The 121,896-nt window shown below is 42.0% G+C and overlaps 2 protein-coding genes across 2 annotated transcripts; one reads left to right on the top strand and one right to left on the bottom strand.

Moving 5' to 3' along the window:
• Positions 1-3,845: 3,845 nt before the first annotated feature.
• On the bottom strand, positions 3,846-7,041 carry LOC148538197 (uncharacterized). Its single transcript, XM_088457589.1, has 4 exons — positions 6,641-7,041; positions 6,064-6,227; positions 5,298-5,559; positions 3,846-4,548 (listed from the first exon to the last, which is right to left on the bottom strand). Exons 1-4 carry the CDS (start codon positions 7,039-7,041, stop codon positions 3,846-3,848), a joined length of 1,530 nt encoding a protein of 509 aa, XP_088313715.1.
• Positions 7,042-19,960: 12,919 nt separating this feature from the next.
• DNAJC3 (DnaJ heat shock protein family (Hsp40) member C3) lies at positions 19,961-114,312 on the top strand. Its single transcript, XM_088458974.1, has 12 exons — positions 19,961-20,400; positions 28,264-28,374; positions 37,144-37,268; positions 40,077-40,151; positions 69,967-70,119; positions 76,466-76,647; positions 81,053-81,172; positions 82,658-82,763; positions 86,193-86,313; positions 108,410-108,542; positions 110,562-110,710; positions 113,698-114,312. The coding sequence occupies exons 1-12, from the start codon at positions 20,319-20,321 to the stop codon at positions 113,853-113,855; spliced, it is 1,515 nt and encodes a 504-aa protein (XP_088315100.1). The 5' UTR covers positions 19,961-20,318; the 3' UTR covers positions 113,856-114,312.
• Positions 114,313-121,896: the final 7,584 nt, after the last annotated feature.

Raw genomic sequence — 121,896 nt, 5'->3', positions numbered from 1 at the left:
TGCGTATTAATGTGTGTATGAGAAATGGTGCACTTAAATCTCACTTAAACTAAGTGAACACCGAGCAGTGTGGAATGCTGAGCATTATAGTTCCACATGCCCCCCTCTCTCAGCAGCCCCCACCCTTCCCAGGCACAAAAGTGCAGTCCTTTGTTCTCCCAGGTTCTTGTGTAAATGCAAATTAGCACAGCTACAAGACCCAAACCTCAGATAACACTCTTGGCTTTGAAGGTATTTTATTGCAGGAAGCCTGCTAATGTAAGGTGCTACAAACGACCCTCTTGCTGTATTCAAGCAGGGCCACCTGGATTGAGAGCAGACGTTATGTCCAGGAAGCTTGTCTACACAAGCTAGTTGTCACGTGGCCATTTCTGAAATATATCCTTTAGGGGAATTATAATAATATACACTTTATCCAGAGCACCCAAACTACGTAAAGTCATGAAATGGGCTTTTGATGAATCGCCGTAACTTATGGCGATGGTCACAGAAGCAATCGCATGATGCTAATAGTAATATCGCCACATGTACTAAAGTGTGAGTTTATCTAAAATGGCGCTTAGGCGGCCATTCGCAAAATGGCGTCTTGCGATCTCATTTCCAAGATGGCGTCTTGCGGCCAGTCGCAAGATGGTGTCGGTGCGATTCAATTTTAAACTGATCTTGTCTCAGCCAATAATCCAGCTTTGACAATATATACACAGACATATAGAAAGAGCCAGCACTCCACAATAATACATTCAAATTGCCCAGGTGCCTCCTGAAGTATAAAGACACCTACAATGTAAACACAAATAGCAGCGCACTCACAGTTCTTGAACTGAACAATTACACCACGACTGGGTATTAGTGTATATAAATATATATATATATATTCCATAGACAAAAAACCTTACGGTTTCACATGTCCGATTGAGGCTGCTTAGACATTATCTGAAATCTCACAAAACCTATTGATTTTCTGCCACTCAAACTTCAAAAAGCAATGAAATTACAATCATTAAGGCTGACGCCTTAATGGACGTGTTCCTTGCGCAATACAGATATGGTATGCCATCACACCCTGTGGTTAACTGCAGTTTCAGCACTCTCACAGAATGAGATTGCTTTCACTCACAAAATGGTGGCACTCCTAATTCACAGAATTGTGTGTTTATTGGAATACACACATGCAGTCTATGCAACTGAGGTTTGAGCAGTTATGTGTCTCCCACATCCCACTCAGTGCCCACAATCTTCCCATTTGATCACCAAAACAATCTCACTGGCTTCCAACATCCTTCTCACTGCATACATTTATCTCATTTAGAATACACGTTCAGCTCCCTTATTTTTAAAAATATCATAGTCTGTCTATGCATATACACTTTCTTTCCCTATATGCCTCCATGCTGCTATATATTCCCCAATCCCTACTGCTGTGTGGTCTTCCAACTGTGATAGTCTGTGTTCCCTCATCCGCACCAATGTTTTTCCCCAGCCGCACCGCATCCATGTTGTCAGTTCTGTATTTAAGCTATGGCTATATATACAATGAGCTCAGAGACCCTCGTTGCTTTTGTTTGCTGCAGCACAATGCTGTGTACACAGGAGAGAGAGATCTAAGAACACAACTGTCTTGTGTAGTGTGAAATCAATCTCTGGTTTAATGGCACCAAAGTACATACATTTATAGTTTCTGAAGGACACATCTGTTTTCGATTACATTTAGAAAAAACCACAGGGCTGGGTAAAGATTTGGAATCGCATACCTTACCATATATGTACATATGCTTTTCTGTGAATATATGACTGAGTCTGCACATGGAATTAACTCTTTCCTGCCCTATGCATTTACTTACAATGAATACGTGGCATACTTGAAAAGACTTTTAGGATACAAAATTAATTCTATACTTCCACATTTTCCTCCTTTTCGATTCAAATCTTACATACTATTGTTTTTTCTAACTTACCTACCCATGACCCACCCCCTATGTATTTGGTCCCTACTTCTCACAACAAGTTATCCCCCCTAACGAGGTAGCTGCATGGGGCAGTGCCCATTCAAGACCATATAGGCGATGAGTCTCTTAGTCCCTATAGTCCTGAATCTTCCTTTTCATCCGTATCCTTATAGAAGTCTTCTATTTTTGCCATACATTGTTCACATAAGTCTCTGCAAAGCAATGGTTCTCTTGTCTTGCAGATTACACAAAAGTTCTGGGCGTATTCATGTAGCAGGATCATAGTTGTCTTTGACATTTCTTTAGATGCTTTAAACATAGAACAGTAATCAAGTGTAAGTATTTTCCTTATTAACCATACAACAAATCTAACAACAAAATAAATGATTACTACTAATGCAAATCCTTTAGCTATTAACATGAGGATACCTGAAAGCCAACCTCCTATCCCCTTGAACCAATTTGCTGGATTCAACCATGAAAACCATCCTTTACTATCAATATCATACTCTGGATCATTATGTGTCTTCCTAAACTGCTCCTTCAATTCCTTGACTTTCTTCAAGTGTGCATATATTGGGTCAGTAAAATTATCAGCTATATAATTACAGCAAGCAGGTCCCACTATCTGACACATGCCCCCTTGTGAGGCCGTTAGATAGTCCAGAACCAGCTGATGCTGTCTGAGAATCTTGGTATGATACCTTAAAGTCTCATCAACTATTTCTAATACATCCAATATTTCATCTGTAACGTTGTCAAATAATTTAGCTAATGCTTCTATATTATGAGCATTCTGTATACTAAGTTCGGATATTGATAAAGCTAGGCCCATTTTCTTATACCATGGGATATATACTAAATCATGAGCATGAGATTTACTTTTTATAAGATCCTTCCTTACTCGATGATTTGCTGGGCTATTGGTTATATCTATGGTTTCTGCTATCCATGAGGCGGGGCTCAGTCTTGCTATAGTGCAACTGCCTGACCCTCCCCAGGGTAGAAATTTACATGCCTTATTACCACACATAAAATAATACCCTTCTGGTAGTAAATGCTGTCCAGTTTTAATTACTTGTTGAGCATGCCATAACAACCTTGAAGTATTTTTTACAGGGCAACTCTCTAGCACGTGAGAGATACCTTGGTCATCCGAAGTGCATCGTATATCATTTGTGGTGTTATCCCAAACACTGGAATGATTGAGATATTGTTCCCATCTAGTATCGCTAGTGTTATATTCTATTAGTAGTTGTTGTCGGTACCTCACCAATATAGCGAATTACTTGTTTAGCATAAAAGGTAACATTTACTTTAAAATTAATAGTTCCTAACTTTAGGTTTGCATTTTTAGACCCTTCATTTTTAATATTAACACAGTCGTCTTGATAGCACATTTGGCCAAAATTGTTCCACTGGTCAAATGAACCATCACGTACTGCTTTCCAAAAGGGAGGTTGGGTCCACCCAGCCACAAACAATTGTACTGCTGAGTTATTAAATGGCTCATGTGTCAATTTTATTGGCCTAGTCCAGGTGTCTATATCTTTACTTAATTCATCCCAACTTACTGGGGTTGCCACATATGGCATGGTTTTAGCTGAAATCGGGTAATGTGTACAAAACCAACAATCAGTGAGGTTAATACCTTGCATTAATCGATGCATTTGCAAGAACTAGTTATCCCATATTTCATTAAGCTTTTCATGCAATTCTCTTTTAACTCTTACCAAGGATTTATTAGTTCCATTTGTACTATTAAAAGCATCATTACCCCTGTTTATCAATTCCTCAAAATTCATTGCTAAAATAAGTATAATAACCATAGCAGAACATAGAATACATCCCCACAAGCCTCTATCAGGCTTGGGGTCTAAAAGCATATATTTATTCATTTTACTCCAACTCCCCTTGTGTAAAGACCTTGCAATGCGATGCGTGTATCCACGTATTTTTCTCTGCCACGTTCACCGCTGTAGGAGTTGTCAGGAGAATCTGGTAAGGACCCTCGTATCTGAGCTCAAGGACCTTCCTCAGATGTCTTTTGATGACTACCCAGTCTCCAGGCTGCAGCTTGTGAGAACTACAGTCTGCGTTGGGATCTGGAATAGATGAAAACACCTGATGGTGGATTTGAGTTAGTTGTTTCTGCAACTGTATCATATAACCAGTCAGATCACCATGTAGATGTTGCAACTGCTGAGGAAAGTAGCAACCAAGTTTGTATGGACTACCAAATAGTATCTCATATGGTGTCAGCTTAGTCATTTTCAATGGGGTATTTCTTACAGAATGTAGAGCCATTGGAAGGCATTCTACACAAGTTTTACTTGTTTCTGCCATCAATTTTTGTATCTTAAGTTTTAGGGTGCCATTTAGTCTCTCCACGCGCCCGGAACTTTGGGGGTGGTATGGCACGTGAAGAGCGGAGACTATCCCTAGGTCACTCATTATGTGTTGTGCAATTTCACCTGAAAAATGAGTACCTCTGTCACTTTCTATAGTCTCTGGTACCCCATATCTGCAAATGACTTCTTGGATTAGCTTTTTTGCTACTGTTTTAGCATTTGCTGCCCTACAGGCCCAGGCCTCAGGCCAGTGACTATAAAGGTCGGTTGCCACGAGGACATAGACATACCCAGAGCAGGGAGGCAGTTGGATGAAATCTATTTGGATTCTCTGAAAAGGAAAAAATGTCTGTGGGGTGCTTTTGAGTGGTACCTTGACAGCTTTGCCAGGGCTGTGAAGTGCACATACCACGCACCCAGACACAAAGGCTTGCACAGCCTAGCCAAACCCTGGAGCATGCCAATGTTTTTTAACAGTGTTGATCATGGTGTCTCTAGACACATGCACCTTTCCATGCAGGATTTGTGCCATCACTGGGTAGAGGCTCCTGGGCAGGTAAGTGAGTCCTTTACATGACCATTCTCCTTGTATACACACAGCTCCTTGTTTCTGCCAGGCTTTCAACTCATCTGGGGAGAGGCCTGTTTTTGGAACTGTAAGAGAAGGTCCTGACTCACTTTAGGGGATTCTACAGCTGATGCTATAAGAGCAGCTGATTGTGGTGACTGTTGTAGGAGCTTAAGAGCTGCCTCCTTGGCAGCAGCATCTGCACATGCATTTCCCTTTGCTTCTGGCGTCTGTTCCCTAGTGTGAGCTTTGACCTTTATTACTGAAAGTTGCCTGGGAACCTGAAAGGCCTCAAATAACTGTCTAATCAAGTTTGCATGTTTTATTGGTTTAACTGTAGACCCTACAAAGTTCCTACTTTTCCAGATTGGACCGTAATCTTGAGCGATCCCGTAGGCATACCTGGAATCAGTGTAGATGTTTACAGTCTGTCCCTCAGCATAAAGGCATGCAGCCTTTAATGCCTCTAATTCAGTCTCTTGGGCTGACATGGTAGGTGGTAAAGGTTCTTGAATGATTGGCTCATGTGCAGTAGTAACTGCATATCCCGTATGTGGGTGGCCATCTACATAATACCTTGAACCATCTACAAACAATTCTAATTGTGCATTAGGAATTGGTATGTCTTCTACAGGAGAGATCTGTGCGATTTCCTGTTCCATAAGCTGAATACAATCATGCTCGCAGCATGTGTCTGAAGAAAAAAGATTGTGATTTTCACTTTCCTTTATGCTATCGTTACTGTCACTGGCAGCACTACTATTAATTAGCATATCTGGTGCTGCTAGAGTGTCAATGTCTCCTGTTTCTAAACTTCCTCCTTTTGAATCTTTCGGAAGTAATGACGCTGGATTCAATACCGTGCACCTGTGTATGTTTACATTACACGGGGTAAGTAAAGCTACTTCATATTTTGTGAGTCTAGCTGCAGATAGGTGTTTAGTCTGTGCCTGATTGAGTATTTCTGTAACGGCATGTGGCACTTGCAATATTAATGAATGACCTAACACAATATCTGCCGTTTTGTCTAGTAAAATGCCTGCTGCTATCCCCCTGATACAGGTTGGGGCAGCTCTGATGACTGGATCTAGCTGTAGGGAATAGTAAGCCAAAGGCTTCTGCCTACCCCCATGTTCTTGTGTCAACACCCCTTGTGCGTGACCTTGGACCTCATGACAGTATAGTGTGAAAGGTTTACTGTAATTGGGTAAAGCCAGGGCTGGAGCAGATATAATGTCTTTCTTTAACTCCTGAAACACCTGATTCTGCTCATCTGTCAATTTAAGAGGGCCTTGCTGCTTATCACCTTTTAGTGCATCATATAGAATTTGAAGCTTAGAAGATGCACCTGGGATCCAATCCCTACAATATGTGATAAGCCCTAAAAAGGCTCTTAACTGTTTCAGTGTCTGGGGTGGTTTTACATCTAGTATAATCTGTTTCTCTCTTCCAGGATGTGCTTAGCCTGGTGGGTTATACAATGGCCTAGGAACTGTACCTTAGGCTTTGCCACTAGTATTTTGTCTCTTGACACTTTCCATTGTGCTTCATGTAAAAATTTAAATAATGACACTGTCTCTTCTATGCACATTGTTTCACTATTGGTACATAGCAACAAATCGTCTACATACTGGATGAGCACTGTTTCTGGATCTATTGGTACCCATCCTTTTAATACCAGTGTCATAGCTTCTGAGAAGGCACTAGGTGAAGTGGCTCCTCCTTATGGTAATCTTGTCCACGTGTATTGTTGACTTTTGTGAGTGAAGGCTAACATTAATTGACTTTCTTCCATCAGAGGGACTGAGAAAAAAGCGTTTGCCAAGTCTATGACTGTGAAGTGTGTAGCAGAGGGAGGGATCTGGTTTAGCAGCTTATGTGGATTTGGCACAATAGGACTATCAATTACCATACGCTTCTTAACCTCCCTAAGATCATGAATTAGTCTGTAAGATACAGGTTCATTATCCTTAGATTGTTTCTTAATTGGATACAACGGAGTGTTCCATGGGGATCTGCAGGGTTTTAACACTCCTGCTTGAACATATTGTTGTATCTGTGTTTCTACTGCCTGTGTCTGGCCTTCGTTGACGGCATACTGTTTCATTTTCACAGGCGTTGCTGTAGGTTTAATTTTGATTGTTACTGGATCTACTGGTAGGAGTCCTACATCCATTTTTCCCTTTGCCCATACCCCTGATGGTACCCTTGCCTCAATTATAGACAATAAGGGTTCCTCCTTTTGTTCAGAGGGTAAACATGTCATTAGGGATTGTGCAGTGTCATAGGCCATAGTTTGCAACAATCCTGCTGGTGTACTTAACATAGCTTCCCCATTTCTGTACACTATGCTAGCTTCCAGAGCTGCCAGTAGGTCAGCTCCTAATAAATTCACTGGTGAATCTTTTGAAATTAGAAACTGGGTTGTTAGCACTACTCCTGAGTCTAATTCAATCTGTATAGGTTTGGTTTTAGGGAGGCTGATAACTTGGCCCCCCACTCCCACTACATTAGTGGAGCCTGATCCCATATACTTGGGTTCTACTATATTTTCTTTTAAGAGACTTGTAGCAGCCCCAGAGTCTAAGAGACAGTTGATCTTTTTATTTCCCAATTTAACAGGTATCATAATTTGTGGTCCTGTTGGGGCATTACATGTTAAGGGACAAATTAAACTCTGGGGGCCTGTTTCCTATTGCTGGCTAAGATTCACCAAAAGGTCTTGGGTCTGGAGTTTCTTTAACTTGGGACAATTCCTCTTAATGTGTCCCTGCTCCATGCAATTGAAACAAAGCCCTTTTTTCATGCATTCTTCTGATCTTTTAGATTGCTGACCACTAGGGCTGCCTGATGGCTTGGGTGGTCTATAGCCCTGTTCCTTGTTACCCTTCTGATTTAATTTAGGGTAAGTAAGAACATACATGAGCTTGGGCATGGCATCTTTTTTCCTATCGCACTTTTCTTGCCTTTCCTTAGCATTATCTTCTATAGACCTAAGTATTTTGATTAGGTAATTTAAAGGCATGGAGGAATATTCTGGCCTACAGACCTTTAACTGTCGCATTAATTCAGGATTCATTCCAGCAAACAAAGTTAATTTCAGAATCCTTACATGACCAGGGTCTTGTGTGTTAAACCCCTGGTCTGTATGCCTCTTAAGGAGTTGCTCATAATATTCCACCACAGATTGACCCTTAGTTTGGTTCTCTTCTATAGCGGGCATATTAGCAGCCTCTCTCTGGGCCCAAACTCTGCAACTAGCTATCCATTCGGTCCCGCTTTCTGCTGTTGTCTGGCCTGCTATGTTTGGTGGATTAAAATCATTATCACCATTTCCTGCTCTAGCCTGAGCTATTTCATTAGCTACATGTAGTCCTGATGCTGTTTCAGTGAGATCATGCATATCTAACCATGTGGCATTATGAACACTTCTAATCCTTTCCATATACCTGAGGAAACCCATAGGATTGTTTCTGGGGTCTGGTAAATCTTTTTTGAACCCCATTGCTTCCACAGGGGTCCAAGGCTTATAGGAGGAGGTGGTACGTACTACATTACCATCATTGTCTCTTGACTGTGAGACTGAAACTGGAAATAATGGTCTAGTGTCATAAGGTGGTTGGGCTGTAGCCCCTTTAGGTTGTTTAGAGAAAGGGTCTCTTCTATTACTTCTTAGAACCTTACAAGTAGTACATTGTTTATCTTGCCAATAATGGCAGACTCCACAGTCACATCTCCAAGTATATTTAGCTGGATTTCTGATGTGATGCAATATTTGTTCTCTAGTCAATTGGTTTTTTGGTCTTAAATTATCAATCAGTCCTAACCCACAGGTTGGACATTGTTCAGACCATAGGGCCTGACCATTTTTACATATTGTATCCCCTGGGACATTACAAAATCCACAAGCAGACATGACCAATTTGGATATTTTTGTTGATATATTGCCCTTCTAGGTGGTATGGGTCTAATTGGAATGGTTCTGTTGACCCCTAGTGGGTCAATTAGTGACAAATGTTCCATCTGCATTTCAAGTGTGTCATTTGAACTGTCTGTTCCTAGTTTACTACATCTTTCAATCCAGTTATCTACCTCATCTTCTATACCCTGTTTCCTTATCTGCGATCTATGCTCCCTTCTTAAATCAGAGAGGTTTTTAGAATCAAACCAATGCTCACCTAATCCTGCCTTTTTAAACACCTTCACAAAAACTGTTGCCCTTTGCATCACCATATAGTTTCTTTATCACCTGCAGGGCAGTGCCCTGAGGCACTGACTTACTGTCAGTATTTCCCATTTGTTAAACTGTCCCTCGTTCTAACAAGTTTATGGTCAAAATCCCTTATGACCTATATCTGTGGAACCTACTGGACCCTAAGTATCCTGACTATGGCCCTCATTCAGAGCCACTCGCTAGCGGCAGTACGCTCGTTCCGAGCGATGTTCGCACATCTGCGCATGCATACGGATCGTTATACGCATGCGCGAACCAGTCAGTGCGGCCGAAATTCATGTGCTCGCAATATAGCGAATGCCTGCTATTTTGAGTGACAGAATGAGGTGTATGTGGGTGGTAACAGGGGAAGGTGCTTGAAAATGGGGAGTGGAGATCCGAACGCAGACGTGCTTAAAGGTCAAAACGGGCGTTTTATGGGTGTGCATAATTAATACAGCAGCGTCATTGACCACGTCACTGGGTTATTTTATAGCCAGAACTGCTCGCAAGATTGTGGTAGCAAAAACCAACCACAAGAATAGCGAGCAGTTCATACGCTGGTCGATGTACTCGATTAATCTAATAAATAGCGGACATGACGTATGGTGCGTGCGGCCAGGGGGCGTTTTTAACAAATAAACGAGCGTATGGTTTGCTCGCTCATTCAGACTTAGAGGTGTGAACAGACTGCAATTTGCGAACTGATCATTTGAATAGCCACCCCTTGTTTTTGAACGAACGACCGCAAATAGCGAACGGCTCTGAATCAGGCCCTATATGTCTAATTTATGGACTTCCTTATTGTGAAGGGCCTATTGGCTAATTGGTGCAATTAACTGAATATTATTCCCTCTAATTTATCTGGTTATGTTACTTTTTATTAGGGTCTATCTCTTTGTTCTTTTGATAACTAGATATAACAAGAGACTGTTCTAAAAATTTCTGGTCCCTCTTGTCAAAAGCCAGTGGGTGTTGACTGCAGATCTAATGGACTTTCTTTGGTTTCTTCTATACCATAACCTAACCCACTCAATGTTATATCTATAGGATATACTAATGGTACTCTAACTACACATTTCTAAACGGGTTAAATACATTTTCATAGACGTACAAGACAAACAAGACACTTCTTTGACCTAGTATGCCTCATATGGGTCATAGATATGAACTGCAAAAAAGATAAGCATTCAGGCACCTTCCTTTATACAACAGGACTTCAATCACCTGACATTACAGCACGTCCTTTCTCCCAAAGCATGCAGACCTGAGAATTGCCCCAGCATGATCCAGTATACACCGCGCAATCATGCCAAGGTTAATCCCCCCTTCTGCACATTCTGAGGATGAACCACCGACAATGTTCAGACATACAAATTCACACAGACAAAATATCTCTCATACATCAGTCAGGCCTAACATAAAACAACAAATGACAGATTGGTTAGTACATTTCAGAAAAATAATAAAAAAGCAGTGAGGGTGTCTATAAATACCCAGTGTGATCCCAGGACAGAACTACGTGTGATGAAAGGCAGAGGAATCAGAACTGAGTACAAAAATACTCACCACCCGGGATTGTTATTCTGATGTCTCTCCTCTCAGACACGCTTGTTGTCCGTCCAGTGATCAGCTTGCTGGATATCTCAGTGAAACCTTCAGTTGTCAGTTCTGTATTTAAGCTATGGCTATAAATACAATGAGCTCAGAGACCCTCATTGCTTTTGTTTGCTGCAGCACAATGCTGTGTACACAGGAGAGAGAGATCTAAGAACACAACTGTCTTGTGTAGTGTGAAATCAATCTCTGGTTTAATGGCGCCAAAGTACATACATTTATAGTTTCTGAAGGATACATCTGTTTTCGATTACATTTAGAAAAAACCACAGGGCTGGGTAAACATTTGGAATCGCATACCTTACCATATATGTACATATGCTTTTATGTGAATATATGACTGAGTCTGCACATGGAATTAACTCTTTCCTGCCCTATGCATTTACTTACAGTGAATACGTGGCATACTTGAAAAGACTTTTAGGATACAAAATTAATTCTATATTTCCACAGTGTCTTCTCCACAGCCACGTTGCTGTCTTTGTCTTATCTGTGGCACTCTTTCTTCCTCCATCTGCACTACTCTGGTCCCCCAACCATGCAACTCTATTTCCCCGCACCACTCTCTCTTCCTCCCCATCCACACCAATCTGCCTTCCCCAATCCCTACTGCTGTGTGGTCTTCGAACTATGATAGTCTGTGTTCTCTCATCTGTACCAATCTGTCTTTCTCCATCTGCACTGCCTTGCATCTGTGCCACTGTTTCCTTCTGCACCACTGCTTTCCCCTAAGTCACGCCGCTGTCTTCCTTTTCTCTGTGGCACGCTTACTTCCTCCATCTGCACCTCTAGTCTATATTCCCTTATCAGCACCAATCTGTCTTTACCTATCTGCACAGCTCTGTCTTCCCATGTCCATGCCACTATCTTCCCCCATCCACGGCGCTGTCCCCCCAAACCGTGCCACTCTGTTTCTCCCCATCCACACCACTATTTTCCACCCATCTGCATTACTTTGGCTACCCCCCCTCTGTACTGCTTAACCTTTCCTCCTCTACACACCTTTGTGTCTCACCTATCCATGCTGCTCTGTCTACTCCCCCCATCTACACCACTTTTATCCCATCTGCACAGCTCTATTTTCTGCTTTGACCTCAGTTGCATAGACTGCATGTGTGTATTCCAATGAGTACACAATTCTGTGAATTAGCAGCACCACCATTTTGTGAGTGACAGCAATCTCATTCTGTGAGAGTGCTGAATCTGCAGTAAACCACAGGGTGTGATGGCATACCATATCTGTATTGCGCAAGGAACACGTCCAATAAAGCGTCGGCCTTAATGATCGTAATTTCATTGCTTTTTGAAATTCGAGTGGTAGAAAATCAATAGGTTTTGTGAAACTTCAGATCATGTCTAAGCAGCCTTAATGGGACATGTGAAACCATAAGGTTTTTTTTCCTATGGAATTTCATAGCTTTTTAAAAATGTATTAACTATCAGGGTTTGGATGAGCAAACCAGGCCACCTGCAGGGGAGAAGGGCAACAAAATGGTACACTAACGTAGGTGGAAGAGGGGATAGCACACAGGAGGTTGGTTTGGGAGGTGCAGAATGCGAGATGGCTGTAGGTGTGTGGGCAGTGGCAGCAGTGCAAAGGGGGCATCAGTGGGTAACAGAGGGATCACTGCTAGTGCGTATGCACCTGAGATCAAAGCAATAAGTCACAGATGCACGAATGCAGCAGTGAGATACATCTACGCAACTGTTATAAATTGAATGTAGCCCCACCCCCTAGAAGACAACCAGCACCAGGCTTTGGAGCCCCTGTACTGGTTGTGCTAAATACAGGGGACAAATGACGTGGGGTCCCCTGTATTAAGTACAACCAACACCAGGCTTTTTAGAACCTGTCCTGCTTGCCAAAATATTGGGGACAAATGATTTAGGGGTCCCCCGTATTTTGTGCAACTAGCACAAGGTTCTGAGCCGATCCTGGTTCTGGAAATACAGGGGGGAAAAATGCGTACGGTCCCCCTGCATTTACTGGAACCAGCACAGAACTCCTTCTAGTTGGGGGGTGATGCCACAGCCAGGGGAGCCCTTTCACTGGGCCCCCCAGCCGCAGCATAACCCCTGACTGCTAGTCAGCCCAGGCCGGTGATCCCTGGGGAGTTGGGGATCCCCCCAATAAGAGTCCCCCTCCTCAGGGCACCCCAGGCCCAGGCTGATAGCCCGAGGCTATTCCCAGCACCGCTGGGTAGTGGGTGCTGGGGTGATTATGTAAAGTGTAGTGCATATCAAAATATAAATATTGTCTTTTGCAGTAGTACTACAGGCCCCAGCAGGCATCCCCGCATACTGGTACTTGGAGAACCACAAGTACTAGCAGGCGGGGCATTAAGGGTCTGCTGGCACCTATAGTACCCCTGCAAAAGAAATATTAAAAGAAAACAGACACCATTTTTTAAGTATTTTATTATGCCGTACCTTCACCTGTGGGGCGGCAGCCTTTAAGCTGTTTTACATGGCTACCGCTCCCCCAGGACTTTTACGGCATCTTCACCTGGACGACAGCGGCCATTAAGCTCTTTTGTGCGGCCACCACCCATCCAGGGCTTCTGCGGCGTCTTCTTTCTTCAGCTGGTCTCTCCAGCTCCCCGGCCATCGACTGAATGGATGGGGCCTTGCGCTGGCTATATTTAAGCCGCCGAGGGGGCAGGGCGATGAAGTCGCGAGCCGTGATTGGCTCACGGCAACCATCTTTGGATTTCAAAAATGGCGTTGAGGCGCCATTTTTGAAAAGGGCACGCTCGGTTCTCACCATTGAAGTCAATGGTGAGACCAGCTCATTGGCTTAGAGGTGGAAGGCTCGCCTCTCTTAGCCAATGAACACTCATTGGGCGGAGCTGTCATTCGGGTAGTAGTATTCTTAGAGAACATTACTAATGTGCGAGGGTCCGGGTATCTCGTTTTTTTTTTTTTTTTTTGCCAAGACCCTGAATTGTGTGAAGAGGACCTGATCTACGCATAGGAGGAGGGGAGTATGGAATTTTTATTACAGGTACTCTCCATTGGATTATCTACTGGAGAAGAGGACAGAATAGCTTCAGGGATACATAGGTATGTGCGATAGTGCGTGCATGTGTGAGCACATGTGTGTGTGCATGTATGTCTTAATAAAATTGTACTTTTCTACGGTGTGTTGTGTTTATTTTTAATATTGCTTTTGCTGTGGAACTAAAAGTACCAGCAAGCCCGTAATTCCCTGCATGCTGATACTTGTGGTTCTCCAAGTACCAGCATGCGGGGGAGGCTTGCTGGGAACTGTAGTTCCACAGCAAAAGACAATATTTATATTTTCATATGCACCACACTTTACATAATCTACCCGGCACCCACTGCTCAGGGGTGCTGGGGATAGTCCCAGGCTATCAGCCTGTTGTGCCCTGAGGAAGGGGACCCCTTTATTCTCAGCCTGGGCTCACTAGTGGACAGGGGTGATGCTGCGGCTGGGAGGCCTGGTGAAAGGTCTCCCCTGGCTGTGGCATCACCCCCCGCTAGAAGGAGTCTGGTGCTGGTTCTGGTAAATACAGGGGGACCCTATGCATTTTTTCCCTCTGTATTTCCAGAACCAGCTCAGAGCCCTGTGCTGGATGCGCTAAATACGGGGGACCCCTACATCATTTATCCCCGTATTTTGGCAACCAGGACAGGTTCTGAAAAACCTGGTGCTGGTTAATACGGGGGACCCCTACATCGTTTGTCCCCTGTATTTAGCACAACCAGTACTGGGGCTCCAAAACCCGGTGCTGGTTGTTTTCTGGGAGGCGAGGCCATGCCATTTTTTTTTAAATTAAACAGAAGCAGATATCATGGATCTACCAGATCCGAGCCTGCATGCTGTGTGCTGCTACCTCCCCCAGTTCCTACCGCCACCCGCACTGCCGCCGCTAACGCCCGCTACCACCCCCGGTTTCCGCCCGCAGCTAATGCCCGCTAACCCTACTCCCTCATCCCGGCAGCAGCAAACGCCGGCTTCCTGCCCCCTGGTCCCCGCCCGTAAACGACAGCCATCTTGCTGCACCCAAGTGAAGCCACTCTGACTACACCTGTTGGCGGCTCCTACTGAGGCTGTGCAACAAGTTGAAAAGTCCTATCTCTACAATGGCACATTCTTGAGGTAATAGTTTAAAAACTGTAACTTTCTATCTTACCTGAACCGCAAAAGCACATACCCTGGCACAATAGCTACCTAATAAAACAAACCCCAAGTCTAAATTCGCCATCTACCCTAAGTTTTGCCTTCCCAAAAAACTCCATAGACTACAGCAGAAAAGTGGTCCTAATTGAGAATGTCAGAAAAATGTGATAGTTGGAGCTTTAGATTACTCCCAAATCCACATTTTGTATGTTTAAGCCCTGGAATTTGGCATGCAGAACTGTGCAACAGTTCTACCCGCCCCTACCAAATTTCAACTCGGTACCTCCTATACCTCGGTACTTTTGAGGTGTAGCCCCTTAAACACCCCCCCCTTTGGAATTCTCTATCGAGAAATCTGTTTTTTTTAGATGCAGCCCTATATCTATATATAATGTGACACAGTTGGGATAGGGGTCCCTCTCCTGGGGTAGATGGACTCCCTCTTTAAACACACAGCAGCTGTAGAAACAGGATACAAGTCTGGGGTTCTCGAGCAAACTGGTCGGCGCCAGTCTTTATTGTGCCAAATGAATATAAACAAAACATAAATCCTAGTCCAGCTGGGCACTAGCTACACAGCAGATTCCCTCTCTATAATAATGGTAGGGCCTATTGCCCTCACCATCAACAAAACACATGCATAGTACTTACAAGGATTATCACCAAGTGTCTCTGAACAGGCTAGTCTGCCTGCTCTCCCAGGCGTGAGACACTCAGCCACAAACAAACCATGCTTCTATTAGCCATTTCCAGCTGCAAGCCCTAATGAGCCTGTTACCAGGCTCAAAGGCCCAAAACCTGGAGTGGCCTGTGGATGGAGCCCTCCCTCTCCTCACACCCACACCCCCAGGACCCAAACCGGCTTTTCCAAAAGCTGATACTCTGGTCTGCTTACAAAACAGACTTCTCCTTGGGTTTTTTAGAACACATAGGCAAAAAACCTAGGACAAATGTACCTGCCATTGACCACTTTACCAGTGCTTCTATCACAATATATATATATATACAGACACACCTATATGCATTTTTACAAAGATGTGTAATTACACCGCTGGGAATACTAGGGAGGAGAGTGGGCAGAGCTTTAGCTGGCTGTAGGGACTGATTGGATGACAGCCAACCTGCAGTTTTCGGAAGAAATAGCGATTTTCCCAGTATAACGCCATTCTCAGATGGTGTTACATAAGGTAAGCCTTTAGGAGTTTTCTTAACATTTTTCTGCTGATTAGCATAAAACATTAAGGGCTCTATTTATTAACATTATTTTCACTAAAATAAAGTGACAACGGGTGTTTTCACACCCTTTTCACATTATTTTAGTTTCACATAAATTTACTAAAGGGAGTAGAATTTGTAAAATTCTACTCCAAACCCTAATTATCACATATTTTTAGTAAGCAGATCACATTTCCCATTATTGCAATGGGAAATGTGATCTGCCCAGATATAAAATGTGAAAAATTACAGTGGGAAGCTCTGTGATAATAATAATGCCACCTGGAGAGAGATGGCTTTATCCAGGGTTTTCCCCAGTTCCCAGACTCCTGCTCTGCTCTAACAGGCAGAGCAGATGCCCCCATGGATCAGTTTTGTGGTTTAAATAGATAACAAGCTGATAACAAGAAAAAAAAATAGTTAACAAAAAAAACACCTGCATCCAGGGACTGGTGCTCAGGTCAGCTGGTCTCCCGACTCCTGCATAGAACAGCTGACCGGGATCACAGTGCAGGAGATGGGAGACCAGCTGATCGGAGCACCAATCACCAAGGTAATTGTAAGTGAGGGGGAGTCGTGGGTATGGTGAGTCGGTCACTGCATACATGGGCACCTTCTCACTGTTTTTTTTGCGATAAAATACCTAGAGAGAACTGTGGAGGGGATTTGCAGGGATTTTTGATAATGCGAATTTAGGTGAAAATATCACACTAAGAGGGGTATTCAATATGAAACGTTAACTTCACTGCCGAAGTTAACGTTTCATATCGGAGTTTTTTTTCTGCGTTAAGTCTGGTGCGCGCTCCCGCTTATCCCAGTATTCAATATAAAATTATCGAAAATGGGAACCTCCGAAGTTGGATTTGCGTAAAGTTACGTTTTTTTCCATAAAAAATTTGTAAGACCCCCCTAAACTTGTAAAAACATGGGGGATCACTATGGGTACCCCCGTTTTAGCCTTTAAATGAAAGTCGGGGATTTAAATAGCCGCAGCAGGTGTTTTTTTCCCGACATTGAAGAAGTGTTGCAGAAGAGCACTTAGGTTATTTTTTTTGTTTTTTTAAGTGGTCCCATCAAATTTGGGGTCTATGAAAATGGGTACTAGCATATTTTGATGTCCCTAAAGTAAGTTTTTAAAAATTCTGCATTTGTGCACCTGCCGCTACTTTGCGCAATGAATAAAACAGGGTCCCCATACTTGGGGACCCCACCAGAAATAATTTCGTTAGTTTGGTCATTTTTTTTTTTTTAATGGTGTCCCGATTTTTTTGTGGACATTTTTTTTTAACATTTCCTTTTAAGGGGACATTCCCAAAACTACAGGCTATTTTTTATAAGCCTACACCCCCAAACCCCTATTCTGCATTTTTTTCACTTGCTAAAGTGATTTGAAAAATATCCCTGTTTTATTAAAAATGCCCCTTGACCTCATTTAAGGAAAAAAATGGGAATTTTTGGGAAATATGCCTGGGACCCCCCTAAAGATGTCCAGACATGGGGGATCACTATGGGTAACCCCGTTTTTGCCAGCAAAAGAAAGTCGTGTTTTTAAATAGCTTTGCCAGGTGTTTTTTCCTGCCGCGGCTATTAGAAACCCCGACTTCCTTCAGTAGTTAAATATGGGGTTACCCATAGTGATCCCCCATATCTAGACATCATTTGGGGGGTCCCTAGAATATTTCCCGAAAATTCCCATTTTTGTTAACCTGTAAAAAAAAAAACAGTAAAAATTTAGAAAAAAAATTACATAAGGTCCCCCCCCCAAAAGCCAAACCAGCCCCAGGCTAGCCAGCCAGTGGTGGTTTCTAAAAATACGGGGAACAAAATGTGTAGGGTTCCACCGTATTTTAGAAACCAACACCAGGCTGCAGGGACTAGTGCTGGTTTTAAATATAGGGGGCAAAAACGACGTGGGGTACCCCCTATATTTAAGACCAGCACCAGACCCAACCGACCGGGGTGCAATGCCACAGCCTGGAGACCCAATCACCGGGGCTCCAGGTCCAAAGCATTACACCCCAAGTCAGTCAGCACAAGCCGGTGATCTCGGGGGAGTCGGGGACCCCCCAAAAAAGGGTCCCCCCTCTCCCGAGCACCACAGGCTTACGCTGAAGCGTGGGGCTCATCCCCATACCCCTGGAGCGGTGGGTATGGGGTTAATAGGGGGGCCAAATAATGTAAGACTATTGTACTTTACAGTGGAACTACAAGTGCCAGCATGCCTGCCATTTTGCACTTGTGGAACTACAAGTGCCAGCAGACATGCGGCACCTGTAATTTCGCTGTAAAATAAATAGTTAAAAAAAAGACAAAACACACACACCGTGCCCAGTATAAGTTTATTACATACACCTACCCATTCACACATACTTACCTATACCAGAAGCTTCTGTCCCCTTGTCCAAGTAGAGATCCATGGTAGCTGGCCCTGCAAGAAAGATATCATACTCACCTACATCCAGCGCTGGTCTCCGTAGTAGTCCATGGGATTTAAAAAAAAATAAACGAGTTACCCGATCCACGCTACTAGCTATGTGTATGTGTGTTGTCACACATACACATAGCTCCCGAATGGCCGCTGCCGGCACCTCACGGGGCATAGCAGTCCAGAGAGCCAATCAGCAGCAGCGCTGACTGTAGAGCGCCCGCTGATTGGCTCCGCCAACTGACAGTTCCCACGTGGTGTGGCTCGACCACGTGGGAACTGTCAGTAGCCGGAGCCTATCAGCGGCCGCGCTACAGTGCTTTTTTTGGGCTGTCCTGATTTTTTTTTTGACACAGATCGTTTCAAGGGGTCATTCTGAAGGGTGCAGGCTATTTTTTTTAAGCCTGCACCCCTAAACCCCAATTCTGCACTTTTTTTCGACACCTATTCAACTTCGACTTTTCAAAAATGCAATAAGTCTTTGATATTGAATACGGTGTAAAAGTAAAATCAGTGATATTAACTCAAAAACGGTAAAAAGTGCGATATTAACGCAAAAAACACCCATATTGAATACCCCTATATACCTGCATTTTAAATGAGGATTGTAGTAAACAGGGCCCTAAGCAGGGGAGTTTCTATAATGGGTGCAGGGTGTGCTGGGAACACGGGACCTTGGGTCCCGGGGGAACCCGCACTGCACACCCTGCACCCATAGAATTACTTACCTCTCCAGAGTCCCACTTTGGCGCGGGGATCCGGCGCTGTAAAATCGACGGGAAAATGGCCGTTCTCCTGTCATTTGCGCATGCGCAGTACAGGGAAAATGGCCCGCGCACAGCTCAGTGCTCTGCCGGAGAGGAGAGACTGCACACAGGTCCCCTCCTCTCTAGAAACGTCCCTGGCCCTAAGTGCTGTAGAGAGCAATGGCTTGTTCTCTACAGTGCGATGTTGTAGGAGTCGGGCTTAGACATTGAATATAATTGCGTTTTCTTCTCCGTTAAATGACCTGAAGGAAGTGGTCAGAGAAAGAGAAGTGTGGCGTTCACTGATCCATAAAGTGTCCGAAAGTCGATGTCGACTAAACGGATAATCATCATCTTTGTTAAACCTTTTCTAAATAGCTGGGATACTTACATCAAGCAAAAAGTTTAGTTTCAACATGACTTAAGTAAAATTTTGCTTGTTGAATATGGTGATAACTACTTTCTCTTAAAAAAAAAAAAAAAAAAACAACACAGAAAGGGGCTGTCACTCAGAGTGGGCAGTGGGCCTGTCTGCAAGAGCCATGCTTCCCTCCAGGCCAGGGCAGAAAACAGTGAACCAAGAAAGAAAGAGGTTTGTTAGGTGCAATTCTGAGAACAGAACACTTGCTGTAAGCCTGTAACTAGTGACAGTCACATAAGAAGACATCAGACCCTACTGTGTGTGTACTATATAAGACGAGCCCAGGACATGACATCAGCAGGAATAAAGAGAGAGCCGTCAGTAAACACACAGCAAGGACGTGCAGGAAAGGAAGCAGATGGGGATGAGGAGGAGCTGAGCACCCGGCGCCGGCCCAGCTCCAGCCTCCAACCTCCAGCACGTACTCTCTCCTCTCCGGCCGAGGCTCCACGTTCTCCAATGAGGAGTTAGAGGCGGTCTCTTCCACGCTCCCTCCAATCACAGCTCACCACGACCAGGGCTGAACTTACTGGGAACTAGTTGAAGTGGTGCTGGACAATTATTACTGTCTGTGTGACTCTATAGGAGGCGGCGAGCTGCAGCAGCAGCCGCCTATACACAGCAACAACACCTGACTCGGAGCTGTCCTGCTGCTGCTGTCACTGCCCCAGTATGGTGTCCCCCAGCGCCTGTGCCCGCAGGCTCCTTTCCTTCTTCCCCTTCCTGCTGGTGCTGCTAGATCTGCAATATGAAGGTAAGCAGCAGCTGAGTCCCCTATTCCTCATCATGCCACTTGTTTGTGTTACCCATAGACCACGCAGAGAGACGTCTTCTGCTGTATGTGCCAGTGGCAGCTGTGTCCTTTCCCTCCTCAGCTACTGCTACTTACTGTACGTATCCTGCTCAGTAATCCCTTATGTTTCATTATTTACAGGTACAGTATACAGGTGTCAGCTAACACAGCCCTGCACACCAGCCATAAGTGTGCATGTGCTAATGGTCAGTGATACTTTGTTTTTCTCAGCTATAGAATATTGTTATTGGCTTATTTCGGTATGTATTCACTATGTTGTCATTCATAATGTCGGTATCTGAATGTGTCATTATATGATGTTGAGGTTAGGGTTACCTTTAAAAATGCCGTATCGACATGCTGCATGTCGACTTAATATAGTGAACCCGCTTATTTCTGCTGTCATAGTGTAGGTAGTTTCAATCACACAATAGCCATCTGCACTTTCCCAACCAATTGCTATTCTGTATCATATGTCCCACCCCATACACATTTTATGTGATTTGCTGACCGACTGATTTGGTAAGTGCCTGTGCATATACACTTACCAATCGGCCAATCACATATCTGGTCAGAGGAACCAGTGTTGCTGTCAGTGTCGGCGGTTCCTGCAGCCAGCATATGGTTGGGTTGGTGCGCACAATATAGCTAATTGATATATTGGATCTGCCGTGCTGCACGGCTGACGGAGTATATATTGTGTGTACATACCTGCAGATACACTGAACCATATATCATTCGTCCACTGTACAAACGATATATTGTACAGTGTGTAGTCAGCATTAGATTGTAAGCTCATTTGGGCAGAGCCCACTTTACCTTCTCTCTTTGCCATTGTAAGTCATTTATTTAAGGATTCCCTCAACATACAATGCATCATAATGTTAGCATTTTAGAAATTAAGTTAATTATATACAATATAGTCCACATTGATTTATACTAATTGTGTTTACATATACAGGTTGAGTCACCCATATCCAAAGTGCTTGGGACCAGGGGTATTTTGCATAACGGAATATTCCGTATTTTGGAATATTTGCATATCATAACGAAATATCTTGGGAATGGGACCCAAATATACACACACAATGCATTTGTGTTTATATACACCTTATATACACAGTCTGCAAGTCATTTTATACAATATTTTCAATAATTTTGTGTCTAAGGCAAAGTTTGTGAACATACATGAAATTTATTTGTTTCATAAACACCCCATACACACAGCCTGAAGGTAATTTTATACAATATTTTTTATAATTTGTGCCTTAGACAAAGTTTGTGTACATTGAACCATCAAAAATTAAAGGTTTCATTATCTCAGTCATGCCAAAAAAATTCAGTTTTTCGGAATATTTGGATATGGGAGACTCAACCTGTAGTACAGAGGCCATAAATAGTATTCAACCCCTTTTTCGCACTTCATTTTTTTATTTAATGGAATCAACATTGGATTTACTCAGAAATAAATTGATTTATTTTACCAGAGATCTATGTAAAATACTGTAATGTTCAAAAGTTAATTATGAAAGCTAAAGCCTTCTCTTAATTATAAATAATAAAACAACACTAAATTGATTAGGCCCCTTGTTTTAATACTTTATAGAAGTACTGTTATGTATGGCTATAGCAGGTTTCACCCATTTTTTATTGCAGTATTGCTTGCACTTCAGTAGTTTGGAGAGACTGATACCCCTTTCACATATAAGACAAAAATCCCAGGTTTTTGCACGTCGACCCGGGATATTGGTATGTGTGAAAAGAAACAACCCGGGGTAAAGTCTGTGTCCACGACCCTTCTCTTTACCAGGGTCTGGCTGAGACTCGGGAATTTGCCGGGTTGATAGACCTAGGAATTTCCTGGATCTTAAGGGGTTTATGTATAAACCAGTGAACCAGTGGAGAAGTTGCCCATAGCAACCAATCAGCTTTTGAAGTAGTATTTATCAAGTACAGTCTATAAAATAATAGGTAGGAACTGATTGGTTGCTATGGGAAACTTCTTCACTGGTCCACTTCACACTTTTCACTGCTTAATACATAAACCCCTAAGTCTGAAAGGGGTATGAAAGACTCAGCTGCTGCAAGAGGGATTATCGGTGATTGTGGACACCAATATCGCTAACAGAGGTGCCCAAGAAAGAGTGATGTTAAGCTGCCATATTTCTCTGTGATGTGCGGAGCCAAACATGCGGCTGTACATAGCTGTGAATTGTAGGGGCGAATTCAATTAGCCGTAAAAAGCGCATTGATTTTGCCTCAGTTATCTGTTTGGATGCAATGTTTTCGCCATGCGCGTCCCCGCTTATCTCCGTATTCAATTCTAAAACAGGCGAAAACGCGGATAGGCGAATGTATTAAGGAAACTAGCGAAAAGGACAGCATATTTTGGGGAAATCAGTCTGTACCCCAAAAAAAGCCTCACTGACCCTGGAAATCAATATAGAAGAGTATTTATAGTCCTAATAAAAGTATTTAGTGATCTTAAAGTGAGTCAAAGGGCTGTTATAAGCATCTTTGCATAAGTGTGAAAAAAATTATATAAAATGTTTTTTTGTGAAAAATAAGTACCGCAGATACATTTGGGGTACATGTGAATGGGTACTAGTATATTTTGGTGTCTCCTGCTGCAGCTATTGCAATCCAAAAAACATCTGTCTCAACCTTATACCCCCACAAAATATCTAGCCTCCTACTTTTTACCCATTTTATCACACTTTTTTTTTTTATATTTTTGCCCCAAAAATGACATGCTTTTTGTGGGGTGAATGAAGATAATTTATAATTTTTTTTATTTTACTAATTAGTCAAAGGGTTCTGAGCCAAGTCCCCACATTTGTACCCCAAAATATGAATTTTGCACTTCTTGTCTCCTACCTTTGGGTGGAGAAACTTTTTCGCCTGTTTTTGTCTATGGTGTTCGCTTAGGTGAAAACTCAGAGGAATAGAATACGGAGATACTTTGAAAACAGGCTAAGAGCGCAAATCGGCGAAAACTGCGGCTTTTCGCCTCTAATTGAATTCGGCCCTGCGTTTCAGTACAGCACAAATGGATACCTGGAAGAAATAATTACAAATTTTTTTTCCTAAGAGATCACAAGAGAAATGGGATATTTTCTGAAAGAAATCTCTATTAATAGAACAGGTGACAAACAGAAAAGTTAACTGGTGTTTAACACTTTCTAGACAAAACAGCATATATATGATTTAATGGAATCGGTATGAAATACTGATGGACGGGATGCCGGCTGTCAGTACACTGACAGTGGCATCACGATGGTTTAAATCCTGACAGGGGAACGGTAAGTAATGTGCTCATGTCCTATTTGCCGCCTAACCCTAACCCTCCTTTCCTGCTCCCTTATACTAACCCTCCACCCCCTTAGTGCCTAACCTAACCCCCCCCCCCTGGTGGTGCCTGAACCTAGCGCCCCCCCTGTCCGGAGCCTAACCTCCTCCCCCCTCCCGCAGCCTAACTCTAATTCACCCCGGGCGATACTGTGCCTATTTGCATGATACTGTGGACCCATTTTAGAATGCATCGTCTGTTATTCGTACATGAGTAGAAGATTGTACCCATTCTATTATAAAGGTTTTATAAAAAAAAAAATTATTTTGCTTTTATGATCTGGTTTTGTGTATAAATGTGTGTCGACGTAAACCCTACACATATGCTCTCGTATTAAAAGAAAGAGGGGCATTCTGCTGTTGGGGCATTCAAGGATAAGGTTAAGAGCAAATTTTAGTCTCACACTGATAGATACATTTGCAAAACGTTCTAACTTGGGGAATGGTAGGATTTAGTCATCATATATTTTCATTATTCATTTCATTTTGTTCTAGCCATTTTAGTATTTTCACAGTACTGTACATATTTTCACTTATCTCTTATTTGTCTTAGCAAAGGTGTTTTAAGGCAAAGCTGGACGCATCTTCAGCATATAGGTGGAAATGTATCTGTATTTGCAGATTTGTAGGGTGTGTTTTTTTTTTTTTTTTTTTTTTTTTATAAATCCTCAGATCAAGGAGGTGTTTATTGGGACTGGCTGAAAATCCGTTTGGGCGATTATTGCAATCTGCCAGTGTGAATGGGCACCCAATATATGGGCAGTATAGGGCAGCTTCTGCAGATCCATACTTTTTCCTCCTTCCGGTTATGTTTTCAAATATTTTTCTTCTAATGAAGCAGTTTTGTTCTAATGATGATGTATTTGTATAGGCTGTTAGTCAGTCATTTATTTTCAGCTGTAAAGTTTTGATACTTTTATTTCACTTACTACTGTTGACTAGCCTGTTCTAAGTGTAAATAGTTTCAGTTTAGTGACTTGCTTAGTACTTGTGTTGCAGGCCACAGGTACTGGAAAATGATACACAGCTAATGAGAACTCTTCTTATGTGCCATATGTTAGTTGTTGTTTGTGTGTACAAACTTCTCCTGTAATTTGGTTCATTTTGAAAATTGCATGTTTAAAGCTTGAAGGGTAGTTATTACCTCCAGTGATATTGCTGTAGGTGGTAACAGGAGACACTAATTATAGAAAGCATTTCTACTGTAGTTCAAATGCTAGTTTTACAGATCCGTGCGCAGTCAGGCTTTTGAAGATCTGAGATGAAATGACCTTTACTTTTTATTTTAATGACTGCTTGTTAAACATAGCCGCAATCATGGACATTTGTGCTTAATCACATTCAGTTTAATTTATGCTGGGTGCACACCTGGCCGACTTGTCCGCCGACCCATGGATCTATCGAACGGGCAGCCGATTGGTAAGCCAATACACACTTTTCAATCTGCTGCTCGATGTGTCTGCGCTGACATGCAACTGGGTAGGCATTTAAATTTGCCCACCCAGTTTAAATGTCAGTGTTGGCAGTCCCTGCAGCAAGTGTATGGGTTTTCGGCGGGTCACCCGTATACATAGCCATACGTGCCGCAATATCTGCAAGATATATTGGCTGTGCTGCAGGGCCGATGCGGACCAAATGTAATAGAGTGAGAGTTTAGCAGTAATCTCTCACATTGGTGGAGTTTTATCTTCAAAATGGGAAAACATCTGGATGAGAGTTTAAATTGTGAGTTTTTTGGGGGGGCTTTAAAAAACATGCGAGTTTGTTCTCGGACTCTATTACCATTGGCCAAGTTTAAACAGTGTGAGAAGACTCACATTTTCTAAACTCTCACCCTATTACATTTGTCCCATCGTCTGTACACACGGACAGATGCACTATGCGATTTGTCTTTTGTCGACTGAGTGTGCATCCAGCATTACTTAAAGGTAATCTGGCAAAATATATTTATCATCTAAAATGTAACAATTGTTTTAATTGTGAGAAATAAATGGTTTTGCTATAATCAAGTCGGTGATGCAGACCAATAAAGAGCTTTGCTTTAGAGTGACTAAAAGTTCTTCTTGGACAGCAACATAAAGAGGAACATTAGTACAAGCGCTAGATACAAGCAGTTAGGTGTGTTTTTTTTTTTTTTTTTTTTTAAATTTCGGCAATTACAAAGTTTGTTTATTTGTACGTTGTATATGATGATAAGCCAACTTGATATTGTTGAGTGAAGTCAATACTGAACCTATAATGTGATGTATATCTTTTTTTATAATGTTTTAGGCTTTGCCGGAACTAATGAATGTGTTCATAATAAAATATTAATTCTAGAAAGAAATTTATTGCGAAATATACCATTAAATGTGATCTGCAATCTACTTTTAAATAATTCTCCTTTAGAATATTGCTAGAGTCAGATGATTAATGGTGCATACACACGGTCAGATTTTTCCTTCAGATCTGAACGATAACGATTTAAAAATCATTCAGTCATTCATATCTGAAGGAAAATCTGACATATCTGACATGCCTGGACGATGAACGATGCGCGGTCCCGTTTGTCAGATAACGATATCTGACATCTGATGTGTTTGCAGTCAGACTTGGACGATTCCATTTATTTTATTGCAGTCAAAAATCGTTCAATCGTTCAAAACTTTGGTAAAATCATTCAAATCGTTTATCTGACCGTGTGTATGCTCCATAACTTCCTTTCTTCCACCTGAAGAAAACAAATGGGGATACCAAAATAAATAGTTATATAAAAAAATGTACTGTTTTTTTTTTTTTCTGTTCCTGTTGTGATTTTTGGTTATTCAGCAAGCCCCGACGGTTTGTCCAGATATGTGACTAAAGAATATTGAACAATGTGTAGTATCCTTTATAACAGAAATTGTATCATGAAAACATTAATTCTGGTCTTCCCCAATCAGACTGGGCATCATTCTAAATAAAATGTGCTAGTTAACCTGAATTCTAATGTGTGGTTCGTCATTTCTCCCACCTGCTGGTTCTATGTGCTGCCAATGACACGGTTAATTGCAGGTAATAAATTTTTACTTGAACGACATAAACAACAGTATTTATTTGTTTTTGACTCACAACCTGATCCCAGAAAATGACCCAGGTCTGATATTCACACGATCTGGGGCGGTTTGCCCAGTGATTGACCTTCTCCCTGTATGGAAAAAGACTGAGTTGTTAGGGGTAAACAGCGTGCAGTGGATATATGAGCGTTTATGGTGCAAACGAGAGAGAACACACTGTGCTAGGGATAATGTTAATGCCTGATCACTGATGAGTAATCTTCTGGGACCTGATGTTACTTAGTCTATTACTTTTAATTGTATGGAATACAGTATAAGGAATTAGCCGCGAAAAGACAGTTTGTTGAAAACGTTTCGCAGGTGCGGTTATCGCACATATATGCGCATCGTGCAATCCTATTGCTGAAGTTTTCGCACGTACGAAAACTCCATAGACAAAAACCAGCAAACTGATAGATAAAATAAGCGTTCCACAGGCGCTGTCACAATATCCAATTCCTCTCCTGTTTTCTTGATGCGATATTCTCATGTGAGGAAAATAGAACCTGGGGAATGAAGCTGAAGTAGTGGCGTCACTATGGGGGTGTGGGCTGCATCGGGTGTCACCCTCGGAGGGGGTGACACCAAAATACCGGCTGCTCCTCAGTGCTGCAGTGTAACATTCTCCTGCAGCACTCTGCTCCTGTCACAGAGGAGGAGCTGACAGTGCTGCAGGTACTAGTCTCTGGGGGCAGCCCAGCATGTCCGGGGATGCTGGGCACGCCCTCGGAATGATGTGTTCGGGGACTCCACAAGGTCACGCCTCTTCTTTGACCACTCCTTCTTGCCGGGCGCCAGTGCGGGGATATAGTGTGCGCATCCGGCAATGCCACTGGGGAGAAGGGAACTGGGGAGAAGTGGCTGAAGATTATACACAACTGGCAGGATTACTGGCACATTACTTCCTCAGCTGTGCTACTGCGCTTGCAAGCCAGACTCGCAGGGCACCTGGTATGAACCCCTGAGGAGATGATCATTACTTTTCCTCCTTAGTGGTAACTGGAAATGTCTTAAAGTGATATTATTACAATGCTACTGTGACTTTTAAATTGAAATAATTATTTAGGCAGTGATTTGTGAATAAAACATTTTGATTGCATTTTGCATCACCCTAATTAGTTATATTATGAATTGGTGACATACTGTACATCTTTGGAAAAGTAGCTGAGCAGGCAAATTTTTTTGCCAGTGTATTGTTGCCCGCAGTCTTCCACTCACCTCAGTGGGAGAGTCTCTGTAAAATGGAATAAGTCATTGCAAATGTAAACGGCAAGGTTTTTTTTCCTTTGTGTAGACTTAAATTAATGTATTTTGTAGACTTTATATTATATATCAATAGTAGCCAAATGCAAGCGTTTCTGGGAGAATTGTCTCATGAATATTCTTCTTTTCTCCCTCACAGGAGTGGAATGCGGGATAAATGCAGATGTTGACAAGCATCTTGAAATGGGGAAAAAGTTGTTAGCAGCTGGACAGCTTGCAGATGCATTATCGCACTTTCATTCCGCTATTGGTGAGTACTCTGCGCTTGCAGGTAACTGAGCATACATGTGTGTGTGTGTGTGTGTGTGTGTGTGTAGTCTCTCACTCCCTATATAACCTGGTCGATATCGATCAGGTTGGCCTGCATGCTTGGGCGATGGACGATCTCATTGTCGTCCATACGTGCCCGTGCATTGCAGGTCTTTGGCCACCGAAAAATGCATGATATCGATATCGTCATCATTCATATCGTCCGTTTTAATCGTACAGTGTGTACGCACCATAAGACCTATTACATTTATTGATATTTATAATAAAGAAAAATGTTTTGGTCCAACCATTAGAACACACAAAGAAACATACATTGTTGCAATTTGTAAAAAAAAATAAATAGAATCCTAAAAAGACAATCAGGGGTATTCAATATGGGTGCGATAACATCGTTTTTGCGTTAATATCGGAGGTATGACGTCATTATCGCAGGTTTTACTTTTACACCGTATTCAATTCAAAGACTTATCGCAGTTTTGAAAAGTCTTTGATAAAAAACGGGGATAACTTTTCACCATTGAATAGGTGTCGAAAAAAGTGCAGAATTGGGGTTTAGGGGTGCAGGCTTAAAAAAAAATAGCCTGCACCCCTGAGATTGACATTTAAAAAAGAACTGTGTCAAAAAAAATGTAAAAAAAAAATAGGGACACCCCAAAAAATTAATTTAAAAATTGGGGTTAAAAAAAAAAAATGGGAAAAAATTGTTTAACAATAGGGAAATAGGTTCAGGGCTATTCTGCAAGTATGCGGCAGGTGTTTTCTAGAATAGAATTATAGCGGCAGGTGCACAATTGCAGAATTTTTTAAAACTTACTTTAGGGACTTAAAAATATGCTAGTACCCATTTTCATGTACCCCAAATGTGATGGGACCACTTAAAAAAATGAAAAAAATAACCTAAGTGCTCTTCTGCATCACTTCTTCAATGTCGGAAAAAAAAACACCTGCTGCGGCTATTTAAATCCCCGACTTTCAATTAAAGGCTAAAACGGGGGTACCCATAGTGATCCCCCATGTTTTTACTACTTTAGGGGGGTCTTACAATTTTTTTAAGGAAAAATTTGTAACTTTACGCAAATCCAACTTCGGAGTTTCCCGTTTTCGTTAATTTTATATTGAATACGGGTATAAGCGGGAGCGCGCCCGATACTTTAACGCAGTTAAAAACTCCGATATGAAACGTTAACTTCAACAGTGAAGTTAATGTTTCATATTGAAATACCCCTCAATATGTTGCCATTATCATCAGTCATAAAAAAAACATGAATGCACCGTAGTCTCTATTACACAAAAACAGATGTTATATTCACTAGTGGTGGAAGGTTAAATCGTGGTATAGTATGTTTTATACTGACCTGTCTTCTATAGCTACCGTGTAAGGCATATGCTGGAAATTTGCATCCGGAGCGCTCTTATCCATTAACATCGGCTTATTTAGCTCTGCAGTTGTCTCCTGGGGTGACCTTTTTAGTAGATAAGTAACATACAGTAGGTGTATGGCCATAGCGTCGTGGCTCATGCCGGTGTTTCTCTCCAGTTCAGAGGCTGTGTACGGAGCTTATGCTGACAGGCAGTGTTCAGCAGGTATACTTGCAGCAGCCGGATGTCTAATGATAGAGACTCTGGAGCAGATTCAGACCCGCTCGCTAGGATACGAGCGCTCGTAGCTGACCAATAGTTGCAATCTGTGCATGCATATACATCGCAATGCGCGTGCACAAACCACTGCGAAAGATCAGAATGCATTCGCTCGTTGCGTATAGATAGCCCAGCAGAATGAGTGACAGGAGAAGCCATTTGTGGGTGGTGACAGGGGCAGTCCACTAGAAATGGGGGAGTGGAGGTGCAAACGAAGGCATGCCTGAGTGTTTCAACGCCATTTCAGAGGAGTGCATAATTAAAAGGCAGCGTCATAGTACACTTCACTTGATGGGATTTCACACTGAAGTGATTGCAGTGCTTGCGGCAGGGTATAGTCGACCTAAAGCGCAGCGTATCGCATCCGATGGTGCTTGATGTACCAATGCTTTCATGCACTTCCAGGAGATGACGTGCGCAAGTGGGCGTCTTATGAATGGCTGGTGGGCGTCTGCATACACTAAGTGATCGCACGCCAAGACATAGTGGGCATGCTATTGCCTTGCCATGCAATCACCTGCCTTGCTGGGGGGCATGCGCTGGATTTGCATATGCTGGCTGCGAGCGAACGCATCTAGCGAGCGGCTCTGAATGAGCTCCTCAGTTCAAATAAGTGGAGCCGTCTCAATGAAACCCTTCAGATCACCATAGTGAGTCCATAGAGATATAGGGACTAGTAACTAAGCAGTGTTAGGAGACAGAGTGAAAAGTGATAAGTCTGATAAGGTGCCAGCCAATCGGCTCCCAGCTGTCATTTTTTGAAACACAGCCTGTGAGATGACAGTTGGGAGCTGAGTGGCTGGCACCTTATCACAGACTTATCACTTTTCACTCTGGGCCTGAATCAGAGACTGATGCTCTGAAAGAGCGGTCGCTCTGAATTGGGGCTTTTTTTTTTTTTTTTTTTTGTGTGCGGCCTCCTGACCGCTCGCATAGAGCCCAGAGAGCATCCGGGTCTAATAGAGCCGGAAGCTCTCCCACTGACATCGCTTGGGAAAGCCTCCGTTTGTGAAGCCACCCCTCTGCCACGCCTACAGACGGAGCGAGCTGTCAATCAAAATCTCTTTTGCTCCGGGGCTTGCGCACACGTAGTGCGGCTGCTGCGCGTGCGCAGAGGCCACCATCGGCCCACTTGCGAGCGGGTCTGAATCAGGCCCTCTGTCTCCTAACACTGCTTAGTAACTAGACCCCCAAGTCAATTACAGCCAAAGAATAAGGCCGTTTGCTTAACGCGTTTCATTGCATCATGCATCTTCGTCATGTAGTGACCGCAGCTTTTTTCATTACAAGTTCCGCTGTGCTTCATATACAGACTCTGGTGCATACAGGTATACAAGTGTCACATATCAAATTAATCAGCACAGTCTGCTGGTGCGTCCTAGTCGTCTTAGACACATTTTCGTTGAAAAAAAGACACCTGGCGCTAGCAGAGTAGCACGAGACCTGACTCTCTTACGAGGCAGGTCGCACTATGTGGCGTATTGAGGTTAGATGTATGAGGACACATCTGCATCCATATATTTATCTAAATAGCTCACAATAGTGAAGTACATAGCAGCAAGTCACCGTGTGTGTGTGTGATACAAATATGTAAGGCCTCGTACCACATAGAAGTGAATAAGTACTTATCTGATAAATATTTTCCACTTTCACAGGAAACTGTGGTTGATAGATTCAGACAGGCATGTCCCCAGATTCATCCAGTCTTTGTATCTCCGAGTAATAAATGTAACATTTGTATAATACTGTAAAAGGTTTTTTATTTTATATAAATATAGATAAGAATCTCACGCAAATGAACAAAGATAAACAGGCTTATCTGAACATAGTTAAATAACTGGTAGATGTTGAACCTCTGATCCCTTGCAGCCACTCCAAGGAAGTCAGGACTTGTGTAAGATACAGAAATTGCAGCAGTCAGGTGCAAACCAAGAGGACAGCTGACATATTACGTCCTAGCAGGACTTAATTAAAGGTATCTAGTCCCCAAGCGGGTGTGAAAACCAAATAATGGTCTTATATAGGACTACTAATTGATGGACTAGATCATGTGACCTGAAAGTCACCTGATCTACCTGATAGATTTATACACCGTAGAAAATGTATATAAAACCATTAAAATTACATGCAATTAACATCACATATAGTTCACATAATTAAAATTCTTTATATGAATAAAGTTCACCAAAAGTGAAATATACATATTTACATACAGTAGATCTGTGTGTGTGTGTGTGTGTGTGTGTGTGTGTGTGTATATATATATATATATATATATATATATATATATATATATATATATATATATATACACACATTTCATTGTATAATATGCTCATTATAAAGCCTAGTGACCAAACCTACTAGTCCTCTAAGTGAATAATGAATATATGCCAAAATGGCAACCACATTAAGAATTATTGACTTCAAAAACATGGCCACCACTCAATATGACATAATAATACAGATAAATTTTCAGTGGATAGCTGATCCTGACAGGACGAAAGGTGCTCTCCTGGATTATATCTTAAACCCTTGGCACAATTTTGTCTTAAATGGGCACCTAGTGCATGTGTCGGCGACATTGTCCTGTAGAACATAAACATCGCCGCCGTTATACACCGCTCAGCCATAACATTAAAACCACATGCCTAATATTGTGCATGTCCCCCTCGTGCCACCAAAACAGCTCTGACGTGTTGAGGGATGGACCTCTGATGGTGTCCTGTGGTATATGGCACTAAGACATTAGCAGCAGATCCTTTTAAGTCCTATAAGCTGCAAGGTGAGGCCTCCATGGCTCGTACTTATATTTCTAGTACATCCCACAGATGGTTGGTCGGATTGAGATCTGCAGAATTGGGAGGTCAAGTCAACTCCTTGAACTCTTTGTCATGTTCCTCGAACTATTCCTGAACAATTTTTGCAGTGTGACAAAGTGAATTATGCTGATGAAAGAGGCCACTGCCATCAGGGAATTCTGATGCCAAGAAGGGGTGTACTTGGTCTGCAACAATGTTTAGGTAGTTAGAACTTGTCAAAGTAACATTCACATGAATGCCAAGACCCAAGGATTCCCAGCAGAACATTTCATCAAACGGTATCCGTCAGATTGCCTTCTTCCCATAGTTCACCCTGGTGCCATCTCTTCCCCAGGAAATGACAGTCTGGCAGTTATAATGTAGGTGCCTATTCAGATCAGTTGTTTTAATATAGGAGTTGCCGTTTAAGCAATGGGAAGTACAACGGCCATCAGGTTTGCGTACATCTCTGAAGCCCATAGTCCAATATAATGTCCAATAACAACATCAACTGCAGTTCCCCTATTTACTGTTTCTCAAGGGCAGCATCTATAGTATCAAAGACAGAAAAAATAGGGGGTGCATATAGTGTAGTATGTTAAAAGCAGGGCCGGCGAGATGCGGTATAAGTATTTCAGGGGTATGCCGGACTGGAGAGGAGCCGTCCTCTCTCTGTGGAGTGGTGTCCTGCTAGGGACATGGTGGAAGGCGCTGGGACCAAGTATCTGATCCCAATGATGGAGGTGCAGTGGCGGCGGACAGCAGTAGTCGGCGCTGGGACCAATTGTAGGCGCCTAGCGCTGGTCAAGTGGTGGGTTAAACCTGTACCTGATTGTAGCTCACAGCCCGGCAACCATGAAGTGGCGGCTATTTAAATTTGGCACCGCCCGTGAGCCAAGACACTTATTTATCAATGAGTTTATCACTCAAAACTAGTGATAACTTTTTTACTTTTTTATGATAAATGGTGCTCCAGCCAATCAGCTCCCAACTGTCATCTGTTAGAAAAATGACAGTTGGGTGCTGATTGGCTGGAGCACCATTTATCATAAAAAGTTAAATTTATCACTAGTTTTGAGTGATAAACTCGTTGATAAATGAGGCCCTCATCAGGGGCCTAACGTCAGACACCACTGATCGGTGCGAGGAGTTTGGTACCAGTGGGCAGCGATAATGAAGCCCATGTCAAGAGCTTCGGCAGCTGCTAAAGAGGCCAGAAGACAACATGTTCAAGAAGGAAGATGCCAGGGCCCAGTTAGTCGCAGCAAAGAAGAGGCAGCGCCTAAGCTGAGGGCCGGAGAGTGCTGCAGTGGAGGAAGGCAAAAGAGCGAAGCCGCGTGTGCGCTAAAAGGTGGCGTGGGAGGCCGGTGAAGGAGGTGCGGTTACTGTTGTGGGCAGTGCGGCCCCGCCGACGTCAATATTGGGGGCGTGCCCAGCTGGCAGTGTCGCTAATGGGGGCGTAGGTGCTGGGCTTTCCCCAAGCTCTCCCTAAATGTGAATAGATGTCATGCACATGGCATCTATTCATGCGGCGGCAGAACTGCAGCAGCCAGGCTGTTTTAGCAGGGCAGGCCTGATTATTTTTATATATATATATATATATATATATATATAATATACCAGTATGGGTGGCACTCCCATGTCACACATAAGTCACCAAGGTGCCCTCCGGAGAAGCTCCACAGCAAGGGGCTCCAACACACAAACGGACCGGCGGCACTCTTTCAAAAAACGACTCAGACAGCAGGCATATGCAAATCGAATAGATTTGCATATGCCTGCTGTCTGAGTCGTTTTTTGAAAGAGAGTGCCGCTGGTCCGTTTGTATATATATGTATATATGTGTGTGTGTGTGTATGTATAAATGTATGTATGTGTGTGTGTATATATATATATATACATACACTCGAGTATAAGTCGACCTGAATATAATTCGAGGTACCTACTTTTACCACAAAAAACTGGGAAAACTTATTGACTCGAGTATAAGCCTAGGGTGGGAAATGCAGCAGCTGGTTGTGCCCCCAGTAGTAATCCCCCCCTTTCAGTGACCCCTGTAGTAATCGCCCCCTGGTAGTACATCCAGTAGTAATCCCCCCCTTTTAGTGCCCCCAGTGGTAATCTCCCCCCCCCCCCCTGGTAGTGCCCCCTGTAGTAACCCCACCTGGTAGTGCCCCCCTGTAGTAACCCCCCCCCTTGGTAGAACTCCGTCCGGTCAGCGCTACACACTTCACTCGAGTATTAGCCGAGGAGGTACTTTTTCAGCACAAAAAATGTGCTGAAAAACTCGGCTTATACTCGAGTATATACGGTGTGTGTATGTATGTATGTATGTATATTTGTGTGTGTGTATGTATATATATTATATAGACAGTACTTGGATTGTCCGGCACTCAAAGAATAAATTCAACAGTCCAGGTGCTCTTCCAGCTGTAGTCCGTGAAGTACAGATATAGTATAACAAGATAGAAACGGATGGCACTCCGGTATGAAAATAATAAATCAGGCCACTCAGTAGTGGTAGTCAACGTTTCAGAGGCGTGACCTCTTTTATCAAGACCATAAGGTAGATATATATATATTTTAGTGTGTATATGTGTTTTATCTCTGGCACGGCCGCAGACATGGGCAGACAGCGCCGGTGCAATTTCAATCTGGCGGTGGTCGCGAGCCAATCAGGAGCCGCCACTGCTGATTGGCTGCCGGTCTACGAGCTCTGATTGCGTTGCGACAGGTGGTGCTGTCTCTCCATTTGGGCCAGCACCAAATCAACACTGCTGACACCATGCCCCCCTCGACTGCACTGACTGGACCGGTCCACCATGTGTGGGTGACTGGGTGCAGGGGGAGCGGCGGTCCACAGAGGCACCATTGCAGCTGCACCCCTTGCACCCAGGGTAGTTATGCCACTGTCTGCATTAGCAAAAAATGGGGTCCCTTTCAGGATCAATGGAATGGGGTTACAGACGAGGACATTGTAAACAAACAAAATATTAAATTATTAATATTTTAAAATATATTTTTATAAATAAAATGTGATATGCTGGGGTAATTTAGCTCAGTAGAGGAGTCAGTGGTGCAGTATTTAGGGTCCACCTGCAGATTTTCTGGTTTAAATGAAATAAATGGTGCTTTACTGTCTGCATACAGGAACAAAATAATAAATGACCTAGGCCCCATTCAGTGCACTACCTCACTTCTTGGCCCCTCTCTATAATGGGCAGCTAGTCTGCAAATGTAATATAGTCACAGCCTTAAGCTGCATACTCACGTAAAGATTTTCTGTCCAACCATCCAACTAGTTGATTGGTTAGAATGAAAATCTGGTAACGTATGGGAATAAATGATGATCACCAATTTGCTCCTAAATGCCAGAAAACAGATGAAAATGGACGCTCAGACAAGTTTGTTAAATGTTTGATCTAAACAATTTGTTCAAACAACAATTTTTGTCTATTTTCCGGCGTTTGGGAGCAAATTGCTGATAGTCATTTGCTTTCATACCTTACCAGATTTTCATTCCAACCAGATTTTCATTCCAACCAATCAACTAGTTGGATGGTTGGACAGAAAATCTTTGTGTGTATACACCTTTAGTCCTGTCTCACACAAGTATAGACATGGCCTTCCATCAAGTCACACAGTCTCTCTTGTGGTCTGCCCTGCGTCGCATCCAAGTATGGACACGGGCCTCCTGGTCTGTAGTTTGGCTTCTACAACTTCACATACACAGTCCTAGAGATTTGGAGTCTACTCTGCCTCGCAGGCCTGGACACGGCCTCCCACTAGCCTGGCTGGCCTACTGGGTTCTATAGCTGCCACAGTCCCACTTGGACTCTCCACAGGCAGTCTGACTGCCTTCCACAACCCCACCTGGGCTGTATACACACTTTTCTGCCTCAGACCTACCTTGGATTGAATCCACTGGGCAGCCATAAGGTGTGGTCACACCTCCTTACCTCCTCCAACCCCACACGGAATACATGGCTCACTAGCGCCACTTAGCTTGATATTGCCACAAAATATAATAAATCTTCTCAGCCATAACATACCTCCTGCCTAATGCTATGAAGGTCCGCCATCAAGTCATTCATGATTATATCCACCATGTAAACACGCTTTTAGATTTCATCTTGCCGCAAACATACAATACAGTAAAACAGTCAGTGATGTTCTCGATTGCTTTTCTCCTGTACATTTTCTCCTCCTTTATAACACATCAGATGCAGTCTCTGCACACTGAAATGAATGTGTCCTCCTATACAGTTTATGCAGTACTTGATGCCAGCTTGTTTTTTTTTCTCTATTAGATGGAGACCCAGATAACTACCTGGCATACTACAGAAGAGCAACAGCATATCTGGCCATGGGCAAATCTAAAGCCGCAATTCCTGATTTAAGTCGTGTGATAGAGCTGAAACCAGACTTCACATCCGTATGTAATGCTTATAAAGCTTACCTGCAGGGCAGGAACAAATAACCTGCTCCTAAAGTATTTTTCTGCCTATAATCTCCACTTCACTTGGTTTAAACCTTTTAATATGTGAAACAGACTTGGGAAGTTTTCAAGTATTGCTGGATGTGACTAAAATGTAATATGGAGGCATATGATGATACAACAGCCTCACTCTCCTATATATTGTACACAATCTAAAGACAATATATCACCTAAGAATGTACAATTATTCAAGAATGCATAATAAACCATTTTTATAATTGCCAACCATTCAAAGAGCTTACAATGTATGAGCAGAGGCAAAAGCAAAGGGTAGGGAGGGCTTTGTCTGCGAGAGCTTACAATCTAGTAGGAAAAGGGAAGAGCTTGGAGAAGAGGAGCAGATGTGAGTGATAGTAGAGATTGGGACAACAGCCGAGGTGTACAGGTGGGAGTAGGGTTTGCTCTAGTGAAGATGTTCATTTCCAAAGAGTGTTTAAAAGGAGACAAGGTGCATGTTAGCAGCAGCTCTAGGGGCCCGAGGGAGACTAAATCGAGATGAGGTTTGACATGTATAAAAGGGTAGTGGTACTGAGGGCTCTGTATAGGTGAAGGTGAGTAATATGCATTGGATTCTGCAGGACATGGGAGCCAGTGTAGGCTATTTGCAGAGTGGTGCAGTGAGAGTTATGACTATATTTGGGGTAATAAATGGGTACATTCTAGCCATATTTCAAAGATAGACATGACTTGACTGCAAGAGAGAATTTGATGTCTGAAATAAGAGGACAGAGCCAAGTATGACTTCAAGGATTTGGGTTTGGGAGAATAATCCTATTGCGTGGAAAATAATAAACTTCACTTTGGACATTTTGAGCCTTATGTAGCACTGGGATAGCCATGCTGACATAGCGGGGGGCAGTTGGTCACAGGAGATGGTAGAGAATTGAAGAGATTAGAGCAGTTTTTGCTACTGCCTGTGGTTGATCGCAAGTTTGTCTTGTTGAGTGACAGCACGCCCTGGCATATACAGGCTAGAAGATGACTGTCCTAACTAGATTGCGTCCTGCAGCTGGGAAGTATCCATGTATGAGGTATGATCCACCCAATTATAGACACATCTATATGCCAAGAGGCTACTGCCCCCAATATTTAATAATCGGTGATCACCATATCAATGTGTACATTGGATGATACTCCATTTAATATATTTTTTCGAATTTTGTGGTCTAATACTTTCATTTACAGCAGAGGGTGTGTTTTTCCTAATAATATGATAGTGCTTCAATAAGTAAGGTAACAAGACTTCTCATGCGTGTAATGTTCTTTATTTCGTTCTAATTTCCCACCAAACCAGAATAGATAGCCCATTGCTTCCCCTCACGGTCATTAGACTGCGCCTCATATCAGTCATACTGTCCCAACTTCAGTTGTAAGATGGCGGGGATGGCGAAACCTATTCAAACATTGAGGTTGGTAGTATGATTAGATTTATGGGTCTAATAGGCACATCAGCAGCTGAAATTCATCACCAACTTATAAAGGTGTACAGTGATAACGTCCTGTCCCAGAAACAGGTTTGGGTTTAGTGCACTGCCTTTTGCAGGACAGATGTTCAAGATGAGCAGCAATCTGGCCAGTCAGGCACATTCCCCGTGCTGCATTGAATGTCTGATTCAGGAGGACAGATGCATTCGAGGTAGTGATATTGCTGACGAACTGAACATCTCATTGGGTACTCTGCACATTGTTCATGAGCAACTGGGGTACAGGATAAAGTGTTCACGTTTAGTACCGAAGCAACTCACAGAAGCTCACAAAACCATTAGGATGGGATTGTCTCTTGTTCACTTGAGGCGGTACCATGAGGAGGGAGTGCAGATCCTGCAGAGTATTGTTACATGCAATGAAATGTGAGGGCATCATATGACACCAAAGACGAAGCAAGCATCCATGGCATGCAAACACGCATTGTCCCCACCTTCAAATAAATTCAAAACAACTCTATCAGCATGCGACCATGTTTTGGGACCACAAGGGCATGCTTCTTATTGGTTTCCTCATCAAGGGAAATACTGTGAATGCTGTCTACTATTGTGACACATTGAGCCGGTTGAGAAGGGCCATTCGTCGAAAATGATCTGAGTTGCTGCGAACAGGTGTCGTATTGCTGTACGATAATGCCAGGCCACACAACCGCACGCATGAGTTATGGCGCTACCATTGGGAGGTACTGGACCATCCTCACTACAGCCCTGACCCGGCACTGAGTGACTTCCATCTCTTTGGACCATTGAAGAAGCAACTGGGTGGAAGGCGAGTCGCAACCGATGCTGAAGTTCAGCAAGCCACCATGCCCTGGCTTAAGGCACTTGACACTGATTTCTTCTATGCCGGGATAGATGCCTTGGTGTATCGTTGGAACAAATGATTAGACAAGTATGGGGACTATGTGGAAAATTAATCTGTACCAAGGCCATACTGTTGATTCTACTTATATATGTGCGAGTTAAATACATTTATTCAATGAAAGGTCTTGTTACATTATTTATTGAACCACCCTCATTTTAAAGCCATGAGGTCCGAACTCAGAATTGTGACAGATATTATTTAGATAAATTGTATACATCTAGTAGTATCACTTGGGTATTATATGTAAAATAATGTATTTAGTGATATTATTGTTAAAGATGAACATTACTCTAAGATGTGAGATATAATTGGATGGGGCTATAGAAGTCCTTGTTGGAAGAGGCTGCAGTTTATTTTTCCTTTTTCTTTACTTCTATTTATGTGTTATTGATTCAGGCAAGATTACAGCGAGGACAGTTGTTGTTGAAACAAGGGAAATTGGATGAAGCAGAGGAGGACTTTAAGAAAGTGGTAAGTTATTAATAAAGACAAAGTGTGCAGTAACCTACAGCAACTAGACAGTAGTTTGATGAACATGGGTTGCTATAGGGGCTACTGTACGTTTGCTTTGTTTGTGAATTATACATGATATTTTATTGTTTTCAATAAACCACTAGATGGCACATTTCCCTGTTTTCCTTTTGCTTGTAAGCAGCTGGGAAGTTCTCCCATGGTGGAATTTAGTATAAGTGACTGGAGTGCACTGGTATTTCACCTCCTAATCTGGGAGGCAATGCAACACCTGGAGCAAACCTGACCAGTGTTCATTTTCTTCTTCTAACTATGCTCCTGAGCTGGCATGCTGGAGCTGAGCTGGATGGGTTCATTCAAAAATGTATTCTATTTGTCTGGGGGTTTATGTTAAAGGAGATCAATGGGACTTTGAATGCATATTGTGTTATATACAACTGTTAAAGAAAGAGTATTGTCATGACAGAGGGACCTTTTGTTCTAGAGCTTTTGCATGGCACATCCAAGTAACTGTTTCCCTATTTGCCATGGTAAATGTGATACTCCAGGTACAGTGCCATGGGAGTCTGTTGAATGAACTAGCAATAAACATGCAGAAAAATAATTCTTTGGATAGAATACCATATACTGTACTCACTTGTAAACCTACTTAGCCATGCAACGCTACAGCTGTTAGTAACAGAAATGACTGGTATGAAAATTATTGCTAATACTTAGATTATAAATTTATGTAATTGTTCTAGTCTTTAAGTCATATCAGCATTTTTGTTCTAAAACTAGAAGTAAGGAAATAACCGGAATAGATTAAAATGAGCGGTGTCTGTGTGAGCCGCAACAGATATCATATACCTTTGAACTCTACAAATAACTGATTACTATGGGGAAAATTCAATATCTTAACTTTAAAATACTCCATTAAACATGTCACTGTTAGTTGTGAGCAATATATGTTGTAAAACATCTAGGTCAGAGAACCCTTCTCTTCAGGCCTGCAGAATGTCAACAGTTCAAAGTGACACTCGTAGAAGAGAAGAGCATCTACTAAACAAATACTGGGAATGAGAACAGGCAGCAAAAAAATTATTTTCTCCTCGCCCACTACATTCTCTCTTTAGCTGTCCTCAGTCTTGTAACAAGGAGATTTACCTGGTAAAGACATAATTGCACTGTTTGCTCAACGTCTAAACGCGTGCGTGCGTGCGTGTGTGTGTGTGTGTGTTATATTCCTTACATAATAACGTAAGCACCCTCTAGCCAGGATTTTTTTTTAATGTAAAATGAATTAGCAGCAGCTAGTTTCAAGGTAATTAATGAGAAAACCTAATAAACAGAACCAACACAAACAAGTGAAATTACACTAATAGATACAGAATATCCATATGTAAAACCATTCAATACTGGTATGGCAGAATAAGTCAACCACACACCAATGCAAAGTTTAATACAAGATACAAATATACAGTATTTAATGCTAAAAAAAACATTATATTGCACTTGATAATAGTCCTGGTCACACATATGCCCTAGGAAATGATAGGTTATGCTGGTAGAGAATAATATAATACGAGCTGTTTTGTATAGTTTAAACCAAATGATATCAGTGCATACGTTGGAAATAAAAGAGAGCCTCATATGGCTAGAAGTATGTTTGTGGAACTACAAGTTCTAAGAGTATGTAAAACAGTCATGGACCCAATGAATAAAAGAAGCTGATGATCTTACCAGAAGGTCTGGCTATAGTGATGTGCTCCCGGGTCCAACGTGAAGTGGGGTTAACCACCGGGTGAGCCATCCATTTTTTTGTAAAAAAGGCCTGTATTTAGGGGAGAAACTAGTCAGAGGACCTGCACCGCTCTATTTATGGATATGTGAGCGACTTATTTTATACTGAAAGACTTTCCCTGGAGTGCGTCTAGAGCTCATTGTATAGCGGCACTGACTGCACTACTCGTCTGTCTAGGCTGGAAGTGCTACGGCAGTGAGCACCAACCTAAAGATCAGTTCACCTGGTGGTTAACCCCACTGCATGTTGGACCTGGGAGTGCATTACTCTAGCCCAGACCTGGCCAAAAGTGACATCGTTATCTACCATTAGCTCATGGTGCATCTGCCAGCAGATCGTGACCAATTGAAGTAAAATAAACCTGAAATGGCTTCCACAGCCTCAGAAGCCCGCCACTGCTGCCATCCGCCTGCCTAGCCTCACAGCGTACTGAGGTCCTGATTCAGAGGCGATCGCTATTTGCAAGCGCTCGCTCTGAATCGGGGCGGATTTAAAAAAAAAAAAAATCTGCCTCCAGGTCTCTCGCATAGCTGTGGGTGACAATCGGGCTTGCGACGAGACCCTTGTGGTAAGGTCTCGTCCACTGCAATCCCCAGTGAACTTCCTGCTCCAATAGAGCAGGAAGTTCACTACTGACATCATGTGTGATGTCAGTAGGGCCGGCCACAAACTGCAGGCGTTCCTTCGGGAACGCCTCCATTTGTGCAGCCACCCCTCCGACCCGCCTACAAAATGGGGCGAGCTGTCGATCAACATCGACAGCCGCCCCGTTTTGCTGCAAGCCCCGAGTGAGTGAAGTTATCACTCGCTCCGACGCATGTGCAGTACCCGTCCATCGACCCGCTTGCGAGCAGGTCTGAATCAGGCCCAGAGTTTCATGGGGAGCTGCAAGTGCCGAAGCCGCTCCCGGAAGTAGTCTGTGCGGAGTGATTGTGTTTATATGTGCGGTGAAGGGGCTGCAGGGTGACGTTGCCAGTGCACAGCCTCCTGCTGTGGTACCATGCCACCCCAAGCACCGGCTCCCCACCGCACACACCAACACTAAGTGACTGATATTTATTTTTTAAATAAGACAACCCCTTCTATTATTAAGCAGTGGAGATAATTACAGTTTATTACAAGTTTATATTATGGGGGGAATGTAAGCGATTGCAGATTTGTGGTAACTCTGTACACCTCAAAATGACTGGATGTATTTTTTGTACTTGTCATTTTTGTTTAATCTACTGTATTGTATGTATGTATGAGAGAGCTGTTGTTTAATACTACTGTATTGTATGTATGAGAGAGCTGTTTAATACTACTTTATTGTATGTATGAGAGAGCTGTTGTTTAATACTACTTTATTGTATGTATGAGAAAGCTGTTGTTTAATACTACTGTATTGTATGTATGAGAGAGCTGTTGTTTAATACTACTGTATTGTATGTATGAGAGAGCTGTTAGGAAAACAATATCAGTGCACCTGTGTGAAGCATAGTGTCTGTGAGTCTGATACAGAGGTGGACTGTATGTATGCACAGCTACCATTTCTTACTGATATACAGCTGCAAAAATATGCAGTCACTGTCTCTAATGTCAGCGATCCCATAAGCAACTGTGATTGCCATTGTACAGTTAGGAGATTTCGCAGTAACAAAAAAAATTGCTGAACAGCGCAATCATCGGCATAGCGTCCACCTTTGAATCAGACCCATTGATGCTGGTAGATCACCACTAAGTAAGTGATCAAAATGTAGAATCCAGGTCACAAAAGTCTGGCCACCCCTGGTCTAGCTGGACCTTCCAGATCGTGTAGTCTGATATTCTTGCCATTGTCTTAGGTGTACTGTCCACGGGAGACCCAATGTGTGCACTACTGCATTAATTGAATATTCGTAAAAGACCACCCTATAAGCCTTTTTCTTTCCTACAAGGGAGAGACCTCCTATGAAGATTTGAGCTTTCCATCCTGTAAGCCCCAACCGCCATGATAGAACCGCCCTCTACTTTTTATTGTTATCTGCTGCTTATAGCTATAGATGGGGAGGACTTGCCTAAAAGCCCTCCTTTATAGTGTATGTTACTCAGACTCCAGAGACTGTGGAGCTTAATGACCTAATCTGTAATGATTCATTCAAAATACTGCAGATTTTTTTGCAAGCTGAGCAAGAGAATATAAAAAGTGCTCTATCCCAAACCCTATTCTGGCACCCACACTATGGCGTACCCTCATTTGAAATAAGTACTCTCCTCTTTTCATTATGAAGACTGAGTATCTCTCCCATCCTGGCTTTAATAAACCCAGAGGCACCCTTATTTGAAAAAGGAGTGTCCCCTCTTTCACCTATACACTCAGCAGGGCACCATAGGAGTTGTGCGGTTTTGGTTTCCAGAGATCACCAGACAAGAGGATAAAAATGGATTTAAGTGAAATCTTACAAAGCCTCATGTCCCTCCCCACCAAGAGGGACTGAGAGTGATAGTGGGGAATATGCAGCCTAAACAATACAGTTTTGCAAATTGGCTAACCAACCTGGAGAAGCACAAGCAAATCTCACATGGGTATTGCTTCAGGAGACAGTACATAAGCAGCCTCTTGAACTGAAAGCACTGCAATATACCCTTGATGACTTCTAAAAATGGAATTTGTTTTAAGGCAAAACCAGCCTGCCTCTTTAAATCTAGTGGCGACATTGCCGACATCTCACTGCTGCCCACAACTTGCAAGTTGGATGTATGCAAAGCATATATTGTGTATTTCCGCACTGAACATTCTTCGGAACCAAGCATACACAAGTACAATCGATTACTATGAATTTCAATTGCATCTCCTCTTGCGACTGAAAGGTCCTTCTCACATACATAGAGTTGGACAGAAGAGTAAATATGCCTGTTTCTAGGCGTACCTTTCACTACAAGCATAGGCTGGTGCAAGTGCTCCCTAATGATGAGTATCAATCTAAGCATATGGATATACACTCATAAAGGCTGTTTCTCAGTTGGGAGCAAAGCAAAAAAAAAGCAACTACTTTGCTCCTGGAAAAACTAGCAATGCAAGGGGTATAAATACATTTTTTTTTTTCATGCACGGTAATTACTGGCTGCATTTACATGTAGCCCACAAATGTTGCACAGTATAATTAAACTGCAATTTATTATTTTTATTATTGTCACAAACCCAGGCTGACTCACAAATACAACAATCTGCATCAGCTGGTTGTGACGCCGGCGCACCACGGTCACTTACCAAGATACACTGTTCTTCTGCCACCACGCAGACTGTTCTCCGCAGGTCTGCGATCTCCCACCAGATTAATAATAAATCACATTCAAATTACACACAAATATGTAGCATGGGCCTATCTAGGCACACAAGTTCAATAAGAATCACTGAGAAAATGCTAGATTAAATGTGTTTAATCCAATAAATATTTTCAAGGCTTAGTTACAAAAATATTAATAAAATGACAAACAGATTATAATGCAAATATTTTCAAAAAATAAAAGAGAAAACTGAGAGTCCCTAAGACAACTCACATTAAAGTTCTTAGCACTGCTGATGGGGTGGGGGATTTCACCCACAAGAATCCTGGTGCACTCCCAGAACATCCGTCAGTTCCCCAATGAACGAACATTGAATGCAGGATGGTATTCCTTTTTATACATCCCTAATTCTTTGTTCATACTTAACAGGGTCTCCCTATCAGGTCAGCAGGGTTTGAGATCAATAGATGTCCAATACAGGGTTACCTGGCCAAACTGACAGGCTCCCTGCTTTAAAGATTTGTGACGATATAACTCACTCTTCAACTTCCCCCTTCCAGACCTATAGTAAATACCAGAATCCTTATCTCAGCCTCTATAGCATAACAAGAATCTTTAGAGGTAGGGCAGTGAAGTAAAAAGAGGTCTGTTTCTGGGATTATGATCTAGGACACTGACTTCAGGGGTCATAAAAAAAATGGAGAGAGCTAGCTGTTCACACATGACCCCACACTTTGAGGGATGTACATTATTTTGTTATCTGCAAGCCATCCACTTTATTTACGATTTGTTAAACCCAGTCCTTCCCAACCTGCACACCGAATAGAAATTGACACACCATGTTTATACGGAATATAAAATGACAGAACATCATACAATATCATAATTTGTGAGGACATATTCGTCACTATTATTATTATTTATTATTATTATTATTATTATTATTATTATTATTATTATTATTATTATTATTATCATCCTTCATTTATTTGGCACCTCAAGGGTTTCACAGCGCCTTACAAAGTACATAAACAAATGAGCGAACAAGAAAACAATGACTTACCCAAGTGTTAGGTGCCCTTGTGGGGAGTTAGGAGTAGACGATAGTATGAGTAAGGAAAAAGAGCCCTGCTCAAGAGAGCTTACATTCTAAAGGGGAATGGCAGACAGACGGGAGTGATGCAGATGGAGTAGACAGGGAGGAAAGAGCAGCAGGTATGGATGAGAGCTGGAAGGCTTTGATGAAGTAGTGGGTCTGAAGAGCTCGTTTGAAGATTTGTAGAAAGGTGGAGAGTCTGATAGGGAGAGCGTCCCAGACGTAGGGAGCAGAATGGCAAAAATCTTTGAGGGGGGAGTGGGAGGAAGTAATCATTTGGCAGGAAAGGCGGTGTGCATTTGTTAAGCGAAGTGGGCGGGCTGGAGTGTGAAGGGAGATGAGGATTGGGTAATTTACTTTTACCTATAACAAGTTACATGTGTCTCTAATCATACACTTAACTGCTCTAATAATAGTTAATTGATTAGATAGAGATATATGTATTTATGTGTGTGTGTGTGTGTGTGTGTGTGTGTGTGTGTATATATACATACATACATACATACATACAGTCAGGTCCATAAATATTGGGACATTCAGAATTTTCATATTTTGGCCTCTATTCACCACCACAAAGGCTTTGACATGAAACAAACAAGATGTGATTTAACTGCAGACTTTCAGATTTAATTTGAGGGTAATTACATCCAAATCAGGTGAACAGTGTAGGAATTACAACGGTTTCTATATGTGCCTCCCACTTTTTAAGGGGCCAAAAGTAATGGGACAAACTAAACAATCCTAAATCTAACTTTCACTTTTTAATACATTGTTGCAAATCCTTTGCAGGCAATTACAGCCTAAAGTCTGGAACGCATAGACATCACCAGACGCTGGGTTTCATCCCTGGTGATGCTCTGCCAGGCCTCTACTGCAAATGTCTTCAGTTCCTGCTTGTTCTTGGGGCATTTTCCCTTCAGTTTTATCAACATCAAGTGAAATGCATGCTCAATCGGATTCAGGTCAGGGGATTGACTTGGCCATTGCATAACATTCCACTTTTTAGCCTTAAAAAAACTCTTTGGTTGCTTTTGCAGTATGCTTCGGTCATTGTCCATCTGCACTGTGAAGCGCCGTCCAATGAGTTCTGAAGCATTTGACTGAATATGAGCATATAATATTGCCCGATACACTTCAGAATTCATTCTGCTGCTTTTGTCAGCAGTCACATCATCAATAAATACAAGGGAACCAGTTCCATTGGCAGCCATACATGCCCACACCATAACACTACCACCAGCATGCTTCAATGATGAGGTGGTATGTTTTGGATCATGAGCAGTTCCTTTCCTTTCCATACTCTTCTCTTCCCATCACTCTGGTACAAGTTGATCTTTGTCTCATCTGTCCATAGGATGTTGTTCCAGAGCTGTAATGGCTTTTTTAGATGTTGTTTGGCAAACTCTAATCTGGTCTTCCTGTTTTTGTGACTCACCAATGGTTTGCATCTTGTGGTGAACCCTCTATATTCACTCTTGTGAAGTCTTCTCTTGATTGTTGACTTTGACACATATACATCTACCTCCTGGAGAGTGTTCTTGATTTGGCCAACTGTTGTGAAGGGGTTTTACTTCACCAGGGAAATAATTCTTTTGTCATCCACCACAGTTGTTTTCCGTGGTCTTCCGGGTCTTTTGGTGTTGCTGAGCTCTCCGGTTCGTTCTTTCTTTTTAAGAATGTTCCAAACAGTTGATTTGGCCACACCTAATGTTTTTGCTATCTCTCTGATGGGTTTGTTTAGATTTTTCAGCCTAATGATGGCTTGCTTCACTGATAGTGACAGCTCTTTGGATCTCATATTGAGAGTGGACAGCAACTGATTCCAAATGCAAATGTCACACCTAGAATCAACTCCAGACCTTTTCCCTGCTTAATTGATAATGAAATAACGAGGGAATAGCCCACACCTGTCCATGAAATAGCTTTTGAGTTGATAGTCCCATTACTTTTGGCCCCTTAAAAAGTGGGAGGCACATATTGAAACTGTTGTAATTCCTACACCGTTCACCCGATTTGGATGTAATTACCCTCGAATTAAATCTGAAAGTCTGCAGTTAAAGCACATATTGTTTGCTTCATTTCAAAACCATTGTGGTGGTGAATAGAGGCCAAAATCTGAAAATTCCGTCAATGTCCCAATATTTATGGACCTGACTGTATGTGTGTGTGTGTGTGTGTGTATATATATATATATATATATATATATATATATATATACATACACACACACACACACACACACACACACACACACACACACACACACACACACACAGAGAGAGAGAGGGAGTCAGGTCCTGGCCTGAAACTGGCTGCCACCTCGATCACTATTTTAATAAGCATCGGGCGGATAGGTAACGGGGCCCCCTACTGTGTGGTTTAACGTGAATATGAGACATGTCAAGAGGGCATATATGTAGGTGGGTGCAAATTTAAAGTTTGCAGGGGGGCACCGAACACCGGTCCTGAATGGCAGGAAGTATAAATTATTACAAAGCGTGATGATTTGCTAGCATGCAAATATGTGGAACCCATGGCACCCAATCAGCTCTTATATAGATGCAATGTATACTGATGAAAGCATGTCCATGATTGGTTGCTATTGGTTGTTGCACTTTTGTACTAATAGCATCTATGTTCTAAATGGACACCACGGAGCGAATATAAAAATTTATCTATGATGTAGTATATTTATTATGTCTTATTCATTAAATATTTTTTGCTATATCCTGGTTCTGTGATGTGTCTAGTTTTCTTTTACATTTTTGGCAGTTTCTGTGGTTGTGTGTTCATGTTATGGTTCTAGATTTATTTACTAATTACTTGTCAACCTTCATTAATGATGAGCAGGGTGTGTGACACACACAGGACTCTGGGTCCAGGGAGGCCCATACTGGGGCAATACACAATAGTTTTATCTATTTGTGGATTTTGTTCTTTTTCCCAGCTTTTGTTGACCAAAACAAAATGACTTCCATGTTCTTCCAGCAGATGGCAGCAGAACATAAGTTTAGTGGTTTGCTTTATTCTGAACATTCTGCGGAATACTGCAGTGAGTGCCATAGTGATAAGGAGCAGTCTGATAAGTCTCTCATTTCAAATGACCTATAGTAATAAAAGGTCTCTATAAGCCGTAGTATTGTCACAGATCCAATTATAGATGCGGTTAAGATTTGTATTTATGAGAGACTGTCGAAAATCAAATTATGCCCTTATTGTTGTAGATTTATTTTATTACTTTTCATATTAACTAAGGACTGTAAAGCCAACATATTTTGGAAATACTTCTCATGAATAAATAACATCTTAATGGAAAAGGGGCACTGCCAACATAATAAATATGGCTATTGCTTGCTATCCCGTGTGTTACTTGGTTATAGGTATGTACAAAACAGTATTGGTATGAAAGACTATATAATGAAAAGAACGGCAGCTGGTTGAATCCTCCTTTGTAATTGTAGGCTTGTTACTCTGCACGTACAACAAGATGTCCAACTACAAATAAAACTTTGTTCTACTTTATTTTTACCTCAATAATGCTTGTGATTATTCTGTTTCAAGTTGGCTTTGAGTGACACTGGTACTATGGAGTTACTAAAGTGCCATTGGCAGAACTGATTTTCTTCCTCGTCCACACTTCGCCCAGCTATCACATCTAAGCTGCTTGTGGCAAAGGCTTGTGCGTACTTTGAAATTTATTACACTGTAGTCTCTGTGGTGTCAAAGGCTTCTCTGACTGTTCTCCACACCGTGTCATTCACTCTGTGGGGTTTTGCAATGGAAAATCTATTCTAGTTTTAAAATAAGTTTTCTTTCACACAACACAAATGTCAGTTTCTTTGTTACCAATCAGATCATGACATGACATAGAAGATTAAATATATTCTGGGTGACACATGTCAAATGTTCCCACATACTTGGTCAGAAGGGCTCATTACTAACCTTGCATTAAGGTGAGACATTTCCTGCCTATCTCCTAGTTACAACAAATGTCTGATTTCTTGCTGTCTAACTGTCACTAGACGGATTTGTTGCCATGGCTCAGTGTAATTGTTGACCCCAATGCAATGAGCCCTATGATGTCATGGTTTTAATGATTCGGTTCTTCAATGGAAATTCATAGTGGTGTTTCTAAATGTTTTTTTTCTTATGGAAAGGATTCCTTTTGTCTGCACCTTTTTATAACGTCTCAAAGATGACAGTGAAATAATGCAATAAGTACAATAGAAATAAACCAAATTTATAGCAGTACAATGATGGCATAATTTGTTTGATACTGTGATATTTACCAAATTGGCCCACCTGTCAAGTCTTTTTACATGCAACTGGTATAAAGAGTCATTGACTGCCCTAAGGGATTTTACACTAAAATCCAGTTTCCATTGTTTTAAGATTTATAAATGACACAGATGGGTACTTTCTAGCATGATGGTATTTGACATCAAACATCACATTCAGTAGTTTGCTGAATAGTCATGGGAAGCATGAAACATATTGTATGATTCCGACCTAAATGTGGGAGTTTAGGGTAACCCATAGTACCGTAAGGTACAGCCTATGCAAAATATATAATTGCACTTGCTGATGTCTGATGCAGGTTGCCCCCGACCCTTGCACATTCCATAATGACTGACATTTGCTTCCCATGTTCCTTTTAGCTCCTGAATACCATCAGGGTAGGACTCTCCCAGCAATGAGCTTCTTCAGATGGGCCTAGGTCAGTGATTCCCAAACTGTGTGCCGGGTGCCTCAAGTTGGTTGTCCAGTACCAAATAAAATAATTTTTAAGCCGTGTGACAGGCAAAACCAGTGCTAATGACTGCCAATTAAAAAATGTGGACAAAAAGAAGCACTGCCCTGTTAACCACCATATAACTGACCCTAAGGGTGACATTTAAGGACATTTTTTTCTGAATTTCTCAATAAGAAACTTTTGGCCCAGGGGTGCCATGGAAAAAATGCTAACACTCCTAGGGTGCTGTGATTCAAAAAAGTTTTGGCACCACTGGCCTAGGTAATGAGTCCCCTTCCTCTTTGAAACTCCACAAAGCATGCCTAAGCTTGTACATGCAAAGCTGGGTACACACCTAAAGATTTTCTGTCCAAACAGCCAACTAGTTGATTGGTTGGAATGAAAATCTGGTGATGTATGGGAGTAAATGATGATCAGTAATTTGCTCCTAAATGCCAAAAAAAAGATGAAAATGGTCGTCAGAAAAGTTTGGACAAAAACTGTTGTTTGAACAAATTGTTTAGATCAAACATTTAACATTTTCCGGCGTTTGGGAACAAATTGCTAATTGTCATTTGCTTTCATACCTTACCAGATTTTCATTCCAACCAATTAACTAGTTGGATGGTTGGACAGAAAATCTTTAGGTGTGTAGTGTACCCAGCTTAACTTGCATTGTTGAACTACTAAATAATTATGGAGTTGTTCAAATTATTTTAGACATTCATTATCTTATCTGCCCCAATGTAGTAAATTTGTATATGGCCTCCATATGCAGAGTATCCAGCTTCTTTCGCAACATTTCATGTGTCTGTCTGATAATGTTATGTGCATCCCCCTGATTCTTGTTTAAGAAGAAAATGTAAAGGGCTTTGCTTTGGCCTGTCTTCCTGTGATTGTTGGTCATGTAGCACCAAGCTGTACAAACTCTGCCCAGGCTTTTGAGGCTGCTGTAGGCATAATAATATAATTTTAAATTTAGGGAATACTGTACCGCCTTTCCTTTCTCCCCTGTATAGCGATTATTGGTCTTTATCAATATTTCTTAAGGATCCTTGGTTTTCAGATGGGAGCATATTGAAAGACATACAGGAGTTTAATCAAGGCCAGATTGATCCTACTAGACCTCATGAGAGGTAGTCTTTTTCCATACTTGAGTCTTAAGGGTTTTTCCATTACTGGAGTTACGTTAAGAGGCACATATATCTCATACTCCATGAAATCCATATGCTGAGATATTTACACTTATCTGTTCATATTGAGCTTTGTCAGCCTGATGATGAGGACCCTTTATAAAAAATACTGAATTTATCCTAATTTATATGGAGCTCACAGCTTGTTAGCCAGGTCTCTCACAGTTACCCCCGTAATATCTAGGTCTCCCCTGATAAAGTGGGTATGAGTTTGTAAAAGTGACTATTTGTTTTTGCCCATTTTGCTCCTGGAGCAGCAATATTTTTAAATGCAAAACCAGGTATTTTAAGTATCCTCTGTTTAGGTGGTTTTTGAAATTGTGAGTGGGGTGTCTACTCCGTCTTTTACAGCTTTTGCAAAATGTTTGTTATAGCTCTTTAGCAGTTTATATCTTGTCTAGAGCTGGGTAAACCCTGGGTCGACCCGCCAACCTATCTAATGATTGGTAAGTGCATACACACTTACCAATTGTTTGGCCGATGTGTGTGGCCAGCAGAGTCTTTTGAATAGGCCCGCCCACTTGTGACATCCTCTAGTGTTCACTTCAGCTCCGGCGCCGGATATAGAGAAAGGCCACCCAGGCGTGGACATGAGAAAAGACACCAAAGTTGCAGGAGTTAAGGGTTTTGTTCTGTAAGTAAATAGTAAAGGAAGAAAAAGCACACTGTGGAAAAGGGCGCTGCTCGTGAGAGCTTACATTCTAAAGGGGAGGGGTAGACAGGGGTGACACAGATGGGAAGATAGTCAGCATGGGACAGAGCGTTAGGATGAGAGATGGAAGGCTTTGATGGAAAGTGGGTCTTGAGAGCTCGTTTGGTTTTGCAAAGAGATGGAGTGTCTGAAAGGGAGAGGTAGAGAATTCCGGACGTAGGGAGCAGCATGTGCAAACTCTTGGAGGTGGTCATGTGTTCGGAAAGGGAAGGGGAACCAGTGTAGGGCTTGTAGGAGAGGGGAGACAGATGTAGTACGTTTGGAGAGGAAGATGAGCCAGGCAGCAGTATTCAGGACAAATTGGAGTGGAGAGAGGTGGTAGTCGGGGAGGCCAGATACAAAGAGGTTTCAGTAGTCCAATGTGGAGATGACCAGTGAGTGGATGAGGGTCTTTGTAGCATCCAGGATGTGAGAGGGTATGATCCTGGAAATATTTTTGAGATGGAAATGGCATGACTGCGAAAGTTACTGAATGTGTTGCTTGAAGGTGAAGGAGGAGTCGAGGATATCTCCAAGATGGCACAACCATTTCCTCTAGTCCCTAAGTGCGTTATCAGTAGATAAAGGAATTGTGGGAAGTGAAGTTATGCTGGAGGATGGGAAGGTGATCAGTTCAGTCTTTGACATATTAAGTTTAAGAAAGCACTGGGACATCCAGGAAGAGATAGTTAGAGATACGAATGAGTATCATCTGCATACAGATATTGGAGACCGAAAGTGCTAATAAGCTCACCTAAAGAGGACATATAGAGAGAGAGAATAGGAGAGGTCCAAGAACTGTACATTGTGGGACACCTACTGTTAGTGGAAGTACGTGGGAAGTGTAGAGCGGAGACAGAGAAGGAGCAATCAGAGAGGTAGGAAGACAGCCAGGAGAGGACAGTATCATGTAGACTGAGGGAGTAAAGGATTTGCAGGAGGACAGTATGGTCCAAAGCGTGAAAAGCAGCAGAGAGTATAGTCCTTGGACCTGACAGCATGGAGGTCATTGTGAGGGTAGTTTTAGTGGAGTGGAGAGTACGGAAGCCAGACTGAAATGGGTCATGTAGGTAGTGGGAGGAAAGAAAGGTGGTAAGGTGGTTGTAAACCATATGCTCAAGGAGATTGGAGGGAAAAAATTGTGGGAGATGTGTTGGTAGTTGGAGAGAGTGTTGGGATCAAGGGTAGGTTTTATAAAGGGGAAAAGGGGCATGCTTGAATGCAGAGGGGACAGTGCCTGATGAGAGGGAGAGATTAAGGAGATTGGCGAGAAGAGAACAGGCAGAAGGAAAGAGCTAGTGGAGGAGGGAAAGGGTCAAGGGGGGAGGTAGGGGGGTGAAGGTCGGATGAGGTCCATAACTTTATCTTCAGATACAGGGGAAAAAGAAGAGGTTAAGTGCCACATATTGCAGTTTGGGATATGGTCTATATCCCGACAAAGGGAATACCGGGGCTGAGAATACAGGTGCCGGAATCCCAACACCTGTCAAAATCCCGGCGCCGGTATTGCGCTGCCGGCATCCGGAAAGTAAGTAGCAGGGTTAGGTGGAGGGTTAGGATTAGGCACTAGGGGGAGGGTTAAGGTGAGCCACTAATGGGGCAGGGTAAGGTTTAGGGTGCAGGGTGGGTGATATGTTTAGGCACTATGGGGAGGTTAGGTTTAGGCACCGGGGAGGGAGGAGTAGGGAGAGGGGGAGTGTTAGGATACCTACCGACAGCTGTCTGTATCCTAACCTGTCGGGATGCCGGCATCAGGATTTTGACCGCCGGGATCTGGAGCACCGTCATTCTGTACCCAACCCTGCAGATTGATCCAGCCAGATTGCTTGGTGGACTATGTTACCCAGTCATACAGCAATGTTGGATTGGGGTCAGAGTTTTTTGAGTACAGAAAAAGAGCTATGTATGTTTTTTGGTGAACAGTGTAGGGGGGTAGTAGTCTGCTGAATAGCCTAGGGAGGTCAAGTGGGTGGTGCAGGAAAATGGTAAGCTTGTCTAAAGAGATGAGTCTTCAGAGAACTAAAGGCTAGATGAAGGGTATTCTGAAAAATGCAGACCAAAAAAGGTGTAGGTACCAAGTTGAGATACTGTATATGTTGGTGTCCTTTTTTTGATGGCCATGTATGTTAGTAGAAGCGTTTTTATATTGAATTTTGTAAAATACAGGCAGCCAATGTAGTGATGCAGTGTTCGCGCTGAGCAAAAAAAAAGCGGGTCCTACTCCAGTTTCTGGCTCCCATCAAAATGTATACTTTTGAGCTCCCCATATGCCATGAGACTACCCCAAATGCCCTACACTTACTGTACACTATGGAAAGTCATAGGTAGCAGCTGAGATAGAGCTGAGGGTTGAAGCAGGGAGAAGTTTGTGTAGAGCTGGGAGTAGGGGGCTAAGAGCATGCAGTGCTGGGGGCAGGAAGGGAGTAAGTGCAGACAGCATTTGGGAGTGTGCTTGAGGGCAGGATGGGGGCTTGTGTAGACAGTACTGGGAATAGGTAGTAGGGGCTAAGGGTAGATAGCTGGTGCAGTACTGGGGGGCAAGGAGGCGGTTTGGGCAGGTAGTACGGGGTGGTAGGGAGGGGGAAAGGGTAGATAACAGCTAGAACAGTACGGGGAGCAAGGAGGCTGTTGGGGGAAAGCAGTAATGGGGGCAGTGCTAGGGGGTCAGGATAGCAGCTGGGGCAGTACTGGGGTAGTGAGGGGTAAGGGTAGATAGTACTTGGGGCAGTTGTTACCTCCTTCCTCCTGCTTGGAGCCCCCCAGCCAGGTCACTGTTGTCTGCCTCTAGCTTTAACTTTAGTCCCAGCTTGTCCCTCAGCAGCCAGATGTAGACCTCCTGTCCCGGGCAGTGTCCATCTCCCCAGCCTCCTGTGTGCAGAGAGCTGGCTGAAGGAGTCGGGGATGGAGCAAAGGCTGCTGGAATGGCCTGGCCCCACCAGCCAAGGAGGATGCCCGGTGCAGAGCCTGAGGAGTGCACTGGCAGGAAGGTAAGGATGGAGGTCTCAGGCAGTGATTGGATGAGGAGACACTGCCGGTGGTGATTGGCTGCTGCAGTACATCTGCAGGGCAAGCTGATTTTTAAAAACAGAGTCCCTCATTGCCTGTCGCCCATAAAAACAGGCTATAGCATGTATTTTGCAATCACTGGATTGACTGCAGAGAAGGTTTCGCGAGGAAAATCAGTATAGTCTCTGTGTTCAAAATAAATTGCAGGGGTCAATGGGAAGACCAGTATGTCTGGAGAACGGAATCTACCATTTTGACTTATGCATTATTTTCTGTCCTCTTTCTATGCTGAAATCCAGTCAAAGTGCAGTTCAACTCCCCCACCCAAAAATGGCTCTTACAGTTGTTATAGAAATAGGTCTGGAAATTAGTGGATTTATTTATTTATTTTTTAATCCTACTAGTCTTACTATAAACATGCCCCTCAAAACTCTTAAGGTGGCCACAATATAGGGGGTTCCAGTCAGCACATTCATGGAAAAGTATTCTTTCCCTTGTTAAATGAGGTCACAACTATCTCACATTTTAGGTAAGCAAGAAGAGATTGAGTTTCCAGAAACCTTCATCCTTGGTAATGAGGTCCACTGATGACCACAAAGGATTTTTATTGAACCTCAAACATTGTGGAGATAAAGTGAGAGATGAGGCAATTCTGAGGGTATGATGTATCAGGAAAATTATCTAGCCCTAAGGTGTATAATTTGCTGCACATCTATTAGACCCAGGCTGGTCAGTGTAACTTAGGTGAAATACGGATGCAAAAAAATAAATAAGCTCTCCCTCATTCCAATGACTACCAGTCCCTTGCAGATCCCTTGGAACATTGCTGGAGTGCACCTTTGCCATGCTGCAGTATAATGGTATGTGGTCCAGAACACCACAATGCATTTATACAAAATGCTGATAAAACAAACAGTATTGTTGAATTCACTTTTATTGAAAAGAAAAAACTCTTAAGCTCTCATTCACCATTTTTTTTTAAATTCTATAGTTGTAATCCACTAGATTCTTGTGACCCAATAGAGAATTATATTTGTAATTCAAGTGATCATCTTGTAATCTTTGCAAAAATCTTGCAGACCATGGGAAATAAGACAAACTATCTCCTCTGTCCCTACCACAAATGACCAGGTATTTCTCATGATAGCAGCGATGCGATTACCTGGCTGTAAGATAAGTCTCAGGGATTCACTGATCATACATTGCTATAGAGTAAATGGTTCTCTATTGATACACACAACCCCATTGAAATGAATAGGGCCAAGGTTCCCAAACTCTGCAATTACAGTCCAGGTTTTAAGGATATCTATGCTTAAGCACAGGTGACTTAATTGGCACCTCAGTCAATTAGATTAAAATATCTGGGCTCAAACATGGATATCCTTAAAACCTGGACTGTAATGGTGGAGTTTGGGAACTTCTAGAATAGGGCATTGTAATGCATGCACAATTCAGCACAGTGATTGTACTTTTGCAAGTGTGGCAATTTTCTTTGAATATACTAAAATAGCGTCCAAAGCATCCAAATACCATTTCCAATGCACTGAGGGAAAATGAATGAGCACTGAAAGTAGAAGTCCTTCAGGCCAGCTGGGATCTGTTTACATAAAGTACATTTGCCACTTAGATTAGCCCTACATTTGCTAGAACTTAGGATCCACTGCATAAAGGCTCCAAACTTGGCATTGGTGATTGGCTGCTCTGAAAACCGCTTGGATCAATCTATGATACGGCAGGGCTTCTACTTAGGAAGGCTTCCTGATGGCCCAATCCCTCAGTGGAGTTCTTAAACAACGTGTATACAGTATGATTTCTTTAGTGTAAATTGTTAGCAATAGGATGCTTTAATTGATGTCTGTAAGGAGTGTTTATTTATTCTTCCCCACAGGTTTACCTTGAATTCTCTTCCTAAAAAAGATAAACACAGAGATACTTGAAATCATTATCTGTCCACTGAGAGCTTTTTGCATGTATTTTTAATACATTTTAGAATAATTGGGGAAGTGCATGACAAAAACTGTAGTTTATTTTCCATTTCATGTATATTTTAGCACTTGCATGTTAGGTGGCCTAGTTAAACCCCCTAACTATTGATATCTGCTAATAAAACCCCTGCCGTAAAATATTCTAAACTTAGTAATATAAGCACATCCACTGTTTTTGTTTTAATAATTCATGTGATGTCTGCGGCATAACTTAGAGATAGAAGCCTATGAGAACTGTTACACACATAAAACAGCGACAAGCACAAATATCACTTTGATTCTGGTTATTATTACAGCTGAAACATTCTCTTAGAATGTATTGTTAAAGAATTCAATTATGTGCTTATTTTGATTTTTATTTACCTGCTCACAGTTGTCAACACTTGTTTGGACTTTCCATAGACCGTTTACTGCTGAGTAGGTGGTGAATATAATGTATCTGTGGCAGACATAGCTTTGGGAACTACAGTCCTAAAATTATACCACCATATTATAATAGTTTGGATTTTTCAAGAATTTCAAGAAAACCTACTTAGGGGGGTATTCAGTTTGGAGCGAACAGTCCGTGCTGGACTTTTCTCTTCACATCTGAGGTTTTCCGGGGCTAAAGTATCGAGCGCGTGCCCGATTTATCCCCGTATTCAATTAGAAAGCAGCGAAAACTGGAACCGGCGGAAAGGTAAGTATCGGGAATTTTTGGGAATTCATCCTAGGACCCCCCTAATGATGTCCTGACATGGGGGATCTCTGTGGGTATCCCCGTTTTTCCCTGCAGAAAGTAATTAGGGTTTTTAAATAGCCGCGGCAGGTGTTTTTTCCCGACTTTGAAGAAGTGATGAAGAATAGCACTTAGTTATTTTTTCCCCCAAAAAAACCAATGCCCATCAAATTTGGGGTACATGAAAATGGGTGTAAGCATATATATATATTTTTTTTTTGAATAAAGTTTTTTTTTAATTTAATGACACATTCAAAGAGTTACAATATTGTAAAATAATTTTTGTACTATACACTATTATTGCATAAAGTTTGTGTTAAAGAAACAGTAGACTTTGTGGTAGTCCTTTGTAACATAGTTAAACAACTCTATTTATCTCCTGGAGTAATAGTGTCTTATTTGACAATTATAATTAACCATCAGTGTATTAATAAACACATTTCCATAAATCAATAGGAAAAAAAAATACATATATAACTGTTTAAATCATTGACATTTTAATTTCTCTTGCATTAGAAAGGTGCATATCCTTCTATAACTGCTAAATTGTACCAAGTTGTCCACTGAAAACTACGTTGAAGAGCTGTTTTCAGTTCAGGTGTTAATGTATGTATGAAAGGGAGACATATTGAGAACAACTTCCCTGATCATTTTTCTTTGTCAATAGATGTGGAAGACCAGTCCATGTTAAATAAGTAAAGTATTCTTGGCAGCATCAGATTAAGGGAAGGTACATTAGGTTCTATCCAGCGGGATAAAATAGTTTTTTTGGGCTGTGGCTGCTATTTTTGTCAAGAGAAGTTTCTCCGATTTTGCTCAGTGTGTATCGAGGAAGATTCGTATTTGCTCCTAAAGGCCCACTCTGGAGTCATCAAAAAGTCTATGTGTAATGTATTTTTAATATAGAAGTAAACCTGTTCCCAAAATTGTTGAACACAGGCATGACCATAGACAGTGGTAAATATCAGCGTCGGGTGATTTGCATTTAAAGCAGTTAGCGTTTGTAGATTTCCCTGTTAAGTATTGTAGTCTAGGGGTATAATGCGCCCTATGTAAGATTTTATAATTCATTTCTGCATAAGAAATGGAAATCAAATCTTTGTTTAGTCGTCTGGTGGCTTGGGTTAGGAAGGGTAAATCCAAATCAGGAAAATCATTCCTCCACTTGGCCAGTCCTCCCGTTATTTTAGATAAGTCCATTATAGGTCTTATATATTAATATATATTGGAAGAAGAAAAGGGATCACCATGCTGAAGACGTAGCACTTCATCAAGCCTAAATTGCTTGTCTGCCTCTTTAAACACACTCATTGTTCTTTGTAAGTAGCTAGACGCTTGTAAATAAGGAAATATAGGAATAAGTAGGTTAGGAAATCGCTGTTGGAGCTGACTGTGTGAGTATGGTTGCTGAGTATCGGTATCTATCATATGGTATAAATATCTTAAACCATGAAAGGATCAGGCCTTTGTGTGGTAAGATGTCAAACCACCAGGGAAGAGGGGGTTGTCTGACAGTGGAAGAAAAAGAGTATGGGACCAAGATAAATTTAATGTTGAACGAGTTTGTCTCCAGGCTGCACATGTGGTGGATAAGAGTATATTCTCTTTAATGTCTGCCGGGATAGTGGTCAGGTGCATGTGTAATAAAGCTACCAGATGTTTTCCAGGGCTAAAAGCCTGTTCGACACTATAGTTACTAAAGTGACTATGGCCCCCTCTCCAGTCAATAGCGAACCGGCAATTGGCCGCCAAGGAGTAGGTTTTAATGCATGGTAAGTTCACCCCGCCTAAATCAGTAGTTTGTTGAAGTTTAAAAATAGAGATTCTAGGGGGTAAATTTACTAAGAATCTAGTTTGGTTGTGTTTAAACTCACTTTGCTTCACCAAAACTCGGAAGAGTTTTCCCTTTTAAAAATTTTTACTAAGAAGTGAGTTTACCTGAAAGTGGATTTTCCGATGGTGACACAAAGTGAGTTTTTTTTTTTTTCCCCAAAAGTGTGAGTTTAGATGAGATTAATTACTCGCAGTCTGCACATATCAGTGAAAGATATGAAGGCTGCTTGTGTTTTGAACCTGTAAAAAAATTATTTGGTTGAAAAAAAAAAAATAAGGTTCCCACCCCAAAAGCATAACCAGCCCCGAACTTGCCAGTCAGTCCTGGTACCTAAAATTACGGGGGAACAAAATGACTAGAGTTCCACTGTAATTTAGGAACCAGCACCTGGCTGCAGGGCCAGTCTTTGTTTTAATTATAGGGGGAAAAAATTTGCATAGGAGTACCCCTATAATTAAAACCAGCACTGGACCCTTTCTAGCGGGGGGCTGATGCCACAGCCAGGGAATCCCATTCACCGGGCCCCCCAGCCGCAGCATCAGTCCTGGCCGCTGGTCAGCCCAGGCCACGGATCCCTGGGGAGTTGGAACCCCCTCAATAAAGGGGTCCCCCTCTCCAGGGCACCACTGGCCTAGGCTGATAGTCCAGGGCTATCCCTACCACCCTTGGGCGGTGGGTGGCGGGTTGATAGTGTTGGTGTAGTGTGAAATATAGAATTAACAACATTGTCTTTTACAGTAGAACTGCAGGTCCCAGCAAACCTCCCCCGCATGCTGGTACTTGGAGAACCACAAGTACCAGCATGTAGGGCATTAAGGGCCCGCTGGTACCTGTAGTTCACCTGTAAAGAAATGTGTAAAAAAACACAGGAGACACACACCGTGAAAATAAAGATTTATTACATACACACATACTCACCTTCTTCCAGATGTTCACGTCCCCTTCTCAACGTAAAGTATCCTATGGAAGTACCTGTAAAAAAAAAAACCAATACTCACCTATTGTCCCACTATGTTCTCCGCAGTAATCCAAATAGGGCCCTGGACACACTGTATCAACGCGCTACAGCATGTAGCTACAGTTATGCAAATGACAGTTCATGGAGAATGAGCTATCATTAGTGCCGAGCCGCGAGCCAATCAGCGGCGGCATAACGTTAGCGGCCGCTCATTGGCTGGGACCCATGTGGCCTTAGCCAAGGAGCGGCTCCTCCACGTGGGTCCCAGCCAATGAGCGGCCGCTAATGTTAAACCGCCACTGATTGGCTCGCGGCCCGGTAACTAATGATAGCTCAAACCCTGAGCTGTCTTTAGCGTAACTGTAACAACATGCTGTAGCGTGTTGATATAGTGTGCCCGGGGCCCTATTTGGATGACTGCGGAGAACATTGTGGGACAAAAGGTGAGTATTGGATATTTTTTTACAGGTACTTCTATTGGATGCTTTACGTTGAGAAGGGGACGTGAACATCTGGAAGAAGGTGTGTATGTAATAAATCTTTATTTTCACGGTGTGTGTGTCTTGTGTTATTTTTACACATTTCTTTACAGGTGAACTATAGGTACCAGCGGGCCCTTAATGCCTCGCATGCTGGTACTTGTGGTTCTCCAAGTTCCAGCATGCGGGGGAGGCTTGCTGGGACCAATGTTGGCAATTCTATATTTCACACTACACCTACACTATCAACCTACAGCCCTGGGGTGGTGGGGATAGCCCCGGGCTATCAGCCTAGGCCAGGGGTGCCCTGGAGAGAGGGACCCCTTTATTGGTTGGTCCCCAACTCCCCAGGGATCCCTGGCCTGGGCTGACTAGTAGTCAGGACTGATGCTGCGGCTGGGGAGCCCGGTGAATGGGCTCCCCTGGCTGTGGCACCAGCCCCCCCTAGAAAGGGTCCAGTGCTAGTTTTAATTATGGGGGTACCCCTACGCCAGGTGCTGGTACCTAATTTACGGTGGAACCCCTCATTTTGTTCCCTGTAATTTTAGGTACAAGGACAGGCAGGCAAGTATGGGGCTGGTTAAGCTTTAGGGGGGGAGGATTGGGGCACGTAATTTTTTATCAAATGACAGAAAATATATTAGGTATACAGGCAGAAACATACACAAATCACACTGATCTGTGTATGTTTCTGCCAAACTCTCATCTCAGGAGGTGAGTGTTTAAAACTTCAATTCAACAGTGGGTTTGCTACAAACTCACCCGAGATTGTAAACTCGATTCTTAGTAAATTTGCGAGTTTCATCTTTTCCATGTAAAGTACTTCCTAGTTTGACCGATGGTGAGTTTAGTTGAGTTTGCAAACTCGCATGAGTTTTAACAGTGAGCAGAGAAAACTCGCTTCCAAATTCGCACCTGTTTGGTCTAAATTTGCGAGTTTGAAAAAAAGGCTAAACTCGAATGAGTTTGCAAACACAACCAAACTCGATTCTTAATAAATTTACCCCTAGCTCTCTTTCCTGCCCAGATAATGTAAGCATATTTTTAAGTCCCTAAAGTGCATTTTGAAAATTCTTCGAAAATGCACCTGCCACTACCACCTGCATTCTTTTAAACACCTGCCGCATATTTGGGAACCCCCGCTGAATTAATTTTGTTATTTAGAAGCTTGTTCCATATATATATATATATATATATATATATATATATATATATATATATATATATATATATATATATATAATATTTTTTTTTTACCCCAAAATGTTAATAATTTTTTGGGAGTGTCCCTATTTTTTTTTTTTTTTACTTTTTTTTGACACAGTTCATTTTTAGGGGCTATTCCCAGGGGTGCAGGCTATTTTTTTTTAAGCCTGCACCACTAAACCCCAATTCTGCACTTTTTTTCGCCACCTATTTCAGTGGCGAAAGATATCCCTGTTTTTTTTCAGACTTCCCGAACCTGCGAAAAATCTTTAAATTGAATACGTGGATAACTGAAATAGGCGAAAATGACGTAATCGGCGATAATCCGACATTTTGCTCCAAATTGAATATGGCCCTTAGACTGTGCGAAAAGATCTGGCTCCCTAGAACTTAATATTGTTTTGGAAATACCTTTATGAAATCCCTAACATTTTAATTCTGTTCTTTATCTACTGTGCTTTAGATTTAAAGCAGGTAATTGCACCTTAGGATGAGAAATACAGTACCAATCTTTTTCCTTTCTCCTCTTTATATGTCGGAAACACTGACTGTCAGATCCATTGAATAGGACATTTAATCTAACCTTAATGGCGTTGTGTGTCTCATTTATTAAAGTTATGCAGCAGAGAACTGGTAAAATACAAGCAGCAACAATTGCCAATTTACTATGAGAATATCTCCCCATATCTGTTTTTGTCTATTACCTGTGCAGTTCCTGCACAATTTATACATATTGTTGGGATGTACATGTAGACTACATTGTTAGAAAATGGGAGCTATAGTTAAGTGGAACGTCACTTAAAACACAATTTTAGATTAAGTTTTTTTTGTTTTTGTTTGAGCAAATATTCACTTTGTTCTTGATGCCAAACTGATTTATCTATTTCCCATTGAATTGATTGTTTCAGATCATGAAATTGCTATTCCACTATGGGCCTAATTCAAAATGGGAGCGAAAAGTTTGTGCTGGACTTTCGCTCCACATCGCAGGTTTTCCGGGGATAAAGTATCGGGCGATTGCCCGCTTTATCCCTGTATTCAATTAGAAATCAACGAAAACTGGAGGCGGCGGAAAGGTTAAGTATCGCCAAAAAACTGGAATTTTCGGGAAATATTCCAGGGACCCCCCTAAAGATGTCTAGGCATGAGGGATCACTATGGGTGCCCCCAATTTTACCTGCTGAATGAAGTCAGGATTTCTAATAGCCGCGGCAGGTGCATATTTGCGGCTATGAAGAAGTGGTGAAGAATAGCACTTAGGAATAGTTATTTTTACAAAAAAAATCTATCAAATTTGGGGTACATGAAAATAGGGTAAGCAGGGGGGCGTGGCCTGGACGGACTCGATGTAGGAGGCTATCTCCATAGCTCCTAGGCCTCACTATCCTGAATACCTATCCTTACTACCCTGCCTGGTTCCTGGCACTAGCTACCTGCTGCATACTTACCTTTGCAGGCTCTGGGATTCCTGCGGCTCGGCTGTGCTCTGTCTATTGCACTGAAGAACTCCTCTCTGCGGTCTCTCGTGGTCGCGGGCGCCATTTTGGATTTTGCATCAGCGTCTCCTGTGGCTCCTGTCCCCGGTATTTGCTCCAGATAGCTTCCGACTGGTCTTCTGGGCAGGGGGGAGGTGAAGGACACTGCCCATGTCAAATTGGTGTCTTTTGGAGACCTCTGTGGACCCGCGATTCCCGCCAGCCGCCATCTTGGATTTTAGTCACTCTGCTTCCTGCGACCACTGGCTCCAGAGTTGTAGTTTTTGCCTGCAGGTCAGTCTCCTGGATAGTTTGGGGGTGATTACCCTTTTTCAATAAACGTACTGGCATTTCGTTGTCAAAAGATAACAGCCTTTCCGGTTGATTATGTGGTGGTCCAAAAATCCTTTTTCCAATTATTCCAAGTACAAAGGCACTTTTGTGATCCCCAGGTCTTCATTTTGATTTCACCTATTTGTGTCTGGATGATCTTGGTGGGTCGTTTGTATTTTGTGGACTTTTCCCGGGATGTCTTGGCATGGCTTTATTTGCAGCTCTTGAAGAATGATAATCCGACTTGACTGTTTAAATTATAATTGGATTATTTTTTTCTAAAGCTCCTTATTTCATTTTAATGTTGATTTATTATGTATATGTTTTTTGTTATTTAATTATTGCTATATCCTGTATATGCGATTCTTTCTTTAACTAGTATTCTGCTATAACCAGGTCTGTTGTGTAGCTGACTTCCTAACTGTTGTGCACACTCATCTGTTAATATGGGGGTCTATTGTGCTGGTTTCTTGTTTTTGGGATGGATATTTCCTGTAGGTATGTGAGTATAGATGCTGCTCATTTTACTATATATTTTCATCTGCCCAAGTTTATTATGTTGGTTTTCAGCCCATTATATCCGAACACTATTGTGCAACTTAATATTCTATGGGAGGGGCCTCGTGTCCAGTTCATGGCCATTTCTTTTTTTGCCCCAGTCATATATCCGTAATGTACTCCTTATTATTTTTCTTTAGTATAAAGGGGGGTGGAGGGATTTAGGTATATAGATAGGTTAGATTAGTTAGTTATGGGATAGGGGAACAGGGGATCCAAGTATACCTAGTTTGGGGTTAGTTCATACAGGGCGGGGGGGGTTTAAGGGAGGTTTGATTTGGGATTTTCTGGGGGGGGGGGTTATGTATTATTTAAATTTTGTTTAAATTTATATGTTGGCAGGCATTGAATTGATTTTTTTTTTTCTCCTTTTCTTTTTTCTTAAAGTTTACTTTATGTATTTTATCCTGATGTGATGTAATTGAAGACTACAAACTGTCTCGATTGTATGTTTGATTATATAGCCTTATAGTTTTAGATCACGTGGGCTCAGATGGCGCCTATGAGTCCGCGTTACATTATCCGTACGGTTTTGTGATAGCTATGGTCTATATTTTTGGTATTCATTATGACTTATGTTATTTACATGTATACCATTTCATTTGATTATTATCTGATTTATATCTTACGTCTTCTGATATTATTATCCTATTGTAATTTCTGCTATTTTGTTTAGGTGTGTTTCAAAAACTCAATAAAAATAAGATTTAAAAAAAAAAAAAATGGGGGTAAGCATTTTTGTAAGTCCCTAAAATGTTTTTTTTAAAATTCTGCAAAAATGCACCTGCTACTGCTCCCACAATGAAGAAAACACCTGTCACATACTTGGGAACCCCTCTGAATTTAATTAGGCTATTTTAGAAGTGTGTACCCTATTTTTTTTATTTTTCTTTTTTTAAAACCCCAAAATTAAAGTACATTTTTTAGGGTGTCCCAATTTTTTTTATTTTTTTTTTACTTGTTTTGACAGTTTATTTTAAATGACATTCCTAGGGGTGCAGGCTATTTTTTTTTTTTTTTTTTTTAAGCCTGCACCCCTAAACCCCAATTCTGCACTTTTTTTCGCCATGTAAAACATGGTGAAAACTTATTCCCGTTTTTTTTTCAAAGACTTTTTGCACTGGCGAAAAGTCTTTCAATACGGGGATAATTGAAACATGCGAAAATGACGTCATCGGCGATAATTTATCTCAGATTCCGACTTTTCGCAACCTAATTGAATATGGCCCTATATGTAGATGAAGGGTCTTTAAGTGGTATTACTTGAAGTACCATAAGTTCCTCTTACCTCTTTGTCTGTTATCGCCCAGTCTTGTATTATTTCTGTTTTGTTCCCAACTGTACAGCACAACAGAATATGCTGGCACTAAATAAGTAACGGGTAATAAATAAATAAGTTACCTATTCCAGCATTCCGTAGGTGTGAGCGTTGTCACCTAAGTCACAGAGCACAGGCATTGTAATACCTCCATCTATTTTAATACAAAGATGTATCTTTCTGTATTGCATAAGTTGTATAAGGATAGCTAAGAATATCCCATTGCATAGTCAGTTCTGATGAGCCATGCATCATAAAAATGGAATTTTGTTCATATTGTTCTACCTATAAAATGTTGTGTGAATTAGAACAAGTACCAGTACGTGACCAGCACAAGTCTATGTACAGAAGTCTTAGTACGAGAACCTGGCCACCATACTACAAATCGTATGACCAGGTCTATAGGTTGAACATTCACAAAAAAGCCTTGAAAAATAGACAAGCAACATGTGCATCAGTGCTCTCTAATGCATTCATGTACTTGTTTATGTTTATGTCTAATGTAAATGTGTATGCACTATGGATGAACTACTGTGTATGCTCAGTCTGATTTATATTTGTATACAGTAGATACTGATATATATTGTAACCTGAATATTTCAGCAATATCCCTGGTATTTATCGCTGATATATCAGCTTTGCCAGAACCAATTCAATGAGTATTTGCAGCAATGTTGCCAAAAAAATTCTAATTTAATCTGAACAACTAGTGGAGTTTAATAATAATTGTTTGAAGAGATTCTGAGAGATATATATATTATATACTGTGTGTATGTGTGTGTGTGTGTGTTCAAAAGTTTGGGGTCAGCCAGACAATTTCGTGTTTTACATGAAAACTGACTTTTAGTTATCGAATGAGTTGCACAGTGAATAGAACATATAGTTAAGACATTGCCAAGGTTAGAAATAATGATTTTTTATTTGAAATAATAATTTTGTCCTTCAAACTTTGCTTTAGTCAAAGAATGCTCCTTTTGCAGCAATTACAGCATTGCAGACCTTTAGCATTCTAGCTGATAATTTGTTGAGGTAATCTGAAGCAATTTCTCCCCACGCTTCCTGAAGCACCTCCCACAAGTTGGATTGGCTTGATGGGCACTTCTTGGGTACCATACGGTCAAGCTGCTCCCACAACAGCTCAATGGGGTTGAGATCTGGTGACTGCGCTGGCCACTCCATTACAGACTGAATACCAGCTGCCTGCTTCTTCCCTAAATAGTTCTTGCATAATTTGGAGGTGTGCTTTGGGTCATTGTCTTGTTGCAGGAGGAAATTGGCTCCAATCAAGTGCTGTCCACAGGATATGGCATGGCATTGCAAAATGGAGTGATAGCCTTCCTTATTCACAATACCCTTTACCTTGTACAAATCTCCCACTTTACCAGCACCAAAGCAGCCACAGACAATCACATTACCTACACCATTCTTGACAGATGGCGTCAGGCACTCTTCCAGCATCTCTTCACTTGTTCTGCGTCTCACAAATGTTCTTCTGTGTGATCCAAACACCTCAAACTTCGATTCGTCTGTCCATAACACTTTTTTTTTTTTTTTTCTTTCAATCTTCCTCTGTCCAATGTCTGTGTTCTTTTGTCCATATTAATCTCTTCCTTTTATTGTCCAGTCTCAGATATGGCTTTATCTTTGCCACTCTGCCTAGAAGGCCAGCATCCCGGAGTTGCCTCTTCACTGTAGACATTGACACTGGCGTTCTGCGGGTACCATTTAATGAAGCTGGACTTGTGAGGCATCTATTTCTCAAACTAGAGACTCTAATGTACTAGTCTTCTTGCACAGTTGTGCACTGGCGCCTCCCACTTTTCGTTCTACTCTGGTCAGTTTCTTTGCAATTTCTCACATGGAATAGCCTTCATTTCTAAGAACAAGAATAGACTGTTGAGTTTCACATGAAAGTTCTATTTTCTTTGGCCATTTGGAGAATATAATCGAACCGACAATTATGATGCTCCAGATACTCAACCAGCCCAAAGGTTAGGACCGTTTTATAGCTTCTCTTAATGAGCAAACCCGTTTTCAGCTGTGCTAACATAATTGCACAAGGGTTTTCTAATTATCTTCTAACACGCTTAGCAAACGCAATGTAACATTAGAACACTGGAGTGATGGTTGCTGGAAATGGGCCTCTATACACCTATGTAGATATTCCTTTAAAAACCAGATGTTTGCAGCTAGTATAGTCAGTTACCACATTAACATCGTATAGAGTGTATTTCTTATTAATTTAATATTATCTTCATTGAAAAAAAAACAGTGCTTTTCTTTAAAAAATAAGAAAGGAATTTCTAAGTGACCCCAAACTTTTATACCATCCTATGGGGTTTGTATTATATTTCTCTAAGGAGTTTGGATATCCCAAAGGAGAAATAACTATATATTTTTTGAGTAATGTTTTATAGTTTCCAAAAGAGACCTATTCTCATACAATGTACCTTTTATTCTAGCAAACTACCCTACATAAGTAACTTTCTACTTCAGCTATGTGACATCTTACTACAACAGTTCCTAACGAACACATTGGCCTTTAATACAGAAGTAATATAGGGAAAATGTGCACAGCAGTTGTTATACACTTTGATCTTTTGCAATAGAAAGTCCAAAAATACTGTTTATATAAAAATAATACAGTATGAACTGTAGCATTTGGCATACTATTAAATCCTTGCAATCATGGTAACATTGCATGCACAATTAGAGCAGTTCATCATTTAATGTATATATGCAAATGATTCCAATACATAGGAGCTATTGCAGAGTTGGAAGTACAGTAAGTGGTTGTACATTACTGAAAAGTGTGCTGATGGGAAAAGTGCATTTACTCACATATGCAGGGCTGTATGCATCCTCACATGCCTGCTCCTCTGCATTAGTAGCATATGCACCTAGTTTCCTACCAGTCGTTATCAGTGTGTCCTGGCACCTGCCCTAGATGTGATCAGAATGCGTTTGGCAGTGCCTGACTCTTTGCTTATGCTCATTTATTGGTATGGTGTAATCTGGTACTAACACTTCTGACCTATAAAAGGAGTCAAGTGATGTCTGTTACAACCTGAGCACACCTTGTATAATGTGGAATAACCGTTCTCTACTTTGAAAGAATGAACAGCAAAAACAATAAAACCTGTACCTCCAGAGAGGGGCTTACATCATTTTAAATTCTAATTTGATCTTGTTAAATTATTAAAGCTCAAGTCTAACCCAAGTGATCAAGAAGAGAGAGAAGCCAGCGGCCAACTGGCAAAGTCTGATGAGATCCAGCGCATGCGCGCAGAAGGAGTGGCTGCCTACAAAAAAGAAGATTACACAACTGCAGAAGGCTTACTAAATATTGTTTTGGAGGTAAGTGGACATCTAGACCATAGTTATCTTGTATTTAGGATGACCAGTTCATTGAAATAAAATGTTTTCCTATACATTCAGCCTTCTGCAATTATCTTTTTGGATTATTCAAGTCAAGTTGCAGTAATGCGTATGTGGTTGGAAGGCCGTATTTGTCCCTTTTTATTCATCAGCAGCTTTGCCCTACTACATAATTACCACCACATGGCTTACAGCGTGACGTGCCTGGCGTGAGTGAGCCACTAGGTCTCGTAAGGCTCATCTATTGCTGGGTGTCTTTTTTTTTGAAAATGCGTCTAAGTTGCAATAGTGTGACTAGGAAGCACCAGGAGACTGTGCTGATTAATTTGCTAGGTGATACTTGTATATCTGTGTGCGACTGACTCCGTATATGGAACGTTGCGAGGAAAAAAGCCATGGCCGCTACATTGTAGCACTCCGTATGCTGATTCAGAGACTCAGTCGCACACCGATAAACAAGTGTCACATATCAAATTATTCAGCACAGCCTCCTGGTGCGTCTTAGTTGCATCGCATTGCGACTTAGACACATTTTTTTATAAAATATGCAAAAAAGACACTCACTCGCAGTAAGGATAAGTATGGCTCCGGTGCCTTTCCCAACTTGCAAAAATATCCCAGGGGTAACGGGAGGCACTCAAAGAGACTTCACAACTCACAAATCGCAGCAAGACTGTTGCTAGTAGTCAACGTTTCAGATGTCTTGATAAGTGAAATGTCACGAAACGTTGACTACTAGCAACAGTCTTGCTGTGATTTGTGAGTTGTGAAGTCTCTTTGAGTGCCTCCCGTTACCCCTGGGAGATATATATATATATATATAGATATATATATATATATATATATATATATATATATATATATACATACATACATAATTACACACCGATCGATATTATCATTCTAGTCAGTAAACAGCAGTGATGTGCGCGATCTAACCAAACCTCAAGAATCAAATGTTATGAGAAAAACAGAACTTGACATTTTGGAGGTGGTTAATTTTTAAAAGATAAAATTAGTTATGACGGCTGTTGTTAAGACTGGATGTAGTCGGCATCCTGGTGTGCGGGATGCCGACTGTCTAAATACCGGTGCCGAATTCCCGACAGGTTGGGATCCCGGCACCAGTATAATGACTGTCGGCATCCCGAATGGTAAGTATCGGGGTGCAGGAGGAGGGTAGTGTTAGGTTTAGGCATTAGGGGGAGGGTTAGGGTTAGGCACCAGGAGGGAGGATTAGGGTGCGGGGAGGGGGTGGTTAGGGTTAGGCTCCGGGGAGGGTTAGGGTAGGGGTAGGAAAAAATCTTACCTTGCGTTCTAATGGATGCTGGTATTCTGGCTGTCAGGATGCCACTGTCTGTATTCTGAACAGTGGCATCCCGACAGCTGGGATATCATACCCAACCCGTTAAGACAATGAAATAAAAAAAAAATAAAAACTTTAATGAATCTGTTTTAATGATTTTCATGGCAAATAAAAAATGTTATCTAATTTTGAGCAGCACATTTTAGTAAATGTCTCAGGCCCTGATTCAGTACGTATCACACCTGTGATCGCAATAGCGATTAGACGCACAGTCTCACTGCAAAGATATACTAATATCTGCGATTGCTATACCATCTCAGCAAAACATAAGGACGCCCACGTTCCCTTACACACATCCATAATACTTAGCAAGACTTAGAAACCATCAGTAACATCGAGTACCATCGCAGCCTCACGCACACTTGCACAAGGTCAGACCTTACTCAGGAACTGCTAACTTTATCGCACACAGTGAAAGTCCAAGCTGCGTATGGCATTGCGGTGGCTAATTTATGCACGCCCCTGTAACGGTGATCAAACTCCCCCCCCATTCCCCGACAGTTGCAATTGCTGCTGAATCAGGCCCTCTGTACATTACATTAAGGTACTTCACAATTTGCAATCAAGGACCCCACAGTTTATCAGACATACCGCCGATTTTCACAAGCATGCACCAGTCTACCTAGTCCATGTCACTAATGAATTAAACGCATTTCTTGCTACTGTTAAAACTGGTACATTTGTTATGTAATTATAATAGAATATGGAACACCCAGCGCACTTCCCTTATGTATAACCTTCAACACACAAACCAAAGTTAAAGAAAAGTCTTAAACATTATAGTCACAGTCCTCAAGACGAAAAAATAGTTTCTTCTTTTCCAAATAAATCTTGAATGGATGAAACTTTAAATAATCTTTATCGTATGTGTACTCCTTATTCTCCCATTATATATGGATCCATATGAAAAACAGAAGGAGATAGTGGAATCCACGATAGTAAACTATATAGTGGTAGTGTCAATCAAGATAAATTAAACATAGAACATGTAGTCTTACAGTATCCACCAAAAGTAAGTAAAAAGGCGTACCAGACAGGGTAGTTGTATTAAATACACCTGAACTCGCAACTAGAATGGATGAAACTCTAATCTTTGTCGTGTGTATATCTCTCTATATCTATCACCACAACAACCCGACACTCGGTTCCCACCTTGGGGTCACTTGCTCCGGTGCCCTCCTTAGGGGGACAGCACCCCTAAAATATAATCCTCAAAAATAGGGTGGCACTCAAGAGTCTTCTTTATGGGTGAAGCAAAAGCAGTGTTTTAATGATCAACGTTTCGAAGATGGGGACCCATTCCATGAAACGTTGATCATTAAAACACTGCTCTTGCTTAACCTATAAAGAAGTGCCGCCCTATTTTTGTGAAATCTAATATATATATATATATATATATATATATATATATATATATAATTTTATATATTTAGTAGATGTCATTCTATGGGACTCATGTTACACTTCATGTTAAGTTTTAGAAGCTTAAATGCACCACACACAAGAATGAAGCTGAAATTTTACATTTTAAAAATGACAATAATATATGGGGTAGGTAGTCATAATTAATGCTTAGAAGTAGAGAACAATGTACACTCTTAGTAGTTAAACTTTATATGTGTGACTCATGTTACAACAGAATCTACATTGGAACTGAGGGGACTTATATTTTTATTTAATCTTGCTCTCCTAATTATTTTTACAATATGATTGTTATACACATAAAAGACCCTTAACATCTGATTGACTTACAAACAAAAAACTGAATGTTAACAAAACTATACTTAAAATCTATTTTTATGTGTGACTCATGTTACATATGAATGTGACTAATGTTACATTTCTGTGCCCAGTCAAAGGACTCTGATACAACTTATTCAAACCTGTAGAATCCATGTTAATTAATCAATGTAGGCCAAATTATGTTCCTGATTAACTGAAGCAGTATAAAATATTTAATCTGGTGATTATGGCCATTTCCAGTTGTTGCCTGCTTTCTCCATTGTGCTCCCTAAGTATTCACCATCTCTGATGTCCTTGATCTCACCTGGGTTACTCTTTCCATCATATTCAACATAGAACCCGTCACCAACGTTAAGAACATAAATGAAGTCGAAGTTCATCAGTTGAAAGAAATTAAGTTGTAAATGTCTCTGTGTCTGTTGTGATACAATTTAATTTTTATGTATTGTGTACATTTATTTTATTATCAGTTATTTATATAGCGCACACATATTCCACAGCGCTTTACAGAGAAGATCAGGCCATTCACTTCAGTCCCTGCCCCAGTGGAGTTTACAATCTATATTCCCTACCACATGTACACGCACACACATACACACTAGGGATAATTTTTGGTAGGAGCCAATTAACCTACCAGTATATTTTTGGAGTGTGGGAGGAAACCGGAGTACTCGGAGGAAACCCACGCAAGCACAGGGAGAATATACAAACTCCGCACAGTTAGGGCCGTGGTGGAAATCGAACCCATGACCTCAGTGCTGTGAGGCAGTAACGCTAACCATTACACCGTCTGTGCTGCCCTACATGGCACTAAAAATAGGCCCTGGCATTTACAGCACACAGGTACACCTCGCGTTAGCACCTGGCTCCTGGCACAGACACCTCCCCTTACTATTTCTGACCCCTCCCACTTCTTAGTCCATACAAATCTAATATTAGAACAACAAAAAACTTGACGTCATTCTCTATATTAAAATACAGACACTACAGAGCTCATCCTGCAGGGGATTCATGCATTTGCCATAGTCAGACATTTGGTATTTGGTTGGTTCTTAGGTAAAGCTGGCACTTCATTGGTCGAGGTCTTACACAAAGAAAAGTGAAGGCATTTTCCCAATTGACAAAGCCCTAGCTTAGCATTTGTAGAGGCTTAGATAGTGTTCACTGCAGGATTTTTTTAGTACAGGGATGCTGAACGCAGAGGAGGACACATCCATGCACACCAAAGCAGGGCCGTTACTACACATTTTGGTGCCCTATGTACATAAAGAGCATTGGTGCCCTCATCCACAACCGAAGCAGGGAGAGCCCGCACTGAAAAAGTGTGGTCTCGTTGGGAAGGGGTACGACCACACAATAGTATCCCAAATGCAAATCACGCCACACAGTAATAATGCCCCTAATTTGTTATGCAATGCAGTAATGACCCCCAGAAGACCTCATGCCATGCAGTAATGCCCCCCAGAAGACATCATGCTACACCGTAATGCCCTCCAGAAGATATCATGCCACACAGTAATGCCCTCCAGAAGACATCATGTCACACAGTAATGCCCCCCCAGAAGACGACATGCCACACAGTAATGCCCCTCAGAAGACATCATGCCAAAAAAAAATCCCCCCCCCACCCAGAAGACATGACACACAGTAATGCCTTCCAGAAGACATGCCCCCAGAACATTGCCACACAGTAATGCCCCCCAGAACATTGCCACACAGTAATGAACATTAAAACACTATGCCCCAGCAACTTCCCTCCCCCCAGGGAGGCTGCTTCCAATCCGGGCCCTGCATGCTGGTCTCCTCATGATCATGCCTGTCTGGGCCAGATGATGCCTGCGCCGGGAGAGCTCACGAGACCTACTTCAGTGCTACGGGGCAGCCGTGCACGCCAGCTCATAGGAACTGACAGAATAGCTTCCGCCATTCCTCCAAGATTACCCCTGCCGCGCTTCTCACACCGGCCTGCGCCATCACATCATGACGCAGCCGCGTTATTATGTCAGGACGTAATGAAGCAGCCACACATAGGTCTCCAATCTGAGCGCAGTGCCGTCCAGGAGGCGATGCTGCAAGCCAGCCCTGCACTCCAGATCAAAGGAGCTGTCAGAATGGCATCTGGCCGCCTGCCCAGATTTCCCCCACTGCACTTCTCATACATGGCCGTGTCGTGATGTCATGACGCAATGACGCTGCCACACATCCAACCACCTGCTGAGCTTGGCGCCATCCGGGAGGTGCTGCTGCTTGGTTAGCCTTAGCTCAGCCTTTGGCCCTTCTGGCATTTGCCAGATGACCAGTCCGGCCCTGATTGTGTCCTATATTTCATGGAATTACATATATATATTATAATTTTGTTGATTTGGAAAGCTTTATTAATAAAGACTTGGCTATACTACTGTTTTCTCTCTAATATTCATATCAGACCTTTTACAAAAATTCAAGTTATCAGTTTGATGTGTTGCTGTATTGTAGCTGCAATGTAAGGTAATACAGGTTGAGTTTGCCATATCCAAATATTCTGAAATACTTTTTGAGCGTGACTGAGATAGTGACACCTTTGCTTTCTGATGGTTCAGTGTACACAAACTTTGTTTAAGACACAAAACTATTACAAATGTTGTATAAAATTATCTGCAGGCTGTGTGTATAAGGTGTATATGAAAGCTAAATGCATTCTGTGTTTAGACTTTGGTCCCATCCCCTATAAATATCATTATGGTATGCAAATATTCCAAAATACTTAATAATCCGATATCCAAAATACTTCTGGGCCCAAGCATTTTGGATATGGGAGATTCACCCTGTACTAGTTATAGCAAGGAGAGAGTTCTTTATTTTCCAGTTAGCCTATATATTATAGCACTAGAATGGAGTTAGCTCTGTTATACACTCTTTATCCATGCGCCTTATTACAGAATACCATCCATAAAAATAGGGAGCAACATCTAGCTGATTCTATTTAGATACTAGTCCTTAGTGCTATATGATCTGAAAAGGTGAAAGTCTTTCAAATTGTTGTTTATGCCTCAATGTTTTCTGTTGGTTTATTTTCACATTGCTTCCGATAGATTCTCCGTAATGACTGTAACTGCTAGCAGATTAAGAAGTGGCCGCATTTTGTTGAGTTTTTTATGCTGAACCAGCCTCCAGTAATATGTTCACATATTGTGCATGCGTTCTGTAGGTGAATAAAGCCATTTATTTTCTTTTGAGACATGTGTATGGGATGCAGAGGTTCGAGAGCTGCGGGCTGAATGCTACATCAATCAAGGAGAGCCTGGAAAAGCCATCAGTGACCTAAGAGCAGCTTCCAAACTAAAGAGTGATAATACAGGAGCCTTTTATAAAGTCAGCCGCCTATATTATGAGCTGGGAGACCATGAGATGTCACTCAGGTGAGGCAGTGTACAGTGAGCTGTCACTTCTATTGCAGCAATTATATACACGACTTCTACAAAGTACATGTATGTAACTTATGTCTGTCATGTAAAATGTCTTAGTTTAAACTGGAGGAAGTCTGCTGATCATATAATATAAATATCTAATGTATTTAATTATAAGCATTTCCTGAAATGTTTTGCAATAAATAATAACATAAAAAAGAATCATGACCTTAATTATTAATAGGAGGGGATTTGTGACATCAAAGGAAAATTCCTCAGCATAATTATATGCCCACTGAATTTACTGCCAGCTCCAATAGTCAGCAACAATTGAAATAATCTGTCCCACGATGTGAAATAGAAGGAGACACCAGATTTTATGGCAATATAATGTCTACATTTATATAGAAGAAATGAACAATTGGATGTTCCATATAAATGTAGCTGTTTAACCGGAAAGGCAAAATGTTGTTGAAATTGTAACAATGTTCCAGCTTTTATGATTGGAAACAAGCTGTTTATTATGCTCACTGCTGATGTTTAATGACGAGCTGTATGAGGATGTAAAATGCTGAGCAAACAGATCTATATCAGCTGATTTTTAAATGAAAAAAATGCAGTTAGTGGTTTTTACCTCGGTCTTTTATATGAAGGGAGCCGCCTGAGTTAAACACTCCGTGTGCCTCTTAGTCTCCATCTATTTGGAGAGTATATGGTGTGATGCCCCGGTTGTAGGGACCCGGTGTAGCTTGCGGGACTCCCGATCTCAGCCTCCCATTCTCCGGAGAGTATGTGAATGCACCAGCCTGAGAAGTCCAGTGTAATTGACGGGACTTCTAATCTCTGCCTCCGTCCTGTATGTGAATCTCTGCCTCCGGAGAGTATGTGAATGCACCAGCCTGAGAAGTCCAGTGTAATTGACGGGACTTCTAATCTCTGCCTCCGTCCTGCTGTGAGGTGGACGCACAGCACACAGGTGCAGGCCTGGGGAATCCTGTCACACTGGCAAGGCTCACGTAGGTAGCACCTAGAGCCGTAGCTTGTAATCCATTCAAGGCAGTAGCTGGTAGTTAGCGGTTAAAGGTCCAGGAACAGCAGGTAGCAGAAAATGCTATATGCGGACAGCCCGTGTAATACTGTGTGGATTTCTCTCTGTAGCACTAACGCGTTTCTTCCCTATTTGGGATTTCATCAGAGGGGTGTAACGATCTGGAGGGTCACCCTCCTTTTAAATACCTTTTTAAATACCTGAACAGTTAATTAAAATGAAAACACCTGAGTGGCTGAATTAAATTAGTTTCTACCGGTTACAAATTAACACATAGACAACCAATGCTTTTCTGATATGGGCACATTTTACAGTATAGAAGGATTTTAAACTGATCCATAAATAAAGGATACAAAAACTTATAATTGATGAAAAATAATACTAATAAGTAATGGATTATAAAACATAATTAGTTGCATGTTTTATAAATGTAACCTACAATTACTCATAATAAATACCTTAAAAAAGTTGTTATAAATTAATTGGTATGCAAAAAATATAAAAATGCATATTTGAAAGATATTATCACATGAATACAAGTAAAAATAAATATAAAAAGTGTTTTCAAAAACTCTCCAGAATGGCTTACCAAACCAAAAATATTCAGATCTATATTAGTAAAGTTTGAATATATATAAATTAAAATCAACATATAATTCTATCCTAAATATGTTGTAATTATCTATAAGAAATATAGCAATTTTCTCATGGTTTATTTAGACTCAAAAAATAAATAGCCATATAAAGAATTGTATAGGTATTAAACGAATGTTTATAATCAAAACATGTACAGTCATTAGAATAGTATGCATTAACATAGAAATAAACAGTCGGCTAAAAAGAACCCAAATTTGACATGTCTAAATGATAGAGAATCTACCTGGATACTATATTTGGTTTAATGAAATATAGAGAATCCCAAAATGATGACACTAAGGACAGATATGCATCACAAGAATACTCATACTATACAACAGAAAAAAATGATGAAAACAAAAGCAAAAAAGGGAAAAGAATTGATGTAGAGACGGGATTATATGTATGTATATGTGTGTGTGTGTGTGTATATGTATATATATATATATATATATATATATATATATATATATATATATATATATATATATATATATATACATATACATATACATATACATATTATGTATGTGACATGCAGCTTTAAGAACATTGAGCACCTTTGGTCACACCAATGATCCAAAACATCTCCATGTCTAAACAACTTGGCGAACACTACCATTATGAATAATATTACAGTACTTAGTTTAGATCTAATGTCTCATTCAAACCCTCTGGATACAGACAGTTGAATTCATGAATCCAGTAAAACCTCTTTTTTACATAATTGTTTAAATTGATCACCTCCCCTGTTAGTTTTACTGATATGTTCTATTCCTGTAATTTCTATACTTTCTGGATTGCTGTTATGGCACAGAGCAAAATGTCTAGATACGCTATGTGGCATAACTTTATTCAAGATATTTCTCCTGTGCACCCCAAATCTGGTTCTGAGATTTCTAATAGTCCTACCGATATATAATAAGTTACACTCACATTGAAGCAGATAAATAACTTATTTGTGTTCCACAATTTATACATTCTCTGATATTATAGGTCTTATTTGAATATGGCAAAAATACATCTTTAGTTTTATTAGTGTGGGGACACATTCTGCATCGTGAACCTCCACATTTATAAAATCCCGTTGGGATATTTGGAAGCCAGGTGTGATTATCTGGAGTAAGTTGAGATGTGTTACATTTAAGAAAACTTGGGTCTAGTAAGTTTTTGAGATTGCAATTTTTCTTGAATATAACCCTGGGTTTATCAGCTATTAGATCTTCGAGAATTGGGTCTCTTCTAAGCAGGGGTTAGTTCCTATTTATGATGTTTTTGATAAGCAGACTTGTTGTATTTACAAATATATGGTATACTTTCTTTTTTCTCTCTCTATTGCTGAATTTAGAATCCAATCTCTGTCTTTTTTTGTGTGGTTTAATGGTTGTAACAAAGCTTCTCTATCCATTTGGATGACTTCCTTAAAAGCTTTATCTAACAGATTTTGGGGATAACCACTGTCAAGAAAATTTTGTATAATTTCTCTGGATTGGGCTAGGAAGGTGGAGTCAATACTACACATTCTTTTTAACCACATGAGTTGACTTTTTGGAATGTTAGCTCTCCATGGTTTTTAGTGAGAAATTTTGTAGTGTAGAAAATTATTAGCATCCACCTTCTTTTTGAAGGTGGAAGTCACAATATTGTCAACCATGGAGAGGTCAAGATCATGGAAGGATATGGAAGTTCTATGGAAATGGTGTGTGAAGGTGAGGTTATAATTGTTAAAATTAAGTGAATTAACAAAATAAATCATCACCATCCCAAATAATAAATAAATCATCAATATAATGGCCATAGAGAACCATAGCCGAGTTATGCAAACCTCTACGTGGGTGCACTTGAGGACGACTATGTTTGGAGTGGCAGCTTTGGCGCGAACCTCGTTCCCATGGCCGTTCCCATCACCTGTAGGAAGTGCTTCTCATCAAATAAAAAGTGATTGTGTATAAATATAAACAAATAGTCTATTAGAACTTTTTGATGTTTAGAGGATAGAGTACTTGATTTCTCAAGGATACTCCTCATAGTGTTAACACCTTTATCGTGAGGAATGTTTGAATATACAGATTCAACATCCAGTGTGAGGAAGCCATCGCTCTCCCTCCACTGGAAGCCTTTGAGAAGATCTAATGTGTGTAGAATCTTTAAAATAAGACTTTCACATTTACAACCATTAGTTGTTTTTTTTTAATCAATATAGTGTGAAAGATTACTAGTGAGGGATCCCACTCCCGAAATAATAGGACGACCCGGTGGTGTAGAAAGTGACTTATCAATTTTTGGTAAGTGATAATAAATCGGTGTGATGGGAAAAAGAATATATAAAATCTTCCATTCCTCCCTGGATAAAATGCCATCTTCCAAAGCCTCATCCAAAATCTTTTTTAGTTCCATCTGATATAGGGAGGAGGGGTTATGGTCCAGTCTTGTGTAAAAATGCTATAAAATTTTATTATACATATGGGCTTATTTATTTTTGTTTAGGTTATGTGTCCTTCGCTAACTGAAATGTTTTGCACACACATCTATGAGTGTTGCAGGTAGCTCCATCATAATTTAAAATGTTCTTTAATGTGAGATGTAAGTAATAAGGCTGCTCTCTGTTCTTATGTGGTACATACAGTAAGTACATAGTGCATCCTTTATTTAGCAATTTGGAGATTAGCTTAATTTAATAATCCTGAAAAAGTACAGTTTTTACTAACGTCTTGTGTTCCCTGTCTCTAATAGTGAAATCCGGGAGTGCTTAAAGCTAGATCCAGACCATAAAGACTGTTTTTCACACTATAAACAAGTGAAAAAGCTAAATAAACAGATCCAAAGTGCTGAAGAACTGATACAGGAAGGAAGGTGAGAGGTTTCCTGCTGATGTTTCTAAGTCATTCTAAAGAGGGAAACCAGGAATACAAGCTGTCATAATACCTACAGATTGAAATGCCATTTGTGAAAGTTCTTTGAGATAACTGATTGGCTATGTCCTCTTACAATTGATATATCACTAATGCCCTTTGGTGTGACATTACTAATCCATTGTAAAATGTATTTCATGGTTCCCAATATATTGTATAAAAATCGCCATCTGCACCAAATTATATTTTATTTAGTATACAGTATGTTTGGCATTCCTACTTCATCTTTGTAAGGTGTATTTGACTGGGGTGGAAGAACCTTTCATTGTATTCATACTTCCTCTACTGTCTTGCATGTTTAATAGCCATTAGGATTATTGGAATGTGCACAGCAGCACAGTAGTATTGTTCAGGAAGTTTAATGTTCTGATCTTGTAGGAGTAAGAATATAATGAACAGTAGACATGTGACTATCAGGACTACATGTGTCATGATGTGAGAAGGGGAAGAGAGGTAACTAAGAACCCACAGACTTGCGGGGGGGAAATGCACTAAGCCGTGGAGAGTTGAAAATGACAGGAGCTGATTGGTTGGTACTTTATCACTCTCCAAGACTTAGTACATCTACCCCTTGGTTAGTTAGAGGAAGGAGCAGGGTCCCCAATAGCACAGAATAGTGATGTGAGGCTGCTTTAACGCTGACTTGGCTAAATTGTGGTGTGATGCACAACTCTATAAAAAACACACAACAAGTCATTTCATGCAACCAAACTATGACTTTACTAGTGAAAAAATATTACACAAAACCATATTGAAAGCTTAATAGAATATTTGTTTTAGCTATGTATAGATTGAAAGAATAAAACCTAGTACATCTGCGCTATACAATTTCAGTTATATGCGGGGTCTGTTCTTTAATAGTTTGCAGTCTACATAGATAGAACTGATTGACCAAATATCTGCATCACCAATGTTTTTATTTGAAAAATCAAAACCACTTCATAAAAATTAAAATCCCTATTAGAAGTTGTTTATGAGTGATAAATATGTAAAAAAAAAAAAATCAATGTTTTCTGTATGTGTGTCCTATAACATCATTTATCTGAGGTCGGACTAATTGCACATAAGTAAAATACTTATATTAAAAGTAAATGTAAAATGTTTGGGTAGAGTTGACAGTAGGGTGCGTCCTAGTTCAGCTCTAAACCTCATTCTTTAGAATAAAGCTGCCCAGTAGTTGTGTGCTACATGGAAAGGAAGGCAGTATATTAGCTGGATAGTCTCCTTACTCTAAATGTGGTCTTATGTTGTTGTTATAATAGTAGTATGTACATTCATCTTCCATGCAAACACTGCTGCACATGTACACTGGTAAATAAAAGTCTGACACCACCACTGTACATGATTTTCTGATTAAATTATTATTCACAAATGACAGAATAACTGTAATGCACATATTCTGTATTACTAAGGTGTTTCCTTGCAGGTATGAAGATGCCATCAGTAAATATGGAGGAGTGTTGAAAACGGAACCAAATATTCCTTATTATTCATTACTGGTCCAGGAACGTAGATGTCACAGTTACTCCAAAGTAAGTGGTGGATGGTTTTACTTTGTGTAAAGAAGGCACAGATCTGAGCACCCTTATTGATCCAGAATGTCATTGTGTAGAATGTGTGCATGTGGGTTTACATCCAACATTATTTATTGCCACTTTTTGTTTTAAACAGAGATTACATAGTAGCCCTAATTTTGGACACTTTGATTTTACACCAATGCTGCTTTATGTTCTGTCCTGTGCAATTCAAGTTGCACATCTAATTTCAAGTCATTTGTATGTGCTCTGCCAACTGGAGGAGCACTCAGGTTTGTGGGTATTCAAAAATATCCAAAACAGGCGCACAGTGTTTATGTAGTGTCAGAGGGCCTGATTCACTACGGATCGCTATTCTGCTTATACGCACGCTACACAGTTGCTAATATCAGTGTCGACATGAAAATGTTTGCATTCGCATTGCGATCGCAGCCTGACATAAGGACGCCCACTTCCCCTTACATTCGTATACTTGGCCAACATAGAGAAACAATCGGTAACATCGGACAGTTAATGAAGCTCAGACCTCACTCAGGAGAGGCTTACTTTAGTGCACGCTATGAGGCCTCAGGCGGTGTCTGGTATCGCAGTGGCTAATTTATGCATGCCCATGCACCAGCGGTGAAACGCACTGGCGCGCCTGCGTTTGCCCGACCACCCCCCGTCACCACCCACAAACGGCAATTCCTGTCAATCACTCTGCCATGGGTCTGCGTATCTTCTGCGACCACTGTCCCGATCGCAGTGGCTAGTTCGTGCACTGTGATGCATGCGCAGAACACAGCAATCGAACCGATTTGCGTGCGTATAAGCAACTGCGTTCCTTGCTGAATCAGGCCCAGAGTTCTGTATTTTTCCTAACCTGTTAGATCCACCCCATATGAGTACCAACATTTTTGTATTCTTCTAAAGCACTGCTCTGTTTAGCCTCATGTATGAATGATTTAATCATGAGTGAGGCTATGTGAGGGCTGTCTTTATTACAGGTGGCAGTTCTGTATGTTTTTGAAGCTTTTATTTTTTTTTACTTTGCTCGAAGTGCACTTAGAAATCTGCATCTGCCCTGAAGTACAACTACAATGTTTAAAGTACAGGATGAGAATGGATCTCTCCTTGCTCTGATGACTGGATCTCTCCTTGCTCTGATGACTGGATCTCTCCTTGCTCTGATGACTGGATCTCTCCTTGCTCTGATGACTGGATATCTTTGCTGTGATGTGGTGTAGAAATCAAGAGTTTTTGATGACAGAAAATAGCAGCAACAAAATCAGGAACACTAACGCACACAGAGGGGTTTCCGCGTACCCAGAAACCCCCCTGACAGAGGGGAGAGCAGGCAACGTTTTATTAAGCCCCGCCCCTTGCAATAAAATGCCACGATTCGCGGGTCAATAGGGAGGAGGTGGAGCCAATTTGATGCGATTCCGTTAGAATCGTCATTTTTCCCCTTGAATCGTGGCATTTTACCGCTAGGGGGAGTGTGCCTAATGACATGGTGCCAGCCTGTCAGGTCCTGTCCTCATCAGATCTACAGCCCACAGCTGCTGCAAGGTAAGCATGTGTGTGTGTAATGTATGTGCGACGTGTGTATGTATGCAACCTCTGTTCCCCTTTTTTTTGTTTTCATCCATGTGATTTTCATTAGAAAGACGAGTGTATTGCACTACATTATTGGTTGTTGCCTGTGTCCCCTCACCTGCATTGTAACACAGTAAAAAGGTAGCGTAAGTCAGGGAATTATAGCTTATTTATACCAGTGGTTTAATGCACTACATGTGACAAAAGCCCAGTAGTGTTTTGTTACAGGCTTATAATGGAGCAGGCTTGGCCAACCTGTGGCTCTCCAGCTGTTGTTAAATGACAAGTAGCAGCATGCTTTACTAGCTGATGGTGAGCGTGTATGCTGGAGAGACACAGGCTGGCCAGGCCTGTAATAGAGCACCAATACATAGTACATATATATCAGAGACTGTGTATTACTGCCCATTACACTGTCTGAGGCCATTGCATTACATATTATTAGACCTTGCACATAGACATTTTGTTCCACTTACCATATTTTTCTGGGAAAAATAACAAGACAGCTGTGTGCATGTTTTATTGCAGTCTTTTACTCCTGTATAGCAGCATTGAAAGTAATGCAGATAATGTAATGTTATCCACCGTTCTGGCTCATAAGTCTAAGCTAAATAATATACCTGACATGATCAAAGTGCAAATGAATGTGTCCAGCATAATATCTGTTTCAGCAGTATTGGGTACCTACACGGCAGTCATGGCCAGTGATGGCACTATGCATTTGGGCTTTTTCTCCTATATAAACATATACTGTTTTTGCTTGTTTATTTTGCATCCTAATTTTGGTCCTCAGACTCGGTGAGGGGAATCCATTATTACACACAATGTCTGTGTGGTATAGAGACACTGCTACTAATTTATATGTCAACATTGCTGCTTGACCTTCAGTTGTAAATATGCTTTAAGGGCCCCGACGTGTGCACAAGGAGTTACCTGTAACCTGGGTTATAAAGGACAGGTCATCTGTGTTAGGTTATTGGGACTTTCTATTAATTTGAAAAGGATATTGCTAATTTAGTATAGGAATAGTCAATTAGAAAAGCAGTAATAATTTGTTTATTGTAATATATGTGATTTATTGTGTGTTTATTGTACCAAACCTTTTGTCTCCCATTGTAAGTGTCTGATTGGGGGACCCTTGCCTCTCTGTGGGTGTGGACTGAGTTAGGAATTGCCACCAGTTACATCTGCACCACACCATCTGTATTCTCTACAGTGGGGTATTACAGAAGGGATGCAGTCAGGAAGCAGACGGTCGAAATGCCAACCGCCGGCTTCCCGACTTTCAATTTCCGGCAGGGTACTAATGACAGGCGTGGAAATCCCGACGCCTGTCATACATACGTCGGGAGCCCCGATGCCCGGCATACCGAAGGAAGGTAATGCGGACACCCGCGGGGGTAACTTGGGGTTATGCACCCCCCCCCCCCCCCCCCGGGAGGGTTCGGGTTAGGCTAGGGGAAGGGGGTTAGGGTTAAACACCCCCGGGGGGAGGATAGGGTTAGGCACCTCCCCGGGAGACTTGGGTTTAGGCTGAGGGGACAGGGGAGTTAGGTTTAGGCACGGGGTTAGGGTTAGACACTAGGGGGAGGTTAGGGTTAGGCACCCCTAAAGGAGGGTTGGGGGGGGGAGTAGGGTTAGTGAACACTTAACTTTTTAGCTGTCTGGACCTTCACTGCTGTCTTCCGGCATCGGGATTTGAACCGTCGGACATAGGTCTGGCGGTATTTCATACCAATCACTTACAGAAGGACACTGGCATTAATGATTGTAGCAAGGCAAGATGCAGAGTTGACCTTAATGCTGGGCATTTCTTGGGTGTATAAAATGTAGACTTCTTTATTCTAGAACCAGCAATCTACTGAAGCCATTAAAGAGTGCACAGAGTTTCTGGAGAAGGAATCTGATAATGTGAATGCTCTGAAAGACCGGGCTGAAGCTTACATACAAGAAGAAATGTATGAAGAAGGTACTTTTCTCTTTCACTTCTGATCATCAATTTTAAGCTCCTGTACAGAATGTAATTGCTTGTACATGTGATATTACTAAAGTTTGCTTGTATAAAGGTAGCCTAGGTGTAGGGTGGTAACAGAGCAATGTTTACTTGTATAAAGGTTGCCTAGGTGTAGTATGGTGACAGAGCAATGCCTCCGTATGTAAAGGTAGCCTCGGTGTAGTGTGGTGACAGAGCAATGTTTACTTGTATAAAGGTAGCGTGGTGACAGAGCAGTGCTTGCTTGTGGAAAGGTAGCTTAGGTGTAGTGTGGTGACAGAACAGTGCTTGCGTATGTAAAGGTAGCCTAGCTGTAGTGTGGTGACAGTGCAATGTTTACTTGTATAAAGGTAGTGTGGTGACAGAGCAGTGCTTGCTTGTATAAAGGTTGCCTAGGTGTAGTGTGGTGACAGCAGTGCTTTCGTGTGTAAACGTTGCCTAGGTGTAGTGTGGTGACAGTGCAATGTTTACTTGTATAAAGGTAGCGTGGTTACAGAGCAGTGCTTTCGTATGTAAACGTAGCCTAGGTGTAGTGTGGTGACAGAGCAGTGCTTTCGTATGTAAAGGTAGCCTAGGTGTAGTGTGGTGACAAAGCAGTGCTTGCTTGTGTAAAGGTAGCCTAGGTGTAGTGTGGTGACAGAGCAGTGCTTGCTTGTGTAAAGGTAGCCTAGGTGTAGTGTGGTGACAGATCAATGTTTACTTGTATAAAGGTAGCCTAGGTGTAGTGTGGTGACAAAGCAGTGCTTGCTTGTGTAAAGGTAGCCTAGGTGTAGAGTGGTGACAAAGCAGTGCTTTCGTATGTAAAGGTAGCCTAGGTGTAGTATGGTGACAGAGCAATGCTTGCGTATGTAAAGGTAGCCTCGGTGTAGTGTGGTGACAGAGCAGTGCTTGTGTATGTAAAGGTAGCCTCGGTGTAGTGTGGTGACAGAGCAATGTTTACTTGTATAAAGGTAGCCTAGGTGTAGTGTGGTGACAGTGCAATGTTTACTTGTATAAAGGTTGCCTAGGTGTAGTGTGGTGACAGCAGTGCTTTCGTGTGTAAACGTTGCCTAGGTGTAGTGTGGTGACAAAGCAGTGCTTGCTTGTGGAAAGGTAGCCTAGGTGTAGTGTGGTGACAAAGCAGTGCTTGCTTGTGGAAAGGTAGCCTAGGTGTAGTGTGGTGACAAAGCAGTGCTTGCTTTTATAAAGGTAGCCTAGGTGTAGTGTGGTGACAAAGCAGTGCTTGCTTTTATAAAGGTAGCCTAGGTGTAGTGTGGTGACAGAGCAGTGCTTTCGTATGTAAAGGTAGCCTAGGTGTAGTGTGGTGACAGAGCAGTGCTTTCGTATGTAAAGGTAGCCTAGGTGTAGTGTGGTGACAGTGCAATGTTTACTTGTATAAAGGTAGCCTAGGTGTAGTGTGGTGACAGAACAGTGCTTGCGTATGTAAAGGTAGCCTAGGTGTAGTGTGGTGACAGTGCAATGTTTACTTGTATAAAAGTAGCCTAGGTGTAGTGTGGTGACAGAACAGTGCTTGCGTATGTAAAGGTAGCCTAGGTGTAGTGTGGTGACAGTGCAATGTTTACTTGTATAAAGGTAGCGTGGTTACAGAGCAGTGCTTTCGTATGTAAAGGTAGCCTAGGTGTAGTGTGGTGACAGAGCAGTGCTTTCGTATGTAAAGGTAGCCTAGGTGTAGTGTGGTGACAGAGCAGTGCTTGCTTGTGTAAAGGTAGCCTAGGTGTAGTGTGGTGACAGAGCAGTGCTTGCTTGTGTAAAGGTAGCCTAGGTGTAGTGTGGTGACAGATCAATGTTTACTTGTATAAAGGTAGCCTAGGTGTAGTGTGGTGACAAAGCAGTGCTTGCTTGTGTAAAGGTAGCCTAGGTGTAGTGTGGTGACAGATCAATGTTTATTTGTATAAAGGTAGCCTAGGTGTAGTGTGGTGACAGAGCAGTGCTTTCGTGTGTAAAGGTAGCCTAGGTGTAGTGTGGTGACAGAACAGTGCTTGCGTATGTAAAGGTAGCCTAGGTGTAGTGTGGTGACAGCAGTGCTTTCGTGTGTAAACGTTGCCTAGGTGTAGTGTGGTGACAGTGCAATGTTTACTTGTATAAAGGTAGCGTGGTTACAGAGCAGTGCTTTCGTGTGTAAAGGTAGCCTAGGTGTAGTGTGGTGACAGAGCAGTGCTTGCTTGTGTAAAGGTAGCCTAGGTGTAGTGTGGTGACAGAGCAATGCTTGCTTTTATAAAGGTAGCCTAGGTGTAGAGTGGTGACAAAGCAGTGCTTGCTTGTGGAAAGGTAGCCTAGGTGTAGTGTGGTGACAGAGCAGTGCTTGCTTGTGTAAAGGTAGCCTAGGTGTAGTGTGGTGACAGAGCAATGCTTGCTTGTATAAAGGTAGCCTAGGTGTAGTGTGGTGACAAAGCAGTGCTTGCTTTTATAAAGGTAGCCTAGGTGTAGAGTGGTGACAAAGCAGTGCTTGCTTTTATTAAGGTAGCCTAGGTGTAGTGTGGTGACAGAGCAGTGCTTTCGTATGTAAAGGTAGCCTAGGTGTAGTGTGGTGACAGAGCAGTGCTTTCGTATGTAAAGGTAGCCTAGGTGTAGTGTGGTGACAGAACAGTGCTTGCGTATGTAAAGGTAGCCTAGGTGTAGTGTGGTGACAGCAGTGCTTTCGTGTGTAAACGTTGCCTAGGTGTAGTGTGGTGACAGTGCAATGTTTACTTGTATAAAGGTAGCGTGGTGACAGAGCAGTGCTTGCTTGTGGAAAGGTAGCCTAGGTGTAGTGTGATGACAGAGCAGTACTTGCTTGTGGAAAGGTAGCCTAGGTGTAGTGTGGTAACAGAGCAGTGCTTTCGTATGTAAAGGTAGCCTAGGTGTAGTGTGGTGACAGAGCAGTGCTTTCGTATGTAAAGGTAGCCTAGGTGTAGTGTGGTGACAGTGCAGTGCTTGCTTGTATAAAGGTAGCCTAGGTGTAGTGTGGTAACAGAGCAATGTTTATTTGTATAAAGGTTGCCTAGGTGTAGTATGGTGACAGAGCAATGCCTCCGTATGTAAAGGTAGCCTCGGTGTAGTGTGGTGACAGAGCAATGTTTACTTGTATAAAGGTAGCGTGGTGACAGAGCAGTGCTTGCTTGTGGAAAGGTAGCTTAGGTGTAGTGTGGTGACAGAACAGTGCTTGCGTATGTAAAGGTAGCCTAGGTGTAGTGTGGTGACAGTGCAATGTTTACTTGTATAAAGGTAGTGTGGTGACAGAGCAGTGCTTGCTTGTATAAAGGTTGCCTAGGTGTAGTGTGGTGACAGCAGTGCTTTCGTGTGTAAACGTTGCCTAGGTGTAGTGTGGTGACAGTGCAATGTTTACTTGTATAAAGGTAGCGTGGTTACAGAGCAGTGCTTTCGTATGTAAAGGTAGCCTAGGTGTAGTGTGGTGACAGAGCAGTGCTTTCGTATGTAAAGGTAGCCTAGGTGTAGTGTGGTGACAAAGCAGTGCTTGCTTGTGTAAAGGTAGCCTAGGTGTAGTGTGGTGACAGAGCAGTGCTTGCTTGTGTAAAGGTAGCCTAGGTGTAGTGTGGTGACAGATCAATGTTTACTTGTATAAAGGTAGCCTAGGTGTAGTGTGGTGACAAAGCAGTGCTTTCGTGTGTAAAGGTAGCCTAGGTGTAGTGTGGTGACAGAACAGTGCTTGCGTATGTAAAGGTAGCCTAGGTGTAGTGTGGTGACAGAACAGTGCTTGCGTATGTAAAGGTAGCCTAGGTGTAGTGTGGTGACAGTGCAATGTTTACTTGTATAAAGGTTGCCTAGGTGTAGTGTGGTGACAGCAGTGCTTTCGTGTGTAAACGTTGCCTAGGTGTAGTGTGGTGACAAAGCAGTGCTTGCTTGTGGAAAGGTAGCCTAGGTGTAGTGTGGTGACAAAGCAGTGCTTGCTTGTGGAAAGGTAGCCTAGGTGTAGTGTGGTGACAAAGCAGTGCTTGCTTTTATAAAGGTAGCCTAGGTGTAGTGTGGTGACAAAGCAGTGCTTGCTTTTATAAAGGTAGCCTAGGTGTAGTGTGGTGACAGAGCAGTGCTTGCTTGTGGAAAGGTAGCCTAGGTGTAGTGTGGTAACAGAGCAGTGCTTTCGTATGTAAAGGTAGCCTAGGTGTAGTGTGGTGACAGAGCAGTGCTTTCGTATGTAAAGGTAGCCTAGGTGTAGTGTGGTGACAGTGCAATGTTTACTTGTATAAAGGTAGCCTAGGTGTAGTGTGGTGACAGAACATTGCTTGCGTATGTAAAGGTAGCCTAGGTGTAGTGTGGTGACAGTGCAATGTTTACTTGTATAAAAGTAGCCTAGGTGTAGTGTGGTGACAGAACAGTGCTTGCGTATGTAAAAGTAGCCTAGGTGTAGTGTGGTGACAGTGCAATGTTTACTTGTATAAAGGTAGCGTGGTTACAGAGCAGTGCTTTCGTATGTAAAGGTAGCCTAGGTGTAGTGTGGTGACAGAGCAGTGCTTTCGTATGTAAAGGTAGCCTAGGTGTAGTGTGGTGACAGAGCAGTGCTTGCTTGTGTAAAGGTAGCCTAGGTGTAGTGTGGTGACAGAGCAGTGCTTGCTTGTGTAAAGGTAGCCTAGGTGTAGTGTGGTGACAGATCAATGTTTACTTGTATAAAGGTAGCCTAGGTGTAGTGTGGTGACAAAGCAGTGCTTGCTTGTGTAAAGGTAGCCTAGGTGTAGTGTGGTGACAGATCAATGTTTACTTGTATAAAGGTAGCCTAGGTGTAGTGTGGTGACAGAGCAGTGCTTTCGTGTGTAAAGGTAGCCTAGGTGTAGTGTGGTGACAGAACAGTGCTTGCGTATGTAAAGGTAGCCTAGGTGTAGTGTGGTGACAGCAGTGCTTTCGTGTGTAAACGTTGCCTAGGTGTAGTGTGGTGACAGTGCAATGTTTACTTGTATAAAGGTAGCGTGGTTACAGAGCAGTGCTTTCGTGTGTAAAGGTAGCCTAGGTGTAGTGTGGTGACAGAGCAGTGCTTGCTTGTGTAAAGGTAGCCTAGGTGTAGTGTGGTGACAGAGCAATGCTTGCTTTTATAAAGGTAGCCTAGGTGTAGAGTGGTGACAAAGCAGTGCTTGCTTGTGGAAAGGTAGCCTAGGTGTAGTGTGGTGACAGAGCAGTGCTTGCTTGTGGAAAGGTAGCCTAGGTGTAGTGTGGTGACAGAGCAATGCTTGCTTGTATAAAGGTAGCCTAGGTGTAGTGTGGTGACAAAGCAGTGCTTGCTTTTATAAAGGTAGCCTAGGTGTAGAGTGGTGACAAAGCAGTGCTTGCTTTTATTAAGGTAGCCTAGGTGTAGTGTGGTGACAGAGCAGTGCTTTCGTATGTAAAGGTAGCCTAGGTGTAGTGTGGTGACAGAGCAGTGCTTTCGTATGTAAAGGTAGCCTAGGTGTAGTGTGGTGACAGAGCAGTGCTTTCGTATGTAAAGGTAGCCTAGGTGTAGTGTGGTGACAGTGCAATGTTTACTTGTATAAAGGTAGTGTGGTGACAGAGCAGTGCTTGCTTGTGGAAAGGTAGCCTAGGTGTAGTGTGATGACAGAGCAGTGCTTGCTTGTGTAAAGTTAGCCTAGGTGTAGTGTGGTGACAGAGCAGTGCTTTCGTATGTAAAGGTAGCCTAGGTGTAGTGTGGTGACAGAGCAGTGCTTGCTTGTATAAAGGTAGCCTAGGTGTAGTGTGGTGACAGAGCAATGCTTGCTTGTATAAAGGTAGCCTAGGTGTAGTGTGGTGACAGAGCAGTGCTTGCTTGTATAAAGGTAGCCTAGGTGTAGTGTGGTGACAGAGCAGTGCTTTCTTGTATAAAGGTAGCCTAGGTGTAGTGTGGTAACAGAGCAATGTTTACTTGTATAAAGGTAGCCTAGATGTAGTATGGTGACAGAGCAATGCCTCCGTATGTAAAGGTAGCCTCGGTGTAGTGTGGTGACAGAGCAATGTTTACTTGTATAAAGGTAGCGTGGTGACAAAGCAGTGCTTGCTTGTGGAAAGGTAGCCTAGGTGTAGTGTGATGACAGAGCAGTGCTTGCTTGTGTAAAGGTAGCCTAGGTGTACTGTGGTGACAGTGCAGTGCTTGCTGGTATAAAGGTAGCCTAGGTGTAGTGTGGTGACAGAGCGGTGCTTTCGTATGTAAAGGTAGCCTAGGTGTAGTATGGTGACAGAGCAATGCCTCCGTATGTAAAGGTAGCCTCGGTGTAGTGTGGTGACAGAGCAATGTTTACTTGTATAAAGGTAGCGTGGTGACAGAGCAGTGCTTGCGTATGTAAAGGTAGCCTAGGTGTAGTATGGTGACAGAGCAATGCTTGCGTATGTAAAGGTAGCCTAGGTGTAGTGTGGTGACAGAGCAGTGCTTGCGTATGTAAAGGTAGCCTCGGTGTAGTGTGGTGACAGAGCAATGTTTACTTGTATAAAGGTAGCGTGGTGACAGAGCAGTGCTTGCTTGTATAAAGGTAGCCTAGGTGTAGTATGGTGACAGAGCAGTGCTTGCGTATGTAAAGGTAGCCTCGGTGTAGTGTGGTGACAGAGCAATGTTTACTTGTATAAAGGTAGCGTGGTGACAGAGCAATGTTTACTTGTATAAAGGTTGCCTAGGTGTAGTGTGGTGACAGAGCAGTGCTTTCGTATGTAAAGGTAGCCTAGGTGTAGTGTGGTGACAGAGCAATGTTTACTTGTATAAAGGTAGCCTAGGTGTAGTGTGGTGACAGAGCAGTGCTTGCTTGTGGAAAGGTAGCCTAGGTGTAGTGTGGTGACAGAGCAGTGCTTGCTTGTGGAATGGTAGCCTAGGTGTAGTGTGGTGACAGAGCAGTGCTTGCTTGTGTAAAGGTAGCCTAGGTGTAGTGTGGTGACAGTGCAGTGCTTGCTTGTATAAAGGTTGCCTAGGTGTAGTATGGTGACAGAGCAGTGCTTGCTTGTGTAAAGGTAGCCTAGGTTTAGTGTGGTGACAGTGCAGTGCTTGCTTGTGGAAAGGTAGCCTAGGTGTAGTGTGGTGACAGAGCAGTGCTTGCTTGTGGAAAGGTAGCCTAGGTGTAGTGTGGTGACCAGGGGCATAAGTTCATTCCAGTTGTCCGGAGGCAATGTAGAGTTTGGCGCCCCCCCCACAAAACAAATATACCCACGCAATCACACCTGGAAAGAATATATGAAAATGATTCAATGGGGCCTAGAGGTGTATGATAATTTACATATCAGGTATAAATGAATAATAGAGTCTGTGCCTGATTTAGTGCTACCAAGCCCCAGGTTCTTGCAGTGTCCAGACCCAGGCATAGTTCGCCTAACATTAGTTTATAGGTACAAACATAAATATGTAGTATTCACAATATGTACATGAGGCATCGGATATACCACAGGACACCGACATGCATTTTGCTGTGGCTTTTAGCCTTGGCAGCACCGAATCAGTCACAGATGCTCATATACCATTATACCTAATATATACATTTTGTTCCATGGCTCCAGGTGTTGGGTCATTGTCAGACAGAATCACAGAGTTTCAGCCACCTCTGCAGCAGCATTCTGTATGCTGGTGAGCAGTCGTTTGTTGTGATGCATATTCGGCGGTTACCAGTGTGTGGCTCTCTGTACTGGTGGTCTCTGGGATAGGTGTCTCAGGTCCCAGCACACTGTCCAGCAGCAGTGACTGGTGCACTGTTGCTTGCTGCAGCACAGGCTGGGGGGTATCAGATGGGAGCCTTCCTGTCCCCTTTTGCAGGTGTTAGCAGGGCTCCCGGGACAGAGCTAATCAATGCTGCAGCAGCAAGTACGTTGCTGCAGAGCTACAATGGAAGATCAGCGGTCTCACTCGTTTCCCCTGTGAATCACACTATTGCTGCTGTACATGCTATAGATGGAGGAGCCCCTTCAGGGCTTGGCACCCGGAGGCAGGCACCTCCATTGTCTCTGGGAGTTAAGCCCCTGGTGGTGACAGAGCAGTGCTTGCTTGTATAAAGGTAGCCTAGGTGTAGTGTGGTGACACAGCAGTGCTTGCTTGTATAAAGGTAGCCTAGGTGTAGTGTGGTGACAGAGCAGTGCTTGCTTGTGGAAAGGTAGCCTAGGTGTAGTGTGGTGACAGAGCAGTGCTTGCTTGTATAAAGGTAGCCTAGGTGTAGTGTGGTGACAGAGCAGTGCTTGCTTGTGGAAAGGTAGCCTAGGTGTAGTGTGGTGACAGAGCAGTGCTTGCTTGTATAAAGGTAGCCTAGGTGTAGTGTGGTGACAGAGCAGTGCTTTCTTGTATAAAGGTAGCCTAGTTGTAGTGTGGTGACAGAGCAATGCTTGCTTGTATAAAGGTAGCCTAGGTGTAGTGTGGTGACAGAGCAATGCTTGCTTGTATAAAGGTAGCCTAGGTGTAGTGTGGTGACAGAGCAGTGCTTGCTTGTATAAAGGTAGCCTAGGTGTAGTGTGGTGACAGAGGAGTGCTTTCTTGTATAAAGGTAGCCTAGGTGTAGTGTGGTGACAGAGCAGTGCTTTCTTGTATAAAGGTAGCCTAGTTGTAGTGTGGTGACAGAGCAATGCTTGCTTGTATAAAGGTAGCCTAGGTGTAGTGTGGTGACACAGCAGTGCTTGCTTGTATAAAGGTAGCCTAGGTGTAGTGTGGTGACAGAGCAGTGCTTGCTTGTGGAAAGGTAGCCTAGGTGTAGTGTGGTGACAGAGCAGTGCTTGCTTGTATAAAGGTAGCCTAGGTGTAGTGTGGTGACAGAGCAGTGCTTGCTTGTGGAAAGGTAGCCTAGGTGTAGCGTGGTGACAGAGCAGTGCTTTCTTGTATAAAGGTAGCCTAGGTGTAGTGTGGTGACAGAGCAGTGCTTTCTTGTATAAAGGTAGCCTAGTTGTAGTGTGGTGACAGAGCAATGCTTGCTTGTATAAAGGTAGCCTAGGTGTAGTGTGGTGACAGAGCAATGCTTGCTTGTATAAAGGTAGCCTAGGTGTAGTGTGGTGACAGAGCAGTGCTTGCTTGTATAAAGGTAGCCTAGGTGTAGTGTGGTGACAGAGGAGTGCTTTCTTGTATAAAGGTAGCCTAGGTGTAGTGTGGTGACAGAACAGTTCTTGCTTGTATAAAGGTAGCCTAGGTGTAGTGTGGTGACAAAGCAGTGCTTGCTTTTATAAAGGTAGCCTAGGTGTAGAGTGGTGACAAAGCAGTGCTTGCTTTTATAAAGGTAGCCTAGGTGTAGTGTGGTGACAGAGCAGTGCTTGCGTATGTAAAGGTAGCCTAGGTGTAGTGTGGTGACAGAACAGTGCTTGCGTATGTAAAGGTAGCCTAGGTGTAGTGTGGTGACAGTGCAATGTTTACTTGTATAAAGGTAGTGTGGTGACAGAGCAGTGCTTGCTTGTATAAAGGTTGCCTAGGTGTAGTGTGGTGACAGCAGTGCTTTCGTGTGTAAACGTTGCCTAGGTGTAGTGTGGTGACAGTGCAATGTTTACTTGTATAAAGGTAGCGTGGTTACAGAGCAGTGCTTTCGTATGTAAAGGTAGCCTAGGTGTAGTGTGGTGACACAGCAGTGCTTTCGTATGTAAAGGTAGCCTAGGTGTAGTGTGGTGACAAAGCAGTGCTTGCTTGTGTAAAGGTAGCCTAGGTGTAGTGTGGTGACAGAGCAGTGCTTGCTTGTGTAAAGGTAGCCTAGGTGTAGTGTGGTGACAGATCAATGTTTACTTGTATAAAGGTAGCCTAGGTGTAGTGTGGTGACAGATCAATGTTTACTTGTATAAAGGTAGCCTAGGTGTAGTGTGGTGACAAAGCAGTGCTTGCTTGTGTAAAGGTAGCCTAGGTGTAGAGTGGTGACAAAGCAGTGCTTTCGTATGTAAAGGTAGCCTAGGTGTAGTATGGTGACAGAGCAGTGCTTTCGTATGTAAAGGTAGCCTAGGTGTAGTGTGGTGACAGAGCAATGTTTACTTGTATAAAGGTAGCCTAGGTGTAGTGTGGTGACAGAGCAGTGCTTGCGTATGTAAAGGTAGCCTAGGTGTAGTGTGGTGACAGTGCAATGTTTACTTGTATAAAGGTAGCGTGGTTACAGAGCAGTGCTTTCGTATGTAAAGGTAGCCTAGGTGTAGTGTGGTGACAGAGCAGTGCTTTCGTATGTAAAGGTAGCCTAGGTGTAGTGTGGTGACAAAGCAGTGCTTGCTTGTGTAAAGGTAGCCTAGGTGTAGTGTGGTGACAGAGCAGTGCTTGCTTGTATAAAGGTAGCCTAGGTGTAGTGTGGTGACAGAGCAGTGCTTGCTTGTGGAAAGGTAGCCTAGGTTTAGTGTGGTGACAGAGCAGTGCTTGCTTGTCGAAAGGTAGCCTAGGTGTAGTGTGGTGACAGAGCAGTGCTTGCTTGTATAAATGTAGCCTAGGTGTAGTGTGGTGACAGAGCAGTGCTTGCTTGTGGAAAGGTAGCCTAGGTGTAGTGTGGTGACAGAGCAGTGCTTGCTTGTATAAAGGTAGCCTAGGTGTAGTGTGGTGACAGAGCAGTGCTTGCTTGTGGAAAGGTAGCCTAGGTGTAGCGTGGTGACAGAGCAGTGCTTTCTTGTATAAAGGTAGCCTAGGTGTAGTGTGGTGACAGAGCAGTGCTTTCTTGTATAAAGGTAGCCTAGGTGTAGTGTGGTGACAGAGCAGTGCTTGCTTGTATAAAGGTAGCCTAGGTGTAGTGTGGTGACAGAGCAATGCTTGCTTGTATAAAGGTAGCCTAGGTGTAGTGTGGTGACAGAGCAGTGCTTGCTTTTATAAAGGTAGCCTAGGTGTAGAGTGGTGACAGAGCAGTGCTTGCTTTTATAAAGGTAGCCTAGGTGTAGTGTGGTGACAAAGCAGTGCTTGCTTGTGTAAAGGTAGCCTAGGTGTAGAGTGGTGACAAAGCAGTGCTATCGTATGTAAAGGTAGCCTAGGTGTAGTATGGTGACAGAGCAGTGCTTGCGTATGTAAAGGTAGCCTCGGTGTAGTGTGGTGACAGAGCAATGTTTACTTGTATAAAGGTAGCCTAGGTGTAGTATGGTGACAGAGCAGTGCTTTCGTATGTAAAGGTAGCCTAGGTGTAGTGTGGTGACAGAGCAATGTTTACTTGTATAAAGGTAGCCTAGGTGTAGTGTGGTGACAGAACAGTGCTTGCGTATGTAAAGGTAGCCTAGGTGTAGTGTGGTGACAGTGCAATGTTTACTTGTATAAAGGTAGCGTGGTTACAGAGCAGTGCTTTCGTATGTAAAGGTAGCCTAGGTGTAGTGTGGTGACAGAGCAGTGCTTTCGTATGTAAAGGTAGCCTAGGTGTAGTGTGGTGACAAAGCAGTGCTTGCTTGTGTAAAGGTAGCCTAGGTGTAGTGTGGTGACAGAGCAGTGCTTGCTTGTGTAAAGGTAGCCTAGGTGTAGTGTGGTGACAGATCAATGTTTACTTGTATAAAGGTAGCCTAGGTGTAGTGTGGTGATAGAGCAGTGCTTGCTTGTGTATAGGTAGCCTAGGCGTAGTGTGGTGACAAAGCAGTGCTTTCGTATGTAAAGGTAGCCTAGGTGTAGAGTGGTGACAAAGCAGTGCTTTCGTATGTAAAGGTAGCCTAGGTGTAGTGTGGTGACAGAGCAGTGCTTGCTTGTGGAAAGGTAGCCTAGGTGTAGTGTGGTAACAGAGCAGTGCTTTCGTATGTAAAGGTAGCCTAGGTGTAGTGTGGTGACAGAGCAGTGCTTTCGTATGTAAAGGTAGCCTAGGTGTAGTGTGGTGACAGTGCAATGTTTACTTGTATAAAGGTAGTGTGGTGACAGAGCAGTGCTTGCTTGTATAAAGGTAGCCTAGGTGTAGTGTGGTGACAGAGCAGTGCTTTCGTGTGTAAAGGTAGCCTAGGTGTAGTGTGGTGACAGTGCAATGTTTACTTGTATAAAAGTAGCCTAGGTGTAGTGTGGTGACAGTGCAATGTTTACTTGTATAAAGGTAGTGTGGTGACAGAGCAGTGCTTGCTTGTATAAAGGTTGCCTAGGTGTAGTGTGGTGACAGATCAATGTTTACTTGTATAAAGGTAGCCTAGGTGTAGTGTGGTGACAGAGCAGTGCTTGCTTGTGTAAAGGTAGCCTAGGTGTAGTGTGGTGACAAAGCAGTGCTTGCTTGTGTAAAGGTAGCCTAGGTGTAGTGTGGTGACAGAGCAATGCTTTTGTATGTAAAGGTAGCCTAGGTGTAGTGTGGTGACAGGGCAGTGCTTGCTTGTATAAAGGTAGCCTAGGTGTAGTGTGGTGAGAGAGCAGTGCTTTCTTGTATAAAGGTAGCCTAGGTGTAGTGTGGTGACAGACCAGTGCTTTCGTGTGTAAAGGTAGCCTAGGTGTAGTGTGGTGACAGTGCTTGCTTGTATAAAGGTAGCCTAGGTGTAGTGTGGTAACAGAGCAATGTTTACTTGTATAAAGGTAGCCTAGATGTAGTATGGTGACAGAGCAATGCCTCCGTATGTAAAGGTAGCCTCGGTGTAGTGTGGTGACAGAGCAATGTTTACTTGTATAAAGGTAGCGTGGTGACAGAGCAGTGCTTGCTTATATAAAGGTAGCCTAGGTGTAGTGTGGTGACAGTGCAATGTTTACTTGTATAAAGGTTGCCTAGGTGTAGTGTGGTGACAGCAGTGCTTTCGTGTGTAAACGTTGCCTAGGTGTAGTGTGGTGACAGTGCAATGTTTACTTGTATAAAGGTAGCCTAGGTGTAGTGTGGTGACAAAGCAGTGCTTGCTTGTGGAAAGGTAGCCTAGGTGTAGTGTGGTGACAGAGCAGTGCTTGCTTGTGGAAAGGTAGCCTAGGTGTAGTGTGGTGACAGAGCAGTGCTTGCTTGTGTAAAGGTAGCCTAGGTGTAGTGTGGTGACAAAGCAGTGCTTGCTTGTGGAAAGGTAGCCTAGGTGTAGTGTGGTGACAAAGGAGTGCTTGCTTTTATAAAGGTAGCCTAGGTGTAGTGTGATGACAGAGCAGTGCTTGCTTGTGTAAAGGTAGCCTAGGTGTACTGTGGTGACAGTGCAGTGCTTGCTGGTATAAAGGTAGCCTAGGTGTAGTGTGGTGACAGAGCAGTGCTTTCGTATGTAAAGGTAGCCTAGGTGTAGTGTGGTGACAGAGCAGTGCTTTCCTATGTAAAGGTAGCCTAGGTGTAGTGTGGTGACAGTGCAGTGCTTGCTTGTGGAAAGGTAGCCTAGGTGTAGTGTGGTGACAGAGCAGTGCTTGCTTGTGTAAAGGTAGCCTAGGTGTAGTGTGATGACAGAGCAGTGCTTGCTTGTGTAAAGGTAGCCTAGGTGTACTGTGGTGACAGTGCAGTGCTTGCTGGTATAAAGGTTGCCTAGGTGTAGTGTGGTGACAGTGCAATGTTTACTTGTATAAAGGTAGCGTGGTTACAGAGCAGTGCTTTCGTGTGTAAAGGTAGCCTAGGTGTAGTGTGGTGACAAAGCAGTGCTTGCTTGTGTAAAGGTAGCCTAGGTGTAGTGTGGTGACAAAGCAGTGCTTGCTTGTGGAAAGGTAGCCTAGGTGTAGTGTGGTGACAGAGCAGTGCTTGCTTGTGTAAAGGTAGCCTAGGTGTACTGTGGTGACAGTGCAGTGCTTGCTGGTATAAAGGTAGCCTAGGTGTAGTGTGGTGACAGAGCAGTGCTTTCCTATGTAAAGGTAGCCTAGGTGTAGTGTGGTGACAGTGCAGTGCTTGCTTGTATAAAGGTTGCCTAGGTGTAGTATGGTGACAGAGCAATGCCTCCGTATGTAAAGGTAGCCTCGGTGTAGTGTGGTGACAGAGCAATGTTTACTTGTATAATGGTAGCGTGGTGACAGAGCAGTGCTTGCGTATGTAAAGGTCGCCTAGGTGTAGTATGGTGACAGAGCAATGCTTGCGTATGTAAAGGTAGCCTAGGTGTAGTGTGGTGTCAGAGCAGTGCTTGCGTATGTAAAGGTAGCCTCGGTGTAGTGTGGTGACAGAGCAGTGCTTTCGTATGTAAAGGTAGCCTAGGTGTAGTGTGGTGACAGAGCAGTGCTTGCGTATGTAAAGGTAGCCTCGGTGTAGTGTGGTGACAGAGCAATGTTTACTTGTATAAAGGTAGCGTGGTGACAGAGCAGTGCTTGCTTGTATAAAGGTAGCCTAGGTGTAGTATGGTGACAGAGCAATGTTTACTTGTATAAAGGTAGCCTAGGTATAGTGTGGTGACAGAGCAGTGCTTGCTTGTATAAAGGTAGCCTAGGTGTAGTGTGGTGACAGAGCAGTGCTTGCTTGTGGAAAGGTAGCCTAGGTGTAGTGTGGTGACAGAGCAGTGCCTGCTTGTATAAAGGTTGCCTAGGTGTAGTATGGTGACAGAGCAATGCCTCCGTATGTAAAGGTAGCCTAGGTGTAGTGTGGTGACAGAGCAGTGCTTGCTTGTGTAAAGGTAGCCTAGGTGTAGTGTGGTGACAGTGCAGTGCTTGCTTGTGTAAAGGTAGCCTAGGTGTAGTATGGTGACAGAGCAATGCCTCCGTATGTAAAGGTAGCCTCGGTGTAGTGTGGTGACAGAGCAATGTTTACTTGTATAAAGGTAGCGTGGTGACAGAGCAGTGCTTGCGTATGTAAAGGTAGCCTAGGTGTAGTATGGTGACAGAGCAGTGCTTTCGTATGTAAAGGTAGCCTCGGTGTAGTGTGGTGACAGAGCAATGTTTACTTGTATAAAGGTAGCCTAGGTGTAGTGTGGTGACAGAGCAATGTTTACTTGTATAAAGGTAGCGTGGTGACAGAGCAGTGCTTGCTTGTATAAAGGTAGCCTAGGTGTAGTATGGTGACAGAGCAATGTTTACTTGTATAAAGGTTGCCTAGGTGTAGTGTGGTGACAGAGCAGTGCTTTCGTATGTAAAGGTAGCCTAGGTGTAGTGTGGTGACAGAGCAATGTTTACTTGTATAAAGGTATCCTAGGTATAGTGTGGTGACAGAGCAGTGCTTGCTTGTATAAAGGTAGCCTAGGTGTAGTGTGGTGACAGAGCAGTGCTTTCTTGTGTAAAGGTAGCCTAGGTGTAGTGTGGTGACAGAGCAGTGCTTGCTTGTGGAAAGGTAGCCTAGGTGTAGTGTGGTGACAGAGCAGTGCTTGCTTGTGGAAAGGTAGCCTAGGTGTAGTGTGGTGACAGAGCAGTGCTTGCTTGTGGAAAGGTAGCCTAGGTGTAGTGTGGTGACAGAGCAGTGCTTGCTTGTGGAAAGGTAGCCTAGGTGTAGTGTGGTGACCAGGGGCATAAGTTCATTCCAGTTGTCCGGAGGCAATGTAGAGTTTGGCGCCCCCCCACAAAACAAATATACCCACGCAATCACACCTGGAAAGAATATATGAAAATGATTCAATGGGGCCTAGAGGTGTATGATAATTTACATATCAGGTATAAATGAATAATAGTGTCTGTGCCTGATTTAGTGCTACCAAGCCCCAGGTTCTTGCAGTGTCCAGACCCAGGCATAGTTCTCCTAACATTAGTTTATAGGTACAAACATAAATATGTAGTATTCACAATATGTACATGAGGCATCGGATATACCACAGGACACCGACATGCATTTTGCTGTGGCTTTTAGCCTTGGCAGCACCGAATCAGTCACAGATGCTCATATACCATTATACCTAATATATACATTTTATTCCATGGCTCCAGGTGTTGGGTCATTGTCAGACAGAATCACAGAGTTTCAGCCACCTCTGCAGCAGCATTCTGTATGCTGGTGAGCAGTCGTTTGTTGTGATGCATAATCGGCGGTTACCAGTGTGTGGCTCTCTGTACTGGTGGTCTCTGGGATAGGTGTCTCAGGTCCCAGCACACTGTCCAGCAGCAGTGACTGGTGCACTGTTGCTTGCTGCAGCACAGGCTGGGGGGTATCAGATGGGAGCCTTCCTGTCCCCTTTTGCAGGTGTTAGCAGGGCTCCCGGGACAGAGCTAATCAATGCTGCAGCAGCAAGTACGTTGCTGCAGAGCTAAAATGGAAGATCAGCGGTCTCACTCGTTTCCCCTGTGAATCACACTATTGCTGCTGTACATGCTATAGATGGAGGAGCCCCTTCAGGGCTTGGCACCCGGAGGCAGGCACCTCCATTGTCTCTGGGAGTTAAGCCCCTGGTGGTGACAGAGCAGTGCTTGCTTGTTTAAAGGTAGCCTAGGTGTAGTATGGTGACAGAGCAGTGCTTTCTTGTATAAAAGTAGCCTAGGTGTAGTGTGGTGACAGAGCAGTGCTTTCTTGTATAAAAGTAGCCTAGGTGTAGTGTGGTGACAGAGCAATGCTTGCTTGTATAAAGGTAGCCTAGGTGTAGTGTGGTGACACAGCAGTGCTTGCTTGTATAAAGGTAGCCTAGGTGTAGTGTGGTGACTGAGCAGTGCTTTCGTATGTAAATGTAGCCTCGGTGTAGTATGGTGACAGAGCAGTGCTTGCTTGTATAAAGGTAGCCTAGGTGTAGTGTGGTGACAGAGCAATGCTTGCTTGTATAAAGGTAGCCTAGGTGTAGTGTGGTGACAGAGCAGTGCTTGCTTGTATAAAGGTAGCCTAGGTGTAGTGTGGTGACACAGCAGTGCTTGCTTGTATAAAGGTAGCCTAGGTGTAGTGTGGTGACAGAGCAGTGCTTGCTTGTGGAAAGGTAGCCTAGGTGTAGTGTGGTGACAGAGCAGTGCTTGCTTGTATAAAGGTAGCCTAGGTGTAGTGTGGTGACAGAGCAGTGCTTTCGTATGTAAATGTAGCCTCGGTGTAGTATGGTGACAGAGCAGTGCTTGCTTGTATAAAGGTAGCCTAGGTGTAGTGTGGTGACAGAGCAATGCTTGCTTGTATAAAGGTAGCCTAGGTGTAGTGTGGTGACAGAGCAGTGCTTGCTTGTGGAAAGGTAGCCTAGGTGTAGTGTGGTGACAGAGCAGTGCTTTCGTATGTAAATGTAGCCTCGGTGTAGTGTGGTGACAGAGCAGTGCTTTCTTGTATAAAGGTAGCCTAGGTATAGTGTGGTGACAGAACAGTTCTTGCTTGTATAAAGGTAGCCTAGGTGTAGTGTGGTGACAGAGCAGTGCTTTCTTGTATAAAGGTAGCCTAGGTGTAGTGTGGTGACAGAGCAGTGCTTGCTTGTATAAAGGTAGCCTAGGTGTAGTGTGGTGACAGTGCAGTGCTTGCTTGTTTAAAGGTAGCCTAGGTGTAGTGTGGTGACAGAGCAGTGCTTTCTTGTATAAAGGTAGCCTAGGTGTAGTGTGGTGACAGAGCAGTGCTTTCTTGTATAAAGGTAGCCTAGGTGTAGCGTGGTGACAGAGCAGTGCTTTCTTGTATAAAGGTAGCCTAGGTGTAGTGTGGTGACAGAGCAGTGCTTGCTTGTATAAAGGTAGCCTAGGTGTAGTGTGGTGACAAAGCAGTGCTTGCTTGTTTAAAGGTAGCCTAGGTGTAGTGTGGTGACAGAGCAGTGCTTTCTTGTATAAAGGTAGCCTAGGTGTAGTGTGGTGACAGAGCAGTGCTTTCTTGTATAAAGGTAGCCTAGGTGTAGTGTGGTGACAGGGCAATGCTTGCTTGTATAAAGATAGCCTAGGTGTAGTGTGGTGACAGAGCAGTGCTTTCTTGTATAAAGGTAGCCTAGGTGTAGCGTGGTGACAGAGCAGTGCTTTCTTGTATAAAGGTAGCCTAGGTATAGTGTGGTGACAGAGCAATGCTTGCTTGTATAAAGGTAGCCTAGGTGTAGTGTGGTGACAGAGCAATGTTTACTTGTATCGAGGTAACCTTTCAAACTGGAACAATTTTAATGAAGAAATGTTCCTAAGGTATTCCCACAGCAACTATTAATCATATTTTTAAACCCATATTAATCTAAGACCAAGACATTTGTTTCAAGGAGCAAATAAACTAAAAGGAGAAAGTTCATTTAATTAATCTACAGTACAAACCATAAAATATGCAAAGTAAAGGAATATTCTATACATGGAATAGCCTGTTGACATACTCTAGTATATTCATCAAGATCCAACATCAAATTAAAAATATTAGTTTACGCTTTAATTGTGTTTAAAACTCTGTTGTGCGATAAATGATTAGTACTTGAACAGCCCTGGTATACACACAGATTACAGATTAGTACAACACCCCTCTCTCTCTGAGGCACCATTCTATATATGAGGCTTGAGGTGCATGCTGGGCATTGTAACTCCACAGCCAACGGCTCTCCTTTTTAAAGGCTACATGGACACTCTGAGCGATTAAAAGTAAGTATTACTATTGTAGACTGTAAATAGATCTTATTTACATGACGCCTAATGTACAGATGTATCCACATACACCTATCCTCAAATAGCCCAGTTCAGCCAGCCAAAGACTATACGATATAGCATACAAGCGTCCTACCAGATTATTTTTCACAAAATCATATTCACATTACTAATGCAACAAAAGTACAAAGCATGAGTACCCGGAATACTGACGCTGGCATTTCATGCATCTTGTGTGCTGCTCAGTCGCTAATCTGGGTAACCAGGCAAAAGACTGAGGTACAAGTATCCTAGGTTATTTATAGCCTCTCACGCCATATGGCACAATAACTCCTACGTGAATGATGACGCATCTGCACTACCACAATTATGGTTATTCTCAGGAGTACATGATTGAAAATTAATATAATTGCAACATATTTCTTCCTGGTAACATATTTTAGATGTAAGCAGATAAAGCAATATATTGCTTACAGGCTTCCAGTGAGACATCTCTAGCATACATTAAGACTGTCCTAGACTGTGGCATGTGCTCCCTGTTAATCCAGATTACGTCTCTACTAATAACTGTAACTAATAATGATTCTGACACATTGACTACTATAGAGTTCTGAGCATTATGCGGTAACAGTTACTGTTAACAGCTCCCTAACACAAGCCCTTTTCATTAGCATGTGCTGTGTGACTGCACTATAAAAGGGAAGTGCTGCTTATGTGCACCACCAGGGACCTGATCCTTGATGTTGTACGAAAAGGTTAAATCTCCCAGCCTGCTAGATATGCTAATTTGAAAGATGTCGTATTGACATTTGAATTTTAAGCTGATTGATTCTCGTTAGGAAAATTGTGACTGGCTTACTCATGGGGATTTGTATGCATAATGCCAAATCGTATTTGAGCATAATGGATCTCTATTTGGCTTTCAGCCTTTTTCTTTTGTATGCGAGCCATGTATAATATTTTATGTGGTGTATTTGCAAAACAAGGATGCCATTTCTGTATGTGTATTCAGCCAACTGATGTGTTATTTAGCCAACTGATGAGTGCACCTATTAATATTATCAGCCAGTACAATAAGTTTGTAATAGATTATTTACAGCGACTGTAAATCATTTATGTGTCATCTCTGCTGTCACAAAGTCATGTCAGAGAGATGTTTATGTGGGGAGACCTGGTGCAGCTCCCCTCAGCCTGTGCTCTACTTTGAGGAATAGGCTATAAATCAGGATAAAACAGGATTTATGTCACCTTCAGATTATTTTCTCAGAAATAACCTCTCAGATTGTGACTTATTACAGAGGTGATCACAGGATGTCTCTTCTTCCCTGAGACTAGGTACATTGGATCAGCTTAGATGAATATGTTACTTGTGATCTCAGGAGCTACACTGTTCTAAGTATGCATCTCATACAGAAAAAAACACAAAGGAAAAAAAATGTATCCGGCCTATTCTAATTGCTAGATTTTTTAAATCCATTTACCTTATCTGTGTCATAATATTAATGTAGACCTAGGAGTAGATTTACTAAAGCTTCTAAAAATGAAAGCATCCCGAACGCCGGAATTCCGAACATTAGGACCCGGTTAAGTATTACAGTTTCCCCGAGGAGTGGGGGTGGAGGGATTAGGGTTGGGCACCCCCCTGGGAGGGTTAGGGGAGGGGGGTTAGGGTTAAGCACCACAGGGGGAGGTTAGGCACCACCAAGGGAGGGTTATGGGTGGGGGGGGGGGGGGAAGGGTTATTGTACTTACCGCCCCTGTCGGGGTCTTCACTGGTCAGGCTTCCGGTGTCTGGATTTGAATTGGCGGCTATTCAGTTGCCGGAATATCATACCCAACCCCTCTATTGTATCCTTGAAAATGATAGGCAGAATCTGATTGGTGTCTGGAGCCACACCTCCAGTTTTCTGTTTTAAAATCTTTAGTAAATCCACCCCCAAGAATAGAAATTTTGGGCAACTAATGGAGCGTACACACGGTCAGATTTGTCAGACTTGTCAGATTTGTCAGATGAACGACTGAACGATTGGACGATTTGAACGATTTGACCAAAGTTTTGAACGATTTGAACGATTTGAACGATTTTTGACTGCATTAAAATGAATGGAATCGTCCAAGTCTGACTGCAAACCCATCAGATGTCAGATATCGTTATCTGACAAACGGGAACGCGCATCGTTGATCGTCCATCGTTCAGGCTTGTCAGATATGAACGATTTTCCTTCAGATATGAACGACTGAACGATTTTTAAATAGTTATCGTCCATATCTGAAGAAAAAATCTGATCGTGTGTATGCACCATAATATATAATGACCTTGCAGAATTAAATAAGCGATATTAGTAAGCATACGCGTTATTCTGTGTATAGGGCAAAAGACTGGGGAAGAAAACGTAAATGTAACACTGACCCAAATCTGTACAGAAAGTCCCTCCCAAGTACAGGATTTACCAATCAAATAGCAGCGAAAATAGATCGGAAATTACCTTCTTGCCAAAGTTTTCTATTAGCGAAATTGGACCAGCAGCTCACATAGCTCATGAGTGATCCCACCACTGGCTTCTGTGGTGTCATCTTTGGAGATTTTAAATGAAAAACTATGAACATAGTTTTTGTTTGCTTCAATACACCTGGGCAAATCACATTTCTTAGCACACTGTTGACCCAGAAGCAGCCAGCAGGGCATACCTGCACACAGAGGGCATCGCATGTAAGGGTGTGATCTGATGTCCTCTCCTGCCAGGTATACTGTTCAGCCTGCACCTGTAGCTTTATATAATGTGATTATACCAGAGCAAACCACCTCTTTCCATGTTGATGCTGCCTGTTCTACAAGTCTGACCATTTATTATCTATTTGTGTCTGATTGAAGTACAAAAATCATATAATTTTTAGATAAAAGCTTGGAAACTTGTCAATATCCCAATCATCGTGTATGTCATAACCAGCAATCTGCATTGCAGTCAGACTCTTAGGGATTTTTGATAATAAAATATTTTTCAGGTGTTAAACGACTGCTAACCGCCTCCATCTCACCGCTGACATGGCCACAGATGTAATGCTCTTTTATGCTATTATTTCTCTTACAAAGTACAAATGAACATGTGAATTCCTGCTGAGCGGTAACTGGACAGTATATTAGTTGTCAGCAGCGAGCAGGCAAAGTGTTGTGACAAAGTGGTAAATGTCAGTGAGAGCATCTGCTTATCTTCACCTGGTGACGAATACAGTTCTGTTTCCTTTGCAGGTTATTAAGCCACTTGTTGATCAGGAATGAAATGTTCATAAGTATTGCTTGAAGCCTCCCAGGAAAGCTAAAGCTTGACACTGATGCATGTTAATGTTACTCCTGTATGTTGAATAAGACTCTGCTTACTAGAAATTTAGGTTTTTAGTGGCCTTTCTATTTATTATTGGCAGGATTTTAGAAGTGATGTTTGCAGATTCATGTATTCATGTCATACTTTAGGATAGCATTGCACTGAGCTGTCAAGTGTCTAAGTAATATAAATTGGTTGGCACCTCCTGCTGTCTTGCCGGGAAACGGCACAAAAGACAAATGTAACACTTGCTGAGAGAGAACATCTGCTCGGAAATCATCTGATGCAAATACTTTGTCTTACTTAAGACACCTTGCAGTTGTACACTTAAAATAGATCTGAGCGACTAGTTGAGAGATGCTGGTCACATGTCAAATTGAAGTTTTTCTACCAAACAATTGATCTATTTTTCTCCTGGGTGAGAAAGAGGCAACTGCAAATGATCTGCTTAATAGTATTGAAAAATATGGGGTAGACCTGGGCGTTATTCATGCTTTCTGATCAGCACCCCCAGCTACGTCTGTTAGAGCGGCAGGGACTCTGCAGGTGGTCTCTCAGATGGAGCCAGTGTTGCTGGTGACTGTACAGTATTGCTATACTACTGATATGACATCAGAAGATGTATCTGCACCTTATGTGTTTCAGAATTCTTTTCTATTCTTTGTTCCAGCTATTCGGGATTATGAAACTGCACAGCAACACAGTGACAATGATAAACAGATTAAAGAAGGCCTAGAAAAAGCACAAAGACTCATGAAGCAGTCTCAGAAAAGGGATTATTACAAGATTTTGGGAGTAAAAAGGTAATTCTTTAATTTCTCAAATTAATTTTAAGATTACCTACTCATAGGGGCATATCCAGGTTTTTACCCCCCTGCAGTGCGAGTTTTTATGTATTCAATTAGCCGTGGTAATTTCCTATAGACATTAACGTGGCTTTTTTCTCGCAGCTTCCGAGCTGGGAAAAATTGTCAATCAAAGGTAAAAATGTCGGAACTTCGTTCAGAACCCTTGGGACAACCCCCCTCTAATGATTAATTAATCAATTGGAAGTTTTCAAATTGCGTAAGTGGGTCAATAATTACAAGTCATTACCTGGGTATTATTCTGCAAAGTTAAACATTGCAGGTACAAATTTAGTGGCCTCAAATTACCCAAACCTAAATCAACCTATTCATTTTTTTATGCACGCCAAATTTAAGTAAACTATATATTTAAATGAAAGGGAAAAAAATACCTTTTTAGATTTTTTTTTTTTAATGCACAAATCAGCCATTTAAAAAAAAATTTAAAGCTCAAAATATTTTCTTTGGGTAATAGTATAGATATAAATTATTGTCCCAATGTTTTTAGTTTTTTTTTGTTTTGTTTTTTGTGGAACAGGCGGATTTCTTTTTTTTTATAGATTTTTTATTTATTTATTTCTTTATGTTTTACATTTTCCGCATGCATTTTGGCAGAAAAAAAATATTCCGCCAATTTATTTTTCAATTGGATAGTGCAGGGATAGGGAGCGTACATTGCCTCGGTAATTGAAAAATGGCCGCAAAAGTTTAATATTTTCAGCAAAAACCTTGCGTTCAATTGGAAATCCCCCATAGTTGTGGCAGCTATTTTTGTCCGAGCCATTCTATATTTTTTGAAAAAGTTGCATTAGGAATCCAAAATGTCACAAGTTTCTGGGGAAGTGGTTCAGCTCACTATGGGTGGAATTCAGTTAACCTTGATAATTTTTCTGGTAGATAAAACTAGACTTGCTGCATATTTTTAGTTTCGGGCAATTCAATTAAAGCTCGCTTTATCCACCCGAAAAATGACCTGTTTTCGGGTGAATACACATAGGTCTGTGAACTTCTCATGGAACCTATGTGCTTTCGCTGCCAGCTTCCTGATAACAGGGTCATTATCGGGCATATTATTTTGGAACCTGCTGAGCTCCTGAAAAAAATCCCAGATAAGGGCTGCCAGCAGCCACACTTCGGGGTTAATTGAATAGCCCATGGGGGATCAATTAACCGTGGTAATTGAATTCCCCCCCATGTGTAGGTGGTGGGTACATTGAACGGGATCTAGTCTGTTGGGATAACAGTCAGGATGCCGACTGTATTCTGACAGTCGGGGTGCTGCTGTCAGGATTGTGACAGACAGATTGCAGAAGTAAATATCAGGGTTTGGGGGAGGTTTAGGGTTAGGCAGCGGGACAAGAGGTTTAGGGTAAGGGTTGTAATACAAAAATATGTTGGAATTCTGACCATCGGGATCCCATACCCAACCCTGTTTAACTCCACATTCTAAAACTCGAGTACCTTGGGCCATCTTTTGATGAAAAATATTTTTAATTTGATTTTTTATCTGACCAAAAGGAAAGTAACAAACCTCTAGCAACATACTGTATGTAGATGGTACTGTAGTTTTTATGCACTATAAAAAAAAAATAGTTTATTCTGAGTCATCCCTATAGGTGTCTTGTTCTCATAATCTTTCACATACACATTTTCTGACACTTTCATAGGATGAGACCATACTTAAAAAAGGAATTATCACATGTAACTGTTAATATGGAGCTATGTATCTTTATTTGCTGAGATCTGAACATTCGCTGCCATAATTCAGACAAATATAGGACGTAATCTTAACTCTTCTGTCTCCTCCACAGCCCACTACTTACGATAATATAATAAAATGAATGCTTGCCTTTTGGTAACTGTATAGAAGTAAATATTTTAATGCGTACTGAATGATTACATAGTAATAGTGCTAGATCTAGTCAAATCTGCTTTGTATGTAAAGTGGCTCACTTGCTGTCTTACTGTGGCACACAGGAATGCCAAAAAACAGGAAATCATAAAAGCGTATAGAAAGCTGGCACAGCAGTGGCATCCTGATAACTTCCAAGACGAGAAAGAAAAAAAGCGAGCAGAAACAAAATTCATAGACATTGCATCTGCGAAAGAAGTCTTAACCGATCCAGGTAACCTTGTACTGCTATGTGAAATTTATGCTCACTTATGTGTGTTGTGTTAGAACAGCAGAGGCTGGGTCTCTCTTACTGTTATTTGCACTGACCTAAGGATATCCATACAGTCCCAAATTACATGTTTTTATTTTTGGGATAAAACAAATATCAAATACAGATATCCAGGCCACCTAAATTGAGAGTACACATTCCATAGGGTTCAGTATGAAATAATGCCTTAGTAATATTTGAATGCTATACAAACCTATAGGTTGTAATATTACATTTTTTATTTCTTTAAAAAAAATTATATATATTTTTTAAAATGTTTTATTGACATTTTACAAATGTGGAAATAAAATCTAAATGCACTAATACAAGCTGGTACATAAAGAAAGGAAAGGTAATATAGCGGCAGAGGAGTATAAACATAGGTAAACATAGGAGGAGGCAGTGGCCTCAAAATGATCCACCCAGGGAGACCATGATTTCCTAAAGCTATGCGGGGTGCTATGTAGTATTGGCTGTAATGTGCTCCATACAGCACTGATAAGGGAAGAGTATGAGGGAGAAGAGGGTCTGTGCTTTTCCAAGTCGGGGCAATCTGACCTTTAGCCGTATAAAGTAGATGATGTCTGGGAACACTTTGAAGAGAGAGAAGGAGATAGTCATTGAATATTGGTTATGGGGTTGATAAGAGTGTTTACTTTAGCTCAATAAGAAATGATAATTGGCCATGACCCCAAGATGTGCTATTTTTACATTTTTTGTTAAACTTTATTTGGGAAAGTGAAGTACTTACATGCTAATTATACATGCATTGCACTATGTCCAAACCAATATAAAAGCGATATTTCAGTGTTTTTGTCAGAACAATATTGAAAAGTCTTCCCTAAATCTTACAAGCATCCATATAATAGATACATTTTGTAAACCTGGACAGTGGTATTAATCTACTCTGGCCATTGAGAGATTGTTGATTCTTTAGGATCCTTCCATACACTAACCGTTGCTTTGCTATCATAAAATAACGCAAGATGGAAAAAAACACAATATTTTTCCTGTTCACTTCCCGATGCCTCGCCATATATGGGTGACTTAACCGTTGTGTCTGAGAGCTTAGCACCAGAAACACACAATCCTTGTCACTCAGCCAATGTCACTTCCACCCGGGGATATGGATTTCAGAGTGTAGGAGCGCTGAATCCACAGAACCTTATGCTGTATATACAGACACTCGGGAATGTTGCTCAGTTTAAATTCCTCTTTCTTTAGTAATTGCAGAGTTAAAACACAAAAGTGCATAATGCATTTTGGAATTACATGTTAAAGTACTTTCTTCATCAGGTAAACTTACTAACATTAACTTTTTAGCTTTTCACGTCTTTTCAGGCAATTAAAATGATCAGATCCTCCAAAGGCTAAAGAAGAGTAACAACTTCAGCTGTTTATATTACTAATCAATCTAGTAATATGGAGCAAAGTAAACTGATGCCTCATGGGATAATACCATTTGTTAGTGAGGTGTAATGTACCAATGCAGGCAAACAGTGTGCCAAACACCAGCAGCTTAGTCACTACCTTGTGATATACAGTAGCTATGTCTGAACGAGCAATCAGCAGAGCCAGGTGACAGATGGTCCTTTGGGAAATCTGTAGACTGTTCCTTATCAGGCAAGTTCTATTTATTGAGGTACGCTCCAAAAACAGTCAGGCAATATCTAAAAAGATGTATACACTTTTGTAGAGTCTAATCATAGTACATAAGAGCTGCCTGTTTCTTGGTACACAGTTCAGATGTCACTCTCACATTTATAAACACTTATGGTGCATACACACGGTCAGATTTTGTGTCAGATCTGAACAATAACGATTTAAAAACCGTTCATATCTGATGTCAGATAACGATATCTGACCTCTGATGTGTTTGCAGTCAGATTTGGATGATTTAATTCATTTTAACACCTTCTGAAATCTTTCAGTCGTTCAAATCGTTGGTAAAAATTGTTCATCTGATAAATCTTACCGTGTGTATGCACCATAAGCTTAATCTCAGTTAGTGAGACACAGCTGTCCAAATAAAGACTTATGTAGTAATGTCTTCATATACCATTAATTCATAAATACCAAGCCAAGCCTAGGCTAGGCTATAAGTGTGTTCCTGCCCTGTATTTTAGTGTATCTGTCCATGTCTGTGCATTCCTACTCTTTTCTCATGGTTAGTCTAGTACTTGTGCTGTAACCTATAGATACCAGTCACATTGACACCAACTTTAACATTTCTAGTGCACGTTATATTAATTAATTTGACTGTCTTGGTGCTATGAGTTGTGTTGTGCCCATTATACAGTAGTAGTAGTAGAGTTTTATATAGACAGTAGTGTGTGTGTGTACAGTGGGCATAGCCTTCATTGGGACCACCTGCTGGCTATCTGGTGTGCACTACAGTGCTGGGTGAATGCTTAGAAGGTGGTGGGCATTACACTAATAATACATAGACTACTAATGCATATTATACCATGCTCATGTAATGTAATTGTGGGGCCAGATCTCACCTTTCCCCACACAATGGCTGTTAGCAGTAGAAAAGAAGAACTAGAATATGTAACCCAAACTGCAATGTGTATGCTATTATTCTAGGAATGCAATGAGGAAACTTTCCTGGTCCCCAAATATTTATCTGTAAAACTGCAGTAAGGGCTTTAATCAATGCATACACCGATTGCCCTCTAGCCAGAATGTATCTAACATTTACTACCACGTTCTCCATGTAAAATACTACATGACACTGACATACAATAGTAATAAATAAAATCTCTGGATCTAGATGGTAACAATGTAGTATTCTTTGCTCAATGAAATGACAAAATATTTAGAACACCTGCTATAGTAGAGGACTGTTTTGGTAGATTAAGCAATACATAGGGTTAGAAGAGGGTATCCCATCCCCTCCTCCCCTCCCTCACAACACATGAGCATTGTTTTTGTATTTGTTTCCATAGAAAAGAGGAATCGATTTGATGCGGGTGAAGATCCGTTGGACCCTGAGAGCCAGCAAGGAGGAGGAGGGGGACACTTCCATCGAGGCTGGAACCAGTGGCAAGGATTCAACCCATTCAGCTCAGGAGGACCATTCAATTTCAAATTCCACTTCAACTAGTGACTGAAGTGGTGTCACTTCTGCACGTCTAGCAGAGAAAATGAAATGTTTTGTTACAGTGCTGTACAGGAAATACCCTGGGAAATTGGTTGGAATGACTGCTGTGCAAGCTTCCACTCAAGTGCAGTAAAGACTTTCAAACAATGACCAGTTTGGATATGTTGTAAGGAAAACATATATATATTTTTTTTGAATGTTGGAGACTGACTTGAATTAGTGTGCAACCATTACTCTGTCATCTGCACAGAGCAAACAAATAGTGTTTCCACAGGAAGAAATTCAAAACTAATTTTCCTCACTTTATTATTCTGGAACAACGTGCAAAAACAAATGCCGAGTGGGGACCTATCACAGATACCAAATGATGATGGACTGACAGTATAAACCAGTGCCAAGAGTTGTTACCTAAGCTGTTCACAAAAGAAATATGAACAAATTAAAGATTAAAAATCCACTATTTTTGAAAAATTTGAATCTATTATTTAATCGCTTAGCATGCAAGCGTGTTTGATGCCATGGAATCCATAAACTCAACCAAACGCGTGACCTGTAATCCTACAGAATGTGGCTGAAATACAATGCCCACAATCCTTCAGCAAAGCTAGGGAAAACCTGAACATTTAATCTGTATATTGTCTCTCAATGTACCGCAGATATGGGCTCTATTATACAGAAGGTGTGCAATTTAGGATACTCTTAAATAACATTTTTGGGGGTTCCTGTAATTTGATCAAGTATCATGCCTAAATATACCAAATCGTCAAACATATTTCCCCTTTTCACTAAATAGATGGCTGAATCTTTCTCCCATCAGTATCAATTGTGAGACTTCTTTTATTCCCCTTCATCCTGATTTGTTGAGTTGCTCGGTAATATTCAATTGTAAACGCATATACCAACCGCAATTAGTTATAGAATGTAGCGGACAAGTGACATAATGAGCATGTAGTATAACATTCACACATGGTCTTATTCTGACCCAGTCACAATGGATGAATCATTTATTGATCATAATCACCATGATGGTTTTGGCACATGGATGGTCTTCAAAGTTCATATCTATTCTACCCATTCGGGATCCATGTGGCACATCTGGGGGTTTGAAGCTTTTCTTTTTAAATGTATTATTACTACGTTGGACATGGCTATAAAAGCACTTCTCTACCAAGGTGCAACTAAGAGCTTGTACAAAAACCAAGTAGCGTTGTGAACCCTTCCACTAAGCCAGGAAAGTCCCTTATAATGTCCCATCCCCACCATGTCATTTCAGTCACATTTTTGGTAAACTATTCTATTCCCCCCCCCCCCCCCCCCCCACTCTGCCTATTTCTTGCATTGGTCATTGCAAAAAATCTGCTGCTCTGCAAATGCCATCCTCTGGCTGTGCAAACCCATGCACTTCAGTGGTGTTTGTCTGCACTCCATTTATTTAGCCAATGGATATGAACAATAAAAGTATTATATTGTGGCACCATAAATGAGCAAAAAAAACATGATTAACAGCTGGTAATTTCAATGCTCTATTGCAAACATGAGTACAAATGATCACATGTTCAATTAAGAACTTCCTGTTAGAGTCCTCCAGAATGGGAACCACATACATTCTAATAAATGGTACCTACTACAGGCCATGTTCCATAGCTCATAGAATCATTGTTAAATGTCAGTGATATTGATACATCCTCTTTTCTTGCCCATGATCACACACACGAGATTTTTAATACACCTCTCCAGAGTCAGGACAGGAAAGAAACCTACTGGCTTCCTGTGACTGAGGATTGCCTTACATGGGAATTGCATCCTTTTTATATGTCATAGTTTGCATAGTTCTCATTATCCACCTTAATTCCAGTGCATTATGGTAAACATAGCAATGACATTATGCTAAGAGCAGTGGTTTTTGCCCACTTAAGCTTTCATCTGATGAGTCATGCTTCAGTCTCCGATCTGTATTGCAGTCTGCGTGTTGGGATCAAAAGACTCTCCGTCAAGGACAGGCTTAGCCTGTGCTAATATGTTTAATTTTAGCTATGGTTTCTATTTTGTTATAGTATTTGCATTAATCATAGGTCTAAAACCTAAGTGAAGGATGGCATCTGATACAGCTGAAAAAATTATCCAGAAGTTAAAAGCCTTAAGCTGTACTGTTTGTGACAAGAAGCTGGCTGCCACATTTCAGGGAAGATTTGCACTAATTGCACTTCTAATGATCAGAGGCAGCTACAGTCTCAAAGAGTTGAGCTTACTAAATGCATGAAAATGGCATATGTTGATGTATTTTTAACTAAGGGTCATTTGAACCCGTTGAAATCCAAAAGGTCGCCATCCTTAAGCGAGCCATCTACAGCCGAATTTCCCGTTCTGCCGACGCTGATAATTATCAAAAGCAGTGATCCATGGGCATCGTTGATCTGTCAACAGGTCAGGAAAAAAAAGCATGTTGAAAATCACTGACTCTCCTAATTCTGACCATTTTTGTGTTGGAATTGGGCAGTCAAGATTGTCCAACATGTTGGATCTCCCATAACCCCACGGTTGGCAAAACAGGGAATTGGGGCAATCCACCATAGATGTATGGGCCCCATTAGTCAGTATCTACTTTGACAATCAAGAATCAGGTGTACAGCAACTAGCTCATATGTATCTAATCTCCTCTGATTAGACTTTTATTTTAGACACAGCGGCAAAAATATATACAGCAATAGCCAGATTACACAGGAGAACAACTATTCCTCCATGAAGATTTGATATTTTTTTCAAGGATGGATCCAATGTATAGAAGAATTAAAAGAGCAAAAAAGTTACATTCTGTAGATTGTGACTCCAGGCCTGAAAACTGCACCTTTAGAGCTCTGATTATAGGGGGCAATCTAGAATACTGTAAACAAGATGGTATAAAATATTGTGCAAATTGCCACAGAATACAATTGTGAAGCCTCCTTAGATGCAGTCAGACTGTCCTAAAGAATAATGCTTGGCTATGGCAAGCAGAAGGAAGACCGTATTGTAGATGACAGTCTAAGAATAGGCTTGTCTCGCTTTTTGGTCAGAAATTGTATGCTTTCATTTATAAACTCATGGTGACAGGTGGAGTTGGCTGCTGCAGGACAGACATGGCAAGAAATATTCTCAAAAACAAGCTGGTGATGGGAGCCCACACAGATATTCCACGGTAACCAGTCTCTACAGACCGGGCAAATGTTATCAATCTGATGCATCAAGGTAAATTCTATTTATTTATTATTTTTTGCTAGAAAAATGGAAAGAATTTTGTGGATCTTTCAGACCCCCAACAGGGTCCACTCTTCAAAGGAATTCACAGTGGGAGGCAGACATTTAGGATCCCTAGAAAAATGTACTACTACATATGAATGGACTTGAGCAGTAATAAGAAACTGATATGTGCTACAGTTCTGCCTCCAGGGAAAATATGTTTCAAAGCTCTCCAATTCCAATATTCAATGAAGGAGAAATAGCTATGAAAGATGATGCTGCAGCATAAAGTAATTTGTCACAGCATGATAAGAGGAATCTTTTACTACTATAAGCAGCGAGCAATAGAGGGAATATAGGCAAACCATATAGCAGGGCAGATTTCTTACGCTGTGATGTTACACCCATTAAGTATGGGTATTTGACCTGATGGCAATATCAAATCCCCACATAACCATGTATTTTGCCCAGGTTCCACAACCGAGCCATAGCAGTGGATGCCTGTTTGTTCTACTCTTATTAAAATGGCAATATAGTCTGGATAGGTTTTCCCAATCATACCCATGATACCGAAGTCCCTTAGAAAATAAAAAAGGACATAGTAAGTGTGGTAATGATTCCTGCCCTTGTGGTTACACATAGTATAGTTCATCAAGTCTGACCTACGGATGAAACGCATTGGGATTCTGCAATTGCCCTGACTCCTCATTTCGACAGATAAGCAATTTGTTTTTTTACATTGTATGTGAAATACCGATCGATTGTCAGTTGTCCACATCACTGCCGTGTGTTTTATCTTTGTTTTAATAAAAATAATGCTGTGTAAATATAGTTGGGTTTTAATATGCTATATGGGACAGATAGGTACTAGTTTAAGCCCTTTATATGATACCATTATACTAGGGGTGTGCACCGGCCACTTTTCGTGTTTTGGATCTGGATCTTTCTTCGTGTTTTGGATCTGGATTGGTTTTGCCAAAACCACCCTTCCGTGTTTTGGGTTCTGGGTTTTGTGTTTTGAAATCTGTATTGTTTTGGAAAAAAAAGCATAAAAACAGCTAAAATCACAGAATTTGTGGGTTTTTGTGCTCCTATGCTATTATTAACCTCAATAACCTTAATTTCCACTCATTTCCAGTCTATTCTGAACACCTCACACCTCACAATAGTGTTTTTATGTCCAAAAGGTTGCATCGAGGTAGCTGGATGACTATGCTAAGAGATACGAGTGGGCGGCACAAACACGTGGTCCATCTAGGAGTGGCACTGCAGTGGCAGACAGGATGGCAGTTTGCATTATGTGTAGTTTGGGGCCTAGTTTTTCAAAGAAAAAAAAGAGGTGCAAGATGGAATTGTCCTTGGGCCCTCCCACCCACCCTTATGTTGTATAAACAGGACATGCACACTTTAACAAACCAAACATTTCAGCGCCAGGGTCTGCCACACAACTGTGGCTGAATTGATTGGTTCGTTTGGGCCCCCACAAAACAAGCTGGCAATTAATCTGTCCCTGCACAAACTGGCTCTACGGAGGCAAGATGTCGTCCTCATCCTCCTCATCCACCGATTCCTCACCCTCTTCAGTGTTGTGTACATCCTCATCCTCACAGAGTATTAATTCGTCCCCGCTGGAATCCACCACCACAGGTCCCTCTGTACGTTCTGGAGGCTGGTCTCCCTGGAAGAGTTGATAATTCATTTTATGAACATCATCTTCTCCACATTTTGTGGAAGCAACCTCCTACGCCTTTCGCTGACAAGGTTCCCGGCTGCACTAAACACTCTTTCGGAGTACACACTGGAGGGGGGGCAACTCAGGTAAAATAGAGCCAGTTTGTACAGGGACCTCCAAATTGCTTCTTTTTCCTGCCAGTACAGGTACGGACTGTCTGACATGCCTACTTGGATGCTGTCACCGATGTAATCCTTTAACAGACAGACGCACGCTTGTCGCTGCTGCTTTAAGGATGCAAGTGCGGCTACAGCCCACACAATTCACAAAGACAGAAAAAAAAAGAACAATATTTTTATTGTTTGTGTAGCACACTTTGAGGGTGTCACCACCCTTTAACAGACAGACGCACGCTTGTCGCTGCTGCTTTGAGGATGCAGGTTTAATCTAGACGGGATTTGGAACCGGGGACACACTACCTCCATCAATTGTCTAAATCCCACTGCACTAATGGCGGATACCGGACGCACGTCTAACACCAACATAGCAGTCAAGGCCTCAGTTATACGTTTTGCTTCAGGATGACTGCTGTCGTACTTCATCCTCATCGCTAAGGACTGTTGGAGGGTCAATTGTTTAGTAAAAGTAGTGGTGTTCCTACTTCCTCTCTGGGATGATGAACAACTCCCAGCAGCAGCAACAGCACTAGGAGGAAGTGGTTCTTGATCTTTCCCTATTTTATTTTTATCGGAGAAAGTTTGGTCCTCCATTTATGTTATATTGATATATACGTGCGGCGCACACAAACACAGAAAATATTTTTATATTTTTGCTGGAGAGTAGTGCACTTTGTGGGTTACACCACCCTTTAAGAAATGAGCCAGCCGGCTCTTTACTTATGGGACACAGGCGCACGCTTGGCGCTGCTCCTTTGTTGATGCACGTACAGCCACAGTGCACACAATTCACAAACACAGAAAATAATTTTTTTTTTTGTTTGGACTGGAGTGTACTTTGGGGGTTACAGCACCCTTTAACGGTCAAGCCAGCCGGCCCTTTACTTATGACACAGGCGCACGCTTGGCACTACTTTGTTGATGCATGTGCGGCTACTGCACACACAATTCACAAACACACAAAAAATATTATTTTTTTTAGCACTTGGGGGGAGCACCCCTGATGGACAGAGCACCCCCTGGACAACACTACAGCACCGCTTTAGGACTGGGACACTGCACAGGACTTTGGAGTGGACACAGCCCCTATGGAGAACTGACTGCACAACACAGTCCAGCCAGCCCCTATGGACTTTGAAGTAGTGGACAACAGCAGCACAGCACAACACTACTCTGCACTACACTACACTACACTGCCCAGCCAGCCCTAACTCCCACCCTCCCTCTTCACTGTCCACAGCCGAGTGAGAAAATGGCGCCGACGCAGGTACCTTATATAGGATCCAAAACCCGCGAGACTCGGAAGGCGGGATGATGAAGTTTTGCCTCGATTTCAGATCCGAGTCAGGCGGGAAAAGTCGAGCCTGACTCGGATCGGCCTCGGATCGGGGGGGGCTCGGATTTCAGAAATCCGAACCCGCTCACCCCTACATTATACACTACTAACCATATATGATTCTTATGAGGGGGCTGACACTTTTGTATATTAGCGCTGGTGTAAGCGTGGTTTGTTCTAGTTGTTATCTGGGAGTGCCATCCACCTCTCCCCCTTGTATGCTGATACTAGGGAATAGCATCGGGCGCTGTTGTGGAATTGTACCCTGGAGGACAGGGCACTTCTTTGTTATATAAAATTATATATATCTATATCTATAAGAAGGCACTTCACTCTTAAAGTGTTTAATGCACAGGACCCCAAACAGTGCATGTTTTCCAGGTCTCCTCACAGAATCACAATTTAAATAATTATCTGCACCTCTGGATTTTTTTAAAATGTGTCAGTGAGTAATGACTGCACCTGTTCTCCTGATGGGTGACCTGGAAAACGTAAACTGTGTGGGGTCCTGAGGACAGAGTTTGAGAACTAGTGGTTTAATGGATTCTAAAACACTAGTATATTCCCTTGATTCTATATAAAGACTTTTAGATCCACCACACTATTTTATGTAAAAAATGCCCATATATTGTCGCTGAAAATATTTTTTTACACCCTTATTCAATTTGACTTTTATTAATTTATTAAAATTTAAAAGTTTCAAATGGATAATATCAAATACATTTAGACATTTTGTCATACAATACTTTGCATCAACATGTATAAATTTCACCCTTTTTTTTTTTCAGTCTCAGGTTTTTTTAAATGAGTCCTCTGTTTAACCCTATGCGTTTTGCCTCAGCATTCTTCTCAGGTTATCTTTTTACTTTGGAGAATACATATCTTATGATTGTCTTCAAACATAAATTACACTTTTGGAATACAGCATAAACCAGATCAGAAGAAAGTGTATATACACCATTATAGATGAGGGGGTGCTTTTATAATCCAGGCTGATGGATATACTCTTACTATATAGTCCAGCTAATAGGATCCACCTTAGTGTATCAAAGTTCGCACTTGTAAGACCGCAGATTCCCTTTTTTAAAAAAAAATCCTGGAATTCCTCAGGAACATGTGTATCTGTAATAATAGAATGAGAAGGGGGTGCTCCATAGTGCATAAAAGTCTATTAAAATTCACATATGGTAAAACACCGGAATACACCCATAGAGTTAACCTGTTCCAATAATGTAGCTGAGTGGGCTGGTTACCACATGGCTTTGAATTTGTAAACCCAGACAATCTCCAACCTCCAGTCCTAAAGCAGACACCCCAACAGTTCAGGTTTTAGAGATATCCACGGTTGAGCACAGGTGATTAAATCATATTGACTGAGGTACTAATGAAGTCTCCTGTGGCCAAGCATGGATATTCTTAAAACCTGGACTGTTCGGGTGCCTTGAGGTCAGAGTTTGGAACCTCTGCATCAAAGGGTTCAACATTAACCAATAAAGTAAATTTCCTGACTCCTAAGTCATAGCGGTTACATAATGGTTATTATAGAGCTCATACCCTCAGTCCTGCACAGTTCTTAGGTTACACATGTATAGGGCATTCCTACTACACATCAGTTTATAGTCTCAATAAAGACAAAAAAACATT

This window comes from Taudactylus pleione, unplaced genomic scaffold (genome assembly GCF_031769625.1).
Source record: "Taudactylus pleione unplaced genomic scaffold, aTauple2 ptg000041l, whole genome shotgun sequence".
Taxonomy (NCBI): Eukaryota; Metazoa; Chordata; class Amphibia; order Anura; family Myobatrachidae; genus Taudactylus; species Taudactylus pleione.
Note: the sequence above shows the minus strand (reverse complement) of the source record. Positions and strands in the feature narration are given on the sequence as shown.

Excerpts from the sequence above, each read along its gene's own strand:
- LOC148538197 (XM_088457589.1), bottom strand. The coding sequence starts at position 7,041 with ATGGATGTAGGACTCCTACCAGTAGATCCAGTAACAATCAAAATTAAA. Across the intron at positions 6,228-6,640 it reads ATGGAAGAAAGTCAATTAAT|GGATTGGATCCCAGGTGCAT; the intron begins GTTAGCCTTCAC and ends CACATATTGTAG. Across the intron at positions 5,560-6,063 it reads CCTGGCTTTACCCAATTACA|ACACATGCTGCGAGCATGAT; the intron begins GTAAACCTTTCA and ends TTTTTTCTTCAG.
- DNAJC3 (XM_088458974.1), top strand. The coding sequence starts at position 20,319 with ATGGTGTCCCCCAGCGCCTGTGCCCGCAGGCTCCTTTCCTTCTTCCCC. Across the intron at positions 76,648-81,052 it reads GACCATGAGATGTCACTCAG|TGAAATCCGGGAGTGCTTAA; the intron begins GTGAGGCAGTGT and ends TGTCTCTAATAG. Across the intron at positions 82,764-86,192 it reads GATGTCACAGTTACTCCAAA|AACCAGCAATCTACTGAAGC; the intron begins GTAAGTGGTGGA and ends TCTTTATTCTAG.